A 125,505-nucleotide genomic window follows, 5' to 3' on the forward strand; every position below is an offset into this window, starting at 1 on the left:
CATTGAAATACAGGTACACATTTTTCTTTTTTAGACGATGACAATCGATCTGAAGACAAATCAAAGCATCATAGAAACATTTTCTGTTAGCATAAGAATTATCAATAACAATACTAGAGGTAAAATGCATTTTGATATTAGAAATGTATGAAATTTATCAAATCATTATGTTTTCAGACTCAGCTGTATGGCTCCCAGTAAACTAGCAAGTCATACATGTCAATAGACTTCTAACAAATAATAAAAATCTGTACAACTATACCAGTTTCTTCTAGTGGAAAACTTAAAAATGCATGGCATTTTTGGATGGCTTCTCTTTCTATAATTTGCCCCTCTTGTAAATGCCCATTAGCACTTTGTATTGTAATGACACTTGCCAGATGTGAGTTGCCAGGCTGCAGCACTACACTAAGTTGTGTCACTGTGTGCCTGCAATGACCTCAGTGACCTAACCCAGCTACAGAGCGCTGAATCTCTGCACTGCTTTTTTCCTTAGAGGAGAAGCGCAAGTTATAAAGTAGAATTCAAAATGTTTCCCAGCTATAGCCATGTTTCCCAAGAGGCACTGAAAAGACAGAATTTGGAAAGACATTGTCTGGGGATGCCAACTGCGCTGAAATACATGAATGTTTTTAACTCACTAAACATGTCTCAACTCAGCAGCGTGCTTATCTAAAAAGCAAAATACTACTTTTGATGGTTTAAGTATGCAAAAATTCAGAGATAAGGTAATGCTAAAATCTTACACGTTTGGGCTGGAGCAGTAAAGTTTTTGTGAAGTGTTTCTGAAAAGACATTTGTTAAGGCTTTTTCAAACTCAGTCTTAAAATTTTGCTACTGCAATCTAAATTTAAATAAAGATTTTTTTAACCCTTTTACGAAGAAGCAAGCTTAAAATCTGTTGATTCATACACAAGTTACAAGATAAACCACATTTCTTCCCAGAAGCTTTGGTGTCACTGCTAGTTTGTTTTCAGGAGAAAGGATCTGATGATTCAACGTTCAGGCAGTATTTTTTCTATTTTTTTCTATTGTGTCACAGAATATTCCCTCTACTCTATTTTTTTTGTCATAAGTAGTAATGAATTACTTTTTATAAAGCACAAAAATGTTTCACACTGAAATAGAAGTCACTCCAGTCAAAATCTATGCTAACATGTCTCTTGTTTACTACACTCAGTGACACTACAAGCACCTTTGCTGTCTCCCAACACGCATACGCAACTCTGAACTACCACTGTAGACAATGATCTTCTGCACCATATTATGATCAGTTAAAAAAACACTTAAGACATTTTTAAAAAATCTAGATCTTAGTGTAGTGGGATAAAACACCATAAACATGGAAATGTTTATTGCCCTTTACATGCCCTCAGCAAAATCCACATAAGAAAAAAATATTACCCACTTCTTGATGCATTTCCTAGTTAACTATAGAAAGTTTACTATATTCTCCAGATAACATGTGAATGCAATGCCACTTAAGAAATAAGAGACAGCAACAATCTGAGAATCTGAGAGAAACCTTTCATACAGTGAAGAACTAGAAAAAGAAAAAAAAAACCCCTGAAAAAGCTCTCTCCACAGGGCTTTTTCCTTTAAAATTAATTCTTGATCTGTGGGCTTTTAGTAAGTAATGAATATCATACCACCTAAAAAAAATATTGCAAATAATAAATTATATATATATATTTTTATATGTACGCAAATAAAATTTGGCAAAAATAGAACATTTAAAGTTAATATTTATCCTGTCAACGATAATTGCAGGCATAGCCATAAGGAAGCTCTTTTCTGCAGCAAGCATTCAGTGTGTTCACACTCTTAACGCTCTTAAACTCCAATTACTTCCAGTGGTAGAGTCAGTACCTTTTAAAATTATGCTTTGCTTGTGGTGAGAGCGAACAGTCACCATGCCACCCCAATGAACAATGCAGGACACAAAATAGTCCATGGATTTCTTGTCTGGCCTAACTAACTAGAAATCTAATTGGGGCAGATAAAAGCAAAATATGATAAATACAGTTATATGAGCCAGGAGGGAAAACAAGAAAAAAACAGTACGGGCTTATGCAGAAACAAACATAGGTACCTATCCATGTAGTGTTTCTACCCAATGCTTTAGTGAAATAACATTTTTTAATTACAAGTCTGCTATATTCTTTCTCATTAACAGGGTGGTTTCACAAGCCACTGAACTGTATTTTTGATGTTCATGATAACTATTCCTAACTCTTTGTGAACTACACTACTTAAATCCCCTCAAACGCCTGTTTATTTCTCTTGTAACATATTCCTACAGTGAGAGATTAACAGACACAGAGTAGGCCTACAGGCACTAAGAATGCAAATTAGCCTAATCTCAAGAAAACAAAATGTGCACTTAGCCATTAATATTTTTTATAATCACATCAAACATTAACATACCTAGTATTCAGTTTTATATAAAGTAGTTCTTTTGTCAGATCTACCTCTGAGGTTATCCAAAACCCAAACATAACATTAATTTTCTCTTCCAGGTCTGAATAATATTTACAGACATTAATGGTATATCCATTTCTACAATCATTCGAGACACATTATATAACTTTATTTTTTTTATTTGACAAGCAGCAGTATCATGTTCGTCTTTTTTTTTTACATTTTAATGTAGATACAATTATTAGGTTATCTGTCATATTACAATATTTAGGGTTTTTGTTTTGGGGTTTTTTTGTGGGATTTTTTGTGTTTTTTTATTTTTATTATTTTTTACTTTGTCTTAAGATACATTAAAAAACATCAACTGCAAACGTGAAAGGGGAGAAAAAAAAAAAAAGCATGGTACCCAACCAATTTTCCACATTTCAGCAATACTTCACTCATTCTTTTAGTAAAGTTTTAAGAAATGTCATAATGACATGAGCTTGAAATATCTATAGGCATTTTCATTGACGCTCATGACATGGCACTGGTGATGTTGTAAACAGCAGAAAAACAGGGGCTGCCAAGTGACCAATTATGGAGGCCCAGGCCTGCCTCTTCCCACAGGAACACACCAAACAGTGACAGCAATGATCTCCTTACAATCATACCTGCAGGATAGCAACATCATGCTACATAACTGTATTCGTCCGCAGAGGCCTGGCTTCGCTCTATGTACTGTTTGTCTATCAGAACTTCAATACACTTCTTAATCATGCTGATACTTGGGTTAAACCTAGCTCTTGATTGGCTAATTACCTGCAAAAGAAAGACAGGATTTTTGTGTTATTTGTATTTACAACAGTTACAACTGCTATAGAAATATTCACTAAGGGCTTTAAGGTAAATTCAGTACATTTTACTTTTAAAGTCAGGATTAAATAAACCTGGAATACTTCATTTATAATAATCAACAAAGCATCTCTATACATTAGCATTAGGACATGTCAGCTCATTGGTTCAGTTTGCTTGCATATTAACCAGATCTTTTCAGTTCTCTTCCTTGCCTAATTTGCCACAGTACAAATGAAGATAAATATCCAGGTTAAAAACTGACGTATTTTTTCACTACTACCACAGCTCAAGAAAAGTGAAAATTTTGTAAAAAAATATATGTGCCTTTCCATGCTGGCTTTGCTAACTGACTCCTCTTTCTGCGCTAGGTCCCTTTTATTTCTGTATATGTACTTTCATTATTCTGGAATATTTAGTCTATGGACTCCCAAATTTTGCTTGTGTTACAGCAGTCCTACTTAGAAATTAAATGCCTGAAGAATGTGTTCATCTTAGTTTTTGTAATAGTTTATACAATTATGAATGGTTAAAATACACTTGATTATATTTTTCAAAACTATCTCTAAAGTTGAACACAATTTGCTTCCCATCCATTGCCACTTTTGTTATAAGATAGTGAAGACATTTTCATTTAATAAAGATTTGTGAAACCTGTGTTTTCTTCATAGCATTACAAAGACACGTTTAGAAGACATGTAAGCAGTTACCTCACAAATTACCAAAAAAAATCTGACTATGTTACAATAAGACCTTATCCATTCTTGGTTTAAATAAGGTTTGAATATATTAAAATAATATATAATTTAAATACATTAAAAATGAAACCTATCCTCAGAGATTCCACAGCACTAGACAATCAAATTAGCAAGAAAAAAAAATAACTTTCCTTAGTCAGGAAGTTTGCTGAAAAGCACTAGATGAAATGACACTTTTCATTACACAAGACAGCCCACGTAGTAATCATTTTGTAAAGTTACACTACTTCATTGCTGTTGCAGCTGCCAGGATACGAGATGTGAGCTGGATCTGTTCCGATTTGTCTAAGTTCCAGCCCACGTAGTGCTGTGTACCTGGTCCTGGAAGGCACCGGAACTGCTCAGCTGCCTAGAAGGTGTAAGTGTAAGTGGGAGTCCCTCTACCACTGACCTCTTTTCCTATACAATTTGAGACTATCAGGATGAACCTCCCTTTCTTCAGTCACTGAAGATAGACCTATGGTTTGGTGAGTTCCATCTTGCTATGCTGGAACTTTGTAATACATAGAATAAAAAATTATTCATTGTAAAAACAAATCTATATATGCATCGTGGAAGAAACTGTCACTGCAGACAAAACTTTAGCTGTCTCTTAGTAGTTCTCAGTTTTGTACATTCTCTTGTAGAGAAGAGGAGGAAACTATGTAGCAACAGAACATGTATTATCTATTAACTTGGAAAAATTTTCAAACAAAATCTTACTACTAAATGTCACAATATATTTTGCCCATAGTTTCTCATTTGTTCTTAGAGAAAGCGATTTTTATTTCAGCTGGATTTCCCGTTTTCTTTACAACTTTCTTCATTGGCTGGCTTTGTCCCAGCTCTAGAGCTTGCTGGAGCCCTCTGTGAGCCAACAGAGCTCACCAGGTAGAACTCACCCAGCAAAGCAAACAAAAACTTCAAAGAGTAAGTTTTGTTGGGCTAGCAGCCAAGGGTCTGGTATGTTCCACATCAGTACAAATGAAGAAACTTGGTGCTAACAAGCTAATAGTTCTGCTCCAATTTCACCCTTCAGTCCTACACTCAAAACTGATTGTCATTACCATACTTCATGTATTTACTTAGGACAGAGAACAAAAGGCAAAAATTTGTATTGGTAAGGTTATTTTGGTTTTGTTTTATCAAAGATAATAGAAATAAGAAGGATGGATAGAAATAGTTGATGGTCAGAATAAAAAAAAAATAAATCTGGGAATGACTGCATTGACCTTTCCCCTCCACTAGTCCCACTGACCTCATTCATTTTAAGGGAAAAGCTACCTCGTCCTACAGCAACTGCAGCATGGCGCCAGAAGTAAAACTATCAGGGCATAACTAACACACAATTAACAATTCAGCAAAGACCACATGCTGACATATACAGGTCTACCAAGGGCCTCGAGTATTTTCTTGGACACCTCACCCTAAATGAAACGTGTGGTGGTGCAGTCTGTTTAGAATCAGAGCTAACTGCATTAAGGCTATGAGCCTTTCAATCGTATCTCTAACAACAGTATAATCCTGTCCTTATATTTCAGAAAAAAATATTAATGAGGTGAAAAAATATTATCCATTCACAGTAAAGACTTTCAAAAGATTCGTTTCAAAAGATTCATTCTTACTCCTCAAGAAGTCTGACTACAAATTTTAAGTGAATATATTATATATAAGTATATATTAATAAGCAATTGATAAATTAAATATGTATAAATTTCTATTTTACATTTATATAGCTTATATATCACATAATAAATTAGATCTATATAGACATCATGATAAAAGTAACAATATCACTATAATTAGTAACAATGTCACAATTAAATAAGAAATAAAAAAACCCTCTTGACAGCAAATCAAATCTTACTACAAAATTAACGGGAAAAAAAGGAAGTTGGACAGACAAGTAGGTAGTTATGCATATTCTGAAAGTTTAACAGAAGTGGTGGTTACTCATTTTTAATAAAGGTCAGTCTTATGAGAAAGCTGAGCATGTTCAACCTAGAACCACCTGGCAGTTCAGCCTTATTCATACAACATGAAGCAAAACAAGTTAGTGAGCTCAGTGCAGACATAACTAGGTAAAATTTCTACTTCGCATGACATTTTCATCTTTGTGTTTATGCATTAACAATACAAAAACCCATCTCCCCACAATTTGCTGTAAAACCTGGCAATAATTTCTGAAGTGACAAAGAGTATATCTGTATCCCAGACTGTAGAGAAGACACCTAACATTTTAAAGAACCAAGTTCACGCCTCAGTAACAGTTTAGTTGAGGCAGAATGGAGATCGGCACAAATTAATTCAGTGTGCAAAAAAAGAAGGAAAAATTAACCTTAGTAGACTTTTGTACTGCTTCCCCTTATTGCTTAAGGTTTCACAATTGCTCATTTAAGGCTACATCAGGTCCCCACACCATATTGCAGCATAGATAGCAATTATTTAGAAGCCCAGCCTACAATTTTAAATTCTCTAATCCATGTAGGATACAAGTGCATTCAAAATTGAGAGTTAAAGACTAAATGATAAAGGATAAGATTTTCAAAAATGTCATATATTTAGTTTAAAACTAGCGTAAGAAAACATTACAGGTAGAGGTGGCTGGTGACAGATAAATGGAGCACCAACTTTACTTAGTTTTTAACTGAATAACAATCAAAATATCCACCTTTCCTGCAAAGCATGAAAAAGCTCCTGATGTTAATAGAGCATACTATTCTGCAAGAGTACTGCAAGACCAAAATGCAGCAGAGGCATGTCAGTTAGTGCCCCTTGAGTAAAACAACGGAAGAAGAAACCAGAGAGGATTATTTTTTTCTGAAACATAACAATTTGTAACCTATTCCACCCTTATAAACTGGTCTCAAGCAAATTACACTTTGAAAACTTTTCCTAAGAATTTAAGAGTAGGGAGAAAAAAAGCATTTTCAAAGATGAAACAGGGCTTGCCTACCATTTTCTACTTTTAACTGTAAATTCTTACAGGATTTCATTGTAATTGCATGGAGATGGTTTAAGTAAACAGGAAACCAAATAACCAAAGATTCTGAGAATAACGAGGACTTCTGCTGCCTCATCTTTTAGGTATTTAAAATGAGATTTCTTGAATTAAGCTTGCTTTCAGAATACTTGTGTACAAGCACTATTTCAAAACCCAAAAGCTTTAAGACGTCCTACATTGCAAGTTCTGGGCTTACAAGCTCTGTGTAACTGCTTATTTTTTTTAGGAAGTAAAAATCAGAGTGCCCAGTGTGGTAAACTATTTCCTTCATGACCACAAGACAGAAAGCACACAGCAGATCTCAAAATGACTGAACACCTCTCTACCTCCTCCGCAGAAATCTTTATTCTCTCTCCCACCACTTGCTGTGAGGCTATCCAGCAAGGCTCACGAGACACAAGGATGAATTAGATTGAAGAAGGAATGCCTTGAAAGGCTGAGAAAACTAAAACTGGGAACTGATAGGTAGGAGCAAAGATTAGGTTGGAGTAAGAAATACAATCAGGCAGGCAACTCGCATAGATGGCAAAGTGAGAGAGAAATGAAAGAAATAGCACTTCCATCCTAGCCCGTCTGTGATAGTTCACATATCATTAACCTGGAAACTAAAAAAACCTAGATAACTGTACCACTTAATGGAAACCGGAGATTAAGTAGTGAATGTCTACGTACTCAAACAACCTCCAAAATTCAAGCCATGAATTAGAATAAAATCACAATTACAGCTCCAAATTGGGTAGCTGCTTCTGTGGAGATTCCATACCTAGAATATCCATACTCAGGTCTTCAACTGAACCTATAGCTCTGGCCATGATTCTTAAATGATACATCTGTTGGCACAGAACCAGCCAACAGGAAAGACAAGCACAGAGGCACTGAATGCTTTAGTGCTAAGACACATTTACAAGACTGAGGGATCACAGCTAGTGCTCCAGTACTGCAGTTCAAAGCAGACTCCAATGAAATTCTCACCAGTTTCACTGAGGTATTAGTTTTGACATGGGAGAGTTTTGTGAGATCTTTTACCCAATTAACCTGAATATTTTCATCAAATTACGCTGAACAGGATTTTCTCTTACCTCCTGAATAAGAGCATTATGTCGCAACACTTTACGTGCTTTCATGATACGAACTATAGCAGCTTGAAGATACATTTTTCTGTCTTCATCTACAGCACTTCTGGTCTGCTCCATCTCCTGCGACACAGGAAGAACAGTAATGCTTAAAATATAGCAAGATCAATAAAAGTGACATATTCATAAAAAATGACACTGCATAAAAGTCTCTTTAACCTATACTTTAATAAAAGTGGTCAAGTAATACAAAAATCTAGGTGAAGTTCAATTCCAGGCAAAGTACTTCCGTAACTCAAGAATACCAGGTTTCATGAACATCAGCAGGAAGGTAGGAGAGACACATCCAAACCAGCATTTTTGTTAGGGAGAAAGGCAGGCAGAATTTACTATAACATATCAAGTTTGGCAGCACTTGTATCTCTTGTACAAAATCTTGTGTCTTAGGAGATACAGAGGGAACGTGGATTAACACCACCAGAGTTAATTATAGTTGCCAGAGGACACAAAACCATAGGAAAACAGTCAATTGGTTCTGCGGTTCCTGGAATAAGTTGCTTTTATAAACACCATCATCAACAAAAAAAGTCTCATTAGATAAGACAAGCTAAATGTCAATCCCATTTTACTACATAGAGGAATAGCTCTCGTTTATCTCTTCCTTGTACTTTCTTATTCCCTATTCCATCTTCTCCTGCCTAAGTTATAATTGCAAAAAAATCTGCAGTGCTTAAGCTTTAAACTTAAACCATTTCTCTACAGTGATGTAAATCTTACACAGGGACTCTTACATCTGTTTACACCAAACCAATACAATTAATTTGATTTTAGAAAAATAAGCTTCCTAAGGCTGTTCAAGCTAGATACACCAAAGAATACTTGCCTGTGGTGTGTCTTTCTGCATTGATGTAGTAATTTTAAATTTTGTTCGTTTACTGCTGAAGTTCATATTTAATGAAAACGTAGACTCTGCCTCTATGTCTTCCTGCAATAAAGAATCTTTTTAAAAAAACAGAAATGGAAGCAGAAAATGATAACAATTTACTTTGAGAAATCACAGGTTGGGGCTTGCATATGTACAAACAATTTTAGATTTGTAGTTGGAAATTCTAAAATGCCAGTTGAGTTGAACCAGGTCAATTTTTTAAGCTACAGCTTAACTAGCCTAGAAATCAAGTCTGTTTCAGAAAACACTATAAAGAACTCTGACTCACACAAATTTTGCTAACAAGCCAATACAACTAACACAACTTCTGGTTTAATACTTAACTGCTTATCTTAGTTGCAAACACTATTCATTTAAACTCATTTTCTCCCTGCAAAGAAAAGTAGGATTTGCATTTTATGTCAGAACCACAAGAGCTGTTGCCTTCACAACTACTACTAAGGTTGCTTTCCAGAACTTAAGGAAAAACATCTCAGTATTTTGTTACATTATAATAGCAACTGCATCTATCTGTATGTTTCTAATTTTTTCCTGTCAGAATCTCAATTCTTTTCCACATGCAAAAGTCTGTTTCTTTCAATAAATGGTAATTATTCCCTGCAGCCCAAACATCTTTATGTTCAACTAACAGGACGACTTGACCAATCTTTGCAGTTTCCATGCAAGAGTCTGTACAAGTATTACCAATGTTCAGTAGAATAAAGTTACTGAGCTTCTCTGACCTTGGAATCCTGTGAAACTGTGGTTGTCTCAAGTGCAAATACTTTAGTAAACACTGCCAATATTTATCTGAATATATATGCAAAACAACAGTAATTCTGACTCTATATTCTGCCACAAATATTATTTATTACAATATTTTGTATTATCCAGGCATAGTATAGAAAAAGGGCAAAGATCAACAGCTTTAAAAAATATAAGCTAACTTAAAATTTTACCATTATTCTACTTAAATGGCTGAGTATAAACCAAAATAAATTGTGTTGTGGATGAACTCAAAAAGCATGATTCTAGTGAACCAATAAAGATTTTGCCAAAAGTTTCTTTATTTCTTCCCCCCTTTAAAAACAACAAACAAAAGCAAACTACAACATTTAATACACTGTGCTTTTGTGTGTGGCTCAGATACAGTTAAAGAGAAGTTAGTGTATTATATAATTTCACTGCTTATGCTACTAAAGTTCACTGGCTTATTCAATAAGTAAGCTGACAGACTGTCTATAGAGATCTGCTTTCATCTTGCTGGATGGAGTGCAAAGAAAACAGAATTAGCAAAAATGTCTGAATACAACAGTCTGGACGTTAAAGAATCAGAAAACGCAGTCGTAAATGTTAAAAGGTAAAAGGGTTGGAAAGCTGTATCATTCACTCTTCAATGACATATGCTTAAAGAAACTGGGTAAACCTTATAAAACAGACATAAATAAATGTAAATCCTTTAAATAATGGGCAACTTTCTAAGATTATGAGAAGTCTCACTGTTTTCTGTAATAGCTCCCAGTGTTATATTTCACCCATGGTTTAACAGACATCTTCCCAGCCACTGTTCCAACCTGAGCTCATTTCTAGATAATGGAAGCATGTCCTATGCTTCAGCCAAGCATCAGATCTTCCTTGTGATCTCACTTTCCATTTTCTAACATTTTCCTTGTTAAAAAAAAAAAGCAGCGCTCAGAGCAGCTTTGGATTTCTCCTTGTAAGTGAAGTGAACAGCTTATCTCAGGTTTCTTCTGCCTGACACTGTCTGAATAATGGGCTTTCTAGGCTAGCTGAAAGCACATGCTAAAGTTTGTATGGTATGCACAGGCACTTCTGCAGTGTTTCTTACACAACAGGTATCTGTAACCTTCACTGTATGGGCAAGAGGGTAACTGGTTTCACATAGGTCATACAGAAGTATGAGGCAGAGTCAGAAACAGAACCTGTATCAACCATTGCCTTAACCACAAACAAAGCTCAGATATGACTGGAATTCCATGAAACTCATGGAATGACAAGAGTTTGGCAAATTGCAGCAAAAATCCTCTCACACAAGCCCTCCTTGCTCTCTTTCCTCCTCCTGTAATATGCCAGCCAGGAAGAATATGGTTGCTGTTACACATTGGGATTAAGGGGCTGGAAGTATATATATATATATATATAAAAATTATTTCTTTAGTATCTCTCTAAGACTTTTTGGGTTACTACACTCCCTTCCATGATTCAGTACAACTTTGAAAGTGGCATCTTTAAATACTGTCCCCCTCCAACAGCAGTGAATTTAAATATGGATGAAATACAACAGAAACAATAAACATTCCTAGCATTATTACCTTTTCAGCATACCATGTGGTTATAGGCATAGAGAGCCTATATGACATTGATAGTTTACTTCCTCCTGTACCTTTCCTCACAAATACAGATTTTTAAGTTTTCACAAGGATCAGTAATACAGCTTAGGAAAAAAAAAAACCACAAAACCCAGCGGATTCTTTTATATTAAAAAAAAGCCCTCAACAAATATTACAATCACAAGACTGAAAACAGGAAACTTTTTAATATCATTACGGCATACCTTGTCTGAGTCATGGTTGATCATTTTGACATCAAGTAAGGATTTGATGGTTTTTGTCAGTTCCTTCTCATTCATTTGTGTACTATCCTGAAGCTCCTTGTAACTGACAGTTTCACTGTTGTTGAAGGCAAGCAACACTGCCATTTGGTATGTCGTGACCATGGCTACATAAGGTTTGCACAAATAATTCATTTTTACTTCACCTGTAATGATACAAATAGCACTTTATAAACTGATGGAATGTGCTGAAAAGTCATCTGAAGCCTAAGTCCTAGAGCTCCTCATACATTTCCAGACATTCAATTCACACCTAAGTATGCGTTTAACACCTGGAATGGGAAGACAAAAACTGATGTTGTGAATTCACACATATAGAATGTGGTCTGCAACAAAAGAACCCTCTGATTAACTATGAATACTAGAGCAATAGTGTCCTCAATTAAAAAGGAAACCTACAGTGTTGAATTTGAATAATACAAAATAATTTATAGTACTAAAAAAAGCAAATTCCAAATAGCCTCAATGCATTGCAAAGCATAAACTTCAATTAGTAATAGCTTTACACAGAATCACAGAATAATGATTGCAAGAAAGTTGTTCCAAGGATTCTTTTTTTTAAAAGACTTGTCTATTACAATTTTTTCACCATGTTCTTACATTCTTTAAATTCCCCTGAAATTCAAAAATGAAAAAAAAAAAGGAAAACGCACTGAACAAATCTGCCTGAAAGCAGATTTAGATTTTATGTGTGAAGGTGAGTGTGAGTCAGCAGCAATCTTCTTTTACCAGAACTAAATTTTCATTACATCTTGTTGCATGCTAGTTTGGTTTTCACCTCCGTGTAATATGTTGTGGTGCTCAGTCCTTAAAGCCTGATACCGAAAGCACTTGGAATAAAATATGATTGACTGATACTTACTAAACTACGCTACAACTTTACATCTCTCTCCTGTTTTTTAACATAAATATCTATATATTAAATATAAACATAAGCAAATATATATGTGTGTTTACTTAGATACTTACATAGCATAGTATAATACATATTCTTAAAATTATTTAATATTCAGCTAAGGGACACCTGATATTATAGAAAAAATTCCAGGGCAATTACTAACGCAGCAGTTCTGCAGTGCTATGTTATAGTTAGGAATGTAAAACTCTGGTTTTTCTTGTATTTAATATATCACAGAAAACACACACAAGTTTACAAAACAAATTCTGGAAATACTAAGCAGCAAATATTCAATGAATTTATAAGGTAAAGTCAGTCAATTGACTTTCCAACCTCAAAGTCTGTTGCCATTTGAAAAGCCCTTCTAACAAATAACTGTCAGTTGTATAGAGCATAAGTTTAGCAAAGCACTTTTTTTACCTGTACAAAGATAATGTAACCAAGTAAGCTTCCTTCCACTAAAATGCTGACTGTAAAATAATTCAAACTGTAAAACAAAATGAACTTCAATTAGCCAAACATATAACTACTTACAATAGTTTATTATCACACTACTGTCGCAGTGAATACCGGTTTTACATTCACCATATTGGATGCAAACATTGCAGATCAATTCAATACAGCATTTTCCTTTAGAAGACAGGTGATGACTGAACATCAGTCTTCTACTAAACTATTTGAACATATATTATCACTTGATGACTAAATCAAAAAGATTGTTGACACATTCATAATCTCAAAGCATAAAATACTGTAGTTAAACCGTGTTCCAAAGTAGTATCAATTCTTCTGCATTTAAAAGCATTTCTAGGAGGTTTTAGCAATCAATCTTGTTAGGTTTTATTATGCTGTTCCTTCCATTTCAATATAAAAACAAGCGCATTTTTTTTTTTTTCACCTTGTTGAAATCAATCTATATTGGCCAATAAGGCCAACAGCATCCTGGCTTGTATCTGAAACAGTCTGGCCAGCAGGACAAACGGCAGTGATTGTCCCCCTGTACTGGGCACTGGTGAGGCCGCACCTCAATCCCTGTGTTCAGGTTTGGGCCCCTCACTGCAAGAAAGACATGGTGGTGCTGGAGCATGTCCAGAGACGGGCAACGGGGCTGGTGAAGGTCTGGAGCACAAGTCTGATGAGGAACAGCTGAGGGAACTGGGGTTGTTTAGCCTGGAGAAGAGGAGGCTCAGGGGGGACCTTGTTGCTCTCTACAACTCCCTGACAGGAGGCTGTAGGCAGGTGGGGTCCGTCTCTTCTCCCAGGTAACAAGTGACAGGACAAGAGGAAACTGCCTCAGGTCGCACCAGAGGAGTTTTAGATTGGATATTAGGAAAAACTGGAACAGACTGCCCAGAGAGGTGGAGGAAGCACCATCCCTGGAGGTGTTTAAAAAAACACACAGATGTGATTTAGTGATGGACTTGAAGTCCTGAGTTAACAGTTGGACTTGATGATCCCAAAGGTCTTTTCCAACCTAAATGATTCTATGATTCCATGACTTTGATATCCTATTTAAAATAAATTCAGAAAATAAGTTTTACCTATTTTTTTAACAACATCCTTCAAAAGCATAAACTTTCAGTTAACATGTATTTCCCACTGTCAGCTACATACTGACTTTCATGCCAAAACTCATCTTACATTCCTGAACATATTTTTAGTGGGAATTCCAAAAGAGCAAGTTTGAAAGTAGGCCCAATTTTTGCCACCTTCCAATTTGGGTTTCGTTCTAGACACATCTACACAATTTGTAAACATCTCCAAATCAGGAACTGACTACAGATCCTCAAATTTCTTTTGAAACCTTCCAAAACCTATTTTCACAAAGAACACATTTATGATTTAGGAAATAACTTTTCAAAGCTGTGCCGACACCCCAAAACCTGAAGCATCCCCTCAAAATCAGTATTTTAAAAATGCTATATGCAAAATTGGCATTAGTAGTAATGCTAATTTCTTCCATCTTTTTTTGATTTTTACATGAATTTCTTGTCATTATGAGAAATGCTATATCAATCATTCTGGAAAGTGGTTTTTTTTCCCCCGATACTGAAGCTATACAAAGACAAACAAATATAATAGGAGAACAGGAATATGAAAAAAAAAAATCTCTAATCAAGAAAAGGTCTTAAAAACAACTTTAAAATTCCCCTCCTCTTTAAGAAATGAAGTTTTTTGTTTTGTGCAAGTGAAAAATCAGCTATGCAGTTTAAAATGTGGCACTACAGTGCACAAGTTTGGTCACTGTAAATGAGACCACTTTCCAGAAGACTCTAGGAATGTAATTCCTAGAAGATTCTTTCAAAGGTGTATTTATGTACATGTAAATGTTGTTTTCACTAACGGAGAATAAGAGAAGGAAGGGCATAACTGATCTGCAGACTGTGATAAGAAAAATCAAATTTATACAGAAGCACAAAATCAATCTTGTATTTTATATAACGCACCATTCCTGTCATTCCTGGAAACTAGCAGGTACATTCCTGGAAATGAGCACGCAATAGAGACTAAGAAAAAGCCCTAGGAGATGAAATGAAGCAGTGGATTTTGAAGAACAATTAAAGATATTCCAGAACATTTTAGAAAAAAAAAAAATAATCTTTTGAGGACATTGCTTCCAGCTTACTTATTCTGTGGGCTAAAATGATGCAGGAAAGTTACTCTGACATGAAGGAAAAAGACTAAAGTGAAAGTTTTCTGCAAGGCTTGTAAAAATCAAGATTTTATTTTAACATATGTAATACAAGAATCTGATCATTTTGCTTGTAAGGAGAAATATAAAAACGGGGATTTTTCAGTAGCATTCTAGTAGCTATGGCATTCTTTTGGCTGTCCTCTGAAAATGACTGAAATTTTGCTGAAAATCCAACAGAAAAATTCAAATATAAATCTTAATCATACATATTAGCCCTATAGCCAAGAGGAACAAATCTGACAATACTATGGGCAAGTGTCTGCTAAACCTTAGTTTTAGTATGTAAGGTTGGGTTTGGTTTTTTGTTTTTGTTTTTTTTTAATAAAATGAGAGATTTTGCGTTCATACTTCCTATCCAAAAGAAAGAAAATATGGCTTGCAGACAAAACCTAATCTAAGGTCTAACTACTTTCTGGTAATGAGAAAAACTTAAACAGATTCAAAGAACTATTCCTTAAAATGGGATCAAACCTCCCTAAACACCATGTAGCCAACACTCTGTACATATCAATTTTGCTTACTCTCACTTGCTCTGGCAACTCTGGTTAACATCGAAGGAAAATGCAAGAGGCAATTTTGACCTCTTTAAGAATCAGGTGGTTTTCCACCTTACATAGTATCAAACCCAGTATTTATATACCATTCAAATAAATACGTAGTTACAGAAGCTCCAGCAGTCTCAGAGCCTGAAAAAGCTGTTAAACACTTTGCCCGGTTACAGAGGTACTCCCATACTTTGGAGTGCAATTGCAAAATGTTGTTTCCTTTCTAAATCCTGGCCAGAATCCTGAGATAACTTTCATTCATGGGTCAAATGATGAAATCTGACAGTAAAGACTGACATTGTCAATCTTTCAAAGACTCCACAAGGTCATGTTCTGTTTCCTCAGGGAATTTTAATTTAGCACATTAATTCTAGCTAGGTGACACATGAGTAAGTTTGCTCCTTTCAAGTGGCAGAACAGCGAAGTTAGGCAAGCAACCCAGACTCTGAGCTGCTTCTGATAGGCAAGTAGATAACAATATTCCAACTGAGGCACAACTGACAATACTCCTATTTTACAACCACTAACAACAGCAAAATGTCATTAATCACCTTCTGTGGATCCCATAGTATGGGTTGGAAAGTAAATTATTACATTGCTATAACCAACTGCCACTTAAGACACTGGAAATAAAAGCAGAATAAATAGTTCTAGTACTTAGTAGCAATACATGGAAAAGCTCCTTCACCACAGAAACAAAAATTTGTCATTATAATTTACATCAGACAGCAATTTAAGGTATAAAAACTGCTTTAAAAAAATCTGTTATGTCCAGTAATATGAAATTTTTATTGCCTAAAATGTATTTCACCATTAAATACACTTTAGCAAAGATCAACACACACATTCTGTATTTTAACGCAAACATTGTACACGTAACATTTGGAACACAATAATATAATAAACAGTAATAAAATATTGCATCTCTACAAAGCAAAAATAATGACATAAAAAGAGAATATTTGACTAAAGTAAAACTTCTACTGCTTTGAGAATTCATAAAGAAGAAAGCTTGATTTTGAATGGCTCCTATGAAATACAGGACAAGAGACCTGTATGTGCATTTTAATCTGCTATTAAATCTGTTCAGATTTAGTATTAGAAACAAAATCTTCTTTTATCTAAATATTAGGAATCTGTTTTAAAGCTAAGAAACAACCCAGTTCATTTGATTTTATTTATTATCTCCCTCATCAATCATGAAGTGTAGAAGACAGATGTGAAAAAAGAAAAGCTATGCAAATAGATACATAAATTCAGTAAGTCATTTGGGCGACCCTTCCAAATTTCATATGGACTGCAAACAGGATAGCCATGATTAACAAAGAAAATGAAGCAGCTCAGGTTTTTCTCTGTTGATGACCTTTTATTTGGAGTTATTTTACATTTTCCACACATTTACAAGAAGCCTCCTACTAACCTACCATCTGTACACTTTTTTCCAGTTCCTGAGGAATTGCAAATGTAGAAGAAGGAGCCTGAGTTAGAGGCCATGCACCAGCCTAAAGGTATTGGGAAAAATAAAAGCATTAACATTTTCATACAGCATATACATGAAGAAAAAAATAACACTATTGAACAGGTCTATAGTGTATACTATGTCATCAGACAACCACTTTAAACCAGGAGTTCTACCGCTCATTTTTTAACTCTCATTATGCGTGCCCCACTGAGGTATTAATTCGAGACAAGAACACAAGGCATTTTACATCACTATTGTTTAGTGTGCTAGTGGGTTAATTTTCAAAAGAAACACTAGGAAAATAAATTATTCTACAATGATCACAAGGTGTCAGTTTCCATATGAGAAGTATTCCGTTAGAAAACTTGTTCGCTTGTTATCAAAACACAAAAATTAAGTACAAATAACTCAACAGTAATAAACATACATTAGTACCTGTAGAACATATATCTGAAAACTAATTCCCAAATCTATAATTGTGTCCTGGTTTTTGATGAAGTTGTTGAATTTATTGTTGAGATCAGCACTAACACTCATGTCTGTATACATCCGGTGGAGCTTGCTGGTAAATTCATAACCACAGGCTTGCTGTGAAGAAAGATTGTAACAGGTTTCACAGTGAAAACAGTACTTATTATATAATATTATGCCCATTCATTACCAAAAATATGAAAATCTAGTCAGCAGAAGTGTTGTTATAATATTTACAGAGAACATTAGTTACAATAGAAAACAAACATTTAAAAGAAAATTATCAGATTTATTTTAGTTTCACTTTCAATTTCATAAAATAATTGTTCATATAAATGAACGTACAGAAAGACAGAGCTATTTTATGGTATTCCTTGATACTTCTATAATGTAAAGCATGAATTATTTAAACACACTTAATAGAAGTACTCAAAATCTCATAAAAATCTCAAATGCCTAGGTGATAACTTGATCAAGAAATTAGTTTTTCTTTTCAGCTACTGGAAACAGGATCTACTGATTGCTATGTAATCTCTGGCACCCTCTGCTGCTCCCAGTCAACATTACATACACCTATGTACGTTTATTCTGCATTAGAAGAATTATTACATTACCTTTAGTTTATTAATCATGGCTTCTTCAGAATCCATAGACATAGACAAACCATGAATTAATCTTTTTGCCAACATTCTGGCATAGAACTGCATTTAAAAAAAATCAGATATGAGGATTTTCAAAAGCATAACCACATTCTTCAAGTATACTTTAAGCGCAACATTTTAACATTTTCTGAGTATCAGAAGTTACCTTTTGGAATACATCTTTGTCATCAATGTATTTGAAAACAGTAATGAAACTTGTAAGCTTGTCTTCTACTTCATTCTCTGTCATTCCTTTTGCTGACTTCTTCAACAAGTTGTCACAGTACTTGGCCAGCTCAAGTTAAAAAAAGAAAAAACAAACCCAAACCTACTTGTCAAGCTTGAGAACAAATGTATGCCAAGGTATTCCAAACTTCTACACAAAAGTTAATACATGAAATAAGTCACAGCCTACAGTCTCATGTTCTATTACAAGGGCTGTATTCATAGGTAAACAATACATACTACATGCACAGAAAATACAAATTATTTATCAAAAATTACAATTGTACCAATTTTGTACACACACAAAACATGCATATAGGTTATTTATGACTGCTGAAATACACACCTGAGGCTGACTTAGTGTGAGAAACAGATATTCATGTGATGGGCCCTATGCCAATCTGTTTGACAGTTACACAAAATTATTATTACTTTTTACAATAAGTATCACTTACCAACTCAGGTGCTTTGCAGATCGACTTGGGCTCCCTATAGTTAACTACTGATGTCAAAGCCTACATAGGAACACAGAGCAAAGAGGAAAAATGTAAATGACTTGAAACTTTTATGAAATTTGAAGAAATCAAAAATTGTTCAGGGCAAACATGATCTCAGAGCCTATAAAACTGAACTACACAAAAGGGAATCAAAAAAGAAACAATGAATAAAAGTGTTTGAACCACTGCTCTCTGAGAATTTGTGTGCTGAAAATTTTTAAGTTGAGATTTAAGTAAAAGTGGAAAGAGTAAAGGAACAGAAGTTAATTGCAAAAAGCAGAAGAACAAATTAAGTTCTGAGTAGAAACTTAATTGTAAAAGTATGAAGATCTTGGTATACCACAATATATATGGTCCAAAAGTACAGATGGAAAGAAACTGAGGAATAATTGCAGATCAAGCAGTATACCAACAGCAGTTTACATGTAGAGCACATATCTTGAGCTGAAAAACATATGGTGTGCTCCCAACAGCAAAAAATGGAAAGAACTTGCGGTTATTGGATTTTTCAATAAAGAGAAAAAATACTGTTGAAAGTGGAAATTCAGAGCAGTATAGTACAAAAAAATACCGTAGCTGAAGAAAACCTGAATATAATGAAAAAGAAAAGGAAGGAGAGAACAGCAGTTTAGAAATGGAAATAAACAGATAGCAAAATCATTGAGATTAGTTTCTAAACTACATATCACACAAATTAACATTTTAAACTAATACTGATCCGAAAATATTGCATGACCATAGCTCCTAGGAATTAATAGTTCCTTCTATGGAAGGAAACGATTATTGTAAAGAAGAACTGACAAGCAACTTTCTTGTACAACGCGTCAACATTTCAATTGTTGATAACAGGTCCCTAGAATCCCTGTGAGAAAGGAATGCATGACTTGACAAGAAACATGAAACTCTTTGAAGCTTAGAACAGTCTTTTGCAATTACACTGGAGGCAACAATAGCAGTTTTTATATCCATGATGAAAAACTGACAGCAGATTAAGATTTTAAACATTTATTGTAATAAAGATCACTGAAGTGAAAAACTGATGTATTTAAGGAAAAAGTACGTTGCCTATGTGCCAGCAAACGCAGCTATCAATCTCCTACTACTACACCTTCTGGTACATGACATTAATTACAACTGAGACAGAAATGTATTAGGGTACTGAAATAAGTGTATGTTTTGAAATACTAAAATATTTATTTTATCAATATCACAAATACAGATGGGTAAATACTATTGATGTTACCGGTATCTTCATCACTATGTCTTTCCAGATTCACCTTGGCTGAAAATTATCAAAGCTTAGACCATGACCCTAACTAAAAACTGCAATTACTGTAAATGCCACAAAAGAGCAATGAAATGTATGCACGCATACTATGAAAGGAAACCATAGATAGGATAGTACTAAGTGCATTCTCTAGGAAAAAGATAAAAGGATATATGGGAAAGAATGTGAAATTAACAAATGGATTAGATCAAAACCAAGTACGTTTTAGGAGGAACCACTCAGTCCCTCAAGAGCCCAGGCATGTGTTGCAGAATTTAACAACTAATATTACTATTATTGTTATTATTATTATTATTTGTAACAATTAGAACTGTTATCTTAAATACCTTCATGGCATTTCAAAGAAAAGAGCAGCATGCCTCTCTCCCTCAACAGGCTTATTTAACTTTAAGTGCAGTTCTCTCCTGCAAAAACTTGCCTATTGTGACAGCGACTGAAGTAACGGAAGTTTCCAGATATTCTCTGTAGCTAACTTGCTTCAACTTGTAACAAAGATTCTAAGTAATACTAACAGCATTCAGAGTTCAAACATTATGGCAGCAAGCAAATTAAATTTCAAACACATGTTAAGAGTTACCAAACTTTCCAAACCCCACAATTTGTATATTTATTATCTGCACTTAGTTCTACATTAAATGGGTCAGCTCCATTTTTATGTTTTAATTATGGTGGACAGACCTCTCTTTCAGAAAACGTTTCAGTATTAGAATGGTTTCCTTTGACCACCTTTTCCCCTAACACCAGACTGTCTTTTGTGCCACTGCATTTCTTAACTAGAAAAACTGCATAAGAACTCTATCTTTGAGTATGTGTTGATGCCCTGAAGAATTTTAGTGAGCCTGTAACAGGGTCCCATATTTTGTTGTCCAATGTTTTTTTAACTTAGGTAAAAGTTACCTTGTCAAGGGCACTCATAAAGTGTTGATCACCATTCAAAACAGTATTGATGAGTTGAACAAATTTACTATGTACTTCCAAAACTGACTCCACAAACTGAGTTGGCATCTAAAAAAAAAGTAGATAAAACAGAAAGCAAGTTAATGAGAAAAGTAGTATTGCCTGCACACACAAGCATACCTACAGTAGTTGTACACCTTTCCCTAATTATTCTTTTTGGTAAAAGTTAAAATCATATTGATTAAGTCTTTGAGAGGATTGATTCTGCACTGTTGTACACTTACACTACTGTGCTTCAGCATGTTTTGGAAATGAAAAGTCCTGCTACCAAACATAGGTTTGAGTCTATGCTGCTTTCATGTTGTCTAATCTTTTCCACTATACCCTAAAATCCTCAGCCCTTTCAAAAGTCATTAACGCTAACATGGAAATACAGCAACCAAGCCAAAAAGCTCCTGAAATAAGTAAACTGTTGCTGCTTCCCCTACACACTGACTTCAAGACAAAAAAAACCCTTTGATTTTTCCCACATAGGACGGTTACCAATCAAATCTAGTGTGCCCCATTTCAGTGTAACATTTTGTATAGAAACAGCTAATAAGAATTAGAGGCGGCCTTTACACAGACAAGCTGGCAGGCAGCAATGTAACAGTGTGCAAGGCACTGCCTGCATCACATGACTCCCCAAGTGCATTCTCAGGTCACACATTAAAAATGTTTTGAAGACAAAGTACTTAATCCACACAGTGGAACAAGTATTTCACATCTTTAATTTATCTACCTAAGTTTGTGAATTTTCATCATTCTCCTGGCTCTGCATTCACTTCCCTGGGTAGACACTGTTAGTTTGAAATTTGCAAATAACATGAAAGCAAACTATACTACTAGAGACTTCAGCCCATTTTCAGTATGCACACAGGAGTCATGTACAGAAAAGTAAGCACTCCTGGGCAATAAGAAAGGGAATTTACAACAGTTCATATCTACGTAGTATTACAGACAGAAACACTGGATGGCTGAAGTCACCATCCTAAAGTGAGCACAGATCTAGACAGTAAGATGTATACATGTACAAATGTAATGCCAATTTGTTTCTGAGCAGCAATGCTAGAGGAACAAAAATGGAATTGAGTAATTTAAATACATATGAACTGAAGAAAGTTTAACACACTTCAGTAAAATAATTAAGCTACAGTATTTTCAGGAATTACATGAAAATATGAGACTACAAAGCTATTAGTGAAAAACACCACACTGAAATCAGGACAGGATGTCAAGTCCTACAAATAACATATAATTAAACTAAATGGAATCATTGGTTTCTAACATACCAGAACAGCAAATGTCACTGACTTAGAGAAATTGAGGGAAAAAATACATACATGGAACAAAAGGACCCACTTGCCATGACAGCATTAAACAAACAACAATGAGAAATATCTAGCTGTAGTAGTTTCTGGTTAGATCACAACAATCAACTCTCAGGATAGATATGTGTTGCACAGCTAAGCGTGCTGATTAGAAGCTACAATTTATCCATAATGTTCCAAACCAATTTCATATAGACAAAGTTAAAAAAAAAACAGAATAGACTAAAAAGAAAAGGGTAAACATTTAATCAGGAATGTTAATCAAATAGGTGATTTCAGCTGCCTGAGAAAACTCACATTTTCCTGAGAAAGATTGCTGGTTGCTCTAAGGCCCTCATCACGGATATGGTTTTGTAGTTCCTGAATCATATGAGGTAAACCACTTGACACAGCACGAAGTAGAGTATACATATTTGCCATGTCTGTAACAGAGATACATTTTTATAGAATATGCTTAGAAACACTAAAAATCAACACTTAATTTAGTATCATAACTTCACACAGAACTTTTCAAAGACTGAAACATGACCAACTGTTTTGAAAAAAAAAAATTAACATACACTGGATCACTGACAAAAGCAAAAAGAAGGGGTAGGGCTAATATCAGTAATTTACTGAGTACTGCCATTGTGACTACCTCACTCGTTCAGTATTGCTTATTTAGGAGAGACTCCAAGAGGAGAGGTAGGCTAGTATGGAAAAGTATTGTGCCAGTTTCTTTTAATCCTTGGCCTCCTTAAACCTCCCTTAGCACCAGCCAACCAAAATCAATTTAGCTATCATATTGACTGGACCACACTTTTCCTCCAGTGGTGGCTTGAAATTTTTCTCAGGTTAGAAAAGCCATAAATAAGCAGCTGCTATTTTTATGGTTGGTGGTTTTTTGGCCAAAAAAAAGAATCTCGGCTCTGATCAAATTTACAGAACTCTCTGGAAATTGAACACTTATTAGATACAATTTAACTGTGAAAAGTAATTTTTTTCACATAACGGATACTATCTTCCACACAAAAATAAACATTCTTTCAAGGTTAAAAGGTATGTAGTCATCGGGATGCATAATTTTTTTAGTTGGGCAGGGTATGTAGTTCTAAGAGCATCTGCTTCTGTAAAGAGAATTTGGGAAGGGAGGTCACAAAAGATTCAGGACAATAAAAAGTGGCTATGAAAAGAAGCCAAAATACTTTATAATCCTGACCTGTCAAATGATGACGAAGGAATCTGTAAAGACAGAACCATTGGTTTACAAATGAAAACACAAGCATAAAATATGATCAATTCTACAGGACACAGGACTTCAGTGTGTTTTTAAGCCGACTAAGACAAGGAAAGAGAAAGAGTATTGGCTGAAAGAAGAGTTGTTAACAGCAAGAAGGTTTTGACTCTGTATTTGGGAAAATGAAAATGAATTATGTGGTAAAATTAAAATGTCATTCAGGGTTTAATTGGGCTTTCTAGATAAGTAACAGCTATTAGTTGAAAATGCTTAAGCACATAGGTCATTGAATAAAGATAGTAAATTGCAATGCTAAATGAATGACACAAAACCCACTTCATGCGTTTGTGACCATTGAGACTTACCACTTCTTTTCTCTTGTCTGATAATATTGTGACATTCTGCATGTAGAAACTGCAAGTGATCAGCTACCATTCTCTGTTGGCATTCATGAATCACTTTGCCATATGAGCTGGGATGCAAGTATTTCCGACACCGCATTTCTTCATCTTTTAATCTACCTAAAACCTACAGACAAGTGTTTAAACTGAGAGCTGATGAGATGCTAACAACCAATATAGAACCATGCACATACAACAGTTGTATGTATGTAGAATGAGATACATGAATAAGTAACAACGTTAAAGAACTTGCCCAGGATCCTGAAAGATTAGATTTGTTCTTTTGAATCAGGCTGTCACTGAATTAGTGCAATCTTCTGTTCTGAGTACTGACCAAGCTCAGTTACTACTCGATGTCTAATAGAACTCAATAGTTGTCACGATTTATTTCTCCCTTCAGCTTTGTAACAGGTCTTCTCCAATTTCTTCTACCATATTTACTCTTTTCTGAGGAGGTTTTACCACAATACCTGTTTATGTAAGAATCACTTTACTGTTCCAAACCCATCTGCTTGTATGTAAACATCTGCTCAAAAGACACAGGAGTACATCTGAGCTACTAATAAAAACTCTCTTTATAACTTCAATGAGGGAAATAGGCATTATCATATATTAAGTCATATGAAAACTGACTGAAAAGCACTTATATCCAGTAATTATAAGGGGAGCAGAGGAAGAGTAGTGCAGCTACAAACTGCTTATGATAGACAAAATGAATCTGCATTCATTTCTTTTGGTTTAATTGAAGTCTTAGCTTGTCCCTGAATTTTACCTCAGGTGTGCAACCATTAGCATATGCTCCTTATGGTTAAAAGCGATCTCACAGCCTTCTCCTCAACTCTTCCATCTTGTTAGTGTGGACAGTATAGCACCAATGATTGACTCCTAGCCCTGTATTAATCTTTGCCTTCTCAAGCAAGGTATAAGAATTACCAGTAATTTAATCACAACCTGCCTTCGTACACCACAAAAAAAAAAATCCATCTCAGAGTATGTAATTTTTAACAATGCTCTGTAACAACTCTACTATGTAGTCTTCTTTAAGCATTACATTGATATACTACTACAAACAGAAGAAAAATAAGGAAGCAATACAGATCAACCTGATACACATTTTGGGGGTTGTCTTTATTTATTTCTACTTTTCATGCAATCGAGTTATCGTTTATTATGAAATATTTTGAAGCTGACAGTCCATCCATAGGCAAGGTTTGTAGTTTATACTCATGCCAACAAAACGCATAGTTTAAACTGCATGAAAGCACACAAAAAAGAACAACTATGGGAACTGTACAGGAAAACACGTATCATCAGTTAATTATAATACCAGATTTTAGTTATTACATGTGTACAGAAGAATCTCTTACCTTCTCCATGTATTGTGAGCAATTTGACTCTTGCAATAAATTTGAAGCTTCTTGTTTATAATACTCCCCTGTTTCATTCAGAAAAGGACACTCAAATATTTCCTGATAAAACTAAAAAGGGAGATATTTTTTTTAAAGTACAAATAATGCATACACTAGATTAACATTCAAAATTACAAACGTAAATCAGAAACATTTATCTACCTTTAGGGGGAATTTTTTCTTATACTGTTCAACATGAACAAAGGAGTTAATAACCCCATGGATTACTTTCTGGTTTGGGTCTTCTCCACAGCGATCACTGAAATAGGCAAAGGAAATATTAATGAGAATGTAGGTATCTAGTGTAACTCATCTAATAGCTGAATGAAATAAAATCGGATGAAAACATTTTCCAGTAAATTCCTCTGCTTAAATTGGTAAAATTGAAGAAGATTAATCTTAAAATAAAAAGTGCACTCCTCTTTCTTTCCTATACTTTTAAATTGTTGAGAAAGCAATTCATAAACTATCATAAAAAGCATTTGCAGGTCATGAAATTTCCCAGTGTTTGCTAAAGATATAAGTATTCCAAATACTGTAAGCAAGTACTTGAATAGTTACAATAAGTTACATCCAATTAAATATATTACCTTCAAACTCCCACCCCCTCCAAAAAAAAATTAAAATCATTTTTGCCAGCATCACACCAAGCAGCATACTATTTTATTATCTACTATTCAACATGTAGATATGAAGTGGAACAAATAACATACTTGGTGCATTGTCTCAATTTTTAATGATACACTGGAAAAGGAAAACTTTATGTCTTCCAGTTCATTCCAGCTTCTAAGGAAAAAGTTCAAATAAAGAAAATATTTGGTTGAAAACAAAAGTAATTGAAACAAGTGTTTTTACATGCTAAAAACATTAGCGTGTACTCCTTTGCAAAGACTGGAAGTAACAGACCCACACTCAGAGCAGCAGAGACTTTTAAAACATGAACTGTTCTAAAAAAGACCACTTGCACATACACTTTACGAAGAAGTAAAAAATATTCCTTAACTCCTAAGGTGTTAAATAGGACTAAAATATGATTTACAAAAGTATATTTAAGCATCAGCAGTTGTAATTTCAAAGGTTTTACTTTTTAAAACACATGTGTACATGTACATACATATATAGGGATAGAATAAGAACTTCTACTTTACCCAGCCTGCACTGAAAAGACAAAACAAGTTCTCCATTAGAAACTCACGTTGGTATAAGAGAGTCAATTACTTGAGTGATTTAAAAAAAAAAAAATAAAAAGGGAAAAAAAAGTAAAGCCAGAAAAAATACTTCAAACTCAAACATTACAATATATCCATCTAGGCTGGGGTGGAATCAGGGGAAAATAATTTTGCTAATTTAATTGATTTTGATTTGGAATTGATAAAAACTCCAGATGCCCATGAGCTAGGGAGGTTTACCAGGACAGCCACACCAGCAGTTACTAAATTACATACACCAGACCATATGTTCACAGCACTGTTAACGGTGTGTACTGCTTTTAAATACTACTGTGTCCTAAGATCCGAAAACTTAAGCTCATGATGGGTGGAAAGAACTAGCTCTCTAACAGATTACAAGCAGTCATTGTATGGTTTATGCAGCTTGGTCACCTGTTACAAGTGAGTTAACCTAATGGTAACTGCTTTAGCAGGGATGGTCTGATTTACACACACACACCCCCACCCACCCCGGGGGAAAGGAAGGTTTCCTCTGGCTGTGGTAGCTGGAACAACGGAATAAATTTGGGTTTGGGTACATGTAATCACACCTTGTAATCTTGCCAGCATCCCTCTGCTGGGTCTGATTATATGATGGCAGAGGCAGCAGCAAGACACAGAAGGGAATAAGTCTAATACCAGACCCAGTGCCTGGACCCAGCAGCATGATTAAGTTGCAGGATGTATGCAGCCGGTGAACACAGCACGATGTCATGGAGTGCAGGAAGCTATGTAACTAAAAGTTAAGCATATTACAAAACAGGGAACCATCCAGTCCACCTCTAGCACGTGGGCTGGACCTGGAAAGATACTGGTGACACAAACACAAGAAGCATTACTGTAATAACAGATGAAGACTCAGATCCCCTCTGCTCGGTTCACAGGCCACTTCACAGACCTTAGCCCATGCAGATGCAGGAGGAGAAGGGGCAGCAAAGTCAGGCTCAAGGGATTCAAAGGTCAGTAAATCATTAGGAAAAAGCTGTAAAAGTGCAGGAGGGAGACACTCCGTGGAAGAGCTGTAAGGCGGAAGACAGGCTTTTGAAGCAGAGGTCAACAGCATGAAGGCGATAGACGAAAAGGAAGACAGCACAGAACCAGCCTTGTCTGCTTTGGCAGCATATTCAGGTTTTTATTTACACCAATGGCACTGCTCCCAACAATTTGTAATGCAAATGGCTAGTTTCAACAAAATTTGACATAATTTTCAAGGATGGCTTTCAGGAAAGCTATAGCAGTAAAAGCATCTCCCAAACTACGATGAGAGAAATTGGTGACCCCACCGAGGTGGAATTCTTAAGTCTGCATTTTCCTTCTTGGCAGTAGTCAGCAAGCAATATGGACACATACAGCTACAGAGCAGCTGCTGCACAGTTTGAAGCACGGATGTCACAGGACATCTTGGGAGGGTAGAAGGGAATGATGATGTTTGGTGGGGAATCTGGACAAAAAGATAAAGCACTAGAAACACAAGTTCCACTAATCTGGATGATGAGTTTCTTTTTTCAAAAGAAATGGAGAAAGCTACAGAAAACAAGCTCAAGGAAGTTGTGCCAGTTTATATTAACTCCATCTTGTTCCTGCCTTAAGAGTGAAGCTAACAGTGAAGTTTAATACTTATTGTACAGCGTAATTCTACAGCCCCATAAAATAGATTTAAAGTTTAAGACACAATAATACTGTATTCACTGAGAAGATTTCATCATTCAGAAGAAGTGCTCTGCTGTGTCAGACCAATGGCCTATCAACACCACTTAACTACAGAATTCACTGTGAACTAGAAGAGCCCATTTTGAACACTTCCTAAAAAGTTAACTTCCAATAGCTTTCCTTCCAAACAAATGGTAGAAATAAATTATCAGCTTTGACAAGAACAGGGTCAGTTAGTTAGAAAGTGTTAGTTATCTTTACTAGAGAAGCCTCTCCTGGTTAGTCTGTTCTAATCACACTGTCATTTGAGATAGCACCTGAATAATTTCCAAATTATTTCTGTTTAAGAATTTCATAGATGAATTTTCTCACAATTCGAGATCTTGTCGGCTTCCTGTTGTGTTGAAACAAAAATGCATAAGTTGATATTCAGCTTGCCTTGTAGGAGGAGTGCTTGGGCTAGAGGGAGGGGGAAGAAAGTGTGTTATATACAGAACTATATAAAAAGGAGTGCAGTCAGACACAGACAAGCTTAAGTGATTTACCAATTTTCTGCTGTTCAAGGTAACTAATCCTGCTCCCTTTTGCTCAGTCACAGGCCTCTGTATCTCTCTTGCATTGCTTTGGCACTCATCTAATGCTTTGCTGAACTGACTCATCATGCCAATCTAGAGAAATATTAACCAAGATGGTTTTCTGTCATAGTGAGGCAGTGCAACCGCTAATAAGATGAGCACCAAATTCAGCACAAGAAAGTAGCAGAGCACAGCCTGCTCCTTTTTGGCATCAGCAAACTCTTAGATCAGTTTAGCCATCTTGTTCAGCTGAACCACAAGTCACTCTTGTAGTTCTTCACTGCCATATACCAAAAAAGCTTGTTGTCAACTGTAATGTATAGTGTATCACACAAGTCTGTAACTTCTAAAAAGTCAACGTGCTCAAGATTTTAGTCAGAAGTCTTTCAAATTCCAGTTAAACACATTGCTAAAATAAAACCTGAAAGCAAAATCTGTGGCTCTGCTCTCCCTAACTTTTCCAGTACAATAATAAACATGGTTTTATAGGCAACCAGTTGACAATAATGTTGGTTATCAACTCCACATATCACCGTATACTAAACAAAATCTTCTGGTTAAAAGAAGTTCAACTGTTCCACCTATTTAAATTTCAATTTTTTTGTATAACATTTTAATAAATAGAACCATATGTACACTTAAGTACTACACAAGGCATCTAATCAAGAAGTTTCTAAGTATATACATGTATTAGTAATTTTATTAAGTTTTTTAGGTAATAATCTTCCCATGCATAATCTTGCACCTCTGGTAGATTTAACTCATTGATATCCACTTCTTCAAAGACCCTGATTAATTCCCGCATTGCTGAGCTCAATGCTAAAAGACTTTTAAGAGTTGTTTGCAACAGCGTCTTTAACATTGCCTCTTACAAACTGTATTAACCAGTAGAATCACAGTAAAGGACAGCAAGAAGCCTACAGATACATGCAAAGACCATCTTCAGAATACCCATAGTAAGTCCTACATTTCATGATACCACGAAGAACAGCTATAATAAGAAGTCTCTCTTACATAGTTCACTACATTATATGCAGATCACAAAGTGGGTAGAACACAGTTAATATTGTTAGATGTGTATTTTGAGAAACGGAGTTGAGTTAACTTTTGAGATCAAACAGAAGAATCCTTAATAACTGAGGGGGGGGAAAATCCAGACCCAACCATTAGAGACAATGACTCAAGTTTTATTTAGAACTTTCTAAATGGTTTAATAACAACGTCAACTTGTTACAGGCTCAAGATCTAATAACCCACAGAGCCAGCGACAGTCTTGATCTAAATATCCTTGCGAGGTCTGTCATCAGCCTCAAGGTAAACACATACCATTACTTTTAAAAGGTATCGGATGTCTCTTGATAAAGGTTTTAACAGATTTCCACTCCCACCCACAAGTAAATATACAGATTGACCAAAATGAGTCTTCAGGGTCACCGTGCTCGATGTATCAAAGCAGAATTTTCTTCACCATGAATTTAGTAAAAATAAATTGTTATAGTAAACATATGGATAAAGCAGTATTAGCACTGGTTACAAAGGAAGCACGGTTCAACAACTCAAAGCAAATAAATACTTTCTGATTCCAGAGATACCATCTGAGAGACACATCATGTCAGTTACTTAGTCATCAAAAATTTAATTCAGGAAGGAAAAACAAAATTTAATATTAAAATATTCTTTTTTAATGCATTCTAAATACAGCTTTTTTTTTTTTCTGACCACGTGCACAGCAAAGAAACTTTGATCAGCCAAATTACCTCACTATCCCAGTTCACCTACACTGAGTCAGGCATGCAATCACTTTAAAAACCCCCACCCAGTCACTGGGCAACTCCAGAGCTACCCTTAACAGTAGTAAAAGCATAGAAACCAATGGAACTTACAACTACACACAAGGTCTGTAGTATATTTCAAAATTTCCGTTTATTCATATATAAAAAGATCCTTTAGAAGCTAAACAGTATAAAGCTTTTGAATCAAAACTTAAGAAGCCCAAGTCCTGTAACTACCAGGGTCTTTGTTTAAAAGTAACAAAGATATTCAGAAATAAAATAATAAATTCCCTCCAAGTGAAAAAAAAAATAATATTTATTTCCATTTCATTCAAGCAAGGCACCAAAAATGTTAAATGAAGTCACTCATCTGAACAACAGAAACCCAGATGCTTCGCTTTCCTTACAGAGAAGCAAGAACTCTTTTGGGTCCCCATGCAAAGCAACATAGCTTTTCTGGCTGTGGCCAGAATCTTTGCATAAGCCCTGGTCCTTCAGTTTAGTGATGGCACAGAAGCCATACGCGGTCAGCATCAGGTGGAAAAAAAAGGCAAAAGGTATCCTATGGGACCTGGAGAATTATTCCAACTACTCCCCAATCCCATTGATAAAAAGGGTTGCTGAAACAGAAAGATCACGACCCTCAGGTAACAGTGAATTAACCATTTCCTTTTCAGACTCTTTCTACACATGCAAACCACAAATATATAGCCACAACAAGAAAGGCTGATAGATCATCATCATAAGTTACAATGCTACCTTCAAAAAAACCATTAAAAAGTTTGATTGGCATCCCCAGACTTTTCAGTGTAAAAAAGTGCAATACCCCCCCCCCCCTCGTGTAAAAGCAAAAAAATATTCAAGCACTCACTTTTTTATTTCTCGGAGGAGCATCCGAATAAGGATGGCCTGCAGTGGCTCAATCATTAATTTTCTCCACATATCAAGAGCTAGCTGTCAAGACACAACACAAGTTTACATCAATAAAAAAATACCAAAAAAACCCCCCAAAACAAAACTAAAGATGATACAATTCCCCATTCAGTATTTCAAAAATGAAATGGTCGGATACCCTCTTCTGTCTCCTTTTAAAATTATTGTTTGCTTCACATCTCTCCGATTTATCAATGTATTGATATATCATTTCAGCATCTTTCTTCTAGACCATCTGACTGCATTTGGATGAAAATCACACAGATCTGTACTCTTGCAGTGTCAGACAGAATTTCTAGTCATGCAGTGTCTGAATGCATGCTTTCCAGTCTGCATTCTTCCCACACATCTAATAGGACCGATTTATTCCTTGGTTCCACTCTGTCAAGGATTCTCAAATGTATATAAGGACCCTAAGCAAGTTGGTTACAAGGGCAGGTTTTCAGTGTACATTTAAACAAAAATCTGCACAGCAATAGGTAAGTAACATGTCTTTCTACCTGAAGTGTTTGAATGTGTACAGACATCGGTATTTCTAAAAATGACAGCAAAAATAAGCTTCAGCTAGCAAAAGGGAATGTCTCTTGGCCAATTTGTCAGAGGTCAGAATCAAAGATAAAGAACCCTTCTATATCAAACACACAGTGAACATCTTCAAACTAAGATATATACAGCTTACGCAAAGTCACTGAGAAGATAATATTTGACTTAAATGGAACTCAAATCACCTTCATATTAGGGATAGGTCACCCTATTACTAATATATGATTAGAGGGATCAGTCAAATAGACTCAAGTATCTCAAACTGTTGTGGGTGAAGTAATTGCTACCAAAACATACCACCTGTAAAAACACAACTGCAATCATTCAAAAGGAGTTTTTACACTTAAGTCAAAGTCAGATTTAAAGCCCAAGTGGATAATGTGATCCCTCAGATGGAGGGAATAGCCACACACATCTGCAAGCTCTAAGAACACCTAATAGTGAGTCGTAGACTGGGGAAAAAAAGGAAATTATCAAAATCAGTGAGGACAGAGGGAATATTGCTAATAAAGTTTTGACACAACTAATAGACTCCTAGCTGCAAAAATTAAAATATTGATTGAGTGTGTTTTAAATGAAAGTAGGCATTTAGCTATTGACTAGGTATCTGATCTAATCCACTTTGTGAAATAAATGTTCCTTTTGAAGGGCAGACAGATGAACTTGCTCTGTCACGGCTCTCCAACACCCGTGCAGTAATACAGAGTACAAGAGTCTAGGAGCTAAAGCTGACCCAACTGTATCATAAGCAGGTTCAGAGAAGAGGTTTGCTTATAAATCAAAAGACAGATAACATTTTGAAATCAAAGTTGTCTTGGGAGTGATTTTCACTGTCTTGCCTTGTAGACAATAGTAGCAGAACAGTTAGAGGAAAACAGTTTCCCTAAGACATCAGGAGCTCATCCAGCAGAGAATGCTGAAAGAAGCTAGCTCTGGAGAGGGGCAGGGGGAAGAAAGAAAAAAGTAAAAAAAAAAATAATAAAAAAAAAAAGACTGACACATTTTGTGACTGAGGTGAAGGGGACCATCTCAGGCAATTCTATTCTGCAATGTGGTCTCTAGCATAGTCCCTCTCACTTAAGATCTACCAGTCTGAAACAGCTTCAAGTTGCCTGTCGGAATTTTCTTGTCAAGTAAGCTACAGACTGGTCAATCCAGCAACTTGACGTATTAGTTCTAGAGACTTTTTTTCTCCTTGAGGAGAAAACTGATCTTCCTTCTCCACTGGATTGACAATACAGAACATGGTAGTTTCCTTCATTTTCGAGAATCTGTTGCCCCATGATGGGGTAAAAAAACACAGAATGCACACTTTAACTACCTCCTAGCTCAGGGCTCCCATACAGTCACTGAAAACTCAGAACTCTGAAAATAATGATACGGGCTCAACCCAGAAAAACAGTATCCTTCACCACACATTCATAACATACGGAAAGAAAAATAAATCTCTTGCAAGCACTGGCATACTAGTTTCATCAACTGATCTCATCCTGTATTTCTCTTAATACAATTACTGAATGTCTGGAACACTTATCAGGATGATAAACTGTTTGAAGCCATGCCCACACACGTCACATACGCACCTCCAGTCTCTGCTATATACCTACTGTTACACACCCCAGAAGAACTAAGCAAGCACGTACTCGTTTAAGATTACTGAAAAGCTCACAAAGTTTCATTAGCGCACAGGAGTGACACTGAGACAGAAGCTTCAGCACATAGACAGTACAGTTCTGCATCTACAAACACTGGGCGTTATTTCTGTAACTTCTGTCCTTTATCTACCCAGAAGCATGATCATCTCAGTCATCTAAAAAGGGATAAATGATAATTCCTTCCATTCTAAAGAGGTGAACAACTGAAAGACTTTTCCAAAACCCCTAGTGCAATCCAAAGAATGAAAGATAGAATCCTAAACAGGAACCATAACAAAAGAGAAAATGCTTTCAAAACAAAAAGACTTGATAAACTTGGCGAGTGCCTTACAGGTCAAGAAATGTGAACTACTTTTATTTCTGAGGCAATGAATTTACCAAAAGCAGCACTGCAATTAATTTATTGAACTACTTGAGAGTAGGACTCAAGTCTCTATTCCTTTTCAGGCCATAAAGCTAATTCTATACCACTAGTGAACTGGGATTAACTTTACTGTCTCAAGATCAAAAATTTAGCTCCCACTACTACTACAGCTTACTAAGACAGTATTTGACAAAGAGAAATGAAAGAAGTCTTGGGGTGTGAGATAATGAAAGTCATTAGTAGCATTCCAGACATCATAATCATCCAAACATCTTCAAAGACCAAAGGCTGCCAACTACAGTTCAAGAATCTTGACCCTCGCCATAACCTGCCCAAATGATGAGCTATGGTTGTACCATCCTAGAAACAGCTGCTGGGGAGCTTTAAGAAGAAGTGTGCATCATTGTCCTTCCACCCCCCCTTATGATTCCTTAAACATAAGGAAAATGAGAAACTCCAAAAAGCTGAATTATCAGGTCTACAGTTTGTTGTTTACCAATGAACATATCCTAGGGCAGAAATCTATGGATAAAAGTTGTCATTACCACCCTTTGGGTAATACCTCAGAACAGAGTAGCACACTGAAACAAGGAGAGAACTCACTAACGCATCAGCATCACCCAGTGCCAAGAACAAGCCCAGACCTATTCCCAGCCCCCAGAGCAGCTGAACAGTCATTCACACAGAGCTAAGGATGCCTCCCGACAATTGTGGAAACGAACTCAGCTAAATCTCAGTCTCAGGAAATAAGGAATAAGATTTATGCCATTTTGAAGATACCACAAACACGGAAGCAACATGCACTTCCAATCTTGATAAGCCTTTACAGATGCCACTAATTAGCAAGCCTCAGAGACAGCACAGGTAGACAAGGGAAGAACAATTACCTGAACTGCCTTAAGTATATCACATTTCTGGTGGTTTTTTGAGCCCATTCCCAACCTGTCAGAGGATTAGCAATCCCAACTGGCAGTGCTGTCTTCAGCAGCTGGATAGCTGAGTCAGAAGCACAGAAGATGCTTCTTCATGCACTGCAGTCTCTCCTTACTCTTCACTAAAGGCAGCAGAGACTTCTTACTTAAATCAATGACATCAAACAGCTAGAACAGTAATCACTGACAGCTCGAGTTCTGACATTAAGAATGTATTTTCTCTAGCTTTCCAAACCAAAAGAGAAGTGTTCACTTCACTTTTAAAGGAAAAAGGCAAATGTACAGAGCAAAGGAAAAAATCAATACACCACTACAAATAATGACAGAATAAAATTAATTCCCCAGCTAGCAGTGTGTATACATACAAAGACAAGCATTCAAAAGAAAAGTTTCTGCTCAACTGTATTCAAGATTGTGGGTTTGCTCTGACTGAGATTGAAAAGGTGTTTTCAAAATCTTCTTAAAGTCATACTGAAACTATGTTTTGAAAAACTTGAAAGGTGTTTTTTTTTTACTGTAAAACTATCTTTTCATGTTTCTTTCTATATTTAATGGTAAGAATAATCATGAAGTGACAGAAACTATGTATACTTCACTTCTGCATAGTCAAAGTGCACAGGGTGGTATCTGCTGACTTTTTTCCATTTTACAGGTATTTAAAAATTACTCTCCAATGTACACTAGTAACTGTGTTAACATCCTTGTGCTTGCCCCAAATTATTTTTTTTAAAGATAAACCTTCTGTACGTTACACTTCTGTACAAAGAATGTCTACTTTTTTTAAAAAATCTCTATCCAAGTTTCTACAATAGCAGTACAAAACTGCTTGCATTAGAAAATAAGATGTACAGAAGACTAATCTCAAAAAAAGCTGTTACACTTTGCAACATCAAGAAATAGAAGCCTAAAGATACTATTTCAAGGGTTTCCAGAAACAAAAGTACTGCTTCTTCCAAGTGTTTTCTAGACAGAAGTGTCACCTAATAAGGCAAAGGGTTGTTTTTTTTTTTGCAAAGTGGTATCTATTACCACATTTTAAACTGAAGTTCTCCAATAGTTTTCATATTTGCTTGTGCCCCCACCCTCTGCCTTGGATCACTGTTTTTATACATCAAAACCGTAATTTCATTTTACAAAGGTTTCAGTGCTTGTAACTTCTACCATATTTAGCTATTCATTTTCTCTATGACAGGAAAGTCAAAACTTAAGAGGACAAAGCTGAACTTGTGGCACTTCTGAACATAATTTATATCCTCTACCACTTTCAGAGATACCTACCTCTCCTATTTCCATCAATGGTTCGTTCATATCCACCCCGCCATAACCATACTGAAGATCAGCTTCAGTCAATTTGTTCTTCTTAATAAACTGTGTGTTGAGGTACCTATAGAAAAAGATATTCTAATCAAAACAGGCAGAAGTTAAGGTGTTGTAGGTTTTTTTGTTGTTTTTTTTTTTTTTAAATATGGAATTGTGGAATATCTTCCACATCACAAAAGATAACCTCTTTTAACCAGTGGCATTGGTTATCTGCAGGAAATTCTTAAAATATAAATGACTTCTAATTTAAGAGACCTTACATCATATTAAAACAGTAGTGTTAGAAACTGACATATCACACAGTAGCCTGATACATCACTGTCAGCATTTTCTTGGTGTGCAATATACTTGTGGAAGAATCCAACCTTTCAACATATACTACCATATTATTCATACATGCATATGCAAGATAACTGCTAAATTCTGAGCGGCTGACTAGTTGAGTGAAAGTAGCTAATTTTTAATGATAGAAAAACATTCCTGAGTATCAGATATTTTTAAGTAAAATGTATTTTCTTCTACCTGTACTGTTTATTATTTTGCATTTCTCAGACTAAAACACAAAAATAGTGTCAATTTTCACAGGACCAATTTTTGTCAGTTGTGATGCTTTACTCAGGTCATGACAACTAGCAAACAGCTGTATTGCAAATTTTAAATATAAGAATTTGCAGAAAATATTTTAATTAACAATTATAAAGAAGAAATGTTACAAATGCTTTTTTATTTTAATATTTACTATTGTATGCATAGGTTTTGTAAATAACAGACAAAGGTTTCTGCACAAGACCTGATAAAATGTCCCTCTTAATTCTCAGTATTCCCTTAAAAGAAATACAGTAGCTTTTTTAAACCAAACCATTCTCCTCCTCTTTCCCCAGTAAATGGGAAAAAAAATTATAGCACCATTTATAACTGCACTTGTATTTGTTGTGTTAGTGCTTAAAGGAGGTAACAGATTTTTAAAAAAATTCTGATCCAACTAACAGTTTTGGGATGCTCAGTTTCAGACACTGAAGAGAGCCAGATTACTGAAGTGCTTTAAGAGATTCAGGGTTCAGAGGCTGCACCAGACTAGTGATGCCTCAATACTTCAGGCAGGAATACAAATGACAAGCAAAGACGAAAAGGAGAAACACACTATGGAAACCTGTGAACTTGAAAGTATTTAGGACACCACAGAGTCCAAAGAAGGAACACTTGTGATAGTGCAGTGGTGGCAAACTGGAATACAGTGGCCTAACCTACTTTCAGACTCCAGAGTCTTACAGAATACTGTAAAATGCTCTGCAACCATCAATAAATAACCATCATAAATTGTAAATGCAAGTCTGTGCAGAAGGCTACCGGCCCGCCATTTCATATAAAACTTGTATGGACATCCAGAATAGCTGGGACACAAGCCCTAAGCAAGCATGGTCCTTGATGATATTTCCTACCCCTGCCATGAGAACAAAGCCAGCAACTGCCATTCTGCTTTTTCCTGTTAAGCTTGCCAAAAGGGAAAGCCCTACGCTCTCCTCATTCACTCCCTCTCTTCCATCAGTACATGCCTTCTCAACAAATCCAGATCGGGCAACTGATCCATCTTAAAGCTCATGTAGCTACAAGTAAATAAGCAAGTTTAATCTAGATTGGGTATCCCTGCAAAGACCTACCTGATTCAAGAAAAAAAGAGGGTGGCAAGAAGCAGGCAGGCAGAAGCATTTGTGGCAAGAGCTCTACCACACTGCCTCAAAACCAAAACCAAATTTGCCCATATTTCCTCTCCCGCTGTCCTACTTTTACCATCAATTTCCAGAAGCAAGCATAAGCAAGTAACTGCAAAGGATGTGTGAACAGTGTAATTCAAATTAATTCCTCCACTGAAGCGATCAACTATTTTCCACCTTGAATTACTACTTTAAATACTTCATCTCGATTTCTTACTTTCACAAGACAATCCGTAAGGTTTACTTGTAACTTACTGTGGAGACAAGAATTGGGCATGAATTGATAATACCATAAAATAACCCACAGACTCTTGCTGCCCTTAAGGTAAAACTTTCAGGTGAAAATCTGAAATACTTGATCACACAGCTCAGGCCCAATTACTTGAGAGTTCACCTGTGCAGACTTACACTTTAGTATCTGATGAGGAAAATGGCAAACAAAATGAGAAAATTAAAACTTGTTTACTTTCATGGTATTAGCAAAGCAATACACTTTTTGGTACCAAACCTCAAAACACACCCACCAACCTTCCACTCCGGAAAGAAGGTAAAAAGTTTGGAATTCAGAAGAGTGTTACAAGACTTATTCAAAACAAATACCTACTTTACAGTGGCATTTGGAAGACAGCATCCCATGTAAATTAACAACATCATGAAAACATCCAGTACATGAATATTTTTGTGGCAAACTTTTTCAGACATTAAGGACTTGTTAATTTAGCAAAACAAAAGGTAAGTTCTTTTACAAGGAATTTAGCAAAAAAACTAATTTAACAATCAGAAGGGTAGCTAATTATTGGGACAGATTACCTGGTAACTTCCATGTATTTCATACATTTAGATCAACCAAGGACACTACTTTAACCACAGACTAACACAGTGACTACACTCCCAAAGCAATGCCACATCTCAACAGCCCACAGTGTCCTTGGCGGGGGAGAATGGGGGACAGACACAACAGACTTTTCAAAGTCCTGACAGAAGGATTAGATGTATATTTTTTTTCTTTTAATGTTTTATTTGGTTTTAGTAGTTTGAATTACATACTCCTGGATAAGAAACAAGTATTAGTGTTGGCAAAATAGACATTGCGAAATCTAGCTTAAATGTAATGAACCTAAGAGCGTATCTGTCTCAAATCAGCTACTGGTCATTTTCTTATGTTCTCCATGAATAAAGCCAAAAGAGTTTACCACCTTTAAGTCTTTGTCCATCCATGATATGGCACCACAAAACACCATGCATGATTACATATATTTCCAGAAGTACCATACTTTAAGCAAAAAAGGTAAACACCCTCTATTCAGATTTTTTCCTCCTCTGAAAGCTGTCCTAAGATAAACAAGAAACTTCTAAGTAACCACTCTTCCTCCCCCACCCTGCTTCCTACACACAGAGTCAAACTGCTATACTGATCCCCAAAATGGCACAAAGGTCTAGCAGAACAGTATACAGGAATAAACCTGACCAAGTGCTGAGGAAACTGCTTTCAGAAATTTGCACTGAGAGAAACCTGCTAACAATTTTCACAGGCCATTGCAAGTGTTCATGGACAGAGAAATGGATAAAAACCCTATGTGCCAATATCATCCACTCTTCTGATGCATAGATGCCAATTTAAACAACCAGAAGTAACTGATTAGCTAGGACTAATTATTACAGTTTGTTTTCAGAAACACTGTTTGGTTTTTAAGATTTTCTTCAGTCTACCACTTGCAGAATTAAATTGCTTTACAAGCTACAGAATGCATACACGGCCACATGGTGAAGCTATAAATGGCTACATCACTGTATAATAGGAATTAACAATTATATTAATGTTTTCAGTAATTTCCATGTGCATTCACATGGTCAGCGGTGCTAAATCTATCCACAACCAGTTATGAACAGTGCTGTTCACAGGTGGATACTGAGGGAGCAGTTTGTTTTACAGATCCAACAGGAAACCAAGCGCCGCCTCAGCTGCATTAGCAAGAGCGTACCAGCAAGTTGAGGGAGGCAATTGTTCCCTCAGCACTTTTGAGGACATACCTGGAATATTATGACCAGTTCTGAGTACCCAAACACAACAAATCTCAACAAATCAAAGAGAGTCCAGAGAAAGCTCACTGAAATAGCTAGGGTGAATAGCATGAGACATACGTGAGATTAAAATAAACTCTTCTCAGAGGAGCACACAGAAAATATAAGCAGCAAAGGACACAAGTTGCAGAATGACAAATTCCAAACAGACATACAGGAATTTTTTTTTTACAGTGAGAGTAATCTAACACTGAAACAGGCTGAGCAGAAAAATCTCTGTCCTTGAAGGAGCTGAAATTTGACTCAATCAAACTTTAAAAATCTGGTTTAACTTAGAAGCTAGCCCTACTCTGAGCATAAGGTTGAAATGCGTGGCTTTCAGAGGCTTGTTCACACTTTAATACGTTTCAATGAAAACATGCAACAGTGATTTCACAAGAGCTATACCAAAAGCAGCAGAATGCTTTAGTGTGTCTAGTAGTGTACACATACAAGTGCTCAGCACTAGAAATTTAGATAATACAGTATCTGTTCTGATTTACTCAAGCACAGATGAACTGTCCACTGGTTTACAGACCTGTAAAACAGGGTTAAAATAATCTATATGAAGAATAAATGAAAGCCATTTCATTACAACAAAGCACTGCAGATACTAAAACTTTGGGAATCCAACAGCCATATCAAAATTACGAGATAAATAATAAATACCTGATGTGGAAGTAAACCTCCCAGGGCTACTAAGTGCTAAAATGAGGGTAGTTCTTTCAGTAGAAGTTTCAATAGAAAAATATCATTAGTGTTAGGTTTCAAATGTTGATGGCACTTCTTGTTTGTTTAAAACTTCCTCATATTTATTAAGTTATGTAATTAGTAAGCAAGATTAAGAGCAGCAGCTTCTTAAAGCTTAAAAAAACGAGAAGGGGACTGGAATTAATACAAGTTTAGATTGTGTTACAAGTTACTGCCATATCATGCTTAGAATTAGAATACACGTTACTCCTATCATGACAAAACCGGTTGAAGTTTAATCCTAAAACAAAGGAAAATGTGTCACATAAAAGTACAAAGCAAACCAAAATTAGCCTAAAGAACTAAAAATTACATGAATATGCTAGTACTAAGTGTTTTTAAAAAAGACAAAACAGCAAAAGCTGCATTATGTGTGTTTAGTTTTTAGGATTTTTTTTTATGAGTAGATTTTAGAACTTCAGCATTTAAAAAAAAAAAAATCGCTTAATTTCAATTTGCTGGATAAGAAAATCCTCCAGTTATTTTAAATAAAGGTACACAAACCAGATTTTTTTACAAATACAATTACCCATGAAGACAGTTACAGCACCAAGACACTGTTAAGACCCCATGTCCAGCAATGCTTTTACCTATTATGTTTGTCATCAGAAGTTAACAAAAAAATCCAACAACTGAAGAATATCAGGTGTTAATATCAGGTATTTCTTATTCCATCAGTTTTATCTTAGTGAAGAATATATGGGATTTTAGTTTTCAAACTGAATCCAAATTTGTTTTCCTAGCAAAACACACCTGGTGGGTGTATGTTTTATTATTGAAGAAAAAAATCACTTTCAAAGTCATACCCTTTAGAGACTTTTAAAAGACAGTATATGACAAAACTCACAACTTCAACACAAAGAAAGAACATCTAACTTTGAGGTAAAATTATTTCCAACAGAACACCCAACAAGTACATCTTCTGGACCAAAACACCATATGCAAAGCAAGAAGAAAAGTTAGAATGTGCAGAGCTGGCAGGAAATGAATAACTTCAGAGTTTAAGAACTTGGTTTCACAGATACATGAATACCACTCTGTTGAGCTTATATATATGTACAGGTTGGTTCGTGTGCATAAAAACTGTCTGAAAAAAAAAAATGCTCTAGCTTATTTAAAAATAAGCCAAACAAAAAAAATCAGGTTCACACTGCTGGAGAAGTATTTTAATTCGTTGGTTTATGACCAGAAGCACTGAAGCACTTGGAAAAACTGTTACACAAAACAAAATCAGTGAGATTCATACACATTAAATAGGATTTAGCACCTCCCCATATGAGCTTGAATTAAGTCAATGACACATTACAAACCAAAGTTTGCAAGCCCAGAATGGACTCCATCATGTGTTCCCAGTCTGCTAGTGATAATTTAACAGATTTGACAAGATCACACATGTATCTCCTAACATAATAGTAAAGGTCTTGAAATCCTTTGCAAATCCTCACATCATAAGTACAATATTAACCGTGCCTCCTAAGTTATATTTACCTGCTGCAAATCACATGCATAATGCATACTAGAATGTTCAACCTGCAGTCAGAGTGAAATTAAAATCCAAATCCTAGTAAATCAAAAGCCACCTCAATATAGTTATAATTCTAGCAACTCAGGAACAGGTGAGGTTTTTTATGTTTAAGCTACCCCTAGTAGCAACAAAAGACATTCGTAATTCAGGAAAAAGTAGAAGTACAAAAATAACACAGGTTGTGTTTTTATTTATAGACTTGGCTGTAATCTAATGAAAAAACTGTAACATTGATTGCCTGTATGCAGTCTATTAGTTTCTGAAGTTCTCAGAAAAGAAACCAGGAGACATTTTTACTCCCTCTCCAATCCTTGCAGTTCAAACTTCACATAAAACAAAATTGAACTGAAAAGAGAGGACCCAAAGAGCACATAACCTTGTCTGAAAGGGAGACAGTTCTAGAAGGGAGAGCTGTGTTTTTGCCAAGGTACAGAGCTAAGCTTTGAAACAAATCATGTTGGTTCAACTGGACCCTTCATCACAACGCCTTGTAGAACACCACCTAGGATATTATCAGCTACTTCACCACTGGGTTGATTAGCAACAACATATTTGGCACTGAAACATCAGAAACAACAGAAGTAGAATATATTAGTAATGAAAGAATAGTAGAATCATCTTAGATAACTACTTCAGCAGCAAGCAGCAGGGCACAGAAAAACCTGTTGACATTCCTTTTTTCTCATGTTCTGCTACTGTAAGTATATTCTCTCCAAAACTGACTGGGGCATATTCAGCTATTGCTCTCATTAAACAACATTCTTCAACTTAAGCTGCAGATCACTGTAATCATTTCAGAAGTTTAATAACTCATTTGCAAAGCTTACCTGTATAAACAGTCCATATAGTCTGCCCCTTTGCTATACTCTTCCCAGTATCTGTGATACATAACCAGCACTTGTTCTTCAGCTTCCAGAACTCTCTGTGAAGGATAACACACACAACCCACTAAAATTAGTAAGAAAATAGCATACATACATAGAAAATCATAACAGGATTATAATTTTGGAATAACAACTGCATACTCAAAATTAAGACCACACCTAAGCTTTAACTGGTCTAAAAATAGCTTTGTTGCGATGACCAGGAAACTAACAAATCTTTATACTACAAAGTTTTGGTAAGCCAGCTGCAACACAAAGTTGCTTTATCTTGCACTTTAAAAAGAACAACCTCTATAATATATTATTTTCTATTTGTTTTCACAGAAGTACTTGCTTGAATAAGCATGGTTCATATTCTTACATCACACTGGTGGGATAACTCACACAACTATTCCCTCATTGACATGGATCAATTTTAAACTCGTGCAGCCACATGCACACTGGAGGAGCTGCCTAACTCTAGCCGCTTAAGATCAGTATGCCTTACCCATTAGAAAAGCCCTTATACTTACCAAGAATCCTGGAATAAAAAAAGTTTCACGAAATGCAGACATGTGCAAACTTAAAACAGATTTGTAAATCTAGGCCCAAACCTTTTGGAATTTAAGCAAATAGTAATCTTTTTGTTGCTGATGTCTGAACTTCTCAAAACATTTTCATACTTCAAAGGAATAAGTTCTACAATTTAAACTAATTAGTCTGATTTGTGAAGGAAGATGAGATCCTAGGAATTCAACTATAACTCTCTATAGAGTATGTAATTTTAAACTCTGGCTCAAGTAGCAAAGAAGCTTATGCAAAAATAATGTAAAAGAGGAAAGCCAGTAGACAAAACAAAATCTAGAGTGATTCCCTCTACGGTATGATTTTTGTGAAAGCTTTCCAACATTATTTCAAAGACAAATGGTGGATAGCCAATTAAAAACCACACAGATGTATGCTTTCCACTACTTCCCACAGCTTCTACTGTGCTGGCACCTGCCTGATTATCCAAAGTGAGCTCATGCAGCTCACTAGATAAACGAGGAAGAACTTTTCTATCCAAGTTGTCTGCTAGTTTAGTGAACTGACATAGTCTACCAAAGTTTCAGAGGTATCCTCTCTGCTACCAGTGGAACTACCCATTAAGACACCCAGCCTATCTTAACAAATACATGGGTAATCTAAGCTCAAAAAATAGCATCAAGCCATTTAAGCAGTACTGTGCAGAATTTGCAACTCTTCATTCCCTATACAGACATCAAAGGCAGGCATCTTATTTAAATCTACTCTTTATACTAAAATACAAGGAGACACTGTTCATCCATCCTACATATTCAACATGATGAATCATGATTCTGTTAAAATTAGCTGTCTTAGCTGATGATACAGAAGTTAATTCACAGTTACATAGGTATACAAGTATTGTTATTTGGCAAAATAAGTAATTCATCATTAATTCCTCCCCTGCCAAGCATTTTTGTTATTCTATTTCCCACATATTTTGCAAGTTTTCTTTAGCAGAGTATATACAATCAGTTTCCAATACATTAGAGTATATACTTTAACATTGTAACAGTAACTATAGCGCATTTGGAAAATGAAGACATTCTGGAACTTGTTTAAGCATTCAGTAGAAAAGAACTTGCTTTTCAAGCCAATGAGTATTTTATATAAACTGTAACTGTTGGTTTTAAAAAAAACATTCTTTCTTTTGTGTTGCATACAGGCAGATATCTATATATCTGTCTACACTGTGTTGTGTGATGTGTTACATAGATAGATAGATACAGACAAAGATATATATTCTGCCCCTGGAACTCTCACCTGTGATTTAGTCTCATAAAATCTGCACACCTTCATCCATACAAAACAAACAGCCCCCCTCCCTGAAGTCGAAAAAGACATACAATACCTACATGTACATCAGTAACTGTATAGGTTACCTTGTGCAAATGACGCACATGATTTTCCAAAAAAATTTTAGTCTCAGTATAAAGTCTCTCTCCAAGAGGTTCAGGATAGGCCACACACAAAGCATAAATGTCTCTGAGCTCAGAGTCAAGGTTTGTATCTGCTTAAAGTGTGAAAACTTACAAACAGCATTTAAGATTTACAGAACCTTCTTTTCTCTCCCACACATGCATTTTAGATGTTTTTCATATTTTTTTTCAGTTAAGCACAAAAGAAGTCATTTTCTTAAATTAGTGTAAGTCCTGATTTATGAAGAATCTAAGCTTTTAGCATCAATAATAAATTTTAAGTAGTGGAAGGTGAAAGAACGTTACAGCTAAGATCCTGGAACTTATGGCAGCCCCATATTGGCGTGGCTTTTACCACTTACTTGCCATGCACAAATAATACACAATTATCTCAAAGTGAAAAAGCAGCTTTCATCCAAAATTCTTCCTCTGTACCTGCAGCCAATGTGAAACTAAGATTGTTTTTGGATAATGGAAAGAAGCACTAATTAGGTTGAAACGTGATAGCCAAGTATGGAGCATAGCAAAAATGAAGCGAAACCAACTTCAAGTTTTCCTCTCCCAAGTCCAAAACAATTTACTGTCCCTGAGTATTGGTCCCCACTCCACAGGTGAAACAATTTTGTGGGACACTGGAAATTAAGTAATCACAATGGTAATGTGGGCACAAAAAACTGTCTTCTTTTTAACCATCATTACTATTTCAGTAATCCTATTTAGATCACAGCTACACAAAACAGTAACACTTGCTCATTTAAATGGACAGCAGCAAACAATTAAACCTCTTAAGGTGGTTCTGCCTCTGAAGTACCTTGCAGAGCTTTAAAAAAGTCACTTGATACTTCATCAGGAAAAAAAACCTATGATTAACAACTTGGCTTTCAGAAAAGTCAAGAAATGATTAAGTCCAGCTTCAGGTGAAAAACTGCAGGACAAACTAGTTCTGCAGAAGTTATCTAAAACCCATTATGCTTATCCACTAAGATTAGGTACTTTATAAAACCAGCCAAGCTACAAATTATGATTTAGCATAGATTACTCTTTAAGGTAAGCTCTTTAATTAAGGGAAGACACAAGATCTGCTTTCCTGTAGTCTACCTTAAAAAAAGCACATGCCTGTGTAAAAGGAGGTAGAAGACATAAGGACAGTTGACAAGTCACCTGCCTAGTCTATGGAACAGTGGCCAAGCTCTCATCCCACAGTTCTTCCCAAAAGCATGATTCTTTTTTTACACATAACTACAACTCAAAAAAAGAAAGGTACTGATATGGGACAACTAAATGGAAAAAAGCCTTTATTTGGCCACTGGAATCTGAAAGCCTAATCTCAGTTACAGTTATTTCATCCATTGCGATCATCTTTATCAGAATTCTCCTTGTAATGGCAAGAAGCATTAAATGGAAATCCCAACAAACAAAACAGGCAATATTCACTGCTTTATAACAGTAGCTAGCATTACATTACACCAACTTCCAGAGTTATGAGCAATGAAATATCAAAACTATTAAATTATTAGTGAAGAATGAAATATTTTCTTAAACAGGTTGTAAAGAACAACTGAGTTTGGTTGGATTTTTTTGCCACATTCCCCCTCCCCAACAAATTGTCAGCCTAAGGATGGTCCACAGTCAAACACATCCTCAGTACTATTCAAATCACAAGCCTCCTCACTACGTAAATAAGGTATTTCTGAGAAAGTAACTTCCAGAATTAGAAATCTTTGTAAGCTACTCACAAGCAAAGAGGACATTGGTTTTTTTCTTTTTAGATCCACAACTACACTACCTGCATCGCAAAAACTATTATGGATCTCCGCTACCAGAACCACTTGCTTTGAAGTTAGAGGAAACAGGCAGTCTTCACCACCACAGCACAATAAAATAACGGCAGCTTACCTGATGAAAGCAGCAAACAAGTATCTCTGAATTTATCTAGCCTCTGTGTCTAGGCTTCAGTTAGAAGTCTAGATGACTTGACTGTTGTAAACAAGTTTTAGTTGTAATAAACGTATTGAAGATCAAAAATATTATGTGTACTCCTTCACGAAAATGCCTATCTTCCAAACATGCCTTTCTTTATTCCAGAGAGCAGTCAAATTTTCTTGCAGATTAAGAAAGCAGAATCCAGTATTCTTCCTTGACATAACACTCTTGTGTACCTGCTGAAATTAAACTAATGGCTTAATCACAGAAGGACCTCCATATCAACCTCACACATTTTCCTGTAACAACCAAATGATAAAAATCAACACCAAATCCTATTTGTTGGATACTAAGTTTCTCTGGATTTCTACAAAAAAAAAAAAAAGCTACCATGAGTCTCAAGAACACATTAAAGTGTAGCTTTGCTACAGAAAGCTTACATTCTTGCTTAGTTTGTACTAGTTTATTCACTCAACTGTATCTTTCATTTCAGAATCCAAATTTAGGTGTACCATTCAAAACGTGAATCTTTTAACAAAAAACCTTTGAGAGGAGATGAATCATTAGTCATCACTGGTATTTTACTCCATAAACTTAATGCACATTTTTTCTGTGATGCTGTCCCTCAGAAGATCAGGAAGCAGCCTTTACTGTTCAATAATTCATTTTAATGGTGAAAGCCATCTGTCCTTCCAGTTCAGCACATAGTTTTGCAGGGTGAGAAAGGTCAAAGAAAGCTGAAGCCAAACTGTTCTTTAGGGGCCTTCACTCTGTGTCAAGAACATCAAAAGCCTTGCACAATTTAAGTACTCCAGTAGCTGCTATTTGAGGGGTATTACCCAGCAAGGGGAAACCAAAGCAATTCCAAACTAAGGGGAAAAAAATAAATCACCAGTTACAAGAAAATACTGTATCCAAGGCCATAAAAGCTCACTAATACTGTCCCCGGGGTAAAAAAAAGCATCTAGTTAAGACCATATATTAACAGAAAGTTTTGAATGGATCTTCTCTAGAAGACCAAAGCACAGCTTTCAGAAAAACTCTGTGGTTGTTGGTCTTCCTCTGTAACAGAATCAAAATTCATAGAGCACTTGAGGACTCACAGTCAGAAAGAATCATGATGATATGAACTTTATTTACTCTTCCTTCTCTTTGGGCTGGTTCTTATATTAAAGATATAGTTCATAAGTTGTTGGTTTAGGACCCTTGTAAAATGGGGGATTAGAGGAAGGAGAACAAATATGCATAAAAGATTGAAAAAAGCAGGTGGCCACGTTGCATACTTTTAAAATAATTCTGTTTGCTGTATGGCTACCTTCCTCCCTGGGTACTGTTCATCCTGTTTATTTGGTTGGTGGAAAAACCATGACAACAAGCAGAAGATCCTGAATTTCTACCTATTCAAAAAGGTTCTGCTGCTTAAAGGTAGTTATCCAAGTACAGATGAACTGTAACTCTAACCAAGCTTGATCAGCCTTTTAACTTAAAGAGTACTCCCTACCCTACTGAACACTTAGAAGCAAAGCCTTGAAAGTTATACAAAGCATTTATAATAACCAAATTATTGTAAATAGTATCTCAGAGAGACAACTGTCACTCATTTACCAGACAATGAAACAACTCCAGAAACATTTCTTTCTGCAGAGAACCTTAAAGGAAATCTGAAGGTCAAAGGTGGCTCAAGATGACTCACAGTTTAAATAAAGTGACATATGGTCTTTCAGGTGATCTTTTCCAGAAGATTTTTAACGCTTACACAGTTGTGCTTCCCAGCCCATTGCCATTCTAGCGTTTCAAGTTTGAGATACAAGCTATATTTAAAGGTAAGCTATGTTTAACAACAGAATTGCCAGCATTACAGAGAAAACACTATATTCAAGACAAACAAGTTCTGGGGAAGCAGTGAGGCAAAAATTAGTTCTAGAAATGCAATCCACACAGTAAAAGCCTCTCACCCCTAAAATACTATTAGTCTCCATACACTATTTGATCTCAGCTGTCTCAAGCAGCACAAGAGAAAGCAAACACTTCTTAGAATACACTGCTGCAGACTGAAATCATGATCCTTTGCTATATTTTATCCTTTGTTTCCACATCACTGTTTTAACTATAAGGAGACTACAAAGATCAAGTGGTACTATAACCAATGAAATAACCTGTATTAATTTCATTAACACACAGTTCAAATCATTGGTCACCTTTTTATTGTGCTTATTAAACAGCAAGAAGAAGAGTTAATGGGACATTTTGTTATAACATCCCTATAGATGTTTAGAAACAGATTACTCAAATTGAATTTAACAGTGAATTTAAAGCTAACAAAGATCAAGATGATGTATTTTTCAAATGCCACATCTTCCTAAAACATATCATCAAAACCTTAGTTTTCTTTATTTATTTAAAACCTGGAACACACCAGCTGTATAAAATGACAAGTTTAACCAAGTCAATCAATTCTCAGTGAGCAGTTTGCGTTAAAACCTAGAATTTGGTTAAGAGTAGCATAAGTACTAAACAATCAACATTTAAGTTGGAAGTTACAAGTCACACAAGCTTCTCAGGCCTTTCAGCCATAGAGAATAAGACAAAAAGGCTCCTGCCTGTGCCAAATCAGCACTAATAGTGCCACTTTCTAAGGAACATAATTCCAAGATGATGGCAAGTAAGGTCCTAAGAATTACATGCCAAATAATTCTTCCAAGACTGCTTCCCAAGTCTCCTATTCATAAGTGTTCCCCTTCTGATGTTCAATCAACTGGAGTAAATCCCAAAAGAGGATCAACAGCAGACTAGTGTAAAAGGCCTCCATGTAAGAAGTTCTGAGTGAAACATCTCATTCAATTATTATTTTAGATTTTAGGTGCCCTTGTTTAAATGTTTAGAGCTTTAAGCTACAGAAGTTAACAGCTTGTTGAAGACTGAAATACACAATTCTCAAAAACTGCTTAGAAAGAAATGCTGACAAATTATGCTGTGGTAGTAAGTACACAACTCATTAATTCAAAACGTCTGTAAATTTTGTGAAGCCATTTGAACTTGAGTCCCGGACCAGGTGAAGAGTCGTGCCCCTTAGAAATTAACCACAAAGTTTTAAAATTAAAGAGCTCCTTAAAGATTATCACACCATAGAATAAGGTTCCACAAAGACTTTGGGAAACTGATTTTTTAATGTATTTATATGCATGCACACACTCAAAACAGGCACATGGGAAAGCAGTTCTGAGTCTCTTTTCTTTAGCCTAGCTCTTGCACCCAGAATAAGCTTATGTTGTAAAAATCTATGTATAAGAATCTTCTCAGGAGCTTTTTTTTCACCCAGAAGAATTAACAAAACAGTAAGTCTAAATCATTCTCCCCTACAATTAAACCAAACTCAGTCAAATTGCTGCAGAACAGCTGCAAAGCCTCCTAAAAGTCTCTCAATTATCCACCACACTGTAATGCCTTATGAATGCACAGACACAGGGCACAACATAACTGGTTAGAATAGTCACACTTATTTTAAAAGAAGTTGACTGAAACTTAAATCTTGTAAAAAACTTACAAGTCCATTTTACATGTAAAATGCAAACTTTTCACCACAACAATATATGTACAGCTGTGAGTTGAACAGCAAGATCATATGACCACAACTAGAAAGAGTAATTATTTTTTAAAATAGCTTAACTGTCAGAGAGTAGAGAGGCAATAAGAGTGGAACGAAAGTAACAAGGCTTTTTTACAAACCGTTGCTACAGACATGTCCAATACGGTAGCCGATGCATATACTTCTGTGAAAAGCTATAGTATAAGCTAAGCATTAAAGCTACTAAAAGTGAGTAAAACTCAGAACAGTTTACTATTTATTACCATGGCAATTTCCACATAGAATACTTCCCAAATATGCAGAATTTCCCATCTCTTTCAACTTATCCACTGACCCACAGGCTTAACAACTGATACAACCTTACAATGACAGGTACAACAGGCCTACTCCATGCCAAACACGTCATACAAACACATTAAGTCAGATTTTCACTTAAAGGATACGAGAAGCGATCATTCCACGTTGCTCTTTCAACATAATCCAACATAACAACAGCTTTAATTGTTGTTAGAAGTTTGTTCCATGTTTCATCAAAGTCAACTACTCGTGGTTTCAAGGACATTGTGGGGCTTTAGTGTTAATCTGTAGAAGAATTAAACATGTCAAACAACTGCACAATTATTTTAAAAAAGATACATTTCCTTTGAATTTTTCAATTTAAGTTTTGTACACTGTTGCACCACCATGATACAGCAACAAAAAGAACACCCACCCCTGCTTCCCCACCCTCCAAAATCAAGCTCACAAGCCCCTAGGTTTAACATTATGGAACACTCATGTTGCATGAATACCCTATAACACAACGTCAATTAACCTAAGGAAATCATGCCTCAAAGTCCATCACCTTACCAAGCTACCAATTTAACATTTCCAAATGAAGAAAACAAGTTTCCTGTAAAATGTTGTTTGTTCACTTTCATGCGAAGACTGTTTCAGCTGTATCTGAGAGAATTTTGGGCAGGAACATACTGAATGTATTAACAGAGTATTTGATATTCACTACTGTCAGTTTGTAGTCTATGTTCACCTCAAGCTTTCATGAGACGTTTTTGGTGTTATATTTAAAAAGCCACAAAACCCTAAAGCTTTGATCAGGATAATAAAAGAAAACACATCTAAACACAGAGTATTATATAGAGCTCGTGCAGCTTATTGCACTGTGCAGCAGGACAAACAGTGAATTCTTTCAAGTAAGACATGGCTTGAAAATATGGAAGCAGTGTGTAGTTTCATATAGAAAAGTAGTTTCATATAAAAAACCACTGGAAGAGATTTATTGAAAGAAAAGCATTAAATTACTGAAATAAATAGAGGAAAAAATGTAACTTAGAGGAAAAAAAGGGGTCCCTAGAGACACAACGGTGAAGGCCTCTTCTTTGTTTCTATCTCTCTGTCCTATGCACCTAATCTAGAAAGGACCTGATATGTGACATTCCATACACAAAGAATTCTAGTTCCTGCTCAGAAACACAACATTGTAAAACTAAAGCAAAAAGTGGAAAGAATACTTCTATCTCCATTTTAAATAGATGGAAAAGTGACTCAACTTGTCTTCCCAAATTTTCAAGGTCAGAAGGGTAAAAAGAAAGCTAGCGACAGACTTTCAACACAAAACACACCTCTATAAGAGAAAGAATCAAATGGCATGTTAAAAAAAACTATTTAGCAACCAGCTTACTACCTTAACTGCTACTGGCTTTTAATTTTTTGCAGGCAGATCAGTTCTCTCAAACTGCAGGATATATAGCTTCTCAGTTTAAGGAGAGAAAAAATTTAAAAAAAAAAAAAAACCACAAAACAAAACAGAATGCATATAAATGCCACCCTGACTAACCAACCAAGCTCCTTAACTGTCGTGAATTTGGGAACCACAGAGGGTTGTTTTCCTCTACCTGCAACACAACAGTTTCCGTTTAAAACTTAATCAACATTTGATTTCATACAGAAACTGAGTAGCAACTAATATCGAGGAAGTGGTATTATCCTATGTTTTATGAACAGGAATCTTTTTTAAGAACCACCAAAGCTCAGAAAGTGGTGTGTAAACATTTTCAGTTCAGTAGAAACATTTAAGCTGTTACATTTGCAACATAGTTACTACTTTTGGAAAACAAAAACAAATCAACAGTCCATTTATGTCAGTTACAGCTTACTACACAGATCAGTGAGAACTGACAACACAAACAGATACGCATCAAGGAAGGTACACTGAAAAACACAAACCCATTTTTGTTTCATAGAAACATAAACCTCAGTAGAAATAAACAACAGGAGAGCTCACTTCCAGGAGGGGAAAAAGAAAAAATAAAAAGTGCTAGTCTTCTAAAAGCTCTGATGTTATTATTCTTCTGGAAAACACAGGACTATTTTCAGCTGATCCCTCCCCAAAAAAATATCATGGTCCCCCAAAATTTTAAGAATCCTAAGAATTTCTTGTGGTAACAATGGTATACTTGGTTGAATGTTATGTTACAGGTTGCTCTCTCTGAAACACACTTTGTAACTCTATTCCATCACAGATAAGCAAAACGGAGGGGAGGAAGGAAGGGTCAATATAAAGTCCTCCCCACCATACATCACACAGAATCTATAACACTGCGTTTAGTATCACCAAAACCCCTAATAATATGTAAAGCACTATGTATCCACATACTCATAAAGGTACTCTGGAGTTAAATAGTTTAACACAAAGCTGACTTATTTGGCATTATCTTACAGCTTTCACAACAATACAAATTGAAGCATGTTTTCTAGACGTGTTCAGAAAGGCAGTATAACTTTTTCTGTAAGACACTGGGGTTTGGGGGTGGGTGTAGGTGTGTGCTACGCTTTGCTGTCTGCAGCGCGCAAGCTTACCAGCTTAGAGAATTAAATTACTTGTACCGATGCAAGCAACCTCCATAGTAAAAATCATCGTAGAGAAGAGTATCTACCCTAGGGTTTATAGCATTCGGGGGTAGGAAACCATACCTGTGTGACCAGCCCTAAGGTAAGCGGATATTGTCGAAACATATTTACACGTGAGGATAACGAAAGGATGTTGCTTCCATCACCTTGTTCTTTAAACCATACCGCTGTCACAGTGAATATAGTTCCTCCCACAAATAAATGTAGGGTTTTGCCAGCATCGAAACATCCCCCGAATTTCTCAACTGTTTAATCATTTAAAAAAAAGCGATATTATATTACGTGCGAGCGGCGGGTGAGCCGCCGAGGGCTAGGGCAGCCCGGCAAACACGTATGCAGCGCGGCCTGCTGCCCCCCCGTGCCCCCGGCACCCCCCGCTCCGCCGGCAGGCCGCGGGCAAGGGACCTGCCCCTCCACCGAAAGAAAAGCGAAACCGGCTGCGGCGGCAGCGAGGAGCGCGGAGCAGCCCCGCCGGAGCCGCCGCATCGCGCCCTTCCCGCCGGGCAAGGGCAGGACCCGGGGCAGGACCCGGCCCGCGCCCCCCGCAGGGGGCAGGGCGCTGCCGCACAAACACCCGGGGAAGGGAGCTCGGGGCGGGGCGCTGACCCCGGCGGGCAGGACCCCGCGGGGCGGCGGGTGGCGGGGCCTCAGCGCCCTCACACGCACCCGGCCCGGCCGCCCGCAGCGCGCGGAGAGGGGGGGACCGCCGCCTCCCCCTCGCTCGGGGCTCCCTCCCCTCAGCGCCCCGGCGCTGCCGGCCGAGCCGGGCCGCGCCGGGCGGGGCGGAGCGGGGGGGGTTACCTGGCGGCAAGGGGCCCGAGTCAGCGACGCCCGCCCGCCGGCCGGCCTGCCTCGCTCCCTGCCCTGCGGCCGCGGTCCCTGCCCCGCTCCGTCCTCACAGCGCTGCCATTACCCAAGCCGCTCTCCCCTCGCGCCCCGCCCCTCCGCCGGCGCCGCCACTGCCGGGGACGGGCCGCGGGCGGCCCCGCGCTCTCCTCGCTGCCGCGGCGCCGCTCCCTCACCCGCCGCGCTGCGCGCCGCGCGCCGCCGCCCCCAGGCTCGCCCCGCCGGCTACAGGCTGGGCGAGGGCCGACGGGTCCCGGTGCACCGTCACTTTCCGACCCCACCCCCCCGCCTGAGGAGAGAGGCTTGGTACAACCCACTGTACGGCAAGCACGGGCGGCCGCATTTCCCAGCAGCGGGGCAGCCTGCGGCCGCACGGCGCATGTCCCGCCGGGCCCCCGCGCACGCGTTGCTCCTCCATTGGTGACGCTTCCCCTGCCGCGCGTGCGCGGTGCCGGCCCGCTGGAGGCGGCAGGGCCGGGCCGCGGCGGGGCACGAAATGGAGTCGCGGCGGGCGGTCGGCGAGCCGGCGGGTTACGGCCGCCTGGGCCGCCCTCCCCACGCCCTGCGCGGCTCCACGGGTGCCGGGGAGACTAAGCTTCGTGCGTGGGCCCTCCCCCGGGCGCGGCGTGTCGCGGTCCCCAGGGGCCGCCTGAGGAGATTTCCGTCTCCTCAGAAGATGGAGATGTGCCTGTTCCGCCGCAGGGGGAGCGGGCGGCCGCCTGGCCTTGCCCCAGCCCCCGCCTGCCAGCAGGGACCAACGACCACGAATAAACCCCCTCCAGCACCTGCTCGAGGAGAAGGGCCCCTGCAGCGGCGGCGCCGGGCAGAGCCCCCCCGGCCCTGGCCGCCCCCTGCTCCAGCTGCCGCGGAAGGGTGCCCGCCCTATGCTCTGCCGTCTTCTCGGCGGAGAGCAGCAACAGAAAGTTTTAAACTCGAAATAACCAAGTGAAATCACTGTGGAGACAAAGTAGTTTAACATCTTCATGTGCCCTGAGCGCACGTATTTTCCGTGCCAGTGATGGCCTCTCTGGTCATGCAGACACCCTTGGAACTTGCACAGAATCAGGGCTAAACGGCAATCTGCTCTTCAGAGAGCGACCACAACTCCTTCTCACTTCTTACCTGGGGTAATTAAATCTGTTTCCTTACATTTTGCAGGAAAATGGAAGCCTGTTTCCTGAGCCTTATCCTAGAGACGAAAGGACAGTGTGCTTTAAAGCTGTCTCTAGTTTTCATGAGAGAAAGGCTGGGGCACTGACAGACAAGGTAGAATGCTTCCGAAGTACAATGAGAAAACACGTAAAACTGTAAAAAGTTAGGTGCAAAAGTGTAACTTTTATCAGTTTACCATGGCTCTGCAAGCTATTTGCCAGAGGGATACCTATTCTAATTTCTAAGAGCAGGAGAAAGACATCTGATTGCTGAAGTCTATTTCTCCCCTTCTCCAAACGAACTGTGGGTTAGTTTAACATGCAATGCCACAGAAAGTCACACTTGAATTTTCTAGGAGCAGTTTCTTGCCTCTTCCCCCTGGAAATCTGCTGCTCATCTTCGAATTCTCCTGAATCCATTCATTCTTAAATATCTGAACGACTTAAGTATTTTCTTTTTAGTAACTGTATCCCTTCCATAAGTAAAGATTGCTCTTCAGAGATCATTAAAAAGACGTTTACTAGATTACAAAAAAAAATGTAATATCTCCTTAGGCTATTGTATAATCTTATTATTTTTCTCTTATGTGCATGTGTAGCACTATATCATACAAAAGTCATATACTTTTAAGTATGGGCTTTTTTTTTTTTCCTTTTTAAAAGGTATCTATTGAGAAAATCTTAAAAATAGCTCACTATATAGCTGTTTGGATTTGGTTTTCTCTTAGGAAGTTCAGGTATGTGAAGCATAGGCCAATATGAAAATTAACCAGAAAAAATACCAAATTCAGTGTAGCAATTATTAATATAATTGCTGCATCACTCAAAACATAACATATTTATAAGTCTAATTTCTTTTTTCTTTTACTTGGAGTATGGTTCCTTCCAGTGGGAAATCTGTGTTTGATTTCAGTCCACATGTTTGTTTGTTTGTTTGTTTGTTTGCTTAATTATGGAAATGCCACACAGCTACTCTTATTACGCAAGGGAGTTTTCATACTTCTATCCTCTTTTACATGCTGTTTAAGTACTCATTTTTTTCCTTTCCAACTGAAAATAGAACACTGGAAATATACAGCTGGTACAGTGAGGTTGTGTTCTTAAAAGAGACTCAAAATTCTTTTATAGTTCTTGTAACTTCCAGAAAAAAATTCTTCAGGCCTGGATGATAGCCAGAGATCTGTTTCTATATATGCATGTATAAAACCACTGGCTTCAAATTCTTAAATACAATTTTTTCCTTGGTTGTGGAAAAATACTGCTTAGGTTATGTTTTTGTTAAAAGTCAAGCCCAGTTCCTCGGTTCTGCAGAAGCAAGCTTAAATACTCTTTAATAAAGAGCCACTGGAAAATCAAGTTCTAAAGACATATGATAAAGAGTGATAACTCTGTAGTCTACATTGAGTAAGAGATTGTCACAGTGCATATTTCTGTATCTTTGTAAGACTGTATGTAGGTATCAGGTTTACATTATTTTGGTATTTAAAAATATCTTAGTTCTATTAATATTCAAAAAGTATCACATCTATTTGACCTTAAGTTTTAAAAGACAGGAATATTTTAGGCTCTCAGTTTGGCAGTGGTCTTCACATGGGCAGCTGAAAAAAAAAATCGGCCAAAATTATGTAATAATCAGGCAATTACATCAGCAGGTAGTCCAGCTGATCAACTGTTAATGCTCACATTATGCTCTGAAGTAAAATTTCCAAAAATTATGTACTGTGGTTAGCAAGTCCTCAGCACAACAGTTCTTTTCTACAGATGTGTTCTATCACATTATTGAATGCAGATATAGCCAAAGTGCATCAAAATACAAAAATGCTTATAACGTGATAAGCACCCAGAATGTTTTCTGGAAATCTCCTTACCAGCCATTTATTGCAGAAATTGTTCAGTACATTTGCCTTCAAATAGTGAGTATTATTATGGTGACATATAATTTTAAAAAAAAATGCACCAAGGAGATTTTAAAATAGGCTAATTCTGCACATGCAAAGTAGATTTCTAGAGCTGAGCTAGTCATTTTAAATCTCTTTTTATACTGAGAGATGTAGGCAAGTCATTTACCTCATGCTGGCTGACAGCTGGCTGAACATGAGCCATCAGTGTGCCCAGGTGGCCAAGAAGGCCAACAGCATCCTGGCCTGTATCTGAAACAGCGTGGCCAGCAGGACAAGGGCAGCGATCGTCCCCCTGCACTGGGCACTGCTGAGGCCGCACCTTGATACTGTGTTCAGTTCTGGGCCCCTCACTGCAGGAGGGACGCAGAGGGGCTGGAGCGTGTCCAGAGACGGGCAGCGGGGCTGGTGAAGGGTCTGGGGCACAAGTCTGATGAGGACCAGCTGAGGGAACTGGGGTGGTTTGGTCTGGAGAAGAGGAGGCTCAGGGGGGACCTTATTGCTCCCTACAACTCCCTGACAGGAGGCTGTAGGCAGGTGGGGTCGGTCTCTTCTCTCAGATAACAAGTGACAGGACAAGAGAAAATGGCTGAAGTTGTGCCAGGGGAGGTTTAGATTGGATATTAGTTAAAATTTCACCACCAAAAGGGTGGTGAAGCATTGGAACAGGTTGTCCAGGGAGGCGGTGGGAGCACCATCCTTTGGAGGTGTTTAAAAATGCATAGATGCGGTGTTTAGGAAAATGGTTTAATGTTGGACTTGGCAGTGCTGGACTTGATGATCTCAAAGGTCTTTTCCAACCTAAATGGTTCTATGATTCTATGATTTTAGGTTTCTACATTATGATGGGATAAATAGCATCCAAGGCTCCATATAAAGGAAACCTAGCAAGACTGGTTCAGATAAACTGCACTTTAACTTTAAAACATTGTTTTAAAACATGTATAGTATCAACCTTGAATATGCCTATAGATTGTTGCTGTTAATGTATTTCTTGATACTGTCCAGACTTTAGGACTCTCTAATACCTGCTGCAAAATATAGCTGATCCAGCTTTATTCCTATCAAAGTAGAATAGAATCTTATGTTTCATCTTTGAAAATTTGAATTTCAAATTTTAAAAGTATTTGGGGCAGGTTTTCTGGAAATACCTAAGTGACATAGACAAATTAACCAGGGCAAATACACATGCTTCTACAGCATTTCGCTGAAAAATTAAAACCATGTTAATGTGAAAGATGTTACATAAAACCTATGCATAATAAGGAGGTTCTCCAGAAATGTCTCTGCATCAATGTTTATATTTTATTAAAGCTAAAAAAAAGGATTAATTTAGAGTACACAGTAGAAGTATCCACAGAGATGTAGTTTTCTGGAAAACATGTTTATTTTGGAAAGCTCTCAATTGTTTGAATTACTCAAAACTCGTACCAGAATAGTTGCTTCTCCTGTTTTCAAATCAAGCCCTTGCCCATTTCATTTCCAGTGCTTACAACTTTTTTATTAAGCCTTAATAATTTTCTCTGGTTTTTAATTAGTTATATTAACTCTGGCTAGAAATTTAAATCACCATTTAAACTTTCTCTATTTTCAATGTGAAAACCTTTCTTGTTCTATTTTGCTGGTTTAACTCTCTTGTTTGCTGGAGGGAGAGGGGTTGTAAGTTTTGGCTTTTGATTGCTTGTTGTTTTATGCGAGTGTTACATTGTATCTCTGGCACTTGCCCTGTTTTGTAAGACCAAAGGCTCTTTTTTCAGTGGTAGCATTAGCAACCAGCTTGTAAAAGTAAACTCTCAGAAGTTAAGATATATGCTGGCACAATTAAATAATGCTGTTTAGTTGTGCTCTGTGAATGTATTAATTGCACAAGATCATATTAAATACCTCAAGTTATACAGCAGTTAATGAAAAGCATCCTTATCTGTACACTACCCAAATTTTACACAGCGTATTATTTTCTAAATTTCTGTTATATTAGGAAGTATTACATGAGTTAACTGTTGTGAACTGGAAACATGGATACGGGAAGGAAAGTATTTTCAAATCTAATAATTTTGGGTGTTTAGCATGGAAGAATCTTGCTGATTTTCTGAGATGATAAATATTCGCTGTTCCCACAGACTTTATGTTAGGTATTAAATCCTTACCTCTTCTGCAAATGCTGTCCTGGAAGACTGCAGTTGAGGCACCACGATGATGGAAATATAATTAGGAAGAGGAATATGAACATTCATTATTACTTTTTATGTAAGGTATTTTAAAATTGTTCTCGGATTTAAATGTATTTAGGAAATAACAATTTCTAAGTCCCAAAACTTTGTAAAGTCTGGATACCCTTTTCATCAAGTTATTTTGTCAAGACTGGCCAGAGAATTACCACCTCCTAGAGTGGGCTATTGCAGGAGTCTGAGATAAGCTTTACTGCATGTGCTGCGCTCAGGTCACGCCGTCACTCCCACAGTGCTGCCTGCATATCCAAAAGAACAGAGAGGTTCTCCTGCAGTCCATTGAGAAAAAATTCTAATGTATCCACTCAGAGCAAGACTAAAACTTGTGTGTATGCACCAATACTTTACATTAGTGGATACATCATTTATGCATCAGTGAGTTGAATTCAGTGTTAACTCCACAGTGGAGCTGCTCCTACTTGATGAAACCCAGATGTGGATCAGGTGATTTAAGCCTTACCAGCTAAGAAAGTTGCCATTTGACAAAGCTTAATCAACTAATGGAGTGTTCAGCAACCGTAGCCATGTCTTACCACATTTCCTGATGACAGCAAATGTCCAGACCTACCTTAAATCCTGCTTAACCTCAGCTCAGTGTTACCTTTTAGCAGTTTAGCTAGTGGAGTCACAGATGGGTGATACAGACAGAAACTCTGGAAGTTTTCATAGGATGATCCTATGGACTTGTCAACTTCTCAGTAAATTCCCATAAATTCTTTACCAATTGTTGATTACAGCAGTGAGCTACACAGGTTAATTTGTAGTACATGCATATGCCACCTTAAAACTTAGCCACCATGTATACAAATTTAACATTTCTGTGATTACATCTGCTATCAAGTCTGTTTGTCATTCTAACTAGTACTGCAATATGTCCTGAAATGCCCCTGTTGTTTATATTCATCCATTTTCTCTTATCTGATACTTCTGTTTCTCTGTCTATTTGTATTAAATTGTTTTCTCTTACATAATAAATTCTTTTGGCAGGAGCTTTTTTTTTTTATGTTTATGCTACATCTGACACTGTATTATTCTGGTCCAAAATTAGGAATCCCACAGGCCTATGATAATACAAACACTATACGAATTATGCCACTGTATGATGTACTGCTTTATTTAAAAGCTGTTTTACAGACTACAGTCTGAACTGACAGTAAATGCTCTACATTCCCCACCACCACCATTTCATTTGCAGATGCCTTCCATGATACTATCTGCTCTTTTTGCCTCTGCTTTCAAATCCCATTTTTACAGTAACGGATCCTTTAGCCTTTTTCATGTAGAAAAAGAGAACATTTGCAAAATTCTGAGCAAGTTGCCTGTCCTTCCTTCCTTTGCAACCACACTCTGTGCACAAGGTTTATGCCGGATTATTTATACTATATTCATATTTAATTTTCACTGAATTAGTTACTCTGTATTAATGGTGCAGATAATAATATAAAAAAGCTTCTAAAATTATATTTTTTTTCTAAAACCAAGATAAATAAAACCAGGAATTAATCTTTATTTCATTACAGCTCTTTTTAATCTAGACTTTTATTGTGGCTGTTTCATGTAGTGACATACAAAATATGAATATATATTGAACATGCATTTTGTGATGACAAAAATACACAGTGATAAAGTATTATTCTTGTAGCTTTCATTTCTTCAAGTTTATGAAGAATTTTAAATGTGTGATTCTTTTATCTACTTAAACTTCTTTAATTCTTGGTAAGAAATGGAAGCTCAGTGCAATCATGTCCCCTAGATGGCAGTGGTGAATACATAAAAAATAGCAGTTTAAGAGTTTAAATTTGCACAGCCTACACCACGACTAACAAAATCTACGTCTTTTTTATTCATGAAATAGGAAAATAAACAGGAGTTGAGCTCTCCCAATCATTTATTAGTTAGCCATCAACTGCTTAGTTCAACTCCCAGATTTATTATGTCCTTCCCCATGACCTGAGATTGCTTGGGAAAAAAATCACAAATGTAATTTTTATCCTTCATTATTAAAAAGGGCCACAAACTTATTTTCATGTCATTGCAGATAAGAGTTAAATATTCTTTACATATGAGCAACCCTAGATAATTTTCCTTTCCTATTCTAAAAAAAAAATTGTTCTGTAACAGTATTGACAAGTAAAACTGCATATTTAGAACTTGTATTTAAAGATCAATGAGTTGTAAAACTTTTGTAATGGAATAACTCTGAATCTAAATTATCCTGCTTGGAGGACTTTTCAGATATGATATAGCTTTATATGTGAGGTATCAACATAGTAAAAGCTTTTGGAGCTTTCGTTTGTTCCATTGCAAGGTTGTATATCCTTCCTGCTCAGTCAGTGTACTAAATGCAGACAGCTTAGGTACTTACTTGTTATGGGCTGGGTGGAATTAGATACAATAAATTTACTATCAAAAAAGTAATCTGGTATTTAAGAGGTTTCACTGTTCCTATTTATCATATTGCTAATCTAAGAAAAGTTGAAAAAGAATAAAAGAGTTTCTAATGAAGCTCTTATGTGACTTTTTTTCTGACTTGTTGAAAATAGAGTAGTCCTGGCTGGGTCATTACCTGCCTGGGTTTGAATTAATTATTGGGATTTTGCTTTCAGTGTTTTAATACGAATACAAAACTACTCCTGAAGCTTAATATAGTAAATAAGCTATTGTTTGTAGTTTTCATGCTTTAGCTTATGTGCATAAAACCTCAAAGATACTACGTGTTTCAAAAGTATGGTAACAGCGTTGAGTACACAGAACTGTTAAAACAGTGTATGTCATCTCTGTCCGCTGCATTAAGAAAATGAAGAAGCCACGTGGGGGCACTGTACGCAATGGAAGGGAAGCCCACAAGTTCCAGAATAAGCTATTTTACCTCTATAGCTTCATTATTGAGAAATACATTTGTTTACAGTATCAGCAGAGAGCCAAACAAAACGCTTCACCAGGTCAATATTACTGTAGATCCCTCTCCTTCCCCTTTAACTCAAAAAATTGTGTAATTGCCTTCAGAAAGTGATTCAACCCCCTTTTTTAGCAGTGTGACCACTTTTAATGAAAGATACATAGATCATGTGCACCATAATAGAATGTTATTGAGAATCATATAAAAACAATCCTCACAAGGAGATGCTTCTAACACAATGAAAAGGAATTGCTCAACAGATACTGTGCGAGGAAGAAGCCTGCTTCTTTGCTAGGTAGAGTGTTTTGGAGACAACTGTCGTGTAAATCTTGAGTGGTTCTAACACTATACTAAAACTGTTAATCCCAGCAAACTGCTCTCTGACATCTGTGTGTGGGGTATGTATACATACACATAGATGGAAGAAAAGCATTTGAACTCGGAGACTGCACAGCCCTTAGTGATGATTATTCCTGGACAATACAACGTAGCTTTGAGACAATGTTGAATTTGCAGAGCTGTTGTTTCCAGAAAATAAAAGGACAAAATGCACAGAACGGAGCAAAAATCATATATGTAGAAATCATCTGTGTAGACTTTTATGCTGCGTGGTCTGGTTACTATCAAACTTTGTTAAATCACTGTTTTATACCAATAAGCATATTTCTACTTTTCTCTTACACGAGTGAAGTGCCTCAGTCCATCCATGGCAGCCCATTTCTAAAACATCATGTTCCAAATTAAACTAGACATCATTCCACTGACAGTTTCCTCAGGTTCTCTTTGAGAAATGATGTTAGAAATATATATATTTTTCTCTCAACTAGTTCAATAAAACACATTTTTCATACTCAATGGAGACTGAAACCTCCTGCAATGTGCAAAAGTGGTAGATAAATACAATGAGAAAAAACAGTACATAAATAAGCCAGCTGGCAAAATAGCATAATCAAGGAAGTAGATTAGTTCAGCTAGCATTTGATGAAAGAGATTTCCTCTTCTGGAAAAATATGTTGCTTTAGCCATTTATGTGTACTACTGGTAGTTGAAGAACTAAGAGCTCTTGACATGAAAGAAATAAAAAAGCTCTGTCACATAAACCACACTGTGAATAGCCTGATAATCTCCTGTTATACTGAACATCATTCCATTTAATTATTTTTCACTTGTATCCCTTCCTTCTTTTTAAAGCTCCCAAACACATTTACTTTGCATCTAGTGAACTCAATTTATTCAGTTGGTTTTGCTTTTCATTTTTTATTCTTCATTCTTGCTCTCCACTGCCATCTACAACCATCTACCACTAAGAAAATAATTCTGCTTTCCCGTCGAAAACAACTTACAAGTACTAGAAAATCTAGTCTACAGACAGACTGCTAACCAAATGCAAATTCTTCTCAGTATTTTTTTCATATTTTCATCACATATTTTTGAATGAATATGATATATGCATATGTATTTGTCTTTTATGCATTATCTGAATGGCTGATGGCATTCACATTGTGTGAGGTAGTTTCACGATGTCTTATTACTGCCTGCCACATTATTGCATTGGCTTACCTTGCTACAGGATAAATCTTTTGCAAAGCACCATCATGTGTAAACAGTTTTTGGTATGCGCATTCCCGTGGTACAGTATATTCACATTAAGCTACCTGAGATTTTTTTAAACCTTTCAGGAAGCTTTTCATACTGGCAAACTCCATTTTCTGTGTACTTCTTCTAACACAGCCTATTCAGAAGACTTTTAATAGTGAAGTTTTATGTATTTTAATTTTAAATAGAACTTAAGCAGTTGTTTGAAAAGTGACATCATTAATATTCATAAGTACAAAATAATGTTTTATACAAACCTTATACTTTTCACCAAAGAAGTTCAAAGATCTCTACAAACAGTAATAAATTGTACATGGTTAAGAATACTGTGAAGTACACATTATGTTCATGTTATGAAGAAACTATTATACAGGGTAAGTTCATTATTCAGTAGAGGAAATGAGAAAATTTTATGTAATAGATCTCAGTCACCATTCCTCTTTTCTGCTGCAGCAGAAGTACCGTCATGCATATATCTTGAACTCACCAGTCAATCCTTCAACCATTTCAGCCACCTTACACTGTTACCTAGTCAGAATATTATTTTTCCACTATGATAATTTCTCTCATGAAATGGTTAAGCAACAAATGAGTACACAGCAATTCATAGAATGTCAAGTTATATGCCAGACTATGGGTTTCCCCATTCTTTTCTTCATTCTGGCTCCAGTGTGCAGGGAGAAGACAGTGATGGAGTCCTCACCTAGGAATGGTAGATGAGGAAACACATTGTGAATTGTGTCAGTTTTCCCTCTCATAAAGCTTTTCTTAGAAACACCACACCAAATATCTAACTACACACTCTCAAATCATGTGAGTTGTTTGTGGTGTTGGTTAAGCAGTAATTAATAATGTGACCACAGTTTAGCTGCTAATGTACTCTGGTTTGCTTTGGCACGGTTTGATGCATCCGTAAGTACCCCTCCTTTCAAACTACAGGACATACCAGATAGTAATGTATCACTTGTGATTCCTGTTTAGTATGTATAAAATTAGATTTCTGATTACAAATCCTAAAAAAAGTTAAAAAAAACCCCACCCAAAACCCCAAAAACCAAAACCCACAAATAAACCACATCAAAATTTTGTATTTCAGACTGTACATCTGTGCTTTGGGATATAAAGTATTGTAGCATTACTGCAAGCTATTATCCAAAATCAAATAGTTACTGTTGCAACGGAGGGAAGACACAGTCACTCAATATGAGTGATCAGCAGACTTCGTTTATTGTCTCTTACAGTCACCTTTTATGCCTTCTTATAATTAGCTCATACATATTACAAAAGTTAAGCTCATTATTGGTTAGTTGCCTAAATACCAAGCCCACCCCTAGTTTCTCTTCTGTAGTTTTCTGTTCCCACCTGCAACATTCTTTTCCCACCAAAATCTTCCTGTTATTGTGTAACAAGGACAGCCAAAGACAGTGTATTTTGCTTTACTTCAGATAAGCTGAGAGCGATGTGCATTTTTGTCCAGCCAGCTGGACTATGTCTATGTGACCCTTTTCAGCTAGCCAGTTATCCACAAATTACAAACCCAAGAAAATCAAAGTAATGATATTTTAAAAAAATTGAACTAGATTAGTACTTGATACTCCCTTCAACAATAGTGACCTCCTTCCACATAAAGAAGTCCTGTTATTTACATGACATAAGGTAGTGCACAGCTGGCTGAGGTGCTGCAAAGCCCCACAGCTGTTAGGCCAAGCTTCTCACTAAGCCACACCGAGAAATCCTCAAGGCTGCTCCTTGCTGCACTTCTGGCTTCTACAACCCATAAAAGTCAAGGTGGTACCTTAGCACAGCACTAATTTAGGCAGTATCGATTTTCAGGTGGGCAGTAGTGAAAAATAACAATAAAAGGATCAGTAATTTGCTCTTATACTACTTATATGGTCACTCAGTCTTACTTCCATCTTAATGTAGTTTAGGAGAGGAAACGTAACTAAATACTTACAAACCTACTGACATGTAACATTTTTATAAAGCCTATATGCATTTGAGAAAAAAATACAATTTACAAAGCTTTTACCTTTTACAATATTGTTCAATCTTTGCCTTTTTAAGGGTGTGTCATTTCTTTCTCTATTTGTAAGCCAATGGAAATGGATATTTTTCTTGTGTTGCTAGTGGTTTTTAAAAAAATAATAGGTAAATGATTAGTCTTATGTATTTATTACAGTATTTTATATTTTATACTTTTTACTCATTTATATTTTATAAATATAAATATATATATAAATATATATATATAAATATATATATAAATATAAACTTTTTACTCATTACTACTACAAGCGTAGTTCTTGCCTAATCTGTTGTGTTTCAGACAGATAAGTATTCTGTTGCAGTATGAGGATATTGGTTACTTCTGACTTTCATCACACTTACAAAATAAGTTGTGAAAACAGTGGCTATGTGTTGACTGCACTTTCCTGTGACCACTCTACAAGTTCTACACTTGCCCTTCTATGCCTTTAGAGGCAATGAAGGAATAGAGGTAGGGTTATTTAATGATCAGCTAAAACTTGAGTGGCTGCAAAGAGATCTGTGTTCTAAATATTTTATGGTAGTTCAGTCTTTTCTAGGTTCATATACCCAATAAGGAATTACTTTATGAGCTATGACAACAATTATAAACTTGCAGTCTTTAAGGAGACAAAGATGTAGACATCAAATATCAGATTGCATAAGTGAAGAAAAACAGAATGCTGTTAGAAAAGCCTAGCAGTGAGCTTCATTAAGTATTATGTGAGACTACATCTACTGGACATCTTTCAGCTAAGCATTCAGTGCTGGCATAATAAATTACCTATAAGTTATCATTTTCTTTTTATAAATAACAGTTAGGGCATTTCAGACAGAATTTGAATAAAGGTTTTTCTTTAACCTAGAAGTTCTATTTCACCATTCCTAAATGTGTAGGATGTGTAGGTGTGGAATGGGCTGAAAAGAGACGTAACACACCAAATGGCTCTAAGATGAAAAAAAATCACAGAACAAGTATTTAAACAGCAGTCAAGATGTCAATACTGGGATCATGTCTATAATGCATAATCAAAGCAAAAATATTAAATATCAGTATTATTTCAAATAGAATGCCAGTCTATTTTTGTCAGCCTAAACTATATCATCTTCAAATGTCTGAAATGTACAAACAATATAAATAGCGTATCCCTTTTTCTGTCTTATGCCATGACAATCTGTGAACTTTTTAACAAGAAAACTACATATGTATTTCATAAGATTATAACTGAAATGCACCAAGTTCTTTTAACCCTATTCCTTAAAAAAACCTACTCAAAAGACAGCTGTGAAGACCCAATATATAAAATCAGTTGTCTGAAGATTACATAGATGACATTCATATTGATGTGATATGCATTGGTGAAGTATTTCTGTTCTCTACAAAAAACCATCATGTCTCTTTTGGTGTCAGTGCCAGCTGAAGTTGCTCCAGCTCCCTGCTCATGTATTACCCCTCCCCAGCAGAGGTAGCACAGCTGGTAGTACAGCAGACCAGACCTAAGAATTCATCCAGGTTAAAAGAAACTTTCTTTCCTGACACAGTGTTTCTAACTCTTAATTACTTCCCCAGACAGGGCTCGGGGTTGCCCAAGCAGCTATACCAATGTCACTGAGCGGGTGGGAACTGCCAAGGGCAGCTGCAGGGTGCTGAAATTGACAGTGCTTTTTCAGTTACACTTTGAACTTCTCCTTACAGAACTTCCCACTTTGCCCACCAAAGCCAAAAAAACTATTTAAAAAGTAACTGCTACTGAATGGTTGATACTTCCTTGAATCTGTAGGACGCAGTACCAGGTTGGACATTCCTGCTTACAGAGAAAAAATGACCCAGGTAGTCATTCTGATGGCAGCAAGGTGCCTGGATCTCAAATTTATGTTCAGAATCATCTTACATAAATTATGACAATCATATAGAATCCTGACCTGTGCAGTCTTCTTATGTATTGCTTTTGGTCTTAGTATTTGAAATTAAATTGGTTCATATCAGGGATTGATACCAATTTGATTAGAACCATTTTAAAATGACACACTTTTGTAGCAAAGGTCATTTTGTCCTCAGTTAAAAAATATACTACCCCAACCCTGCTAGAGTAGGAATGCCACACTTCCTTTTCATTGCCCTCCTCTTCCAGCCCAACTTCATTAAGCCATATCAAGAGCTGAAGGTGGCTAGACATCTTTATATTGCCAAGGATTAACTCCCTTTGGCAGTTCACTCACTCCTCTGATACACTTTATTAAATTATCAGAGAGAAGAGGTATAAACAGTAATCAATTCTGAGTTAAACATTTCAAAGCTGCTTATGACACATTTGAAAACTAATAGAAAATACCTGCTTTTCCAAATCCATGCTGTAAGAGTTCCATGGAAATTCTCAGCTTGTTTATAACTAACTCATTCCAGTGGTTTCCTTTAACACACTCATTTGAAATTTCCTCCTGTTTGTAATCCAACTTCTACCTTCAATAATATTTTTGAGGCGCTACTAGTATCTCAACAGCTACTTTTGGCTTTTTGAGTATACTAAGCAAAGACGGAATTTCTTCCAAAGGCTTTAGTAGAGTTATTCTCAGTAGTTTTACACTTGTCTGCTTGTTTGGTTATCTTATTATTCTATCAAATATTTTCTAATTGACCAGAGGTTTTCTAGTAAAGCACATCTTCTGATGAATGGGCATAACATTATTGCACCTAATGGGTTAGCTGTCAAACCAGGAGGTTATTAATCATGGGAGGAGAACCTCCTATTGAAAACCCTGAAGACATGTAAAATATATGCAACAAACAAAAGGAGGGAAGCAGAAGTCAAAACAGGAAGGGGGTGTTGTTCAATATTTCAACAAAGAAAATGTAGGATGAAAACTGACAACTTGCATAAGCAATAAGGAAGATAAAAATTTTGCATTCTTTGAGCTAGATTGTGATTTTGATAGCTGTGTTAAATAACTTTGGTGAGACAAATTAACAAACTTAAATAGTTAAAGGCAAAAACCTTTGCAAATAAATATAACCCATCTTTTATGAAGCCAGAGATAAGAGTTATTTGGCTTTTTTTAAACACAGGAAATCAATACCCAGGTTCTCTTCATTCCATGAATAAGACTGAATATTTGACCTGTACGGACATATCACCAATCCTGACACACACATCCTCCAATTCTTCAATCACAATGAGTCACATGAAATTAACCTCAAGTTCTCATTCTTATTTAGCACACTACTGAATAGCTTCTCACAGACAAAAAACACTAACAATGTAAGAATGGGTAAAAACATTACATAAGTTCAGGATGTAAGTGATGTATAGACATGTAATTTAAAATATACTGTACTACTAAAATACTGAACAGCAGTAAGGCGCATGATGGTAAAACACCACTAGTAACAGAGTTTAGGGCCCAAGCATTTATGGCATTTTAATGTTACTAAAACTGAGAATATGTGCCTTATACTTCCTGGAACAAGAAATGGTCACACATACAGGACCAACCAAACGTGACTCATGACATTTGAATGTATTCTTGTGGTGGTGAGCGGGGAAACACGCACCTAGCTCCTGTTCCTTATCTCTGGGCAATTTCTGATTTATTTAGCCGAATACATACGAAATACGATGTCACACTTCAAAGAGGAAGAGACGCCGTATTAGGAATAACTGATACGAGGGATGTGCTTTCAGTAAATACAAGGATTTACACCAGCTGCGGGCAGTAGCTCCGCGGTGGGGCCTTGCTGCTGCTGGCTGTCCCACCGCCTGGCTGCCTGCGAGGCTTCCTGTCCCTCACTGTGCGGCACCGCCACGGGGGCCGCCTGCGGCCTACGCGGCGCCCCCTTCCCCGGGATGGCGCCAGCCCTGCCTCAGCTGGGCCCCGCGGGCAGGCCTCTCCCCCGGCGCCGGCGCGGCCCACCCAGCCACCCTTATCGAGGAGGCCCAGCCGGCACGGCACGGCGCCGCTACCCGCGCCCCTGGGGCACCGAAGAGCGGGACCACCCCCCGCAGCCCGGCCGAGGCAGCCCGGCCCCCCCCGGCTGCGCGCGGCTCCGTACGACCTCCGCCAGGAGCTACCCGGGCCACCACCGCCCCCCGCCGGCAGCGGTGTGGCCGCCCCTCCCCCACACCAGCCGGCTCGTCCCGCCCCCCGGCCAATGAGAGGTGCCCGCCGGTGGCCCCGCGGCGGCGGTTGGCCAACGCGTCAGCCGTTGGGCGCCCCGTAGCCAACCGGCGGCGCCGCCCGAGCCCCGGCTCCTCCCCTTTCCGCGGCCGCTGGGGCTGGGAGTCACCGCAGACGCCATTTCCTCAGCGCCCCCGCGGCGGCGCGGCTGCATCAGCGCTGACGTGAGGCCGACGTGCGGCTCCGCCCGGCCCAATCCCCCCCACCCACTGTGACGGGGGCAGCACGTACAGGGCGGCGGGTGAGTGCGGGAGGGGGCGGGGGACACGTGTGCGCGCAGCCCGACCCCCCGCGGGCCGGGAGCGGGGGAGCGCAGAGGGCAGCGGCCGGCCCCGGCAGCGCGGAGGGCAGGGCAGGGTAGGGCAGGGCAGGGCAGGGTAGGGTAGGGGGGCGCTGTGCCGCTCGGCTCAGCCCCTGCCGCCGGGAGCGCGCAGGAGGGAGTGGAGGCGCGTCCCCGCCGCCGGCCGGGAGCGCGCTGCGCCCAGGGAGGGCGGCGCAGGCCGGCGGCCTGGCACGGCTCTGTCGGGCGGCCCCGGGACGTCTCCGCAGCCTGGGAAGGGGCGTGTGGGGTGCCTCGCTCCGTCATGGGCCGGGAGCCGAGGTGCCCGCCGGGCCCTGGCAGGTGGTGGCTAGGGCCCTGCCTCCAGAGGGAGGCTGGGGAGGGAGAGCGGCTCGACTCGCCTGTCGGCGGCCGGCGAGGGAGGGGACGGGGCTGCGAGCTTCCCGCTGCGGTCTGGGAGCCCCGGCACGGCAGGTCCCGGCGGCCTCCGGGGTGCTGACCCGGCTGCCGGCGGGGAGAGCGCTGGCCGCGGGAGGGGGTCGGCCGTGGTACCCGGTGGCGTTTTCCCCTTAGTCCCGTAGCCCTGATCACATCCTTGCCTGTAGGGTTTTCCGTGCTGGGACAGGAAAACAGGTGGGAGATGACGACAGTGGGCTTCCCGAGCCCCGGGCCTTGCTCTGGGTTAGTCTACATCCACCACTGCCATGTCAGCATCTTACTCGGCGCTGAGTGGAGATGCACGTTACATGATTCCACAGATACTGATGCTTAAATGATCCTCTTACCTATTCAGGAACTGGTCTGAACAGGGACCGTGTGCCCTTTTTATAGCAGACTCAGCATTGTCTTATCTGGGTTATTGAGGTGGCAGATGCAGCGTGATGGGCAGCATGCTTGTGCTTACAGTAATGGCAGGTTGGGTTTTTAGATTTTCGTTGAGGGCTTTGTTAAGAGATTCTAGGAAGAAAAGGATGGGGAAGAAAATGAGGAAACATAGTTTAGGAGACACAAGAAACAGTATTCTGCTGATACTGAAACCAGAAAAATTACACTTTCAGAATCTGGTCTGTTGCGCTGTCACTTGTTTTATGTGGCTGAATGCTGTGACCACCTTGCCGGCTGGTGTGGTTCACAAAGTAGTGTAATAAAACAGATCATAGACTTCAGACTTGAAAACACAATACTCTTCTAAACTAGTGCATTCTGATAATTTCCACGCTTACCATAGGTTCATCAGTAAATGCAAAATAGCTGTTTGTAAATTCACATCCCTGCTTTCTAGTAACTTCCCTCTGAATAAAAGCCTTCAAAGAGGTTTGGAGCAAGGGATGAAACATGTTTCTTAGCCCCTTAAAATTTCCTTTGTGTTAAGCCACCTTTGTAAACAGTCTCTGATGTATAAAGTATTGTTGAAATAAAGAAGTTGTCTTTAAAATGTCTCTGGGTATTTAATTAGACAATCACACATTTTGAATTATGTAAAATACTGTACCAATTTGCTTACGCAGTTTAATTTCACCAAAAGACATTAAATATTTATATCGATATTCAGCGATGTAATTATAAAACTAATAGCAGTGGTGAGGGGGGAGTAAAAGAATTTTTTGTGCTCTTTGTTACACAAGAACACATCTTGATGGGGATGCTATCCTTTGCTTTTTATCTATGGACAAAAATAGAAAAGGTTCACAACTTCAGCTGTAAATGACTTCCAGTTATTTAGGTCACCTGGGCAGCGTTTTCCTCAAGCTAATGCTGCCTGTCAGTATTGCCCTGTTGGGGGTGCTGCTGCTATCAGCTGAAGAAGCTTTTGATGTGCACTATATAGTCTTAATCCTGTTTACCTGTTACTGACCTACTGTACATTAGTCTCAGTGACAGTATTAAATGTGTACTAACATATATTGGAATGTTGCTAGCTAGATAACAGTTAAACCTCCTGCCAGATCCTGAAGATGTATTTGCTATTGTGTAGGAATAAGCAGGTATCTCTTATATGTTACGGAAAAACATTTTTTGTCCCCTTTTTACGAGAGGTGTAACTTGTTTATTAATTCAAAAATCCAGATTAATATTTAAAACTACTGTTCAATGATGGTAGGCAACCAAGGTGGAAAATGTAAGAAATGAATGTATTGATACTGAATATAAGATTAATTATATTCAAGCTTTAATCTAGGTAACATTTTTCTGTATTGTTACCTGATTTTAAACAGGACCTAAGACCATGTACTTTAAACTGCTTGGTTTTCCTTTAAAAAAATAGAAGGAAGGTAATGTAAACTCTGTGTGACATGTAATACTACTGATACACTTTTTAAAAGTATTTTAAGTGCTTGGCAAAAGGTTTTTCTTACTTTGAAAATTAAAGGCAATAAATATGTTAGAATTTGCTTGCAATGTAGGCTGATTGAATGTGATACATGTGGAAACTTTATGTTTGTAGTTCCTGGATTGATTTAATAACCATTTCTTACCATGGTCCATATTACTGATGTTTTAGAAAAAAACATAATCTTGCTCTGTATTTTTCAGTATATTTATTAAAAACAGTTGGATGCTGAAATGATATATGAGATAAGACAGGAAATACACAAACCTGTACATCTTAGGTTATAGGAATCTGAGAGTTTATGAAAGTGCTAAAGACAGTGATAATCTAGACTGGACCATGAAATTCAGGGGTTTTTTATCATGCATGGTCTTCAGCGGTGCACAGGCCCACATGAATTGACATGGCCCTGTACAGCTATGTCACTTCTAAACCTGTGGGCTCAAGTGACTGCAACTGACCTTCACCTGCAAGTTTAGAAACCCCCTATGGTTACATCTATTGATGTTTCATAATTTTGTAACATATCTGAATTATGATACTAGTGTGCTACATTTTGTAGATAACTAGTGTATCGTTTAAAATTACTTATGCCCTTTGTCATTTTTTGTTTCAGTTTTATAGGCTGTAGTTAGGTTTTTACATTTGAACAGCATTTTTAATTAAGTCTCTGTTTACAAACATACTAGGATTATGAGGTTGTCAAAAAGAAGTTGATTCTAGCCTCTCTAGAAAGAGTATTTTGCTCTGTTCTAGGGTAACAGTTGTATTTTATGGCAGCCAAAAAAAACCTAATTAAAAGCAGTATACAAGTTCTCAGATTTTATTCCACTTTGCTGAAGATTTAAAATAAGCAGTCATTTGTGTTAAGTCAGAATATACACAATTATAGATGGAAAATCTTTAAATTGTTGAGTTTTTTCTGTATGTCATAAGTCTTAACATTACTTGTCATTTTGCTGGCATGTATAATACTTGCTGTTGTTTTTCTGATTTAACATAAATAATCTGAAAAATACAGTCCTTTGTACTGTATTTTGTAAAATACTAGAAATAACTTTTGTTCTGCTGCGCTGACGTTCTTTTCAAAGCTATTTGCTAACTCAGTTACTGGGGCACCGCAGATTAAGACTTTGGGAGAAAAATCCTGATAAAGTAGTAAAAATAAATACTTTTTTTATAGTGTTCTGCGATCAGTGAGTAATTATAAACTAAATTTTTTACAACATGAAGAATGGCTTTTGCCGGCTAAAATTTCAATGGAATGCATTCAGTAGGAATAGAAGTACGTGGGTTTTTTTCCAGTGCTAGATTATCTGTGGCAGATGGCTTTGGAGAAGAAAATACTTCAGAGCCTGTATGAAGTCAATTAATTCTGACTATATACCAATCTTTAGGAAGAGATTGCAATTAATGTGTTGCCAGTACCTATGCAATATTTAATTTTCCTTGGGTTTTCATTACTTCAGCAGTTTTGAAGCTTGTGGAGGCATTCTTACATGAACCAGATAGAGCTTTCGTGTTTGAGACTGTGGATGGTCCTAGTTTACTACGAAGGAACTTTTTTTTTCCTTCTACTTTTTAATTATTATTGTTATATTGAATATTGCATATACAAACCCAGAATGGTTTAATAACATGTCTTGTTATGGAAAATTATGGTGGAAAGCTTAGTGAAAACATTCTCCACAGAGTGGCTCAGCATTAGTTAATTTCACTAGATCTTTAATTAGATTGTATCTAGAGAAGAAGGTAATTAGTGGTAACTAACAAGACAGGAATGTAGAAGGACTTTAGGTGTAAAATGTCGCCTTATGAATCTAATCCAAATTGATATTGGTATAGAGTATGTAACTTCTATTGGCAGAAATACTAATGTTAACCCATAAAATCTTGAACTGTATACAGCTTGGCAACCAGTAGCTGTAGTACTGTTATGTGTGGTCAGTAGAATACCGTTGGAGGAATATAAGCTAGAAATACACTCCCCTGCATCATTTGACTAGATTCCTTCTCGTATTTTCATGCCTTTATTCTAGGCAAAAAGGGTGATTTTTAGAAAAAATAATTATTTAATCTCCTCAAAGATTGTGGAATGTTCTGTATAATAATGCTGCAAAAGGAGCTGGGTTTACATTTAATTTGATTTAGTATAGGTAACTTAACACGTGGGACTAAATTCAGGAGTCTGAGTCAGGTGCAGAGCAGACTTCCTTCCCTGTCTTTTCCATCTCCGTGTAAGACCTGAGAACTATCAGCCAGCTGAAATAATTGAAGTTTGAGTTCAGACGGGCTTGCCATCCCCTAGTTACAGTAGCTGAACCTGAGGAAGCAAGATCTGTTGCTTCTTAAATTCCACAAGTATATCGCACCTTCCTTTTGCAGCCGCGTTTACTTGTGTGGGTGGGAGCATGCCCACAGGGCATTCTGCCTGCCTCTGCCTGACCCTATCCTGTCTGTTCTGTTTGTAAACTGACCTGTTGCCATGGCAATGTTTGTGACATCACCTGTTCAATGTTGCACCTTCAGTGCAGGGTTTGGTAGGAGAGAAAGGGAGCCAAAGAGAGCCAAACTTCTGTTTTAAAACACACCTTCCATTATGACTAAGTGTGCCAAGAAATACGGAAAAGCAACCATCAGGTAATTGCATTTTTATGTAGCAGATATATTTGGAAGCTTTCTTGGTGGAGTTTAAACTCATAAATTGAGGCTCAGGGAGTTGCTTATTCTTCTATGAAACTTACCCTACTTTTAAACCTGCAAAACAAGAATTGTTGTGGGTCTTGAGCCCAGAGTAGTTCACAGACAATTGAAGTGTAGATCCCAGCCAGGGGTTGGTATCTCAGGAGTTTTGAGAGGGCTGTAGCGGCACATGGCTGCTGGTCAGCTTGAGCCTTGTGCTGTGGGAGATGTGAAGCACAAGGGACCTGCTGTGGGCAGTGCTGGTGGTCCACTCTGGAGTGCTGCACCCCCAGTCCTGCTGTCAACACTGCACGGGACCCAGGGATTCTGTGCTTATCCCTCCCCTGAGAACCATTTCCAGAACTGCCTCTCCTTGCAGCTTTCCAAAGTACTTGTTTTAGAGCTCGTGGCTATATTAAGGAGTATTTTAATATGGGGGAACGGGAAGAAAGGACATCAGTTAATCTGATAGTTTTGAGAAAAAAATTGTATATTTTCTGCTCCAAATATAAAATGGTCTGGAATTGCTCTTTTCTCCATCAGTGCCTGCTGATATACCTCCTTGTACTGCATTATTTAGATGTGTATGTGCTTACTTTTAGGCAGATGACCATGGAAATGGTTGAATCACAACCGGATGACAATGCAGTTGATTCTATGCCAGAGAGAGATGCTGGTCACCTTCAGAATCAGCCAGGCCGAAGTCAGATTTCCCGAGGATCGGAGGTAAGTCAAAATGTGGAAATATAAGAATCAATAAAGTAGTATTCAGAACTGCTATGATTTTTAAATTATCAGTTTGGAGTTCCCATGTTCTGTAAGTCTTGTTATTAAATAGGAAAAACATAGCAAAGCTATACTGAAAACTATGCCTGTAGTATTTAAGGAAGGGCTGATATAACATGAGGTCTGTTAAAGGGTAACACCTGTAGGAGACCAGGCTTTTCAGAGTGATCAGTAGGCACATTTTTGGTTTGTTGTTGTTTTTAGTGGGGTTTTCCCCCTACTTTTCCAAGATGGTCGTGTTTATTATGGAGATGGGAATAGTGTCATGGAGAGCTGGGGTGGCTGAAAGATCAAACATACCTAAAATGTGTGTTCCCTGAAGAGGTATTGTATAAGAAAAATGAAAAATGCATAAAAGTAAGCATGGTTCTTTACTAGTTCCAGTTTTTGTACCAAACATGTTTCATCTTCTTGCAAGTACATTTTTAATGTATGCTTGTTTTGTTTCATCCCTGTGCATCCAATGACAGTGTCTAGAGGTCTGAAAATATACTCTGTATGTTCTGTATGGTAGTTGTACCTGGATTCTTCTTTGGTTAATGGATAAAAAATGACATAGTGCTAATTCTCAGACATTAAAAATACGCACTGAAACGTTCAGCACTTGAGAGAAATAGTGTTCTTGCCAGTATGAAGATTTATGGCTTCAGAAAGCTGTATAGACTCTCTAGAAGGATCGTCAAAACCCCTTTATGAAATAAGGGAACTGATTTTAAAAAACATCTTACAGCATTTTTTCATCATCGGAAGTTAGAAATTAGTAAGTGTTGATGCCATATATTTGGTATGTTAGAAACTTGATTTACATTATAGGTATATTTTCAAGACTGAATACAGCTTTTTGCTGTGTCTTCAGACACAAAATAAACTGCAAAATATTTATAAACACTTGTTATTTTTGTTAGCTATGGTATTTGTTGTGGTTTTGATACCTACAGCATTGGGAATATTGTTTGAGGGTTTTTTTCTTTGAGAATGGAGCATGAAACCAAGAATTTTATTTGGTTTGCTCAGTTGATGTCATCCTCTTACTTGTTCTTTCTTTGATAGCTCTGTTCAAATTCTGCATTTAAACTTTACAAGGATGATTTACATGTAAACTCAGTTGGCTTGTGTAGTAGTCTCTGCAAAGTACCTGTGAATTTTGTCCCTTAGGATGCGTAATGTTGATTTAGAGACAAAGCTTTCACTAATGCTGTAGGATGGCTTCTGCCGGGTCCCCAGGGAAAAGTTTCTATGTTTATTGGCATTTAGTGCTTGAGCAGAGTGTGTGAAGGTTCAGCTGTACTGGCTGTGGGTCTCAGGACTTTCAGTTAAAATTAATAACTGAAGTAATGGTGGGTCTTGGTCAGTTAGCACTGAAATGAAACACACACGCTTCAGTTTGAAGGCTCAGGATAACAGGCTGGAGTGTACGTCTGGGGGTCCCTCTTTTTGGTCCGGCGGCCCAGAGAGCTGCCCTGGACCCGTCAGAGCTGCTGGGCGCCCATAGCTGGAGTCTGTGTCCATCTCCTCGGCTGTCCAGAAAAGTGGGGTTGATGGAGTTGTGGCACTGAAACAGTGCAGCAGCCAGGCCCCCAGCAGACAGGCCTGCCGCAGGCTGCCCCCCTGCCTGGGGCGGCTGCCAGCCCCTGCCCACCCCCTTGCCACCCTGAGGCTCAACTGTCGCACCATTTCTTTTGGTGAAACGGGCCCTGAAGGGAAAGTTTATTGCTGAAAGGCCTTGTCCTGACATTTCTTTGGCTTAAGATGAGGAGGACTTTCCTAGTTTTCATTCCTGCCTGGCAGGCTTAGAAGGTGAGAAGCTGTGCCACGGTGGGGGCTAGAGGCGGGCGCTGGGAGGTTAACCCCTGCGGGGTCCCGGACCTCGCCTGGAACATCTGTCTGATGTTGCTGGTACGGGACAGGCAACCCGGGGTGCCTCTGAGGAACTTGTGCCTGTGGTGCTGGTCAGTGCCTGTGGATTTTGACTGTGTCAGAGGGCACGGATAGCTCCTCCCTTTTTGGCCTCCGGAGCAGTGCAGTTAAGAGAAGACAGCCACTTAAAGGATGCCTGGTCACTGAAAATGAGGGCTCCTTTTCAAACATCTCAGGCTGTTTTTGTTGGTTTGTTGCTTGGTTGTTTTGGTTTTTTTTTTCCAGACAAATATTTGTTCAACCTTGGTTTTGTTCAGTCATAATAAAGCATTTTAATACGCTCTCTTTCAATACTCAATATGTAGTTTTCTGTCTATTATCAAAGAATTGCAGAATGGTTGAGGTTGGTAGGGACATCTTGAGATCATCTAGTCCAAACCCCCTGTGCCAGCAGGGACGGCCAGAGCAGGTTGTCCAGGGCCTTGTCCAGTTGGGTTGTGAATATCTTCAAGGACGGAGTCTATACAACCTTTCTGGGCATCTGTGCCAGTGGTTAACTGCCCTCACAGTAAAAAAGGTGGAGATTTTTTATGTTGAGGCGGCATTTCACAGTTTTTTATTTGCTCAGGGTTTTTTGTTTAATTATGACTGGCCAGGGACTGACTAGCAAAATGCTGAGGGATGCAACTCCATATGAGGTGGGTGTTTTGTGGGTTTTTTTGTGGTTTTGTTTTTCCCTTTTCTGGAATTCAGGATTTTTAAAGAAATACTTGCCATTTAGTTTTGAAAAGGTGGAAAAGGTGTTCAATAAGGTGGTAATTTTTAGACGGCAGACATTGTTTTGCATTGTTTTGTGCTGAAGCATTCTTAATGTAGTCTCTTCTGTTGGAAGGGAGGGGAGACAGTAAGAATGTCTGGGCTGGAGCACTGTGGTGTGATGCACTAACCTGCAATGCTAAGGAGTACTTATTATACAGTATTAGTAGAGCGAATATAATTTTGTTTTTGTTTTTTTCCCCTGGCTTGTGTAATAGATACTGCTATATACTCATGCAGTTTTTTGGTGCTGAAAATAAAATTACTTTTTCTGCAAAAGCAAAAATTAGTAAATTAGGCATTAGCAAAAATGAGATGCCTATTTCATCCATTGAGGCAAAATCGACACTTGCGGTCTTTAAAGGGTTATTTTAAAAATAAAATAAATTAATGCAGAATAAGATGGCATTTATAGTTTGATTTCTTGCATCCCTTACTTTCAGCCAGTTAAGGGAATTGACACGGTATTAATTTGGTGATCCATCCACCAAAAGAATTGGGTAAGAAAATACAAATTTGTAAAAAATTTGGTCATTGTCTTTAGAAGCTGTTGGAAGTGTACAGAACACCTGTACACAAGTTTGATGCCTTCTCTTCAAGGAAGAACAAAAGTGCAAAGTGGAAGATTTCTCAGCCAGTTTTGAGATGGGGCTCCATGGGTTCTGTCTCACATGCACAGAACTTAGATTAATAAATATAGGGCTGTTTTTAAAAGGAAGTTAATTTGCATTGGAATATTCTGATAATGTTGATGACAGTCAAACTTGTGTCTTGGAACAGTTACATCTGCATTGATATTCAAAGAGAAATTAGACATACCTTTTGCAGGATTTCTAGAGTCCATATTGCATTGTGTTGCCCTGTGCTCAGCTGCACAAAATACAACTATCAACGTAAGAGCAATGTACTTAAGACCTTTTTCAGATTTGACAAAAATACTTTCAGTTATGGGTTTGTTTTTGTTTGGTTGGTTTTTTAATCTTACATCCTTAATGGGTTCTTCTTTGAATCACTTTTTTATGAACTTTGTCATGTTGTATCAGTAGAGCTGTCCGCTGTCTTGGCCTGAGATAGCATTGGTTGACACCTTGGTGCTGGCCATGAACTGAACATGGGTCAGGAGTTACAGTGTGGGAGGTGCTGTCAGAGAGCAGAGGGAGTTTTCCAGAGCCTGGAGTGCACAGCCATTGCAAGCTGGGACTGCTGAGGTTTAGCACTTAAAAGGTATTCTCCTTGTGGGCTCTCAGCTTAAAACTTTGTGTTAAAGCTTGCTCCCAACAGATTGAGTGCTGTAGAAGTTTGCGAGGCCATTGCAGCTCTAAAACCAGCCTGCCAAATGCGAGTCCAGGATATTTAGCAAAGCTGGTGTTTGAGGATTATAAGCTTGCAGCCTTGTTACCATTTTGTGCTTCCTCAAGGGTATGCTGTCACCAAATCGCTGCAGTCAGTCTGACCTTGTCTTCCTTAAAACTGTGTGCAGCTTTTTTGGCATTAGCTTTGGAGTTGACCAAAACTTCCTTGCCTTCAGCTTTTCCTCATAGAGGCTACTTGGTGCCTGAGTGTGGTGAGTCCTTTGCTCTTTTATTAGATGAATCCAGGATGGGTTTGCCTTTGCCTTTTTCAAAAGTACTTTTACTTTACTTCTGGAGACCTTGTATTGTTTAGATTCTACAGCAGGGACAGAAATTAGGTGGAGCTGTGTACTGCATATTTCGTATCTGTAGTACTTTGATAGGGAGAAGTTATCTGACATTGGGTGACAGGAGTGCGTACATCCACAGAGTAATTGTTCAGATGGACAAGGCATCTTGAAGTCAGATAACTGATGAATAACCTCTTTCTCTGAAAGAATGTGCCTCAGTATGAAGATAGTTCATGGTCTTTTTTTTTGCTGGCTACTTTTCTCTCCCCTCTTGGAAGAGGGAGCACTTATATTTCCAACCGTATGAAGTATGGGACCGTACTGCTGTGGCAGAACGCATGGTTGTTATTTGTTGAAGCTATTAGACTTGGCTGTTGCTTACCTAAAAGGATAGAACCCAGAAGGACATTTCAGCATCTTAAGTCTCTTTGCCATTGCCAGGGACATAGCACTTGGTTAAACAGCGTAAGGGTTTAATGTGTTAAGCCTCCCCTCACCCGCTATGTTCCTGAGTCGCTTCTGTGGATTGTTTCCAGCCATTGTGCCAGACAGCCGTTGAAGTAATGATGTTAAAGGTAGCATTGCTCATCGCTGATGTCAGAAAGTAGGGTTTTTGCCAAGTTCGTTTCAGTCAGCATTTATGCATGGTAGCGTCAAAAGGTTCTAGTGTTTTGCTTAACACGGGAATATGCAATTTTAAAACAAAGCAAAGGGAAATGTGAATAAAAAAAATACTAATACTTTCTCATTATTAATAAATAAATAATTAATAATTTATAAAAGGAGACGCCAAATATGAAATTGGAAAGATCTTTTTCAGTCTTGGTTATAGAAAACAAACCTAATAAAAAGGAATCCTAACATCCAGTCTAAACCTCCTCTGGTGCAATTTGAGGCCGTTTCCTCTTGTCCTGTCAACATTTGCGGAAACTCAGCAAACAGGGATCAAACCAAACGGAGCTGTTTAAAAGAGATACAAATGAAGAAACAAATCACTGTTGGTTTGATCCAGTTTTAAAATATTACTGTCTCCACTTCCCTTAACCCTGCACCCCCATTTAGTCTATTATCTGAATTAATGGGAACAATTTCTCCTGTGATACTGTAAACTTTAGTCTAAAAGGGTATTAGCTGAGTGTTTCTATTTTTTTCTTCTGTGCTTATACTGAATAAGGAGCTTTTAAATGAATGTAATGTTTCTTAATCTTGAGTACTGGATTACTTCCTGATTATTTGTGCCTGACCCATTGTGTACTAAAAAGAAACTCATAAACTGTTTACCTTGTACTGTTTTGTGTGTGGTTGTATGCAGAAAGTTCTTTCTGATACATACTGTGTCAGGTTGCAGCTCTCACAAAGATAGTAGTAAATCAGAAGGTTTGGTGAAATTGTGATTGTAATATTTTGAAAAGCTAGCATGCTTTGTAAACATTTGGATTTGCTCCATTGCAAAGTATGTGATAAAATTATTTGCAGCTGCTCTGCATGTAATATCCTAATGGCTGTTAACATTCTACAACGTGATTTAGTGTTGGACTTGGCAGTGTTAGGTTTACGGTTGGACTCTGTGATCTAAAAGGTCTTTTCCACCTTAAATGATTTTATGGTCTTTCTGTGAAGTCTGGGTTTAGGATGATGTCAGCTTTGGCACAAAATAGGTCATACTTTTTGGATCTTCAAGACTTTCTAGATCTCAAACTCAGATATCTGTTTCTGATAACCATATTTGTTTTATCTATTGGGAAGAAGGTTTGTATGTCCTATTTACATGTTGCTATTTAATGCCATTTAAAGAATGATTGTTTCCATTTCAGGGTTAGAAATGCCCTCAATTGTTCTATTTCCTGAAAAGCGGTTCAGTTTCCTATAACAATTGAACAATTACATAGTGAATGTTGACAAAGTCCTGTCTCTGTTTCCTAGAAGCATTGTTTCTTTAAGTTAATTGGAGCCAACATCTGGGGTTTTTGATAGCAATGCATCTTAATAGTAACAAAACTTTTTTTTTTTTTTGCCTCAAGAAAGTAATGTTTCATGGACAAGCCATGGTTTATGGATCAGGAATGAAAGAGTCTTTAATATTTGAAATTAAAAAAACCCAAGCCTTCAGTATAAATACAGAAAAATAGAAAACTTCCTTTAACTTTCTTTTGTTGTAGGCAGCATTCATCATGTTTTTCTTCTCACTGTCATTTCTTTTTACCTTTACTGCTCATATCAGATACCTTTGGGGGCTGAGAATAAAGCTATGAAGGGAATAATACCAGAATTTTAGATATAAGTCTGGGTTTATTCTTGTGTGTGCAGAATATTGAAATAAGGTTTTTTTTGTGCAGTTTACTTGGAAAAATCCCTGTTTATTGTATGATTAATATTTGCCATTCTCCTTCTTTCCTGAGTTTAGAGATACTTCATCACACAGAACTTGGGATCAATCATAGTGTTTTCCTTTTGCTTCAGTATTTGTTTCTGTTAATAGACTTAATGGTAATAGCATAAATATTGAACTGTTTCTTAGCCTGTAGTTGTTTTAACTGTTTCTTAACCCATTCATCCTCAGTACTGATAGCTGAGAGCCAAGAGCCGAGGAAAGCTGTGGGTACTCTTAAAATGTCATCAGAAAAAGGGATCGGATTATTCTTAAACAGAACACTTTCTTGAGCTGTGCTAGGCTTAAATAAGGTTCAGCTGTTCTTTATTTTGTTGTTGTATTGAAGCAGTGATACACTCCAGCTCTGTTTTGCTTGATGTATAAATACATATATGTAAAGAGAATTTATTAAACTAAATCACTTTACAAAGCCATGCATTGCTTTATTGAACAGGGGTTTTTTTCTGTCTGAAAAGCTCTGATCTCTTGAGACATCTGTCTGAAAAGCATAACTTCTTGCCTAAAACAAAGCAAAACCAAAGCAGGTCTGGATTTTTTTTTTTTTTTTTAATTTATTAAGAGCATTTTGCCCTGTATGCTGTTGCAGCACCATACTACTTCAGTGAATACTGGTATTTTTGTAACATTTCTTAAGGTTCTTCCTAACCTTCATGCTAGTGAGAGAAAATTTAGTGTGTGGTAGCTTAGAGTTGTTTTTAACTAAAAAAAAAAAACCAATAATGAAGTCCCTGGAGGAAGGAAAAAAAAATATATTTACGGTTTGTTAGGGGACAATTTTAAGCTTTCCATACCATTTGGAATGGGCATACACACCAAACTTTTACTTGATAAAACTAGTTTATCTCTACGTCTGATAATTACACACATTAAGCTATTTTAGATGTGGCATCAAAACCAGTTTGTTTTAGCATCACTTCTAAAAGCATTTGCTGAAGTCTTAAGGCATGTTACTTAAACACGATGATTGTAATTTTTGCAAGTTTCTGTAGCTGTGTCAAGTGCTGGAAGAGTATGCCCAGCTGTAATGCTAGTGCAGTTGCCTTTTGGTCAAACTGTTCATGTCCAGGGTGTCATTCAAGCCACACAGCCCTCAGTCATTCAGTCACCACACATGCTAGCTGTTCAGGTTAGCTCTTCTATTGTTACATTTTCATGAATTATTTGGTGCCTCATAACTCTTCCTCTCAACCCCATCTTTAGTTTCTCTTCATTCCTACCAGTCAGTGCTGCAAAATATACTCGTATGGTGCAGGAAATGGCAGGGGGGAAGGTGGCAAACTGCCAAGCAGTAGCAGCTCTACAAGCATTGTGTAGCGATTCCTTAATGCTTCCTGTTTATCTTTTAAGAAATTGTGTCTTGGAACCCTGAACTTACACAACAGCAAATTTGTGTAATAACATGCCCTTTCTTCAGCATATCTTGCAGTTTTTCAGTTTTCTTAAGTTCTGTGAACATGTTTCTAATGAGTCTACAAACTCATAAATTTGCAAATATCTCATACTCTGTTTTTGAAGATGTAATGTAAGTAAACATATTGTATTCAAGTGAATCCTTGTTGATTTAAGCAGGCCCTGTTAAAGCATCTGCTATTGCTTTTTGTGGGTGTGGATATGTAAAGACCAAAAATAAGAGCAACCTCAAAATAAACATTTGTTTGGCAAATCGTCACATGTTTAAAGTTGCTGATGGATCTGTTGGAGCAAGTCCAGAGGAGGGCCATGAAGATGATTAGGGGGCTGGAGCACCTCCGCTGTGAGGACAGGCTGAGAAAGTTGGAGTTTAGCCTAGAGAAGAGAAGGCTCTGGAGATAACTTGTAGTGGCCTTCCAGTACTGAAAGGGACCCTACAGGAAGGATTGGGGAGGGACTTGTTGTCAAGGCGTGTAGTGATAGTACAAGGGGTAATGGCTTTAAACTCAAAGATTTAAATTAAGATTAGCTAGAAGGAAGAAGTTCTTAACTGTGGAGGGTGGTGAGGCACTGGAGCAGGTTGCCCAGAGAAGCTGTGGATGCCCCATCCCTGGCAGTGTTCAGTCCCAGGCTGGATGGGGCTTTTGGCAACCTGGTCTATTGGAAGGTGCCCCTGACCATGGCAGTGGGGTTGGAACTAGATGATCTTTAAGATCCCTTCCAACCCAAACCATTGTATGAAAACAGGGACCAGTGCAAAATGCTTAAGAGTTTTCACAGCTTTTAAATAGTGAAAAAGACTAGAGAGAAAGAATTTACAGTGTTTTGAAATTGACTTGGCCTCCCATTGGTGTTATTCTTTGTAGCTAGGAATGCTTTTCCTCTAGTTTTCTTAAAACCTGATTGTGAAATGTCAACCGAATTGCTTTTTGCAAATAGAAGTGATATCTCTAGTAAGGGAGACTATACACCTGTTATGTGTGAACTGTTTTACCTGCAGTCATCAACATGTTAAAGAAAAGACGTGTTGTCAGTCTTCTTGAGAAGCTATCTTTAATGTTTGAGACTTCTTAGTAGCTTTCAAGTGTAATAGATACAAAGGCGTATGTAAGTATCATTTATCTCAGAGATTTGAGAAAAAGAATAAAACCTTGGCCAGATACTGAATATTTTATTTGTAAGTTGTAGGTATTGATGGTGGGACCTGGTGAGGTATTGAAACTAGATCACTATTGAAACAGGTGCAGTAGATGTTAAGAGAGTTGGGTTTGGTCAAATTTGAAGTAAAATCAGAGTATTCAAAATAAATATTTTTTAAATAGAATTCTAACTGTAATTTACCAGAGTGAACTTTATCAGGTAAACATATTATAGTCGTTCCCAGTTTCCATCAATGCTTTTCTTCAAGTCAGTATAGTCAGAACTTAGAGGCAAAAACAGAGGTCTCACTCCAAATCTCAGAAGGAGGAGTTTCGCAGGATTCTCTTGCCAGCTGCTGGTGTGTCATCTTAGGGGAGTGGAAGTCAACTATTTGTTGTACTGAGTGAACTCTGTCTGTCTTCCTTTTGCCAGAGGAATAGAGACAGGGAAGCTGTGTCCGATTAATACTGACTAGTTGGTTCCAGGGTTTCGCTTTTGTTATGTTTGAGCATGCTAATGGCAAATAAGGTGATTCTATAAGAAGGACTTGAAGATGCTGTAAAAGACTCCATTACAGAGGTTGTTCAGCCTTCTGTGATCCTCTTAGGTACTATCCTGCCACCTGGCATCTCCTCCAGATAATTTGGCTTTAACTTGATATCCTGTCTCTGCCAGACAGTGGGGAACTTGGGAAGTTATATCAGTTTAAAAAAAAAAAAAAAAAGTATGCTGAAGGTTGACATTAAAACTTGCATGACCTCTCCCTCAAACAGTTGTAGCTTTAAACCAGAAGGTGCTCAAAATTTTTTCTTGTAATGCTGTTGCTTTTTGGATGAAAAAAATGCTTACCTATGTAATGTTCCTTACTGTTCTGTTACTGTCATTTTACTTGTAGGAAGGTTGTTCATATTGTTATTTGACTTTTCTACTTGCTCACCACCCTGTAATGTATAATGTATTGGCAGACTAACATGAGCTCAAAGTTATATTTGTTCAAATGCAGAGCAATATGTTAAAGTTGAAGTCTGAATGATGTCCAGGAGAAAATGACAATGGTTTCCATTGATTAGCATTGTGAATGTGGTTGCTTGCTATCGGAACAAACTGAAATGCTAAATTTATCTTTGTCTTGATGGAAATTACAACTTTCGGAGTTTCGTGCAGAAAATGTCTTCTTCCACATTAAAATGCTTAAATCATCTTGTGATTTCCTTACCTTCTTCCCAAAGTATGACTGTTCCTGGCTTTGGCCATCTTCACAAACTAGTTGTGGCTATTGGTATAACCCTTAGTGGAATGGGAACATTTCAAGGCACTAAGGTCTTGCTTTCCTGCTATTTGTCTTGAGACAAATAGATTTTTATTTTATTTTTTTTCCCCCTGTAGAATGAGAGTTCTGTTTTGAGATAGGATGCCCAGGCTTTTGCCTGTGTAGTACTGTCTTAGTTTGGAAGGTTTATGTATGCCAGAGGCTTGAAGGTTGATCGACAAGCACATTGCCATAGGGCACTGGAGAGAAATGCCTTTCAGAACATCACTGTGCTGTTCAGCATTGGTCCATCCCGCGAAAGGATGCTTACGGACTTCTTGAAGCTTTTGTATTTCTGTCAGTCAGCTCTGGTTTGGTTTGGGGCTATACATCTATAGACATGCAGAAGTACCTCTCATGATTTCTAGGTGGTCTTTGTTGTTAAGCTGGTGTAGAGTTTTAATGTTATTTCCTATGTATTACCCAGCTACATTAAATAATAATATATATATAATAAATAAATGAGGCTACATTAAGTATTTTTTACACAGAACTGGAATGTAATAAAACTAACAAGTGAAGAGACAATGTCATTCTGCAATAACCTGTAGTTCTTTCAAGCGTTCTTTGAGTTGGGGTGACCCAGGCCTTTAAATTTCCAGAACCTTCCAGCCATTTTCTGATGAGGTCAAGCAGGTTTTGTTTCTAGCACCAAGCACTCAGGCCTGGCAGCTGCATTAGTTCTAGAGGTCTTTCTTGTCTTCCCTGAGCTGCAGGGAAGGCTTTGCTGCACCCAGGTCAAACACTTGAGTCTTCTAGTCACATAACTCAAGTTGGTTCAGTGTTAGCTTAACACGGTGCTGAGTCTGAAACTGCAGTCTGGTCTGTCTTTATGTGAAAAGGTCATTTTCCACACTAACTTTACAGCAGTGTTTCAGTTCGGAAATCTTAGACACCAGTAGTTCGGAGAAATTGAATGAATCAAGAAAATAGTGTGTTTTTCTTGTTCAATAATTGCTTTCAGTCATGTGTAATAAGATAGTTGCTGGTAAAGTGTGATTCAGTTCTGGGCCTTAATGTCATCTTGGGTAATTTTAAGAGAAAAAGAACCTGTGAAAACACTGCTAATAAAGGTCTGAGAAAATGAGACATTGTGGACTTGTCAGGGGTTCCTAAAACTTGCAGAGTGTTGCTAAGTGATGTATATGTATTTATGAATATGTGTTGGTAGTGTAATAAATGTATATATTTAAATAAACTTATTTTCAAAATAGCTTTTGTGTGGTTGTGAAGAGGCTTTTGTATTGTATACTATTATTTAAGGTGATGGACTATTGCATTAGTGCAATATTCCATACTTCAAATGTTTAATTTCAGTTTAAAAGCTAATTAAATTGTATATTATATTATACTTAAATCATCTGTTTTCAGTAGTTTTTGTAGGTGTCATTCACAAAAAAGTAACCTGGATCACTTTGATTTTTTTTCTTTTTCAAATGGAAGATGTCATCTAAGTGGCTATGTGTTGCTAACCTCATAATTTGTGATTTGCTTTGGAAAAAGGAAGTCCAAGATCACAATTAGTGATAAAAAAGTGCACAAACTTCCTGTGTGCAAACATGGAAGGAGTTTTTAGATATAATCTTTTACTCTGTTGCAATCTTTTCTTTCTTTTTTTTTTTTTTTTTTTAACGAAGTTACGAATTTCAGAAACTTTGCTATTACAGGTAGCATCGATTGCAGATGAATCTGCAGAATCAGAAGGGATAACTGATTCTCAAAAACGTAGGGAAATACTTTCAAGAAGGCCTTCATACCGGTAAGGGCTTTTAATTTTGGTTTTACTCCTTTTTGAAGGCAGCTTATATATTTTAGCAAATCTGTCTGAGAAAAGCCAGTGACTTAATTTTCTCATGGATATGGAATTTCAAATATATAAAATAATTTACTTTTTTTTTTAGAAAAATTTTGAATGAACTTTCATCAGATGTTCCTGCAATACCAAAGATTGAAGAAGAAGAAAAGTCAGAAGATGAAGGAGCACCTTCTGGAATTTCTCCAATGGACATGCCAACCAGCCTGTACCATACTAACACAAGGCAATACAGTATGTTTGCAAAGATACTATGTGATGTTGTAGAACACATATAGGAACACCTTTGTTTCTGAGTTCCATATTTAAGTAGACATGTTTGATTTTGGTGAAGAAGAATGAAAACTTCTGTATTTCCAAACAGTTTCAATTTTTATATTTGATTTCTTCTAACATGGGTGTGTTAGACTTTCAGTCTGTTTCTTGTAATGATTGGTTGCTAGATTTTGTCCTAGAACTTGTATACATGAAAAATGTGAAGGTGAGGCTCAAGTGAAATGAAAAATGTTGGCAGTTTTATGTGAATGTTTAGTGTTATAAATCACTGCAGTTTCCAGTTACTGTGATTTGGTATGTATTAGTGCTGTCTGTTATATGGAATGACAATTAGCGACAGGCTTTTTTTTAACTGTAAGGGTGGAGCATGAAATTATTTCTTAACTTTGAATTTTCTTTCTTAAAAGAACTATGTCTTTTCCTCTCCTAGTTATCAAGTATGAGCACTCTAAGTATTAACCTGAATTCAGGTCATCCAACATCTGATAGATCCAAATGCAAGTTAAAAGTTAAGATTCATGCTTCTGTTCTGTAGACCTGTGGGTTTAATACCTTCGTTTATGTTAAAAATATCACGTAACTCGCTCCCCGTAGCTGCTTTGGGCACAATCGTATGTCATCTAAGGGATAACTTTCTAATAACTCTTTTTTTTCTGTTATATATTGGATAAAGCTTCACTCCTACATTTGTTTGGGTTGTGGGTTTTTTTTCATGCCTTTTCATGTGTCAACAGACTGAAATGCAGGTATCTTCCCTTTTGATAATGATGACAGGAAAATTGCAAAAGAAATGTTGTGAGTTTTCTTCCTGAAATGAAAGAACAGAGGAAGTCTGTTAAAACAGTGCAATGACAACTAGAGGGCCATTCTATCCTCTTTTATATGTGTTCTGGTCACCCTCTAGAATTCTTCAGTTATTTTTAATGTATGCAACTAAAGTAATCGTCAACCCTGAGAAAGCAGAATTTGTCTATAATATTATCTACCCCTTCACTATAGACAGTAATTTTACTTGGGCCTCTGAACTGCTTTTCTTACCCTTTCTGTAAGTTATAGACATAATGTCTGCTTCATGATGTCCAGCATCTGAAGTGCTCTCTTCTGTGAACTTGTGGTCATACTAAATTAAAGTGATCCAGTACAGAATCTGGCAGGTATTCTTGACCAAATTAAATTGTTTACTTCTATTTTTTAATTGGTTTGGCTGAGGTTTAGTTAAAATTAAAAATTAAAAAATTTGGCAATTTCAAGGCATAAAAAGAAGTGCTGTGGTGTCTGTACTATGTTCTAGTGAGCCTTCAAACCTTTAGGATTTCTAAACAATTAAGAGTTCAGGCTTCTTCATCATAGGTTGCTCTAGAACACCAGAGTTGTACTTTTACTAGCAATGTCTTGCAGGTGGTGATTATTAACTGAGGATGTTTTAATTGGAACATAGCTATAAGTCATAGTGACAGAGTTCGTATAAAAGAATAATGAAATTCACCATTTTTGCTTTCTTGTTCAATTAGATACTTCTGAAAAATCAAGAAAAAGAGAGCATCACCAACAATGTGCTAGAATTAAGAGTCCACAAAAATTTAATAAAATCTTATTTACCTTAATTTAAACTTGGCTTTCACATAAGCCAAGCATAGATTTCTGGTTTATGCTGCTTTTTCTTTAAGTTGTACTCGTACCTAAAACGTGCTGTGTATTTAAGGTCATTTAACTTGTTAAATAGGTTCTCAGCCCTAATGAGGCATACTTCAGCATGTAATGTCAGCCTTCATGGACTCTCCTGATTGTGGCTCAAAAAATTTGTTTTGAGCACTTTGTCTTCCTGGAAATGTTCTTTCTTACCCAATTTATTAGTTCATTAATTTGATTTTATTTTTTCTTAACTTCAACTCTACAAGTTAAAATATCACACATCTTTTGCTTCAGTGCAGTCTCTGTGTTCTCCCCTAGTTCTGGTTAGGAAAAATTGGTACCAAGAGGTAGCAAGGATGGTCATCTCCTTGTAGGAGAGGGGGTCTTAATTTGAAATTTACCAAAGAGAGCTTGACTGTTGACTTCTAGTCCTCTAGGTGTATAAGGCACAGATCTGCACCATCTCTGAGCAGCCAGCCCGTTGGCTGACTGTGGTCCTCAGGAACTACTGTTAGCTAAAACCAGGAACACAGCATGGGATGCTCCATCTCCTGTGTTGATTCCAGTCTGGATATGATGCAGGTCACTACATGTATCTGTTATCTTTATGTCTTCTGTCAATAGTTCTTTATTTCTACTTATCACTAGTATATCCAAGTTCTGCTCTCTTCTTGGCCAGCACTGATTGTACGAGTTTACTGGTGCAGGCATCCAGCAGCTTATGCATTAAGCTTGTACAGTGTCCATGGCAATGAAGAACTGGTCTTGCAGTGTCACTACAGCCATATATACTGTGCCCTAGTTTAAAACAGATACCATATGTTAGTATGTTTGCTGTTTCCTTGTTTTCTCTACTGTTCTCTCTATTCCTGCATAGCAAAGGCAGTTTAGTTGAAAAGATAATTCTGACTGTATGTTGGTGTCTGGATGTCTGGGATGACTGACTTTTGGAAGAACTTAATGAGTATTTTTTTCTGAAAAACAAATATATTTTTTTCTATTAGCAACATCAATGGCTGTTCTGTACTTTTTACCAGCCAAAATGGTATGTTGCCATGGTTTCCAAATACCTTTTTCCTCTGAGCTTCTTGGCTTTCGCTTAAGGAAGCAGATAGACTGACAGGCAGGACCAGATAGATTTAATGTCTTTCCCAGTTACCTCCGTCAACATACGTGTTATCTTTCTGTAAGGGCAATGCATAGTTTTGCATAAGGTGGTGTCTTGTATAGGAGCCTTTTAGGGTGATCTGACTACAAACCTATTCTGTTGGCTGTAGTTCTGTCATGTTGGTTATTGAATACTGGGAAAAAAACCCAAACCAACTGGTTTGCCTCACCTGTGGTGGTGGTCTAACCATGCAAGAGTTGTTTGTTCAGTTGGAGTGTGTGAATCAGCCACTCCCTCCGAGCCCTTTGCCTACTTGTGCATGTCGTGATGTTCTGTCTGAAACAATGCAGAGGAAATTAAAATTACTAGTTCTTCTGCCATCTGTTTGGGTTGCTTGCTGTCTTAGGACAGGTTTTTAACAATGGGAGAATTAGGAAATCTTTTGGGGTAAAACCTTCAGTTGCTTTTCCCAGTTTTGGAGAGGAAAGAAAGAACAGATTTTTCTGATTAGAGCTGTTAATCATACTCAGAGAATGGTATTAGTATTGTTTTCAGTCCTAGCTGGAAAAGAAGATGCCACTTAGGTACATCCACCTGCATGATGTACAACTCCAGGAACTCTCCAGGAAAGTCCTACACTCTTTGTAGAAAGTCCAGTTTCCAGTAGAGCTCCAGCACAACAGAAGTCTGTGCCGTGGTTGGGATCAGGACAGTGAATGGAGTGGGAGCAGTGTCGTCTTCTGTTAATACGGCAAGACCCAGTCCTGTAAGGGAGGCAGCTGCAGGAGTTAATTCACTTTTGTTTGTCAAGTACTGGATTGAGATCTGAATGAATAATTGCAGGGCAGTTGTGACATAATTGTTTACCCAGGCTTACCGTGGAGCCAAGAACCTTGTATGATTCTGTGCTGATATTTTACTGCTGAGGAACCCAAATGGACTTTTTTTATGTGGTTTGGTACTATGATGGTGTAGACGTACAGTTTTTGATGCTAACTCTGTGAGAGGCAGAGTTCAGCTGTGTATAGCTCCTCTGGGAGGCAAAGGTGCAAACCCTGCTGGGAAGCTCGCATGCTGCTGGGAACCTGCTTTTGTTCTGGATCTCATGAAGAATAGAGGAGACTATTTATTTTTCTTGCTTCTCCCTCTTCCACCCTGCCCCAAAATAGGGCATTTTCTGCTTTGGAGGCCAACTGAAGCATCATGTTGCTCTTTTGTTCTTTCTTCCACACACCCCCACACCCTACCCCAGCCTGGCCTTCCTTAATGCCTTATGGAGCCTTTGTGCTCAGCTGGTTCCTACGTGACATGTTCCCCATTCCAAGGATAGGACTGAAGATCCATGCTGAACCCTGTTCCAGTATTTCAGGTAGGGCTCTGCTTCCTTCAGCATGAGAGGAATTCCCCATTTTCCCCAAAAATAAGCTGATTTGGCAATTTTGGTGGATAACTACTACACTCTGAAAAAATCAGTTACTGTTGTCTAATTTACTAATAAACTGTTAGTATCTCAGTGCTCTTGGAAGTTTTATTATCTGATGATGTACTTTGAAGGTAACTTACTGTTGTCAAGACAGAACATTTGAAATCAGCTGTCTCCAAAACTCACATGGGTGTCTAACAAATCATGTATGCAGATAACCAGAGCTGAACCTTCAAGAATGTCATCAAATACTGTGAATCTGACAGTGAAATCAGAGGAGTTTGCAGTCCTGAATCCATACTTATATATGACTTGTTCCATCTCAGACCACTTTAAATACAGTGTTTGTAGTTTAAATTTCATTTGGGGGAGAAAGAATTTTGTTACTTCTTGGGAATTAGGTTCTCATCTAAAAGTTCCAGGAGTATTTTAATTAACATAAGAGACATGGATTTGACAGGTGGAAAACTTGGTGGATAAGGAATTCGCTGAATGGTCACACTCAAAAGACTAAATGACAAATGATGGCCCTCAGGGGGTTGTATTCAGACCAGTATTATTTAACATCATGACACCAAGATGAGTGTTGTCACTGATATTCTAGAGAGAAGGGATGCTATCCAGAGGGACCTTGACAGGCTAGAGTGATGGGCCCCTGCAAACGTTGTGAAATTCAACAAGGCCAAGTGCAAGGGCCTGCACATGAGTCAGGGCAATCCCAAACAGGCTGGGCAGTGATTGGATTGAGAGTGGAGAAGAACTTGGGGTACCAGTGGATGAAAAACTGAATGTGAGCTGACAATGTGTGTGCACAGCCCAGAATGCCAGTTGCATCCTGGGCTGTATCAAAAGAAGTGTCAGCAGGTCGAGGGAGATGATTCTGCCCCTCTATTTGGCTCCTGTGAGACCTCCCAGGGAGTACTGTGTGCAGCTCTGTGGCCCCCAGGGTAAGGCAGACACGGACCTGCTTGAGCGGGTACTTCTCTGTGCAACTTGGGCTAGACTTTTTCTTACACTAAGGAAAGAACTGTGAGTTTCAGAGGACTTGCTCTTCCTTTGTCTTCTTTCTTTTTTTTTGTTTTTAATAACATTTTTACATTAGTGTTTAAAAACAACAATGACTCTGTGTAGCTAGGAGCTCTGGTATTAAAATTATTTTGCTCTGGTATTAAAATTATTTTAGGAGAGTTAACGTTTCTGGAAGCACAGGGAAAAAACGTGGAATACTGCTTTATATCTGTTACATGCGTGCCATATACTACACAATAGGCTTTATATTTGTGGAAATCAGTATTAACATTATGAAAGTTTTATTGTACGATTGACCTTTAAGCAAGGAGAGGACCAGGGGTCCTATCAGACTTTATTTTAAGAAGGCAGATGGGCATTTTAACGTGTGTTCTGTTTCTTTCTATTGCTTAACTTTATTTTTCCTTTTTATGTTTAGTTACTATAACTCAACGTGGTACAGTCCAGATTTCTAATCCAATTTCTGATGGTGCCCATGGACTACAGACTTTAACAATGACAAATTCAGGAGCTCCTCAACCAGGTGCTACCATTGTGCAATATGCAGGACAATCACCTGATGGCGCACAACAGTTTTTTGTTCCTGGAAGCCAAGTTGTTGTTCAAGGTATGTTTTATTAGTCTACTGCATTTTGGGTTTTCACATAAAGAATTTTTCTTAAAAGGCTTTTTATTTTGTGTTGACATTATTGCACTATTAAAATATTTATGCATAACAAGATGAAAGACAGTCTTGGAGACTGTTTCTCTGCTCAGTAAAGCAGCTGCTACTAAAGCTTAAAAAGTTATGAGAAGGAAATAACAGTATAAAATCACTTTCTGTTTTGAATTCTGTTGTCCAGACTTTGAGAGAGATGTTTAATTGCAGTAAAGGTGCTGTTACAGTTTGAAATGAGATGCTGAGGATGCATATGAAACTGATTTTTTTTTCAGCAGTTAATCAATTGTAATAAAACAGAAGTTCTAAAGTTCTTTGGATATCTTGAGGGCAGAATTTTCTTGCAACTTATGACTCGTAGTTATTAGAAAGGAGATCCCTTACTGAAACTAGTTTTGTCACAGAACACTTTGTAGATCCTATAAAATGTATGTACACATGTGAATTGAACTGTGAATAGTGAATTCTTTAATCTGACTGTAGTGTATGCAGAACTACTTTTTTTTTTTTTTTTTTTTTCCCCCTCCTCCCCCCCACCCACCCCCTGCCCTGTTCCCAGCTTTTGGGAAATGCCAAAGGTATCTTGGATTCTTCTTGATACCAAGGGAAGTAGGGCTGGGATTTGGGTTACACTGAGGAAAACATTTGAAAATGGGGAAGAGATTTCTTTATGGAGACACTAAATCAATGGCTACCAGGAGGACAGAGGGAGTTTATTTTCCCTACTTTTTGTGAATTAGTACACAGAAGTAGGGAGGGGAGGGCTGTGTGAATGCTTTAAACCAAAACAGCTATCTGAAATAAACCATGACTAGAGCTAGGAGGACTTTAAATGTGTATTCATGGAGTGGATGAAAGCCATTGACTAAATGTAGACACAGATATCTGAGTTAGTTTGTGAAGTCCAAGCTGAGGTGCTTTTTTGCCCTAATATGGATGTTTGAAGTAAGTTCTGTCTTTAAATGGCAGTTTCTCTCCCTTTGCTGTAAAGAAAGCCCGGGATGTAAGTAAAGCTAATAGCTTGTAGATACCTGAACTTGTTGAGACAATGCTAAATAATGATACCAAATTTGAATTCTCCCATTGCCTCTGGTTAATTCTTTGCTGAAATACATTGTATTCCCAAGACTTTTCAGAAGCATTTCAAGGAAGCACTAAAGTTATCATGTGAAAAACCCGTAGCTAAAATGTTAGTTTTCATCACACAGAAAGTACTGTTATAACTTCCCTGAATATTATTATGAATACATTCTTAGCGCAAAGCCTTAAGACTCAAATTTGGCTGTCCCCCAAGCAAATTTCCCACTCTGGTAGTGCATGTTTTCTGAGTATGTCTAATATGTTTTCTATACATGTGCGTACACATCTCTTAAATTAGAGGACTTTTCTGTCTCTCCAGGTTGACTGTAGTATTTTCTATGTATTGCTTTGATTCTTCAGAGCTTCAGGGGCAGAGTGAGTAGCTCCTCAGTTGTTTTGTAAAACCTCCCCAGTCTGTGAAGAAGCACAGGATTTAGGATTGTAGTTGGCAGAATTTCAGTCCTCGGGAATTCCATTTGAATGGCCTTCCTTTACAGACTCGGTGTCACAGCATTATTCTCTGATAGGGCTGTCCTCTAATATCTATTTAATAGTCTCAGTGATGGGCTTGCATAGTCCATTAAGTGTCTTGCCTGTGATGAAAACTTTCAAAACTGATTCAGAGACAGTTACTGAATATCTGCTATACCTGCTTCTGGAAGCTTCTAGATACTTTTAACTAAATTGGTTTGTTCTCTGTCCATGCTTAGAGAAGCTGACTTCCTGGAATTCTCTATTCCTTTGGCCCAAACAAAGCCCAGTGCTTTAGCGATGCTCATAGTTGTTGACACAGAAGAAAAACGCTACATAATATGTACAGGGAAAAATAGAAAGGGAATACTAAGTGTGCATAAACTCGGAGATTATGAGAAGATAAAAGGTTTCAATTTATTGTACATGCTATCAATATGGGAAAATCTTAAACAAAATATTTTATAAAAAGAGCATGAAAGCATCTGACAATGATTATGGGAATATGAATCTCTTTAAGGTAATAATTGCATATTGTCAACAAACCTGACTTGTTTAAGATGGAGTAAGACAATTGAATTAGTTGGATATACAGATTTTTACTATAGGTAATCTTGCCTATGCTAGGAAGTCTGTGGGAATGTAGTTTATGAACATTTGTTATTTACATACGCTTTGTAGTTGATTGTTTACCTAATATTGTGGTAGCATAGATTATAATAGGAAAGCAACATTCCAATTAGTAACCTTTCCACTTATGTATATTTTTATAACTATTTTGGGTAGACAGCATGTAAATTTCATTTGTAATAATTGTAGAAGTACAAGAAAGAAAGAAAATATAAAAAATGTCAGTCCTAGGGTAGAAAAGATGTTTCAGAGTCTTTCAGATACCATATGTATTTATATTTTTTTCTGAAGTATTTGTTGATGAATTTCATGTAATAATGGATGGCATCACATGAACCCTGTGCTTGATATTTTCTGATAACCTGTGATAGGGAAAAAGCATTAATATAAAAGTGCCAAAGGTGTTGATCCTACTGAGTGGTATTTCATTTGCTACAAGTTTACATTCATAGGCAAAATAAGAGGCAGTTCTGATGCCCTGACAGTTTCCTAATAAGAGATAAGGGGTTTTTTTTGTTAGCTGAAGCAAAAGAAAACGTTCAATTATTAATGGTAATGAGCGTAGAAATGTTGTGTCAAAAGTCATTCTGTTGGGATCTATGTGTGTTTTCATAGTATGTCAGTAATATAAAGAGTGATATTTGAGATAGGTGGCTTGAATTTCTTGTGTGTTTCAGTTCTGATCCTCTGTTCATATGATCCTGAAGTGGTCCTGTAATCACAGGGCACTCCTTTTTTGCACCGATGCTTCCATTATTGTTGTCCTTGGCATAGTTTCACAGCTGACAAATCACCAGTCTGAATTTGTTTATTACAGACAAGAGCCTTAGAAGTTTGCGATGACCTACATACAGACCCGTACTTGGACTGTTGGTCTGAATTTCATGTAAATTGATGTAAATAAGGAGTAAATGTGTTAGAACTGAGGTGTTTGGGGTTGGTTCGTTGGTTTGTTACTTTTTAAAATTAAGTCAACCACAACCAGGTCTCTTGGACTTATTTTGAAAAAGGGGGGAACGGGGGAGAGGTAGCCCTTACCCCGAGTTACTGTTCTGCCTGTTACAGCATCTGAAATCACTAGCTTTGGGTTGACTTGCTCTGTTGCAGCTTTCTTTGATCGTTTCTGCAGCTTTTAACTGAAATTAAATGAGTGGGTTGTGGGTTCCCCCCTGCAAAGGAAGGCACTTTAGCCTTTCATTTAGCTGTTTATTATATAGCTTAATAAACTTTCCTGTCTTGCATGTCTGTCTGACAGAGTTCTCTGCCCTTTAGTGGAACTGCTCCAATCAAAACTTTGCATGTCTTTCCAAAATTTCCCTATTTTCTATCCGATCATGACTTTATCATTTGGATTCATTCATGGATTCTAGAGCCACGTTTTAATTTCTGTCTGTCAGTGCTGTGAATTTTCAGGGCTTGCTTTACAGCCAGCTTTGTGGTGAGTGCTTTCTGCAGCTGTATGAATAATTCAGGGCAAAAGAACAAAGCTAGGCTTATAGAAATGTGGCAGAGGGAGGGAAAAGAAAAGGTTTACTGGAAAAGGAGTTCTTTGGGCTGCAGTTTCAGTGAGCTGTTCCAGTGACAGAGCATATTAATGACAGTGGTAAGCAAGTGAGGTCACTGTGATGTCAGTGCTCCTGCTTGTAATCCTGCACATGCTTGCTAGTTTGGAACAGTTCATGCTGAGCTCTCTAGAGGAACAGGAGAATCGTGTATGCACAAGCTGATCATGGCTGTAACAGGAGATGAAACAGGTAAGAATTTTGTTGGTGTCTTACATGATATTTTTTGATGTCTAAGCAGTGCTTGGTTGGTATTTGTTACGTTTTCTTTTGAACCTGTTGCTGTAACTCTCATCTTTCAAAACTGGTGCAAATAGCTTCTGGCTATATCTAATCAGTGTAGGGTTTCAGGGCAATTTTAACAGTTTCATTTGGGGGGAAAAAGATCACTGTTAGTGCATGAGTTCTTGCACAGAATGATTCAGATAACTAATCTTTTTTTGGATTTTGCTGAAGATCCACCACTCTTCCTTTAAATTCTTCTTTATTGTGGAGGTAGTCAGATGTTACTATAATTGGTTTTTTTATTTTGTAAAAATGACAGGGTTTTAGTTCAGCAATAAACACTTCAGATTTGATAGCTAAAATAGGCTTAAACATAGGTGTAAGAGAAAAGGTGTGCATTGTTTCAGTAGTGTAAATAAACCCTGTGCTTTCATTGTTAAAGAAAATACTGAACGCAAGCAAATTTGAGAGGGCAATAATTTTAAGTATTGTAATGCCTGCTTGTTTTCTCCTTCGCTGTTAAAATGGTCTGTTCCTCAGCTAATTGAGTTCAAAAAGCTGACGTCATTAGGTTTCCTGGAATCGTGTTGCAGTAGGGAACTGGAAAAGTTAAACTCCAAACAAGATACACATTGACGTCAGCTCCAAGTCATGCTGCGATTTAGTCAGTTCCTTTCTGCTTCGTCAATTGCCTCCGGCAGATCTGTAATGTTAACCAGTTCACAGCCGGTACCTACGTGCTGTGTCGTTGCTGGTATATATTGTTTCATTAATCCGAAGATAAGTATCTTCTCCAAGTCGACGTTTTGGTTTTTTTAAGCTCACAGGGATAATGATTCATGCCTTGTTTAGCCAGTTTAGTGGTGAAGTTACAAACCCTTTGATAATCTAGTCCCATCGTTATGACTCACAGAAGGGAAGAATAGATGGACTAATTCATAGCATGCATCAGGCTTTTTTTCTCCTGGGTAGTCACTGAAAGAGCTCAAGTGCAGGGATGCTCTCTAGTGTTCAGCAAGTTACTTTTTCCAAGACCCTGCTGATACAAGGTGGTTGATTTTTTGGAACTTATTTTTATTTAATTTCTCACAGAGCTTCATTTACAAGGTTAGTTGTAGTCTTCCAGGTGTGGTTTGTTTTTTGTTTGTTTATCTTCCTGTTAATAATTGTCTTTTTATAAGTCTCAATTTACAGGTTTTCAGTGACTTTTTACTCCCTTGTAATTTTGAGGTGGGGGGAGGGAATGGCCTGGGGCAGTGTGTTAGGGAAATACACCATCTTCAGGTTTGTTGCTTTGTTAGTGTCTCAGTCCTGCGTCTGGTAGGTTAGAAATTACTTTAAACGTCCATGGGGTTTCATTAGAAACAACCACAGTGGTTTGACAGTCTGGATCAACGTGTGGGATTTCTGACTCAGATGCTGAAATGGAAGGTACCCTTCTGTGCAACATGTGCTAGACATGTAACATTACTAGGTTTAAACTGATTTTTTTTTTTCCAGGGGTATTTGTTTCATCTTTTCTGGGGGAAACAGTGTTTTCTTTACTTTTTGAGATATTATACAAAAATTTGCAGACTTTGAAATAATCTATTTGCCATACCGTATCGTACAGCACATACTACTGCGCAGCTAAAAGATACTTTGTCAGTGCTATCCTTTTTTTCTTTTTAAACCGTGGTGTCTGAATTTACAAGCTCTGTACTGCCAAAATGGTTACTTATCTCTAAAACCTACCACGCTGGTAGGTTTAGAAGTGAGCCAACTGTTAGGCAGGGACAGACACTATTGAAACCTGCTCAAATTATTCGTGTAACATGTTGTTACTTACCTGTTGTTTGCTGATCCCAGCCGAGATAGGGACTCACTTTTGTTAAGCTGTGTTGCAGGTACATTATCACACGGAGTCCCCTTAGCAGCAGCAGCAGTAAATCCTGTTAGCTAACATCTGAGTGTAAATCAAACAAAGACAACAAAGTAGTTGGTCTTGCCAGGCTGAGGTGACCTGGGTTATGGGTCTTTCCTCATGACTGACTTGATCTACAAAATGGTTCACTTGGATTTCTAATGCATTGTAGCTAATGCTGAGATAACATCTCTTTTTTTTTGTTTAACCTTTTTTTGTTTTTTCCATTAGAAAAAGGTAGTCCTTACCATACAATCTATAAAATGTATGTAATGTGGCCAGCATAAAGGTGAGGCTGAAGTCTTTCTAAAATTCCATTTTTATAAACAGTGAGCAGAGGTATCTATATGTCCCATTGACATAGCTGGGACTGCTAAGAGATGTGGAGAACTTAAAGAAGGGGTTAAGTAATTCTCTTGCAGATGTACAAGAAGACCAAGCCCTGTATTCATAGTGGCTGCCTGTTAGTGCTCACAGGGCTGTCCTGGGCTGAATTCTGTCTCCCTGCCCCCAGCCCCAGGGGTTTATCTGTAACCCAGGTCAGTTCACTGGTCCAGTTCATTTTGTAATATCGCAAACACTTCTACCTGCAGGACTGAGGCGGCAGGGAAGTACAAAATGTTTAAGCTAATAATGATTTCAGGACGTGGTGGTAGAATTGTAGTCTAAACACAGCTTGATCTTTTTTATTTAATTAATAAAGCACTGCATTAACTTAATAATGATAGTTTTTGTATCAAATTTAGATTTGGGGGATTTTCCCCCTGTAGTTGACTGATGTCTCTTTACTGCTTTACCCATCAGTCCCCTCAAAATGTGTTTGGCTACATTTTATTTTTCCAAGTTGTCCTGGTTTTGGCTGGGACAGAGTTAATTTTCTTCCTAGTAGCTGGTATAGTGCTGTCTTTTGGATTTAGAACAAAAATAATGTTGATAACACACTGATGTTCTAGTTATTGCTGAGCAGTGCTTATACCAAGTCAAGGACTTCTCAGCTCCTCATACTGCCTGGCCAGCGAGGAGGCTGGGGGGCACAAGAAGCTGGGAGGGGACACAGCTGGAACAGCTGACCCCAACTGACCAAAGGGATATTCCATACCATATGATGTCGTGCTCAGTACATAAACTAGGGGGAAAGCTGGCTGGGGGGCGCTGATCCAGAACTGGCTGGGCATCTGTCATTTGGTGGTGAGCAATTGTTTTTCATTTGCATCATTTCTTTTTCTGGGGGTTTATTTCTCTTTTTTTGTTGTTGTTATTTTCCTTTTCATTACAGTTTATGATTGTTATTTTTATTTTATTTTCAATTACTGAACTGTTCTCATCTCAATCCATGAGTTTTCTTACTCTAACCTTTCTGATTCTCTCCTCCATCCCACCCCTGGGGTGAGGTGGGGAGTGACTGAGTGGCTGTGTGATGCTTAGCTGCTGGCTGATGTTAAACCATGACACAAGTTTTTCCATTATTTGAATATTGCTTTAAAGACTTCAACTATAACAGCCCCTGAAATTTCATCTTTGAATGTTCAGTTTGTATGTTCATGTTTCAGTATGTTCAGTTGCTTTAATGATAATTTGAAGTTTTGTTCTGTGATAATATAAAATGTTTGTGGAAAGGAGTAGGAAAAATACTTGCTTATAATTTGAAGAGGGATACTTTTTTCTATGTCAGACAAGGTACAAGTACTTAGGACTTTCACAGTGTTTTAAAGTTGGGGTGCATCATGTAGGAATAAAGGTCCTTAGAAATAAAAGAAATAAGGTGAGACTATCAGAAAGGTATTGGTTCCAAATAACGTCAGATTTCAGATCTGCTTGTAGCTTGGGGAGAGCTCAAAACTGGTGGGCTCAGGAGCTGGATCTGCACTTTTGCACTGCAATTTACTGTGTAGCTACATCCCTTCCTGTGCAACCACCACTACCTCCTCTTGCCTGCTAATGCTGTAGCATCCTATATGTGGTCCTTTTGCTCAAAGAACATACTCCTGTTCACCATGAGCACTTGTCTGTTCCTTTTCATTTTAGTAACAGCAGCTCTCACAGGGTTCCAAGGGCTGGTGCTGCTGCTATCATAGCAAAGGAGGAGAAAGTTGACTTTTGAGGCAAGCTGATTCCTAAAACCTCTGTTAGAGGACAGGAGTACCGTATAAAACCTCAGTGGCTGCAACAGCAGGACCTCTTCTCATGGGATTGTGCAAACAGGAAATAAGTGTGGATGCTCTGACAGTGTTTCCCAAACAGCCTTCCCTACGTGGTCTGACGAGAGCCATGTGGAAGCTTTCATAGGCTTCAGACTGGCTGGCTAGTGGGGCCACATACTAGAGCAATTTAGGTAACTTATTTTGCAGCATGGAAGTAAATGCTAGTAAGGTAACAAATACAGTTGTGACATTACAGGCCTGTGAAATATTTTATGTAGCAGGGATGCTGGATGACTCATCAACAGAAATCTTTTATTTCCAGAGAGACTTTTGCTTTGTTCTTTTTTACCATCAAGTTTTAAATATGGTTATTTTATGCAGCTGCCACTGGAGACATGCCGGCTTACCAGATTCGGACTCCCACTACTACCTTACCTCAGGGAGTGGTAATGGCAGCCTCGCCAGGGACTTTGCATAGCCCTCAGCAACTGGCAGAAGAGGCAACACGCAAGAGAGAGCTGAGACTTATGAAAAATAGGTAAGACTGTGCAACATTTAATAGTCAGTGTTGGAAAAAAAAAAAACAACAACAAAAAAACAACCACAAGCCCAAAACATTCTAATGAAGTTTTCTTCTTAAGGTCATGAGCACTGCCTGTGATTGATGAAGGGAAGGCAAGGAATTCTTTGTCAGTCATCCCACATCCTTATAGCATTGAATATTGGCTGTTAACTCTGCAAAGTTAGAGTTGACCGTACCACCATGGATGATTAGTTCAGAAATGTTATGGTAATTCAGAAATCAGTGTTGTCCCTTTCTGATAATTTTTGTGATGATATGGAGGTATACTTATTGTTGAAATTTCTCCCTGCCACTCCTACTGACAGTAAAATGACCGGTAGGGGTTTGGTCATTCTAAAACATCCCAGCAAAAAATTGCTTAGGAAAATATCTGAGAATCTCATTAGCAGCTGTCCATTAATGATGCTGTGAAGAGGACTTATTCAAGGATGGAATGATAATTATAGACTTTCCTAAATAGCTGACTACTGGGATAAGTTATTGTGCAGTGCTTCTGTCATTTTGTGAGGCATGTTGTGTGAGGTGACTATATATTTATTTTTTTTAATAAGTTTACATGGACTTGACTGTATGCTGTAAATGCCAGTCTTTCTCTGTGCATTCTTCTTGTTGTTCTTAGGGAACTCTTTCCTTTTTCGAGTGTGTAGCCACCACTGTCAATGGCGGTTAGCTTAATGGAAGAAATAGTCTGTTGTGCAGATCTTAAATTCACTGAATAGCTATTTGCTTTATGATTGAATTAATGGTATTGCTTTGCTCTCATGCCTGTCCTCTATTTTAAATTACTCATGAGGATCATTGCATTGTTGTGCCTCCCTTTTGTTTCTCCTCTCTTCAGTTTTAGAACTAGTATCTATGTTATCTCTCATATAACTTGCTGGAAAGTTACACACTCACAATTTGTTGCGTTCCAAGATGTTAAAGGAGTGGACTTCCACTTCTAAAACAACTTCTGGAACGAATGCATGTTCAGTGACATGCTTCTGAAAATACTACCTAAAGTGTTTAGTTTCAATATAACAGAAATCTGAGCAGAGCTGTGATAATGGCTTCAGGCTGCCATTTGCCGGCAGCAAAAAAAACCCCCAGACACATGTGACCAAAATGTGCCCAGGTGGAGAGTTCTAAAATGCTAATAAATTGTATTTTTTTGGACTTGAACTTTACTGTAGATTGTTACGTTAAGGTAATAAAATTACAGCAAGTTGTAAGATTGGCATCTAGCTTTTTATCTGAAGAGAGTAGTGTTATGCTTGTATTTTCTGAAAGGAAATTCTTTGGCTTTGGTTTTAAGATTTTGATTGCAGATGATGATACTCCTGATAAGCGCACAAAACGGAATGTGACTGGAAGAAGAAATGCTGCTTTCAGTCTTAATGTTTAGTAGAATTCAAGTCATTATGTTATCATTTGCTTGCTGCTTTTCTCAGTTCCTCTGTGTGTTATTAATTCCATCTTTGTATTTGTTGATGCTGAATTTGTTTCGAGTTCTAGTTGTTTTGAATTGTATGTTAACGATGTTATTGCTTATGGCTGTTATTTGCTGTTCTGTTTGTGCAATCAAATGGTGGTTGTTGGTTGTTGTTGGTGGTGTTATTGTGGAACTGCGGGGATTGCAGGTAATTTCATTTATCCAGTCTTTGCCATATTGTGGCTGTTCCTGTAGTCATTTGCCTTGTATTGGTTCCAGGGAAGCTGCCAGAGAATGTCGCAGAAAGAAGAAAGAATATGTCAAATGTCTTGAAAATCGTGTGGCTGTGCTTGAAAACCAAAACAAGACTCTCATTGAGGAACTCAAGGCCCTCAAAGATCTTTATTGTCATAAAGCAGAGTAACTGTCTTTCATTTGGACCTCGTTTATTATGAACTTTAATCAAGGCATGAGAGGAAGCAATTCTACAGATTGCCATATGAACTTGAGAACGAGACACTTGAGGCCCTTGTGGAACCCAGTTTTGCTTAGTGTTTTCAGACTCATTTGGGAGCTATTCCAAAACTTGGAATTCTGTCATAGTCTCCACACTCTGCTGAGCTTTCTAATGGCATGCAAATGGCTTTTTTGTTTGCACTTTTTACTTCTGCTTTTTGCAGGGAAGCTGCTAAAGAATGTCGTCGTCGGAAGAAAGAATACATAAAATGTCTGGAGAGTCGTGTTGCAGTGCTAGAAGTTCAGAACAAGAAACTTACAGAGGAGCTTGAAACCCTAAAAAACATTGGCTCTTCCGAAACAGATTAGTGAAAATATTTATTATACTGTGAACTGACTAAAGTATGTCCAGTTGCTTTATAAGGCAATACATAGCCAACATGAATTATGGCTTTCTCTTTGTGTCATTTATATTATATTCCAACTCCTAACATTCCTGAAATGCATTTCTGCTTTTTGTCAATTCATAGCTCTAATTTCAGGTCTCTCATGCTCCTCCCTTCCATCTCCCAAGGAGCCAAATGTTAAAAAAATGTAACAAAGTGAAAAAGCACGTAATTTCTAAGAGCTGTTTCTTTGCCATATATTTACATACTACTTTTTACATGTTACTGAGCGTCCTGCACATATGAAATATTTTACAATTGTTTTAGATGAATCATAAAAGATAATGCATCCAGTAATACAAGAAAATCAAACAACCCAAGGTATCTCAGGAAAGAGTTTATAAAAGAATGTTATGATTACATGTATGTACTAGTATACTAGTCTAGAGATGATTTTATGGCATATTTTTATATTAGTTGCTTTGCAGAAAAGGAGTATTGTATTGCTGTCACTGAGTGCCATGGTTAAAGATAGTTTTTAATAGAACTATGTTGTTTAACCTGTGTAGTGTCTGATTTCCTTTAAATACCTGGTTATTTGAGATGCTTTAAAACCCATGGGTATTTGGAAGAGGACAAAGGAAAAAGGCATACCTAAACTCGTGACGTGACGCTAAGTATATTGTAAATACTTGAAAGAAGCTGCCTGTTATATGGCTGCTATTTACTGAAATTTTCTGTAGGATATTTGATTTGTTAGAAGTCTGTATTTCAAAATTCAATTTTGCATCCTGAATATTTTGTGTTCTAGATTCTGAACACTTGCCTATAGTGAAGGCTGATGGTGTAATTCTTCTCACACTGTGCAAAGTATTGAGAGGAAATAAAGGTGACTTAAGAGAAGGAAGCTTTCCAATAAACAGTAACTATCTGCTGATTCACAGGGTTGCAGAATAGCTTATAGGTGAGAGCTGAAGATTTTTTAAAATAAACCCACGCTTAAGCCATATTACAGTTCTGGTAAATGCAGTATGTGCCAACTTTCCATTGTGCTTTGAAAGAAAATAATGCTTATGCAAAATTGATCCTGGGTATTTCTTTAATTCAGGGATGATCTAATTGTTTGTTGGCCGGTACAGTCTTTGAGCACAGTATTCGGGAGCTTTGCTGGAGCTAGCTTACTGATGTGGTAGGAAGAAAGGCGTAGTTCCTGCTTAACTGGCTTTATAGGGGGAGTGTGTGTGTGTGGAGTGGGGGAGGGATGGAATCATACCATTACTAAAGCCGCTGAAACTTCTTCACTTAATTTAAACTGAACTCACATTTAACCCAGTCTTCACTCTGACATTGTTGGAGTGGGGTGGGGATGTCCTTTTTTTATGTGTGTGTGTGTTTTGTGGTGCTTTTGTTTGTTTGTTTTTGTTGTTCTTGGTTTTTTTTAGGTTTCCCAAATTACTTGAAATACACAGGATAACTTTCTCAAATCTTCTGGAAATCCTGCTAGGTACCCAGTTGAGACCATTTGTAAGAAGAGGTATTCTCTCTCACTTCCCACAGTTGTATCAGTTGGTTTAAAAAGGAAATGGGCTCCCTTTTGGCCCACAATCTTTGCTGCAGGTCTGGAACAAAAGTAAAGTAAACTTTGAAATACCTGTATCACTGTGAGAAAATACATCTTTAACAGAACCTTCGATTTCTGCTGACTTTAGCAGTTAAAGTTGGACAGGATGGGTACAGTCTGCAGGTCCATGTCACAGCCTCTAGACTGCAACAAAAGTGTCCATCAAATTGTTTGTTGTGGCTCTGTCACTAGAATCTTTTTTTCTGTTACAGGTAGTTATTGCTCCTGACTCTCAAGGGATTTTGAAATTTAAGCAGAAAGAAACTTGGGCATGTGGTGGATGTCTCTCCAGTAAAAACTTACCTTTATCTTCCCAACAGTATCTGGTAGTAACTGTAGTTAGAAATTTGAGCTGTGGTACAGACAAGGATTCGTCCTATATGTAGTCTACAGTAATTTCTTTGCTAATACTTCAAAAACATTTGGTTAATAATTAATTTTATATAAATAATGACTTGGGGGTGGTGGTTTGTTAATAATGGGAGCTAAACCCAAATGCTCTTGGCATGTGTCGTTTAGACCAAGACTAGGAAAAAAGAAAAGTTTATGACGTATTATTTCATTCTCAATAATTTAATTTGATATAGCATTAATTTTGACAGAATTAGAAATTTCTGTATTTTAAAGTGACATTGAGTGATTTTGTTGGTGAATAAGAACATTTAAGATGTACAATTGGTACATTAGAACCAAGATGCATCTTGTGGTGAAGGAAATAGCATTTGAAAATGAGCAAAGACAGGTCTGCACAAAGGCCAAGAATTTGTTGTTAAATTGGTACTGCAAGAATTACTACTTAAAACATTAAATTCCGCTCTAAATTGGTTTGGGATGTACATAGAAAACTTTGTGAGAAACTTCCCTGAGATTAAATGAAGATTTAAAGGAAAAGTCAGCGTACCACTGGGATTTATCAGAGAAGTAATACCAAAATCTTACATGAGATACATACCAAAATACTTAGGTGAGGTGGGACTGCTGGAGCCTGGGTCTGTGATATCTCTGATACACTGTTCAAGCAGTGCATCGGATGATTAAAGTGATAGATAAAGATACATGCTAGGGTATACAAATTAGTTTAGATTACAAAGGAAAGTTAATCATATTAAGTCTTCCTTCAGTTTATTTTTTCTCTTTAAAGTGTCATTTTATCCTACGTCAGTATCATGTTTCTAAATGTATGTCAGCACTGGAATCCAGAGTAGATGCACATGTGCTATGAATGAGAAGATAATTTTTCTTTCAACTTGCTGTCCGTCTAGCTTGCATTTGTGCATGTAAGACCTGCACTTGCTAGTGCTCTCTCCAAGGGCAGAAGAAGTGAAGATGGCTGGAACTATTCATCATTACTTATTACTCGTCATGGAAGAAAACTGAAATTTTATTAGGGTCTGAATTCATTAACTGCCAAAGTTCTTGGGAGGGGACACTAGCACATTTTAGGGGCTGTACTGCCTGTGCTTGTATAATGGCACCCACATTCTGGATACCAGACCATGAAAAGGTCAGTTTATAATGATTGTGTTGAGTTTCTTAGGTTTTTATCAAAATCAGTTACTGATCTTTTTTCTGATGATACACATGGATGGGAAAAAGGAAACTGCTTTCTGTATTTTGTTTGTCTCTTCACTTTGTGACTATTTCTCATTCACCCACAGGCCAAACAGTCTGTTTGCAGAGAATTACCAAGTGGATCAGATACTGAGCTCAGAGTGTTTCCTTCATTGACAATGGCTGGAAAACCTGTCCCTTTGAGCATCTTCACCTCTCATTCTTCATGTAAATGATAGATACATCCTTTTTCCTAGAAGTATCATCACCTAAAACTGTACAGTGCAAGTGTGCAAATTAGCTTAATTTTTGTGAAATGTCTGTGATGTGGCCGTCAATCACATACCTAAGGAAACACAGTGTCAGTGGCTGTTGTGCTTCATGTGAGTACTCTGGGGCTTGCCCGCTGTCCCCATCTTACTACTACAGATCTCAAGTTGAACCAGGCTTTGGGTTCAGTTCTCTTTCCAGAGAGCTTGACTGCAAGATCAAAAACCACCTTCTGTCTCATGGCATGTGTGTGGTGTTAGTTTTAATGCTTTTTCCCACGATTTGGTGCTGTTTCTACTCTCAGAGTTGCCAAGAGTGTACAAACAGCAATGGAAGAGGTGTTTAGTCTTAATTATCTTACTCAATGGCTGCGTCACAGTCTCATTTGACAAGGCTGGGAAGAATCTACTTCTCTAATAAAAACATAGCTCTGAGCTTTGGATAACCAATATAATTTCCCCAGGAATTTGATTCCAGTTCAGGTCTGTGGAGCAGGGTGCTTGATGCAGTGCAGGAGAGAGGCCTTTTGAACACAGTATTATTCGTAGTGCAGAAATATTAGATGAATCTGATTTTGTTTGTAACAAGAGAATTTGAGCACTGTCCAAGCTTTGATTTATCAGAGCCAGGATTTATTTTTTTTTAAATATGAGAAAAAAAGCTGCAATAACTGTGGTTTGCTTTCTGTAAGAAAACTCTGTCTCTATGGTATGAAACTGTTCTCCCTTCCTGAAACCACACAACTGTTCGCAAATTTTTTTGAGACGGGTAGAGGATCAACCTCTACTTTACACAAGACTGCATGGATTGTGTGGGGTTTTTTTTGTTTTTTGTTTTTTTTTTTAAATGTAAAATCTAATGTAGCTCAGGGGAAATGGTCTCTTGAAAAATGTCTTCAACCTCCTAGAGTTGTGGGTGATGAGGAATGTAATATCCAGCTTCCTCTAAAGGTACAGCTTTGAGTCAAGCAGTTTTCTTCCCCAACTAAATGGAGTGGGGAGCAGAGTTATAAAGAGAAATCTCTAGGCTATCCAGGCAGAGCTGTCTCTTGACTGTCTAAAACAGCTTCAGCTGTTGTGATCTGGGAAAAAAAGGATTGAAATAAGTGTATTGTGTGAGTAGGTGCGAGTTAGATTTCTTTGGGGTTTTTTTCAATTGTTAGTTCCCATGGATTTTTCTTTCTGCAAGAATAATTGTAGAATTTTTTTCTGGCATTAATACAATCCTTAGGAGTGCGTGCAAGCTTTATTGTCTCCCACGTTTTCCTTCCATTCTCATAAAATGTATTTGCTGATCTGTCTGCTGATCCTGCAGACATCAGTGTGTGATCTTCTAAATGAAGTATCACTTTGAAGAAAACAAATGGGTCTGCTCAGCTTCTGGTTTGGGTTGACTCATTTTGCCCACACTTTTTTTCTGTTTTATCTACTTTGTGTTTTGTGTGTGGGTGTGTACATGACAAGAATGTGTTGAATGCTGAGCTGTTAAGCAGCTGATAGAAGTAGCTGCATTTTGATTGTCAGCATCCCTGTATAAAATATTGTCTTATAGGGAGTATGTTTAATGTAGTTGGAGATGAGTATTTTTTTTTTCTCAAAGGCACTGTGAAGCTTTTCTGGATGAGGGATAATGATGATTTCATTATTCCAGCAAAATCTGTGTTAGTACTAGTATTTGCTTAATTTAAAATCTGAAAAAAAATGACTTAATTTATAGGGCTATTTGATAGTATCTCATGCAGACTGGCAATGGCAGGCAGCAAAAATCTGTTTATTCTTCTGTCTAATGAATCTTTGCTAGTCTGTTTTCTCAGGTTTCTCTTTTTTGCTGCTTCTCACATAGAGATTTCTTCTTGCAACTCGCTTGTTATAGTTACGAAACAGAAGTTGTGTACAAAGTCTCAAAGTGAAGGAGGGTAATGTGAGAGTTGAATGCTGTGTGTAGACTAAGGAAAAAAAATAACTTCATTGTGTTCTGTATGACTTGAATGGAAAAAACAGTGAAGGAAGTGTCATTGTTATGGTAACTGCTGAGGTTTTTCCTCTCCATTAATAGCCATATCAGTGGAATCGGGTGTGATTAATACATCTTGTGAACGGAATTACAACTGTAAAAATGTCACAATTCAGAAATCTGGTTACCTAGCCAAGTCATTGTTTTTCTTTTGTGGTTTCAAAAAATATAATTTCCAAATGGTCTTGAATGAGGCTTTTAATGGTTTCATTTTTATGATCCACCCCCCACCCCCCCCATCCCCCCCCCAATGTGTTTGTGCTCATACCAGCTAAGGACTGCAGGCTGCAGCAGAGCTGTTTACCAAGACCAGCCTGGACCATAGGATCTGCTTCTTCTAGAGTAGTTCTCTTAAATATATTATTTTTTAAAATTTCAGCAAGGTATTTATTGCATTTCTAGCTTTCATTAATTCTTACGAAGTGAGAGAAACGCAGACAACTTTAATGCATACTGAGGTGTTTTGCTTGATGGAGTTGGTTTTGAAGAACTAGATTCTCAAAGATCCTGGTCATGAACTATAAGCTTTCAGAACTTTGTCAGCTGCTGTACCAACAAGAAAATGCTTAAATCCTTACACACTTGCCTCTCTACCAGTGAAGTTGTCAGTTAATTCAAAGATCTGTGCATGAGCCTGGAGCTGCAGCCTTCTTGACACAAGTGGGTAACAAAATGTGTTGAGATCTCCAAAATAGACATTCTGCTGTTTCTCTCATTTGAAGCCTGACCTAATTAGCTTTTCTGAAGCATGTCTATTAGAAATGGGCCTAACATGTAATAGGTCCAGGGAGAAACAGGAAGAAAAAAATCAGGATAGAGTGAACAAAGTGTTTGAAAGCTGTAGTGTTACAGAGTAACACAAGCAGGCAGGTATTGTCAATTTGCATGTTGGACTTTTTGTTTGTTTTGTTTCTGTATTTTCTGTGTAAGAATCCTCTTGGTCTATGCAGGGGCGAGAGCTCTGCTGTATTGAGCAGAGGCTGAAAAGCATTAACACTTCAAAATTGCTTCCAGTTTCTATTGTATTTTGTGTAAATTGTCACCGATATCTATCTCCCTCATAACAGATCTGTTCCATACATTCTGTGTCTTTTCTCGTAAATATTTTCATTTTCCTGAAATGCTATTCTTGCTTCCTGTGAAATGACAGCTAAACACTCATGTCTGTGTCTGATTTCTTCCAATATGTTTTGAACCTGACGGTCAGGTTCAATTAAAGTTGATAGATGTGTCAAAGCTATCTCACAAGTTCATGAGAATAGGTGATTACCAAAGAAGGCATGGACTTACTAAAGAAAAACCTACAATGTAAGTTTTGTTAGATACAAGAAAACTAACTTGGAATTCTCTCGTTAGATTCCAGAGCATTAATTCACCAACTACAGGTGAACCATGAGCTTTCGTTAGTTTTATCACTGATAACTATTTGTATTTGGGGGAATTTTAAAATTCCTATGGAATACACCATATTTATTTGAAAGGACAATATGTTTATAGAGAAAGTGTGTTTTATTAAAAAGCTTAAATACCTTGCAGACCCAACCCTTTGGGGTCTGAAGTTGTTCTCTGCCTTTTCACTAAGCCAACAGTAGTTGACTGAAGGGCAGTGGAATGTATCCTGATAAAATACTTGCTGGATGTTGTCCCAGATTTTAAACGGTTGCTGACAATTTTTGCACACTTCAGCTAGGCAAATGGGTTAAAAATAGACTGGCTTTGAAATACACTATTTACAAGAAAAAAAAACAACACTGCCTTTACTGTTGCGTTGCAGTAGCTTTGAGTAGAGTCTGGTAGCTCAGTGTTAAATTTGAAATGCTAGTCGTTTCCGACCTTTCGGATTACGTCTGAAACAAAAAGACATGATTTTTTCCAGCTGTTTTACAGTGACACCTTGTGGAGTATAAATGTCTAGACTTTACGTCCAAACCGAGAAACCAAAGGATGTTACAGAAGTATAGAATTTCTTCTGCGTCTGTGTTCTGCGGCTATTAAGGACACAAACTTTTCCTGCTGTTCCTATGTTAATGTAGTTAGTAATAAGTGATTTGTAATTTGATAGCCTTCTAACAGGAAAAAATAATTGTATTGACAGATTTTCCATTTGTAGTGTCTTTTTGACCAAGTCCCATTTAATGAAAGAGAAAATGATAGTTATTTAATCTTGATCTATATAAATTCTAATAGTCATAGAATGTTACCTGAATACTTTAAAATGATACTACAAATGCTGCTATCGAAGCACAGTAGTTACTAATTCTAGGTCACAAAAATGAAATACAATAAAAAATGTAGCTATCTTTTGAAACATCATGGTGTGAAGGGAAAAGCAAATATTACAATTTTAATCCAGACATGGAAATACCGTTTTGGAAATGGAAGGGGGTGCGTTGGATAAAAAGTGGGAATACAAAAACCAGGAAAAGACAAAAGGCACAGTGATGAAGAAAAGCCATTCTTCAGACTAGATAGATTTCACATTTCTAATACATTACTTCTGCATTACAACCACGGATATTTAGTATTCCATTCTATAGTCAAGTCTGCAAGTGTCTGTCTGTATGCATAGACTATGCAAGACTGTGTAGTGTTTTTCCATAAGTCCCATGAACTGAGCACTTAAACAGAATTTTTTTTCCTCATTCAATAGAATTAGCCAAATACATGAGATGTGATCTCAAGATCTAGAACAACAAATAAATCCATATTGTAAGTTAATGGGCCTGTTCTATGAAAAAAGAGATGTGGTTTCAGAGTTGTTGGTACTAAGATACTAATTTACATATTTCTATAATTAACAGTTAAATCAGTTACTAATACCATGCAGTTTCCAGTCATAAATGTAATGTTAATTTGGTCACAGTTTAAAGCTGCTCTTAAAGTTTGTGTTGCAGCTGAGGCAGTCCGAGAAGGGTCAGTATCTGCTCTCGCGGTAGCGTTTGACTGCAGAGCTTACCAAGCTGACCGGCTGTCCCGGCTGCTCTCAGCATAGCTGGCTTGGCCGATGTTAGCTCTGGTTGTGTGTATCTTCCCCAGAGTGGAGCATTCCTGAGGTTAAAACGTTACGCTCGAGCAACATTTAACATCAGCTCTTGCTGTTTGAGTAGATCAGCTGGTTTCACAGACAAAGCCCTTCTGTGTGTGCATCCCCCACCATCTCTTTATTTCTAGAATGAAACAAATGCTGCATTTCTTAAGTGTTTCCAGGACTAAAATATTGGCTAAAGGCTTCTGCTTGGTCTCCTGCATCTCCCATTAGCACCCTAGGGATCAGAAATAGTTTTCTCCCTCATAACACAGCTGAGCTCTTTTCTTTTACTGACAGCAGAGGTCTCACTGTCTGACTTGAAAACGTGCGGGGAGAGCAGAAACCTGTGCAAATAGCACCGCAGGATCTGCAGGCCTCGGGTCAGAGCCATCTCCTAGTGGCACACTGGTACCAGGTCTCCTTAATAAATGACTGACAACAGAACCTCAGCTCTCTGCTGGACGTTCGCCCAAAACCAGAGATAAGGGAACTTGAACAAGTTATATTTATTTCTGCAGGTTTCGCTCTCTATCAACTCCTTTTAGTTGGTTTTTCAAAGTCTTCTCTCAACATGATGGCTCTTGTAGTATTTAGTCTTCTCTCAAAGTGATGGCTCTTGTAGTATTTGAGCTAGCTGCCTCTAGGTAACAATGTTCAGGTTTGAATTTTTCTCTGGAAAGGGTGTCAGCTTCCACCTTTGGCAATGGAACTTGTTATTCTTTTTCATACACACTTCACACTAAGAGAATGGCTACAGAGATGTTGAAGAGCTTTTTTGAGTGTACGAAGGTAAAATAAAGGCATATGCTCAAAATCGAAAGTAGGAAAAGGTTCTTCCCAGGAGGAAGGGCACCCTCAAAATTATCAAAGCTGTGCTCTAAAGTTTCGTAACAGACTTTCAGTCTGGCCAAAGCATTTCCTCACCCGCTCCTCTGCCCCCTGTAAAGGTTTCAACTGTACAGCCAGTCTAAAGAGTCTGGAAGAATCAGTTTAGAGCAGACTGTGTAACAAATCTGGTATCAATGCCCACCTTTGCTGCAATTCTAAGAAAATAAACCTACTGCTTACCTGGGTTTGTTATGCACTGCATAAAGACTGTTTTTAGGACGCAGGAAAAAGATTAACAGTGTGAACATAAACTTAGGGTTTTTTTAGGATACAGGGCAATTTTATCTGTCTGAATTACTCTTGAAAAAATTGTCATATACAGAAAAAATGACTGAAGTATAAGGATTTACACACTTGCACAAGAGAAATTGTGGATAGATCAAACAGAAAATATGATTTAATTAGTGTCCCTTATGAATGAGCACAATGGTTAAGTATGTAGGTCACTTTTTAGAGATTAGTTATCTGGGCTCTTGGATGGATGCCCAGTAAAGTGAAACACACTTAATGAAACTGCTGATATAAAACCAATCCTATTAAAATAAAACATTAAATTTGCAGTAATATAGAGAAGTGGTGTAAAACCAGCAGCTTGTTTTTAAAATACATACTTTATAAGGAAATTAAATCGATCAAATGAGTAAAATCTCTTCATGAACACAATGGCTAAACACATTGAGAATGTGACTAAAGATTATATTTCTGATAAATCTGCTTTGAATTCTTTAGCAATATAATGCCAGGTAAAAGGTGTTAAAAAATAGAGGGGATGTAGCTGATCTGTGAACAGCAGGTGATGCTTGGTATGTGACATGTAGCTCAAATCAGGTTTTGTGTGCTCCAGTCAGTCGATAACCGTAGCAGAAAGCCTAGCTGGACCTGACGGCAGCTTCTTCACATGAACCAACAGGTGCTTTACTGAAGTTGTCTCTAAAGCTACTTATCTAAGCCAAAAAACCCCCACCAAACTAAAACTAAAATGCCCAGACCCAAACCAACACACCAGCTCTTCCCCAGCCACAAAAAAACCCAAAGCCAGGGGGTACCCCAGGCAAAATAGAGTTTACTGGAACAAATGGGATTGAAAAAATGGTAGTGCCTACTGTGTTCAGTGGGAGTGCTGTGACACGAGTCTGGAGTGCCATACCTGGCTCTCCTTCAGCGCTCTGAAGGTCCAATGATGAGAGCAGCAGAACTGCCTGAAGCACAGAGTGCTTCACATCCAGAACCGAAACTGCAGATTTACTTGTGCCTCATCACCGCAGAGGCTCTAGAGGGGGTGAAACCTCAAAGAGCATCCCATGCTGATGGTACTCAAGGGAACTACAATGGCATTTGTGAACCTACTGTGGGAAATAGCATTGCCTTAACAGCCAGGCACTAGATCATACAGTAAAATGTTGTATGTCTAAACTCTAAATTTATCTAAAAGAGATATTGGTCCTGAGTATGGTAATGGGATCTCTCAGTGTGCACAAGCTGTCCACACAATATGTGACTAACATTAAAATTCAGAAATGTTTATAGGAGTAGACATGGAGAGTCCAAAACTTCTTTCTTCAGACTCCTGGCCAGATTTGTTTATTACCTGAAGTAATATGTCTTATCTAACAATGGTAATCTAAAATCTAAGCATTCCTCTGTAGTCTAATTATTTCAGTGGGACAGCAGGTAGCATTTTCACAGTGCAGTCCGTAGCTCTCTGAGGATGCAACTGTTTGTCCTTGATGAAGTCCCTTTCCTTCCACTGAGCATACAAGCGGTTCAGAGAAGAACTGGGAAGAGAGGGCTGACTTTTCAATGGTTAAAATTGTCGAGATACACCTGGCACCAAAGTTATAAATTCCTGACCTTTCTGAAAACACATCAACTTTTATCTCGAAGAAATCATTCCGAGAGGAGCAGCTATGGTAAGGAAGTGGAGATTGTATTGTCCGAAAGCAGGCCCAACTAGCATGGCAGTGAACGGCTCTTCCCAGGAGAGGTGAGGTTGAGTGTTCTTGGGCAGAGGAGGAATCGAATGCGGCTTCCACACATCTGGGAGAGTGATCCAGATTCTGTGCTACAGAAGATGCTCCTTAAGCGTCCCCGGCTTGGATTATGTAATTTTAAAGGGCAGTAATAGCTTTGTTGGCCTCCTACGCAAGTTCAATCTGAAAGCATGAGGTAGGTTTTGCAACTTTGAAGCTAATTGAAACCCCTGTTGGTATCAGGCCGATGTTCTGCATTCTGGTCAGGCTGATGTAAGTGGCCCTATGAGGACGGAAAAAATTGTAGCTGTTACCAGGACCAAGACTGTATCCCATTTATCTGTATCATGTGATGTGATACCCTGTATCATATCCCATTTTAAATAGCAAAACCTTTCTTTAGGTCTGACCTTGTTGCAGTATGGTTCGCCAGATATCTCATCGTGTTCTCATTAATTCTTCTACCTTGGTGAACGTGGATATAAATGCTTTCGTAAGTACATAGATACAGAAAGTACAAAGATACCCATGACCATTACATACTAGATAATGATTATTTTATTTCTCCCTTCTTTACTTTTCCTAATCAGCTAGCATATTTTACCTTATTTAGCGTAACCCATGGTTATTTCTGAGTAGTTCTTAACCTTTTGAATATATTCTACAAGTGTCTTACGGATATTTACAGAGTGGAATTGCAGAAGAATACAAACAGGGCTTAAACTAACGTGTGATTCTGAAACTCTTGGCAGTAAGTCAAATTTTCATTTGGAACTGAAAATACACAATCCCAGAAGAAGATTCTGAAGTGTTGTCAAGCTATTTTTAAAAAAAAAGTTGGATTTTTTTTCAATAATTAATTGTCAGCAATGGTCTATAAATAAAAATTCACTATTACTAGTGAAACAGTCTCACAGTAAACCCCCAAAACTCTTCACAAGATTTTTTGTTTTGCTTTGTTAGGGAGGAAGGCTTAAAATTGAACTTTGTACAATATACATATTGTATATTTCAACAGAGTTCCCCAACCCATAACTAGTCTAACCTAGATAGTTATTTAGTTTGTTTGGATTCCAGATGTCAACTTCAAAAGTTGTGTTATTCAGATGAACAAAATAAATTAATGATCAGTGCAGATCTGAAAACGTTTGAAGTTATTTTTGTCTTCATTTGCAGTACCACTTGCCACTGATGCTGGCAGCTTTAGGACCTGTGTGATTACTTCTCTGTGCAGACAGAAACCTGTTTGTTATCCTGTATTTAAGCATATGCTTACAGTCTTGCCAGTACCTCACAAAAAAGTCTTGAGTTACAGGTCTTGCTTCTACCATTCTATATGCCTATGACCTATTCGATCCCATCTGGAATCCAGCAGTTGTCTTATGCTCTTGCAGTTTCTGTATGTTGTCCTCTGCACCTCACCGTTGTGTTTACTTACACAATCTGGTTGATTGAAATTAAATTGATTTGCATTAGTTGGTAGGATAGCAAAGTCTTTTTATTGATGGTGCCCAATACACATGGATAAAGAAATACAGATCAGCTCGTTGAATTAAGGCTGTTATGGAAGTTTTCCCTAAAAATGGGTGTTATTTTGGTTCATATAGTCCATAAATTACACACATAATGGGGTTCTGGCATCTATGTGCAGTAAGTGTAGGACTCCTGGATACTCGGTAAGATCAATGATGGAAGTAGCAGTGGTATGAAGTGTTACAAAATTGAGCTTAGTTGCAAAAGGGAGATGGATCCATACACCCCTCCTCCCTCAGAAAATTGTGCAAACACTGAGTTAGTCTCTACTGGGAACCCATCTTTTATTATATCAAGGAAAATGGTTAGTGACAAAGGCAGCTGCTATGGGTGGCTAAAAGTACTTGGTTTGTGATGGAATAATGTTTCATCTTTCAACTAAAAAATAAGTCAAAACAAACAAACAAAAACCCACACACACAAGAAGCCCCAAACCAAACATATGATATCAGTGAAGGCTTCTGATCTGACAGCCCTGGAGTATGAAACCCCAGAGTGTGTGTAAGAATGTAAAACTTCCCTGTGATATCTCCCATTGGCCTCATTTGACCTGAAGAGACCAGTGGGTGTGATGGTTTATGTTTTTTCATAAAAATGAACTCTGGAAAGTACAAAATGAGATGAACAGGGTACTCTTGTCAGAAACTGGCTTGTTACCACAAATATCATTTAGCTTGCATCCACGGTATCCATAATGCAGGAAGTGAAGGTGGGTGGTTACAGCGCCTGCTCTGTTACAACAATTCATGCATTCCCCTTGGATATATGATGAAAGAATAGGGCTGTGCAATTAACAGGCATTTCAAAATAAGATTGATTGGAACAGAATATCTTGTGTGCACACTGTGCTACATTCTTTAAATGCTGGGAATTGAAGCGAAAAAAAAAAAAAAGGCTGAACAGAGATTTTGCTGGAACTCAGGAAAAAAGAGCATTTACAACCTTTGGTAGAAGGGGCAGGCAACTCAGGAGGACTGTAAAGATGTCTGAGGTTAGGCAGAGGGAAGATTAGAAAGGCAAAAGCCCTGCTAGAACTCAGGGTGGCCACTGTTGCAAAGTGATAACAAAAAACCCCCCAACAACCATGCCACCCCCACCCCCCCCAAAAAAAAACCTGTACACATACATTAGAAACAAAAGGGGGGGCAATGATAATCTTCATCCTTTATTGGAAGGGGAGGAGGGAATATTGCCACAAAGGATGAGGAAAAGGCTGAGGTGCTGTCATGGTTTAACCCCAGGCAGCAACTGAGCCCCACGCAACCGCTCGCTCGCTCCCCACAGTGGGATGAGGGGGAGAATCGGAGAAGTAAAAGTGAGAAACTCAGAGGCTGAGATAAGAACAATTTAATAGGTAAAGCAAAAGCTATGCATGCAAACAAAGCAAAACAAGGAATTAATTCACCGCTTCCCACGGGCAGGCAGGGGTTCAGCCATCCCCAGGACAGCCGGGCTCCATCACGCTAATGGTTACTCGGGAAGACAAACGCCATAATGCCAAATGTCCCCCCTTCCTTCTTCTTCCCCCGGTTTACATACTCAGTGTGATGCCATGTGGTATGGAATATCCCTTTGGCTAGTTCAGGTCACCTGTCCTGGCTGTGCCCCCTCCCAGTTTCTTGTGTCCCTCCATCCCTTTGGCTGGCAGGGCCTGAGAAACCGAAAAGTCCTTGACTTAGTGTAAGCATCACCCAGCAACGACTGAAAACATCAGTGTCCTGTCAACATTGTTCTCAGATCAGAGCCAACACCCAGCACTGCACCAGCTACTGAGGAGAAAATTAACTCTGTCCCAGCTGAAACCAGGACAGGTACTCAATGTTTTCTTTGCTTCAGTCTTTAATAGCAAGACCAGTTACCCTCTGGGTAGTCAGCCCCCTGAGCTGGAAGACAGGGATGAGAAGGAGCAGAATAAAGTCCCCACAGGCCGGGAGATGGTCAGTGACCTGCTGCTCTGCTTAGACGCCACATGTCTATGGGGCCAGATGGAACCCAGCTGAGGGTACTGAGGGAGCTGGCAGAGGAGCTTGCCAAGGTGCTCTCCATCATTTATCAACAGTCCTGGCAAAGTGGGGAGGCCCCAGAAGGCTGGAGGTTGGCCAGTGTGACACCCATCTACAAGAAGGGCGGGAAGGAGGATCTGGGAAATTTCAGGCCCATCAGCCTGCCCTCAGTGCCAGGGAAGGTTACGGAGCAGATCATCATGTGTGCTATCACACAGCACGTGCAGGACATCCAGGTGATCAGGCCCCACCAATATGGGGTTATGAAAGGCAGGTGCTGCTTGATGAACCTGATCTCCTTCTGTGACAAGATGACCCTCCTAGTGGCTGAGGGAAAGGCTGTGGATGTTGTCTACCTGGACCTTAGTAAAGCCTTTGACACTGTCTCCCACAGCATTCTCCTTGAGAAACTGGCTGCTCCTGGCTTGGATGGGTGTGCTGTGCCCTGGGTTAACAGCTGGATGGACAGCCGAGCCCAAAGAGTGGTAGGGAATGGAGTTACACCCAGCTGGTGGCCGGTCACAAGTGGTGTTCCCCAGGGCTCAGTATTGGGGCCAGTCCTGTTTGATATCTTTATCAACAATCTGGATGAGGGCATCGAGTGCACCCTCAGGTGATGCCAAGCTGGGTGGGAGTGTTGATCTGCTTGAGGGCAGGAAGGCTCTGCAGAGGGGTCTGGGCAGGCTGGACCGATAGGCCGAGGCCAATTGTGTGAGGTTCAACACAGCTCAGTGCCAGGTCCTGCACCTGGGTCACAACAACCCCACGCAACGCTACAGACTTGGGGAAAGGTGGCTGGGAAGCTGCCTGGCAGAAGAGGCCCTGGGGGTGCTGGGTGAGGGCCGCCTGAACATGAGCCAGTGTGTGTACTTGATAATGCTTAGTGGCTTATGCATCTCTCATTGTAATGTTTACTTCTGTGATTTCTATTCTTACCATCTCCAACAACTTCTTGGGTGGATCACAAATATACTGTGAGTGCTACACCAGTACTGAAATCCTGATACCTTAGTTTGTTGCCTAAGCTTCCTGCACAATGCCTGAGGACAACAGTCTTGCAAATAAAATTCCGTAAATCACATGGAGTTCTGCAGAGTTTGGTGGCTAGTGAAGACAGCACATCTTTATGTGCAGGAGCTTGAGCTGAAAGCAGTGTTCTACCGTCAGTCCCACATCTTATATATGGATATCACATGAAAAATGGTAATGCAAGTTGTGCAACACTTCTCTGTTTCAGGCCTTATTAGAGAGCTGGGTTTTGTGTTTATTCAGGCCAAGTGTTTGAATCCACTTTTCTACGTCAGGTTAGGTTTTGTACCACCACAGTCGGAGGGCTTGCATTCTGTCCCTCATTTGTAAAAACTGCATTTTAATTTTCTAGGGGAGTGACTCAGTCTGGTTTCCTTTGACTTTTTGTTGGTTTTGGCTGGGATAGAGTTATTTTCTCCACAGTAGCTGGTACGGGGCTGTGCTTTGGATCCGTGCTGAGAGCAGCACTGATAACGCGGGGCTGTTCTCGTTCCTGCCGAGCAGGGCTTGCGCAGCCCCAAGGGCTTTTCTGCCTCTCACCCCCCACCAGCAAGTGGGCTGGGGGGGGGGCACAGCCGGGACAGCTGACCCCCGCTGACCAGAGGGACATTCCATACCACATGGCATCATGCTCAGCACGTAAAGCTGGGGGAAGAAGGGGGAAGAGGAGACATTTGTGTGATGACGTTTGTCTTCCCAGGTAATGGTTACGTGTGATGGAGCCCTGCTCTCCTGGAGATGGCTGAACCATGGGAAGCAGTGAATGAATTCCTTGTTTTGCTTTGCTTCTGCACACGGCTTTTTGCTTTACCTATTAAACTGTCTTTATCTCAGCCCACGAGTTGTCTCAGTTTTACTCTTCTGATTCTCTCCCCATCCCAATGTGGGGGGAGTGAGTGAGCATTTGTGTGGGGCTTAGTTTCTGACTGGGGTTAAACCATGACAGAATTGATAGCTAATTTCACAAATGAGGCAAAGTTCACTTCTAATGTGGGATTCTATTGTATTCCTGAGAGATCTGCCCTTTATAAAGACGGGATGAATACTGGAGGTGGTGGACTCCCGTGCAAAGACAAGGATGGCAATGTGCCTGTGCTGGGAATTCTGTCCCAGGACTGTTGGCCAGCCTCTGCCTTATGCAGCTTCCAAGTTCTGCAGCAGAAATTTGACTGTGAAGGCAGGAATTGTTTCTTTATTAAGTTACATTTATATGGTCCAAAATCATACTGCAGATGGACAAATTTATTCTAAAAGTTTTATTTTTTTTCCAAATAGTATTTTTAACTCTCTTTTTAACTCTACTTTTCTTAGTCTTTATAATTTTTCGTGTATATATAGGGTATGGTAACCAAGACAGCCGCTACCCAGCACTGTATGTACCGTGGGTGAGAGAAGCTTCAAAGATGTGAATGACATTAAGATGAATAAAATAGAGATACTAAAGAGGGCCTGTTTCCCTCCTATGTAAAAGCAAAAGAATTGGAATGCATTAACAGAGAGAAGAAAGGTTTTTCCAGATCTCATGGGCAAGAAGAGGCAAGTATACTTGGTATACACACCTGAAAATGCTGTGAATATCCATGAAATGTGAGAAATTAATGCATGCAGAGTTGACAGGCAGGTGATATGGACAATGCAGTAGTCCTATCTGGACATATCTGGGCCTAGAAATCTTGGACAAAAGCTGAAAACCCTTGACCTCTGCTGATAAAAATATTTCCAGGGGAAGTCCCAAATGTGTATAGTAAAAAGTATGTTTGTAAGTAGAAGTATTAATGAGATACTTGGGATAATATGCAAGTACCCTTATCTCAAAAATACCCAGAACTAAACCTGCCCACTCTTAACCTAGACTTCAAGAACTGAAGGAGTAATTTTTCTGTTCTTTCAGGTGGAATTCAGTAAACTTGCAGACAACTGCAAAGAAGCTAAGATTTAATTCTTCCAGGCTATGCTTCTATGCTTGTTCTGTAAGTGTGTGAAAATTATTTCTCTAGGACTCTCATGCCAATGCTTCTCATAAAAATAATATGGTATGATCTCAAAGGCAATAGTAAGAATTGAGAGAGCTTTGCATTTGTAGGCCCTTCCTCAAAAGGTAGATAACCTCAAATGTATTATAATTGATTGTTTCCTAAGGTAATATATTTTTGTTGGTTTTGTGTAGGGAGCAGCCGTGTAACATCCTTCTCAATCTTCTCTACTGCATCCCCTCCTCTAACTCTCAAGCACATTGCTAGAACTCAAGACTAGCATGACATTGCAACTTTGGATGTAGAATCCAGTAGCTTGCAATTTTCACATGTCTAACCAGTAGTAAGCTGGAGTGGGTGGGTGATGGTGCAGTAGCTGTAAATATTTTCTTTCTGAGAAGTGGCATGAAAACAGACTAAGTTTCACTTGGTTACACAGACTTTCATTTCCAGCTGAACTTTTTTCTGTTGTCAAAAATATGCAACTCCTCCTCTGACAGAACATGACAGTTCTAATTTTCCTTCGACACAGCAGAAAGCATTGCATCTTTTACTTGAAAACACATTTCCAAAATTACAGAAGCAGAGATCCAGCAGCTCCACTTATGAAATGAGATAATTCAGAATTACAATTTCCAGCACAATAGATGAAGATAACAGGATTAATAAAAAGCCAGTGCTTGTTTCAATATCCATATTGTATATATCTGATTCTTAGTCTGTGCTCAACAATGCTGTCTGATGTTCCAGGTTCTTGAAGCAGAAGCAAATGGTATAACCAATATAAAGAGAACAGCACGGTGGAAGATTTCAAATAAAGTGCTGAAGCTACAGTTGTTTGGCACTAGTCAAATTTACTTGATTAAAAATACTGTCCTACTTTTATTTCAGCACCTTTCTTAGAAGAAACATCAAAATGTCCTGCAAAAGGAAGTGGCAGGGTAGGAGTAGTAATAGAGAGGATTGGTGAGAATACATTTGCTCTCAGACCCAATTCCCAAATTTAGGCTGCTGTCTCAGTCACTTAAACCCCTCAAGTGCGACCATGACCCAGAAAAACAGTTCTGTCTTTCCCCAGTTGCATATTTCCACCGCTTCTCTTGAGCTGGTAATAAGGTTAGCGCAACTGCATGGTAAGCTGCGTTAGAAACTGGCTGAGAACTTTTTTGGCTGATGTAGCTTCAACCAGAACAGGCTCCTGATGTAGCTTCCTATTCGGCCACACAAATAATAATACTGGCAGTGGGGAACACACATGAGCACGCATACAGGAGATCAAGACAGCCAGCGTCGTAACAGTGACCACTTCTGGTTCCGAGTGAGTTTCAGATAGCGTATGTTGGCTTTTTGGGGAGATCGGTGTACAAGTTAGGAAACCGCATCCTCAGGGCAGCAGAAGTGCCCAACTCACATGCATGCGTGTGCAGAAGGGAATAACACACAATGATTTTCCTTCCTATGGTTACTTAATA

General features: G+C 38.2%; 2 protein-coding genes and 1 long non-coding RNA gene across 13 annotated transcripts; 1 reads left to right on the forward strand and 2 right to left on the reverse strand.

Moving 5' to 3' along the window:
- Positions 1-2,721: 2,721 nt before the first annotated feature.
- On the reverse strand, positions 2,722-55,071 carry CUL2 (cullin 2). Of its 4 annotated transcripts, none has more exons than XM_056335891.1 (22): positions 54,925-55,071; positions 51,439-51,577; positions 45,451-45,553; positions 43,469-43,563; positions 36,552-36,657; positions 31,718-31,800; positions 28,872-28,958; positions 25,804-25,900; positions 25,600-25,710; positions 24,197-24,359; positions 22,913-23,037; positions 21,246-21,353; positions 19,019-19,078; positions 18,505-18,633; positions 18,312-18,398; positions 17,662-17,814; positions 17,189-17,266; positions 12,945-13,011; positions 11,570-11,772; positions 8,953-9,054; positions 8,076-8,192; positions 2,722-3,222 (listed from the first exon to the last, which is right to left on the reverse strand). In XM_056335891.1, the coding sequence occupies exons 2-22, from the start codon at positions 51,555-51,557 to the stop codon at positions 3,091-3,093; spliced, it is 2,325 nt and encodes a 774-aa protein (XP_056191866.1). In that variant the 5' UTR covers positions 51,558-51,577; positions 54,925-55,071; the 3' UTR covers positions 2,722-3,090. The 4 variants fall into 4 exon arrangements, with proteins under 4 accessions (XP_056191866.1, XP_056191864.1, XP_056191867.1 ...); XM_056335889.1 differs by lacking the exon at positions 54,925-55,071 and adding an exon at positions 54,704-54,858; XM_056335892.1 differs by lacking the exon at positions 54,925-55,071 and adding an exon at positions 53,966-54,091.
- A 9,607-nt stretch (positions 55,072-64,678) lies between these two features.
- LOC130147945 (uncharacterized) lies at positions 64,679-70,624 on the reverse strand. The gene is made up of 3 exons (XR_008821433.1): positions 70,031-70,624; positions 66,553-66,646; positions 64,679-65,223 (listed from the first exon to the last, which is right to left on the reverse strand). It is a non-coding gene; the product is annotated as an uncharacterized LOC130147945 (long non-coding RNA).
- Positions 70,625-70,807: 183 nt separating this feature from the next.
- On the forward strand, positions 70,808-106,714 carry CREM (cAMP responsive element modulator). 8 transcript variants are annotated; one of them, XM_056335901.1, is made up of 8 exons: positions 70,812-70,962; positions 75,863-75,973; positions 76,618-76,741; positions 89,035-89,126; positions 89,269-89,414; positions 95,067-95,255; positions 103,700-103,856; positions 105,993-106,714. In XM_056335901.1, exons 2-8 carry the CDS (start codon positions 75,933-75,935, stop codon positions 106,135-106,137), a joined length of 894 nt encoding a protein of 297 aa, XP_056191876.1. In that variant the 5' UTR covers positions 70,812-70,962; positions 75,863-75,932; the 3' UTR covers positions 106,138-106,714. The 8 variants fall into 8 exon arrangements, with proteins under 8 accessions (XP_056191877.1, XP_056191876.1, XP_056191878.1 ...); XM_056335903.1 differs by lacking the exon at positions 105,993-106,714 and adding an exon at positions 103,960-105,585; XM_056335900.1 differs by having other exon boundaries at positions 70,816-70,962; positions 105,592-106,714.
- The last annotated feature ends 18,791 nt before the right edge of the window (positions 106,715-125,505 follow it).

Source organism: Falco biarmicus, chromosome 4 (genome assembly GCF_023638135.1).
Source record: "Falco biarmicus isolate bFalBia1 chromosome 4, bFalBia1.pri, whole genome shotgun sequence".
Lineage (NCBI taxonomy): Eukaryota > Metazoa > Chordata > Aves > Falconiformes > Falconidae > Falco > Falco biarmicus.

Bases quoted from the DNA above. Each gene is read 5' to 3' on its own strand.
- CUL2 (XM_056335891.1), bottom strand. From the start codon at position 51,557: ATGTCCTTGAAACCACGAGTAGTTGACTTTGATGAAACATGGAACAAA. The intron at 18,399-18,504 runs GTAACTTCTGAT...TTTTAAATGCAG, and splicing joins ACAAAGATGTATTCCAAAAG to TTCTATGCCAGAATGTTGGC. The intron at 11,773-12,944 runs GTAAAAAAAGTG...GTATCATTACAG, and splicing joins GTTACATTATCTTTGTACAG to GTGAAGTAAAAATGAATTAT.
- CREM (XM_056335901.1), top strand. From the start codon at position 75,933: ATGACTAAGTGTGCCAAGAAATACGGAAAAGCAACCATCAG. The intron at 95,256-103,699 runs GTATGTTTTATT...TATTTTATGCAG, and splicing joins AAGCCAAGTTGTTGTTCAAG to CTGCCACTGGAGACATGCCG. The intron at 103,857-105,992 runs GTAAGACTGTGC...TGCTTTTTGCAG, and splicing joins CTGAGACTTATGAAAAATAG to GGAAGCTGCTAAAGAATGTC.